This window comes from Macaca nemestrina, chromosome 15, assembly GCF_043159975.1.
Source record: "Macaca nemestrina isolate mMacNem1 chromosome 15, mMacNem.hap1, whole genome shotgun sequence".
Classification (NCBI taxonomy): Eukaryota; Metazoa; Chordata; class Mammalia; order Primates; family Cercopithecidae; genus Macaca; species Macaca nemestrina.
This window is the reverse complement of record NC_092139.1, coordinates 112,482,186-112,604,081: the sequence shown is the minus strand read 5'-3', so window position 1 is coordinate 112,604,081 and position 121,896 is coordinate 112,482,186. Positions and strand designations below refer to the sequence as shown.

The 121,896-nt window shown below is 51.0% G+C and overlaps 1 protein-coding gene across 4 annotated transcripts; it reads right to left on the bottom strand.

Moving 5' to 3' along the window:
- Positions 1-14,533: 14,533 nt before the first annotated feature.
- Positions 14,534-114,040, bottom strand: LOC105464298 (Rho GTPase activating protein 8). 4 transcript variants are annotated; one of them, XM_071080727.1, is made up of 13 exons: positions 113,819-114,037; positions 89,983-90,129; positions 76,648-76,735; positions 70,248-70,379; positions 69,325-69,417; positions 65,836-65,922; positions 57,687-57,785; positions 54,556-54,666; positions 34,398-34,471; positions 31,717-31,794; positions 30,720-30,848; positions 20,731-20,834; positions 14,534-18,529 (listed from the first exon to the last, which is right to left on the bottom strand). In XM_071080727.1, exons 1-13 carry the CDS (start codon positions 113,997-113,999, stop codon positions 18,275-18,277), a joined length of 1,578 nt encoding a protein of 525 aa, XP_070936828.1. In that variant the 5' UTR covers positions 114,000-114,037; the 3' UTR covers positions 14,534-18,274. The 4 variants fall into 4 exon arrangements, 3 of the variants coding, with proteins under 3 accessions (XP_070936828.1, XP_070936829.1, XP_070936830.1); XR_011614204.1 differs by lacking the exon at positions 14,534-18,529 and adding an exon at positions 20,960-21,032 and having other exon boundaries at positions 113,819-114,040; XM_071080729.1 differs by lacking the exon at positions 14,534-18,529 and adding an exon at positions 20,960-21,018 and having other exon boundaries at positions 113,819-114,040.
- Between the last annotated feature and the right edge of the window lie 7,856 nt (positions 114,041-121,896).

Below are 121,896 nucleotides of genomic sequence, written 5' to 3'. Positions count from 1 at the left end.
CCCACCCCCAGTAGGAAAGTCAGGTGGCCATCAGGTGATAGCAAGGCAGTTGTTACACGGTTTCTCTCAAATAGTAATTGGTTGCAGCCAGAGCCAGGGAAAGCAGTCGCCTGGTAGGTGAATCACCTGAAGCTGGTGATAAGATAATAAGCTTCCCCTATAAAGAGCTCAGGAGTTGGGCGAGGGGGCTCACACATGAGCACTGAGAGGCAAAATGGTGGCGTTTAACTTGTGTTTGACCTCATGGGAACGCTCGACTGGTAAGGGGAAGACGCCTCAGGTGAGTATGAACACAGCTCCCCTCCCAAGTGCTGGCAGGCCTCTGTGCATGCGGACACCCCACCCCGAGGGAGGAATCAGGGGAGAAGGCACACAGACCCCAGATGCGTGCCGACACATAAAACCCTTTTTTTTTTTCTTGAGACAGAGACTCACTTGTCGCCCGAGCTGGATGGAGTTCTGTGGTGCAATCTCGTCTCACTGCAACCTCCACCTCCCGGGTTCAAGTGATTCTCCTGCCTCAGCCTCCCAAGTAGCTGGGACTACAGGTGCCCACCACTCCCTCACCGCCCTCCAGCCCCGCCCCCCCGCCTGGCTAATTTTTGTACTTTTAGTAGACACAGGGTTTCACCATGTTGGCCAGGCTGGTCTCGAACTCTGGACCTCGAGTGATCCGCCCACCTCGGCCTCCCAAAGTGCTGGGATTATAGACCTGAGCCACTGCACCTGGCCTACCCTAAGTCGAAGGTCAAACCACACGCTTGATCTCTCAAGCTGCCCGCTTGGCCCTCTTCCAAGGGTGCTTTGCTTTCTTTCGTTCCTGCTTTAAAGCTTTTTAATAAGCTGCTGCTCTAAACCTTGCCTCCTCGGTCCTCAGTCTCCCACTTATCCTTATGCCCCTCAGTTGAACTCATTCTTTTCCTTTTTTTTTTTTTTTTTTTTTTTTGAGACAGAGTCTCGCTCTGTTGCCAGGCTGGAGTGCAGTGGCGCCATCTCGGCTCACTGCAACCTCTGCCTCCCGGGTTCACGCCATTCTCCTGCCTTGGCCTCCTGACTAGCTGGTGTCATGCGCGTCCGTGTGAAGAGACCACCAAACAGGCTGGGTGTGAGCAATAAAGCTTTTTCATCACCTGGGTGCAGGCAGGCTGAGTCGGAAAAGAGAGTTGGCGAAGGGAGACAAGGGTGGGGCTGTGTTATAGGATTTGGGTAGGTAAAGGAAAATTCTAGTCAAAGGGAGGTTGTTCTCTGGCGGGCAGGAGTGGGAGTCACAAGGTGCTCAGTGGGGGAGCTTTTTGAGCCAGGATGAGCCAGGCACAAGACAATGTCATCGCTTAAGGCAAGGACCAGCCATTTTCACTACTTTTGTGGTGGAATGTTAAGGCGGGGCAGGGCATTTTCACTTCTTTTGTGATTCTTCAGTTAGTCCATCTGGGCATATACGTGCAAGTCACAGGGGATGCGATGGCTTGGCTTGGGCTCAGAGGCCTGACATTCCTGCCTTCTTATATTAATAAGAAAAATAAAACAAAATAGTGAAGTGTTGGGGCGGTGAAAATTTTTGGGGGGTGGTATGGAGAGAGAGAATGGACGATGTTTCTCAGGGCTGCTTCAAGCGGGATTAGGGGTGACGTGGGAACCTAGAGTGAGGAAAAACTAAACGGAGGACACAAGGTCTGTATAAGAGAAGGAGAAAAAACAGGTATTAAAGGACTAAGAATTGGGAGGACCTAGGACATCTAATTAGAGAGAGCCCAAGGGAGTTCAGCATAATTACTTGCTTGGTTGGTGAGTTTCTAGGCTCTAAGTTTTTGGGGTGCAGTCCAAGTTGGTCTGGTGTCTGGAATGAGACTGGGACTTAATAAAAAGGAGTGTCCACACAGGAGCTCAAATGTGCTGTAACCTGTAGCATTCCGAGGACAGGCCTGAATTCTGAGAAGGGAAAGTGGTAAAAGTATTGTCTAGTCCTTTTTTAAGTTGGTGGCTGAGCTTGGTGAGGTGTGTTTTTAAAAGACCATTAGTCCATTCTACCTTTCCTGAAGATTGAGGACGGTAAAGAATATAAAGGTGTCACTGAATACCAAGAACCTGAGAAACTGCTTGGGTGATTTGACTAATAAAGGCTGGTCTGATATCAGACCGTATAGTGTTAGGAAGGCCAAACCGAGGAATTATGGCTGACGGAAGAAATGACCGCGGTGGCCTTCTCAGACCCTGTGGGAAAGGCCTCTGCTTATCCAGTGAAAGTGTCTACCTAGACCAAGAGGTATTTTAGTTTTCTGACATGTGAGTAAAGTTAATTTGCAAGTACTGGGCTGGGGCAAGTCCTTGAGCTTGATATGTAGGAAAGGGAGGGGCCTGCACAATCCCTGAGGGGTAGGAGAATAGCAGATGAACACTGAGAAGTGATCTTGAGGATAGATTTCCATGATGGAAAGGAAATGAGCGGTTCTAAGAGATAGGCTAGCGGTTTGTAACCTACATGGAAGAGGTTATGAAATGACGACAGAATAGAATGGGCCTGTGAGGCTGGAAGGAGATATTTGCCTTGGTCTAAGAACCATTTGCCTTGTGTGGGAAGAGATTGACAGGTGGAAGTTTCAGCGGGGGAGCAGGTGGGAGTGGCCAATGTGAAGGAGGAAAACTGCCGTGAGGGATAGAAGTTGGAAGCTAGCTGCTTTTTTAGCTAACTTATCAGCATAAGCATTGTCCTGAGCGATGGTTGGGGGAGGAAAATAGATTTTGGAAGTTAGGAAACTGTAGAGAGTTGAGCATAGTTTGTGATTTTTAGGGCCTCTAACAGTATTAAAGCGGTGGCAGCCACTGCGCGCAGACATGAGGGCTCGGCTAAAACAGTAAGGTCATTAGGACAGAAAGGCTACAGGACGTGGTCCTGGCCCTTGTATAAGAATTCTGTCTGCACTAACCATGCCTAGGAAGGAAAGGAGTTGTTGTAGAAGGGATTGGGGTTTGGGAGATTAGCCGGACACGATCAGCAGGGAGAGTAAGCGTGTTTTTATGAGAATTATGCCGAGATGGGTAACAGATGAGGAAGAAATTTGAGCTTGACTGAAGTAATGGGGGCTGTCCGTGAGGCCTTGCAGCAGTACAGCCTAGGTAATTTGCTGAGCCTGATGGGTGTCAGGGTCAGTCCAAGTGAAAGTGAAGAGAGGCTGGGATGAAGGATATAAAGGAACAGTAAAGAAAGTATGTTTGGGCCGGGCGCGGTGGCTCAAGCCTGTAATCCCAGCACTTTGGGAGGCCGAGGCGGGCGGATCACAAGGTCAGGAGATCGAGAACACGGTGAAACCCCGTCTCTACTAAAAATACAAAAAATTAGCCGGGCGCGGTTGTGGGCGCCTGTAGTCCCAGCTACTCGGGAGGCTGAGGCAGGAGAATGGCGTGAACCTGGGAGGCGGAGCTTGCAGTGAGCCGAGATCGCGCCACTGCACTCCAGCCTGGGCTGGGCGACAGAGCGAGACTCCGTCTCAAAAAAAAAAAAAAAAAAAAAAAAAGTATGTTTGAGATCCAGAACAGAATACTGGGTTGTGGAGGGAGGTAGAGGATAGGAGAGTACATGGGTTTGGCACTACGGGGTGGATAGGCAAGACAATTTGGTAGATAAGGTGCAGGTCTTGAACTAACCTATAAGCCTTGTCTCGTTTTAGGACAGGTGAAATGGGGGAATTGTAAGGGGAGTTTACAGGCTTTACAAGGCCATGCTGTAGCAGGTGAGTGATAACAGGCTTTAATCCTTTTAAAGCGTGCTGCGGGATGGGATATTGGTGTTGAGTGGGGTAAGGGTGATTAGGTTTTAATGAGATGGTAAGGGGTGCATGATCAGTCGCCAAGGAAGGGAGTAGAGGTGTCCTATACTTGTGGGTTAAGATGGGGGGATACGAGGGGAGGATGTGAAGGAGGCTTTGAACTGGGGAAAAGGCGGCAATGAGGTGTGGCTGTAGCCTAGGAATAGTCAGGGAAGCAGATAATTTAGTTAAAATATCTTGGCCTAATAAGGGAACTGGGCAGGTGGGGATAACTAAAAAGGAGTGCATAAAAGAATGTTGTCCAAATTGGCACCAGAGTTCGGGAGTTTTAAGAGGTTTAGAAGCCTGGCCATCAGGCTGGGCGCGGCGGCTCACGCCTGTAATCCCAGCACTTTGGGAGGCCGAGGTGGGTGGATCACCTGAGGTCAGGAGTTCGAGACCAGCCTGGCCAACATGGTAAAACCCTGTCTCTACCAAAAATACAAAAAAATAAGCCAAGCGTGGTACCACGTGCCTGTAATCCCAGCTACTCGGGAAGCTGAAGCAGGAGAATAGCTTGAACCTGGGAGGCGGAGGTTGCAGTGAGCTGAGATTGTGCCATTGCACTCCAGCCTGGGCAATAAGAGTGAAACTCCATCTCAAAAAAAAAAAAAAAAAACAAAAGGCCTGGCCATCAATACCCGCAACAGTTATGGAGGCAAGGGAAAGAGGCCCTTGGAAAAAAAGGTAATGTGGAGTGGGTAGCATCCATATTGATTAAGAAGGGGACAGACTTACCCTCCACTGTAAGAGTTACCCAAAGTGATGGTCCAGGAGGCTTCCGAGGCAATGGGGCAGCGTCAGTCTTCACCCGCTAAGCCGAGAAGATCTGGGAAGGAGTCAGTCAGGGAGCCCTGGGCCAGAGCTCCAGGGGCTCTGGGAGTGGCTGCTGGGCAAGTTGGACAGTCCGATTTCCAGTGGGGTCCCGCACAGGTGGGACATGGCTTAGGAGGAATCCCAGGCTGCGGGCATTCCTTGGCCCAGTGGCCAGATTTCCGGCACTTGTAGCAAGCTCCCTGGGGAGGAGGTTCTGGAGGAACCTCTGGCAGCTGCGGTTCAGGCGTTTGGAGTTGTGTGCTGGAGATGTGGCTGGGGTTTGTCTCACAGTGGAGGCAAGGAATTGCAACTCAGAAATAAGTTGCTACTTGGCTGCCTTTACTCTATTATTGTACACCTTGAAGGTGACGTTCATTAAGTCCTCTTGTGGGGTTTGAGGGCCGGAATTTAATTTTTGGAGGTTTATTTAATGTCGGGAGCAGATTGGGTAATAAAATAAAATGCATATTAAGAATAAGATGGCCTTCTGACCTTTCAGGGTCTAGGGCTGAAAAGTGTCTCAGGGTTGCTGCTAAACGGGCCATGAATTGGGCTGGGTTTTTCATATTTGATGAAAAAGAGCCTAAACACTAACTGATTTGGGAGAGGTCGGATAAAGAAAAAGGAGCATTAACCTTGACTATGCCTTTAGTTCTAGCTACTTTTTTAAGAGGAAATTGCTGGGCAGGTGGGGGAGGGCTAGTCGCTGAACGAAACGGTAAGCCAGACCCGGTGTGAGGAGGGGAGATGATAAAAGGATTAGAGGGTGGGGGAGCGGAGGCTGAGGAAAATTGGGACCTAGCTTGGCCTGGCCAGGAGGACAGAGGTCAGATGGGTCTGTAGAAAGGAAGATTAGAAAGACTCAACGACGCTTGGGGTTGGGACTGAGGGGACAGGCAGGAGGGAAAGAAGGAAGATTTGGGATGATTGGGAACAGAGGCTAGGGAGGGACCTATATGTAAAAGAATGCCTGGACATCAGGCACCTCAGACCGTTTGCCCATTTTACGACAATTTTTAGGTCTTGTAAGATGAAGAAAGCAAAAGTGCTGTTTTCTGGCCATTTAGAGCCACTTTCAAGTTTGTATTGAGGCCAAGCGGTGTTGCAGAAGAAAAGGCGTTTAGGCTTTAGGTCAGGTGTGAGTTGAAGAGGTTTTAAGTTCTTTTTTTTTTTTTTTTTTTTTTTTGAGACGGAGTCTCGCTCTGCCGCCCGTGCTGGAGTGCAGTGGCCGGATCTCAGCTCACTGCAAGCTCTGCCTCCCGGGTTCCCGCCATTCTCCTGCCTCAGCCTCCCGAGTAGCTGGGACTACAGGCGCCGCCACCTCGCCCGGCTAGTTTTTTTGTATTTTTTTAATAGAGACGGGGTTTCACCGTGTTAGCCAGGATGGTCTCGATCTCCTGACCTCGTGATCCGCCCGTCTCGGCCTCCCAAAGTGCTGGGATTACAGGCTTGAGCCACCGCACCCGGCCTTTTTTTTTTTTTTTTTTTTTGAGACGGAGTCTCGCTCTGCCGCCCAGGCTGGAGTGCAGTGGCCGGATCTCAGCTCACTGCAAGCTCCGCCTCCCGGGTTCACGCCATTCTCCTGCCTCAGCCTCCCGAGTAGCTGGGACTACAGGCGCCCACCACCTCACCCGGCTAGTTTTTTGTATTTTTTAGTAGAGGCGGGGTTTCACCGTATTAGCCAGGCTGGTCTCGATCTCCTGACCTCGTGATCCGCCCGTCTCGGCCTCCCAAAGTGCTGGGATTACAGGCTTGAGCCACCGTGCCCGGCCGAGGTTTTAAGTTCTTGAGAACACAGGCTAAGGGAGAAGGAGGAATGGAGGGTGGAAGGTTGCCTATGGGGAAGGAGGCAAGCCCAGAGAAAAGAGAGAGTAGAGACACAGAGAGAAGGAGTTCCGCGGTTCTTGCCCTCCAGAAAAGCGGGAAAGGGGTCGGGGTGTGGAAATACAGGATTGGGGCACAAAAATAAGAGGTTGGGGCGCAAAAATAAGAGGTTGGGATGCAAAAATAAGAGGTCAGGATTCTTGCCCCTCCCCCAGAAAAGCAGAAAAGGGGTAGAGACAAGGAGAGAAGGGGTCAGGGTGCTTGCCTCTCCCCCAGAAAAGCGGGACTTGCCGCTAAGGGTGAAGGACCAAGGCAGGCGTCCTTGCAGCGTGGTCAGTCACCTCTGAAACGTGGGTGAGTAACCAGAGAGGCGTCCCTGCAATGATTAAACACAGAGGGAAGGCTGCCTTCCCCAGTCTGTGACCGGCGCCAGCATTTTGGGTCCACGGATAAAATGTGTCTCCTTTGTCTCGACCAGAAAATGAAAGGAATTGAAATTAAGAGAAGGGGCCGGGTGCGGTGGCTTAAGCCTGTAATCCCAGCACTTTGGGAGGCCGAGACGGGCGGATCACGAGGTCAGGGGATTGAGACCATCCTGGCTAACACGGTGAAACCCCGTCTCTACTAAAAAATACAAAAAACTAGCCCGGCAAGGTGGCGGGCGCCTGTAGTCCCAGCTACTCGGGAGGCTGAGGCAGGAGAATGGCGTAAACCCGGGAGGCGGAGCTTGCAGTGAGCTGAGATCCGGCCACTGCACTCCAGCCTGGGCGGCAGAGCGAGACTCCGTCTCAAAAAAAAAAAAAAAAAAAAAATTAAGAGAAGGGAGAGATTGAAGGGTGGTGCGAAGATTGAAAGGAGAAAGACGTTGAGGGATAGTGAGAGAGGTTGGAGAAGAGAGTAAAAGGAGGCCGCTTATCCAATTTAATATTGGCGAGATGTTCCTTGGGCTGGTCGGTCTGAGGACCCGAGGTCGTAGGTAGATCTTTCTCACGGAGCAAAGAGCAGGAGGACAGGGGATTGATCTCCCAAAGGAGGTCCTCCAAGCCAAGTCACTGGGATTACAGGTGCGCTCCACCACGCTTGGCTAATTTTTTGTATTTTTAGTAGAGACGGGGTTTCACCATGTTGGCCAGGCTGGTCTCGAACTCCTGACCTCAGGTTGTAGCAGGACAAGCGGCAGACAAAACTCCTCAGACACCGAGTACAGAAGGAAGGGGTTTATTCGGCCGGGGGCATCGGCAAGACTTCTGTCTCAAGAGCCGAGCTCCCCGAGTGAGCAATTCCTGTCCCTTTTAAGGGCTCACAACTCTAAGGGGGTGCGTGTGGGAGGGTCGTGATTGATTGAGCAAGCAGGGGGTAAGTGACTGGGGGCTGCGTGTACCAGTAATTAGTTCGGAACAAAACAGGATAGGGATTTTCACAGTGCATTTCTATACAATGTCTGTAATCTATAGATAACAGAACCAGTTAGGTCAGGGGTCGATCTTTAACTACCAGGCCCAGGGTGTGGCTACGGGCTGTCTGCCTGTGGATTTCATTTCTGCCTTTTAGTTTTTACTTCTTTCTTTGGAGGTAGAAATAGGGCATTAGACAATATGAGGGGTGGTCTCCTCCCCTATTCCCCCCGTTTGAGATTCTCACTCATTTTATTAGTGGGAGTTCTCACTTTTATTTCACTACCCATGTCTTCTTGCAAGACAGGTTGATAGTGATTTATATAGTACATTTGTGCTGAGGCATTTTGGTGACCTAAGGTAGCGATGGAGCTTTCTTTGAGACGGAGTCTGGCTCTGTCGCCCAGGCTGGAGTGCAGTGGCCGGATCTCAGCTCACTGCAAGCTCCGCCTCCCGGGTTCACGCCATTCTCCTGGCTCAGCCTCCCGAGTAGCTGGGACTGCAGGCACCCGCCACCTCGCCCGGCTAGTTTTTTTTTTTTTTTGTATTTTAGTAGAGACGGGGTTTCACCGTGTTAGCCAGGATGGTCTCGATCTCCTGACCTCGTGATCCGCCCGTCTCGGCCTCCCAAAGTGCTGGGATTACAGGCTTGAGCCACCGCGCCCGGCCGCAATGGAGCTTTCTGTCATTCGAAGAAGTACAGGCAGCAAACAAGGGAGCAGTAGGCAGGTTCCTATTATTATTATAACTCCTATTATAAGAGTTTTAAATCCTCCTAGCACTAGGAACCATTTTCCAAACATGGCCCCAGGATCAAATCCATGCCACACTTGCATGGGCACATGTGCCAGTTTTGTCATATCTATGTCTTTAACTACTTGCCCTTGATCATCTATGTGTAAACAGCAATTAGTAAGGTTAAGTTTTCCATAGACCCCCCCTTCAGCTGCTAGCAAGTAGTCAAGAGCCAACCTATTTTGATAGATAGCATTTCTCATCTGAATTTCTTGCCGGGCCAGAATAGTCAAGGCTGTGCCAGTTTTATTAGTGATTATTTCTAAGACAGCTTGTAACCATATGATTCGGTTGATCATGTAAATGGGGGTCCGGTATCCCCATGAGCCGTCTTGTGCCCGAGTAGCAGACCCATAATACTGTATGATTCTCTCAGGGGGCCATTCATCATCTTTCCAATTTCCTATAGCTATGCTTCTCTTTTACGGGAAGCATAGACAGGGAAGCCCAGGAGTTCGCCTGTTTTTATGGGCAGTAGGAAGAAAGATGGTTTAATAGTGCCAATAACACAACTACCTGCCCACTGCTCAGGTAATTTGGCATAAGCTCTATGCCCACATATCCAATATAATCCAGTGGGGGCTGTCCAGTGCCGGTGGGACTCCAGGTGGGTCCACACGGTTTGCAACTTTAGGAATTTGCTAAATGGATTCCTCTGTGTGATTTGAACTCCACCAAGTGACTGTTTTTGTGGTACCATTATACAGTTTCTGTTCCAGACAACTAAGTCGCCCTATAGGGTGAGTGAATTCTTGTCTTTCTCTAGCAATGCAATATTGTCCAATAATTGAGGCTTTTAGGACCCAGAAATTATCCGGGTGATTCTTTTGAGCTGGGAATTCATCAGGAGCTGGGTCTGTAGGCACTAATTCTCGGGCTTCCTATGGCCATTGATCTCCTATTACAATTCCTCTACATACATAACATGAAGTGACATTGAGAGACTGGGCTACATGCTCGGCTAATTGCAAAACAAATTTCTTGTATTTCCTGGAATTTCTGGTACTGGTACATTTAGTTCATCATAGAAAGTTTGAAACACTGGCTCAGGAGAGCATTTGTAAACTTCTCCTCAAACCAAGATACTTACTCGAGGATCCACTCTGGCCCCGTCAATTCCTAAGGTCACACACTCCTCTTTTTTCCAGCAAGGATCGAGGGGATTGGTTATTACTAGCTCTAAGGGGTCACATTGTCCCTTAGTACAGGAAGCGCCATTTTTTCCTTTCTGAAGGTGGACTGGATCCTTTTCATCTTTTTTTTTTTTTTTTAAATCCAAGTGGCCTAAATGACACAAAACCAATATTTACATTTATTTCCACACAGTCCTAATTTATGACAGATGTACTTATTTTCTGCCATATAGCCTCTTTTCTAATTAAGAGAACCACACCTTATTCCTAACTTCTTACTATTAATGACAGCACAGGCATCAAATTTTAAGGTGACTTGTTTGGGCACCCTTTTTTTCTTCTGTTTTGGCTAACACTTTACTCATATCATTTATGAGCTCCCACCAGTCGTTCGTTCTTTATTTTAAGAACTGTGGTCATGGGAGGCTCAGATGGGTCACAATACACATCAGGTTGGTCATTTCCTGGGCTACATACCATGTATAGAATAGCATTATACAAACAAGTTCTTTTTAGAGTTCCAGTACACTTACAATAACCGTAAAATAATAGGACCTTAGCAACCTTTTGTCCTACCTCAGTGACTTGATGTATACACTGGGAACAGCCCTCAGTCTGAGGAAGGTCAGTTGAAGTCCTTACTGTAAGTCCAAATTTTAAGGAAAATGAGTCCCGCGTTGGGTTTCCTCATGCTTCAGCCGTGCGTGGACCAGTCAGCTTCCGGGCGTGACTGGAGCAGGGCTTGTCATCTTCTTCAGAGTCACTTTGCAGGGGTTGGCGAAGCGCTCCCATCCATGTACCACTTACAGTCTACTGATGTTTAAGGATGGTCTCGGAGGTAGGGCCTGCTAGAATAAACTGAGTCCAACACCTCTACACAGTTATGTTCAACTGGACTGTCTGATACTGGGAACAAGGTGGTGGGGTTTAGGGTTTTGCAAACTTCAGTGGTTATGTGGGGATTTTCACACAGCAAGCTTTGGTACTTGGTTAATCTAGCATTTGTTAACCAATGATGTCCTTTGGTATTTATTAAAGTTACCACAGTGTGGGGGGCCTTTATATTCAGGTTTTGCCTAAGGGTTAGTTTATCTGCTTCTTGTGCTAACAGGGCCTTTGCTGCTAGGGTCCTTAGACCTGGGGGCCAGCCTTTGGAAACTCTGTCTAGCTGTTTTGACAAATAGGCCACTGGCCTTGGCCAGGCCCCACAGTCTGGGTTAAAACTCCAACTGCAACTTTTTCTTTCTGACAAACAGAGTGTAAAGAGTTTTGTCAGGTCAGGTAGCCTGAGGGCTCGGGCCAACATGAGTTTTTCTTTTAACTCATGAAAAGCTCATTGCTGTTGGTTGTAATAGATGTAGTTTATCTAATCTACATTTTTATTAACTGTCACCTACTAAGACATTGACTTAAATCCTGCAGCTATTTGATTTCAAGCTTTAAATGGATCTAGTATTCCTCGTGGGACTCCAGTTGCATCTAAATAGACATGAGAGTTGAAAAACTCATAAGGGGCTTCTCTCACTTTATGATGTCTTATATTTTTTTTCCTTCTGGTAGATGAAATGCCAGGGTGAAAGGGATAGCCAATTGGACTAAAGTACAAGTGCCACTCCAGTTATTCAGCAGAGTGCCCAGTAAAGGTCCACCATAATACCACCACACATCTGCTCAGGGATGAACAAGGGCTGACTGATAAGCTCTTGAAAATTCTTAAGCTCACTGCATCCTTTCAGGTCTCCAAGGAATGCTAAGTTTCCTCCCTGTCATGAGAGACACGAAGTGAACTTAGTGTTGGGGGATGGAAGCTGGATGGCCTTCTGGGGCTGACCCGCAGGGACTTGGGGATATAGCAGACAGAGCTTGGCCTGACTTATTACTCCAGGCTGTAGAATCCTGGAAAAGAGCTACCATGCAGCCTACGCCTGGTCGACTGGAGGACCACCTTAGTGGAAGGGGGACAGTCTGGGCCTCTGGCCTGCCATGTGTAAAGCATAACAATTGCTTTTGTTTAATGTGCAGATGGAATATTTGATTCATTTTAACCAGGCATTTGCGTCTTGGTATCCTGTCTTAATTGCTAAAGTTTGTTTTAAGTCTTTAACTTCTATGATCCTCTAGTAAAATGAATGTATGGTTTTAGGGAAATTACAAAACCAGTTGGGGCAGTCCATTTTCTCTTTAGTGGTCCACAGAACGTTGGACCAACTATGGCATAAAAGCCCTACATCGGGGGGCAAAACTCCTGGTTGGCACTGGGGTCTTTATCGAAATCTCCCTGGATTAAATGGTCCTAGTTTACTAATGCCCAGTCTGAAGAGAGTCCGGAGGGACAGAAGTACTTTTCTGAAGGAGAAAGCTGTCTTTGACTTGGCAAGTCCTCACAGGGTATAACAAGGCAAGCATTAAATGCAATAGTTTGAGAGGAAATTGACTTGGTTATATTAATAACTAGATGGTCAGCAATAGAATGAGGAAAGAAGAAAGAGTAATATAATAGATTAAGAGTTAAATTTTTCTTAGCTTTAGTTTGGTAGGGTTTTCCCCTGGGACTATGGCCCACGACTCTGGAGGGGGTGGCACTTTCTTGACTCAGGTGTGATGAGTCCATCCTTTTTTTTTTTTTTTTTTTTGTTTTTTTTTTTTTTCCTTGCTATACGAACAGCAGTCTTAGTGGTTAGCAGCACAAGGTAGGGTCCTTCCCAGGTTGGCTCAAGTTTTTCTTCTTTCCACCTTTCGATGAGAACGTGATCTTCAGGCTGGTGCTGGTTTACTGGAAATTCTAGGGGTGGTACATGTGCTAAAAGACTGTTTTTGTTTTGTTTTGCGAGAAAGGAAAGTAGAAGATAAACCAAGTATATAATTTTTAAGAAATTGACCTTTTGTTTTAAATGTGGGGACCTTAACAGTGGACTTTATAGTCCTTAGTGCCTTTTTACTGAGAAATTTCCTTTTGCACCTATTTTATTAGTTTTTAAACCAAAGAAAGCCAAATACCATTTTACATTTAACAATGCTTCTCGTATGATTTTTATACCAGATAAGCTAAACTTTATATTAGTGTGTTACTAATGTTAAACCTAATTTTAATAAAACCTTGTAGACATATTTAATTTTTAATGTTTGACCATAAGGTAAGATTTTATAGACTCTTTAACCTTTTTTTTTTTTTTTTTTTTTTTGAGACGGAGTCTGGCTCTGTCGCCCGGGCTGGAGTGCAGTGGCCGGATCTCAGCTCAATGCAAGCTCCGCCTCCCAGGTTCCCGCCATTCTCCTGCCTCAGCCTCCCGAGTAGCTGGGACCACAGGCGCCCGCCACCTCGCCCGGCTAGTTTTTTGTATTTTTAGTAGAGACGGGGTTTCACTGTATTAGCCAGGATGGTCTCGATCCCCTGACCTCGTGATCCGCCCGTCTCGGCCTCCCAAAGTGCTGGGATTACAGGCTTGAGCCACCGCGCCAGGCCTTCTTTTTAACCTTTTATAATTTTTGCTGAAGAGCAGTTTGGTGCTTTAAGAAAAACCTGTTATGCTTTTACTTGAATGTCCATTTCACAGAAAAACTGGATGATAACTTCTTTAACTTTAGCTAATATGTTTATACACAGAATGTTCTTTACAATTAACATTTTAAACCCCACCCTGGTGTGAGTGAGTGCCTATAAACAGGGCTCCGACCTGCACGTGTGCCTCTGCGAACTGTAAAGGGCTGCAGGCGTGCCTGGCGGGGGCAGTGGGTGAGGGGTCCTGATTTTTCCCTGAGTTTCTTTCTTTTTTTTTTTTTTTTTTGAGACGGAGTCTCGCTGTGTCTCCCAGGCTGGAGTGCAGTGGCGTGATCTCGGCTCACTGCAAGCTCCGCCTCCCGGGTTCCCGCCATTTTCCTGCCTCAGCCTCCTGAGTAGCTGGGACTACAGGCGCCCGCCATCACGCCTGGCTAATTTTTTTTTTGTATGTTTAGTAGAGACAGGGTTTCACCGTGTTAGCCAGGATGGTCTCGATCTCCTGACCTTGTGATCCGCCCGCCTCGGCCTCCCAAAGTGCTGGGATTACAGGCGTGAGCCACCGCGCCCGGCCTCAATTTTTAACTTTTTAATGTAGGTAAGAATGTACATTCTTATGCTTCTTTGTAATCCTTTTACCAAAGGTATATTTTGCTTTTCTTATACACCTTGCACATAAACTGTTTTTGTTTTTGTTTTCAATAGTTTTACATTCAGGAGGCCTAGTTGCTTTTTTTTTTTTTTTGAGACGGAATCTTGTTCTGTTGCCCAGGCTAGAGTGCAGTGGCGCAATCTCTACTCACTGCAAGCTCTGCCTCCCGGGTTCACGCCATTCTCCTGCCTCAGCCTCCCAAGTAGCTGGGACTACAGGCACCCGCCACCGCACCAGGCTAATTTTTGTATTTTCAGTAGAGACAGGGTTTCACTGTGTTAGCCAGGATGGTCTCGATCTCCTGACCTCGTGATCTGCCTGTCTCGGCCTCCCAAAGTGCTGGGATTACAGGCATGAGCCACCATGCCAGGCCTAGGCCTAGTTACTTTTAAATTATACAACATTTTTTGCATAAATTCTTTTTTTTAACAAACTTTTTTTATAACCTTTTTTTCTTTCACGACTTTTACAGGCAATTTTTTTTGACATGCCTTAACTTTCTGACTTATTACAAACCTTTCTTTAAACAACCAGTTAATTTATTTCAGGACAAGAATTTACCATATAACACTCTTTTTATATAAATTCCGCCCCCCCCCTTTTTTTTTTTTTCCCAAAGATCATAACCGTTCTTTTCCAAAGCGAATCTTTTTTTTTAAATGCCTGTGGACTAGAATGTCTAAGGCCACAAGATTAGAAGTTACTATAATCCATGTTACACTGTTAACTTTTAGCAAACTTTACTTTTGTTGAAAACCTTGTAAGTTTGGGATTTTAGTTATCGTTTGCTATTAATAAGACCTTGTTTTGTCCAAATTAGGATTGGTATGATGGCTTTTAAAGGAACAGGGTACACTTTTTTTTTTTCTTAACTACTTGTATATCTCTTTATCTCTTTGACTTTGTCTCTCTCTCTCTCTCTCTCTCTGACTTTCCTTTTGCCTCTGTTTCTTCCTCTGTCTCTCTGCCTCTCTCTCTCCTTGACTCCCTCTTTGTCTCTTCTCTGTCTCTTCCTCTCTCTCTCTTTGCCTCTTTTCCTCTCTGTCTCTTTCCTTTCTCTCTCTGCTGGTCTTTCCTTGCATCTGCCAGCGGCTTATGCTGCTGTTCTCTAAACTACCATGTGTCGGGGGCGGGGGATCTAAAACAAGCTGGTCTGGGTTCCCTTGCTTACAGTTACCTTGTGCCATACCTTTGAAACAAGGGACCTGTCAAGGCTTCCTTCTAATGGCCAACCTACCTCTAATGCTGGCCAGTCTATCTTATACAAAGTTTTAAGTTTTCCTGCTGTCATAGTATTCCAGTCTCCCTTATATCCTTTTTTTTTTCTGAAAATTTTCAACAGTTCCTAGTGGAGTGGGCTTACTCTGTGCCTCACCCATGTTTCCTCGAGACAAAACACCACGCTCACACCACACGCACACCACAAAACAAAGAACAGGTAAAAAGGGCACACACACACTTTTGTAGTTTATACCAAACCAAAATCAAAACCAAAATCAGAGTACCCAGAAATCCAAGCCAGGTCAAAACCAAAACCAAAGTATCAAGCAATCCAAGTCAAGTCAAAAACAGAAACCAAAGTGCTGATACAGGCACACCGTGGGTGATCAGGCCACGCTTCCACTCAGATGGAGTGGGCAAGTTTCAAAGACTAGTCTTAACAAGTTTTAGATGTTCAGACTCCGAGTGCCCGTTCCTTCCCGGTGTTCAGCCACTGTGTTGCTCCTCCACGGGGGCCTGCCACACACTGCCACACACTGCTCTGGCGAGGCCTCCCACCGGGGCAAATGCCTACCCGGGAGCGCTCTCAGGATCCGCGTTGCTCGGGCTGGTCGGAGTCCCCGGCAGGGATGTTCCACAGGGCAGGCTTAAGCCGCCTAAGGAGCTGCCTTAACCATCACCAATCACCTCGCTTCCCGGTCAGAGAACCAAGGAATGTAGCAGGACGAGCAGCCGACAAAACTCCTCAGACACCAAGTTATAGAAGGAAAGGGTTTATAAGTGCCGAGCTCCCGAAATAAGCAATTACTGTCCTTTTAAGGGCTCACAACTCTAAGGGGGTGTGTGTGAGGGGTCGTGATTGATTGAGCAAGCAGGGGGTACGTGACTGGGGGCTGCATGTACTGGTAATTAGATCAGAACAAAAGAGGGTAGGGATTTGCACAGTGCATTTCTATACAGTGTCTGTAATCTATAGATAGCATAACCGATTAGGTCAGGGGCTGATCTTTAACTACCAGGCCCAGGGTGTGGCGCCGGGCTGTCTGCCTGTGGATTTCATTTCTGCCTTTTAGTTTTTACTTCTTTCTTTGGAGGCAGAAATTGGGCATTAGACAATATGAGGGGTAGTCTCCTCCCTTAAGGTGATGCACCTGCCTGGGCCTCCCAAAGTGCTGGGATTATAGGCATGAGTCATCGAGCCCAGCCCAGTGGAACGCTTTCTTCTGAGGAGGCAAAGATAGAGGCTGCTGCAGAACACAGGGATTCGCCATCAGTAACATACCGTGTGACTCAGGTAGGTTATGAGCTTGGGCAAAGAGGGGTGTCATTTGGGGACTCCATCCCTAGCTGGGATGGCATGAGGCTTATCGGGGGCGTGACAGCCACTCTGTAACCCTCCCTATCCCTGTCCCCATGCCCGTGACCCTGCACCATCCATGTTCTGAAGGCAGGGCCAGCTCAGCCCCCCCACCACGGAGCTGCCACTGAGCCTTCCTCTCCCAGAAGGAAAATGGATTCAGCCAGTGGCTCCCACCAGCCTGGCACCGTCGTGACTCAGCCCCATCTCCTCTGCCCAGAAGCAGCTTCAAGAAACTGTAATAGGATCCACGCCCTTGGTAAAGGAATAGCTGGGCCTCAGGGGCATGGTGGTGCCACCTGGACATCAGATGGAATCGGGGTCCCAGGCTGGTTGGAAGAAAGCTGAACCCTGTCTGGCTTGCAGGCCCAGCTTGCCCTGGAGTGCGAGATGCCCGCCGTGCACCGATAGGTGTGGGGGGTCGCTCGGCAGCCACACAGGCCCCTCCCTTAAGGACAGCAAGCACTAGCAGGGTAGAAAACACAGCGGCAGACAAGGGGCTGGAGAATAATAGGAAGATGCAAGTGAAAAGGGAGGAGGCCAGCGAGGAGACCTCACCCTCCAAGTTCAGAGCAGAGCCCTGGGCGTGGGTTTGGCCTGGGGCTGCCAGTGATTCCCCCAAGCATCCGAACGGGTACAGGGGTCCCGGCGCAACTAGGTCAACACCCCATGCAGGCACGGGGGGGCCGCCACGGGGGCTCTGCGGAGGGGACTTCTGTTGTTTGCTCCCCTGAACTTCCCCCGCTTCTCCCTGCAGCAAGAGCTGGGGAGACAGCAGCGTGGGGCTCGAGGGTAATCCCCTGCAGAGGCTGTCACTCCTACCCCACTGCTAGGTCTCGGTGGGGCTTCATCCCGGCCCTGGGGGCGGGGCACAGGACTCAGGCCTAAGCCAATCAGAGCCTTCCCTGGCTGCAGCGATGGGTCCAAGGTGAGCATGTGACCTAACCTTGTCCAATCACAGTGAAGCTGGGGCTTTTTTGCGGGGAAGGTGACACTAAGAGTTGTATCCTCTGCCATCTTTGATGGACGCACAGGACCCATCTAGCCAGAGGAGTCAGCCTGCCTGATTGCAGACTCCTGTCGCACCCCAGAGCCCTTGGGCAGCTTGGCTGCTTTATTCCCAATTCTTCACCCTCCCCATATCCACCTCTTTGCAGGGCCCTCCCACAGTGACTCTGGCCTTGGCCACCAGGCTTGCTTTGGCCAGTGGGATGTGAGCATACAGGACGCCAGTCAAAGCATGAAAACTGCAGTAGCGCTTGTGTGTGTGTGCCTGGGCCTATGTTATGAGAATGTGCCCTTGTTCAGCCATTGGAAGGACTTGGCACACCTGCAGGAGAACAGACCCACCCAGCTGACCTACTGACACATGGGCAATAATGAGGAGCAGCTGCTTTCAGTGACTGGGCTTGGGCGGTGTGTTACCCAGCAGCGTGGCGGCAGCAGCAGGGTGAGCCCCTAGCCACTCCATTCCCGTTTTCAGTTAAACCGCATTGAGTTACGATTCAAAACATCCATCCTAACAAATGCATTACTCTAGCCCGGTCCACAGCTCAGGAACCATGGCGGAGTCCAGAGACCAGAGGCATGGAGTTTTCATTAGAAGGTTGTGAGTTCATCTAAGGCCGGGTTATTTTTACAGATGGCAAGTTTACAAAACACACAGTGCACAGACAGGGGTGGGAGGTAGCTTGAAATACACAGAATGTTTGCAACACTAGAGCCGTCTTCTGGCCACCGTCAGGGGACTCAGAGGTATGGTAGGCGTGGTGAGGCCGGTGGCTCATGTCCGCGGCACAGCCTCCTGCAAAGGGGCTGCCCTGCTCCCCTGTTGCGGCGGTGCCAGGCTGTGCTCCCCAGATGCCTCCGGGGCGCTGAATATCTTTTCATAGTACTCGATCAGCAGCTCCGTGAACAGGTTCAGGGGCACAAGGGCACTCAGGGACGAGGACCCCTGGGATGGCCAGATCAAATTCAGCCCAAAGACACAGGCCAGGTTCGAGCTGTTCATTTTGTTGAAGATGCTCTCCTGGGACACCTGGAGGAAACCACAAATGAGAAAAGGGGAGTGAACGCCAAGGGCGGTGGGGACCTAGAACTCCCTCCTGAACTGTGGGAGGGGCAGATGTAGAGAGAGAAGCACTGGACTGGGAGCCAGCAGCCAGTACAGGGACCCTGTATGGCCACCTGCCCACTCAGAGTCTCAGTTACCCTATCTATGAAAGGAAGGCTTGGCCTCGACGTCCTGGAGGACCCTCTGGCTCTGACTTTCTGTGACAGCCTCAACACCCCACCATCTCCTCTTCCACTGCGCCGTCTGGGGAGATGCACTCTTGGGGACGGGCTGTAGCACAGACGGTGGGAACTAGGGCCCTCTCTGGCCCTCTGCTCTGTGGGTGGCGAACTGGGCATGATGGGGACCAGCCAGCATGTAGGGGCGGCAAGAGTACTAAAAGCTTGCCTCCCAGAAGGGCTCCCTATCCATCTCGGCCAACACTTAAAACACCCCCAGGAGCGGGAGTCCTTTCTCCAGCTTACAGATGAGGAACTTGGGGTCTGCAGGGTACAGGAGACTTGCCCAAGGTCTTGTGGCCAGCCGGGGGGGAGGGGACCATGTGGGCCAAGGTGAGGGCAGGGTCTGTTCTCTTCTCCTTACCTCCCTACAAGCTTAGAGCTGGGGGGAACCTCAGAGTCAGAAACAGGCGTCATGAGGCTGTGAGTGCCAGAGCAGAGAACGGGAGGGGGGCATGGCCAGGCATCACGCTCGCAGATCTGGCGAGAATGCTCAGACTTGCCCAAGCCCTGCTTCAGTGAGACAGCCGGAAGCCTATTAGGCTCTGCCTGCCTCCTGCCTGCCAGTCCCCACAGCCCCTCGCAGGTGTGCACCAGCCAGGTCCACTGCAGGCCGCCCCTCCTCAAGCCGAGACTGCAGAGTCCTCATGAGGTCCTTGGATGAGGTCTTTGGTGGCCAGGGCGTGGTATTCCACGGCCCAAGCAGGGCATGATCCCCCGAGTGCCAGTGGGGGGATAACATGCAACACCACGCCCCACCAGGTGCATTCACATTGGTGCCCGTGGAGGAGGCAGCTAAAGAGAAATCAGTCTCTCCCAATGAAAAAGAAGTAGGCCAGGTGCGGTGGCTCACGCCTATAATCCTAGCACTTTTAAGAGGCCGAGGCAGGTGGATCACTTGGGGTCAGGAGTTCAAGATCAGCCTGGCCAACGTAGAGAAATCCCATCTCTACTAAAAATACAAAAATCAGCCGGGCATGGTGGCACTCACCTGTAATCCCAGCTAGTCGGGAGGCTGAGGCAGGAGATCGCTTGAACCCAGGAGGTGGAGCTTGCAGTGAGCTGAGATCCGGCCACTGCACTCCAGCCTGGGCGACAGAGCAAGACTCCGTCTCAAAAAAAAAAAAAGTGAAAGAGGAGAGTAAATTTTAGTTTTGGGCTTCTGAGAAATTAAACAATAGGGAGAAAAAAATTGTTTGCTGTAAAACCAAGAGGTGGCATTCTCCGACAGACTCTGGGATGTGACGCCTGCTCTGCCCAGGCCCTCCTCTCCCCTACAGTGGGCAGTGCCCGCACCCTGCACGGTCTGAGGCAAAGGCCTGGGGAGATGGAGAGGGATAAACATTCAGGGCCGTGGGTCTGGGGGCTGGAGGTGGACCCAGGGGGCCACGTGGAGGCAGAGACGGGAGGGACCAGGAGCTGGGAGAGGACAGGAACGATTCTCCTCTACAGCCTGTAGGAGGGAGTGCAGCCCAGTACACCTTGAGTTTGAACTTCTGGCCTCTAGAAGAGTGACATGGTAAATTCTATTGTTTTAAGCCACCCACTGTGTGGTCACAGGAACCTAATGTACATGGTTCCGGGTGTGTCCCTTCCACAGGAATGGTCAGTTCAGTCCACAGTGAGGGCCTCAGGCTCTGTGCCAGTGGTAGATGCAGCTGCCACCTCCCAGAGACTCAGCCCAAGCAGGAGATCACATGGGGGCAGAGGACTCCAATACCGAAGGCAATGGCCAGGGGACAGCAGGTATGGGAGTGGGCAGGGGGTCCTCAGCAGGGTGGGTGCTTGACTGGGCCTTGGATGAAGTCCTTGGTGGCCAGGGGAGTGGTTAGGCCCAACCAGGGCATGACCCCAGACCTGGGACAAGGAGGGGACTGGTCCAGGCAGGCGTAGCATGGCAGGAGATGCCACTGGGCCTCACCCCAAGCACCCCCCTTGCCCACTCACCGCATGCAGGAAGCCCATGAGGTAACGGAGGACAACATAGTTGTGCTCTGGAAGGCTCCGTAGGATCTGGCGGCAGCAGGTGACGCGCAGGCTGCTCTCCACACCTGGAATGGCAGGGGGCTCCCTCCTGAGCTCCAGAGGGGCCAGGGGCAGCGCTGTGTCCCGGCCCAGGAGGAGGGCAGCTCTGAGGATGGACTGTCCCACAGTCGGGCCTGGGCCCCCCACTTACTTTCCGGCTGTGTGGCTCTGCTCAGCAAACCCTCTGTGTGTTTGGCTGTTCTTGCATTGCTACAACGAAATTCCTGAGATAGGGTCATTTATAAGAAAAGACGTTTAACTGGCTCATGGTTCTGCAGGCTGTACAAGCATGGTACCAGTCCCTGTTCAGCTTGTGAGGAAGCCACAGGAGCCTTCCAGTTATGGCAGAAAGGAAGGAGGCGCGTCACATGACAAAAACAGGAACAAGAGAGTGTGGGGCAGAGGTGCCATATGCTTTTAAACCAGATCTGGTGAGAACTCACTATCTCGAGGACAGCACCAACCCGTGAGGGATCCGCCCTCATGATCCAGTCACCTCCCACCCGTCCCCACCTCCAATGGCGAGCGTTGCAATTCAACATGAAACGCGCTGCCGCCTCAGATCCAAGCCCTATCACCTGAATTCTGCAAGCTCCATTCCGCTGCTTTATCACCCAGTAGCACCACCTTCCAGGAAGCTGCTACAGCCGAATCACTTTATAAATGGGAGTGATCTAGACCAGGGGTTGGCAAACTACTACGGGTGCAGACTCTGTGGCAGCTACTCGGCTCTGCCCTGATGAGGCAAAAGCAGCCATAGGTAATGTATAAAGTGGCCGTGGCTGTGTTCCAGGGAAACTTTATTGGCAAATACAGGCAATGGGCCAGATCTGAGCTGAGTAGTTGCAACAGACTGCAAGGCCCACGCAGCCTAACATACTTACTATCTGGCTTTTTACAGAAAGTTTGCAACCCCTGCTCTAGACTAACTGCCTGCTCAAGATCTCAGCACCACACCTCCCACACACTTTGTTGTTCTTGGGCAAGGCAGCGTCCCACCCTCCAGGGGCCTGATCCAACTGGCCCACACTTTGAGACCCCCCCCCCCGCCAGTTACCCTTATAACCACCGCCACCCTTTGAGCTCCATAACCTTCCAATCAAAACTTACCAACCAGCCAGGCGCAATGGCTCACACCTGTAATCCCAACACTATGGGAGGCTGAGGCAGGCGGATCACTTGAGGTCAGGAGTTCAAGACCAGCCTGACCTAACATGGTGAAACCCTGTCTCTACTAAAAAAAAAAAAAAAAAAAAAAAAAATTAGCCAAGTGTGGTGGCACACACCTGTAATCCCAGCTACCTGGGAGGCCAAAGCAGGAAAATTGCTTGAACTCAGAAGACAGGTTGCAGTGAGCCGAGATGGTGCCATTGCACTCCAGCCTGGGCAGCAACAGCAAAACTCCATCTCAACAAAAACAAGTATTCACCAAGTTCCCGCTGCAGGTGCATATGTGAACAGATGCACGTCTGCACTCAGCCACATGCATGCTCACGCTACTGTGTACCCACCTTCTCCAACACACCAACCACCCTCTCCCTGAGCCTTCACAGAGTTGCTGGTGGACACCGGGTGCTCTGCAAACACCCAGAGAGCTACAACACCCCACTATGATCATTCCTGTTGGCTTCTTAAAAGCCATCATTCCATGAAATCAAGCTGTTGTTGGACAAGGAGTTCCCTTGGATATTTCAACCAAGCCTGGTGGCTGCTGTCTCCTCCTCGGGGTGTTGCAGCCTGAACCTTATCTAAGACTGATGGTCCCAAGTGGGTACTGGTGCAGGTCCCCCTCAACCCCCACTGGGGTCCCTCTGAGACGAAACACTTGCTGGCAAGTAGGCAGGATGGGTGAACTGAGCATCACAACCGCCAATGTCACTGAGCACTCCCTACACGGAAGCAAGCAGGTCAAGCGTTTCAACCACCCCAGTGTGTAGAGAGAGAGAGAGGAGGAAAGCGAGCTCTGAGAGGTTAGGTGACTAGCCCAAGGTCACACAGCTTGCACGTGGGAGACTGGGTCTCGAGGACTCTCTGACCTCCCCTTTCTCCTCTGGAGCAGGCCATGAGACCATCCCATGAAAGGCAACTTCCCTATACCCAGAGGGAAGGGGCAGCCTCCCATCTGAAGATGGCATTTCCCCTAGTTTCCTGCCCCAGGCTCAGACCCCTCTGTCCATCGCATTTCCCACACCTCTCCACTCTTCAGCCAACCTGGCGTCTGCACACTGAGGGGACCAGGTCTCCGGGCCTTCATTTCCCTCTGCAGTCACCCACGTCATATACAACTTCTGGTAAATACACTGGTGTGTTTTTCTCTTGTGCATCTGTCTTTTGTCAGTCCAAGCAACAGGGCCCCCACCAGGGAACCTAAGATGGGTAGAAGGAAAACATTTTGACCCTCCCTGTGGTTTCTTTCTAGCCATGGGGATGAGGTACCCTTGGCTGGAACACCTCGCGGTCTGGGAGCTGCACGGAGAGCCAGGACCCCTGGTAGAGCCGGCCAAAGGTAAGAATTCTTACTCAAGGCTGGTCGTGGTGGCCCATACCTATAATTCCAGCACTTTGGGAGGCCGAGGTGGGTGGATCACCTGAGGTCAGGAGTTTCAGCCCAGCCTAACATGGAGAAACCCTGTCTCTACTACAAATACAAAATTAGCCGGGTGGGGTGGTGCATACCTGTAATCCCAGCTACTGGGGAGGCTGAGGCAAGAGAGTCATTTGAACCCCGGAGGCAGAGGTTGCAGTGAGCCGAGACTGCACCACTGCACTCCAGCCTGGGTAACAAGAGCAAAACTCCATCTCAAAAAAAAAATTCTTACTCAAGTCAGCCTCCCGGATTTCTGTCTGCAGTGCCCAGTTGTGTGAGGGTGGTCAAAGTCTCTTTGTCTTCTTCCTTTCTGAATTTGGACCAGCAGAACAACATTCAGAAGAATGGGTTCTTTGGCTTGTGACTTTCATGAATCTGATTTCGAGGACTCCTCGGTGATCTCAGCCTCCCAGGAAGAGTCACTGTTTGCCTTTGTCTCTGTCTCTTGGGTCATTTGTTGTGAGGAGGAGAATCATGGGGTAAGATTCTCCTTTTGTCTTGTGTCCTGAGAACTTACCCTTATGGCCAGTTTGGCTTCCAAATGCCTGGAGGAACAGTCAACAGCCAGGATGCAGCCCCAAGAGTTTACAGGCTGGGCCCGGTGGCTCACGCCTTTAATTCCAGCACTTTGGGAGGCCGAGACGGATGGATCACCTAAGATCAGGAGTTCGAGACCAGCCTAGCCAACATGGTGAAACCCCGTCTCTACTAAAAAAAAATACAAAAATTAGCCGGGTGTGGTGGCAGGTGCCTGTAATCCCAGCTACTTGGGAGCCTGAGGCAGGAGAATCACTTGAACCTGGGAGGCAGAGTTTATAGTGAGTAGAGAATCTCGGCCACTGCACTCTGGCCTGGGCAACAGAGTGAGACTCCGTCTCAAAAAAAAAAAAGGGAATTTTATATCTGGCCAGACAGAAATGTGAGTTGCATTCTGGTATGTTGGAAGGTGTTGCCTCTAAACCTCATGTTGAATTGTAATCACCAGTGTTAGAGGTGGGACTGGTGAGGGGTAATGAAATCAAGGGGGTAGATTTCCCATAAATGGTTATCACGACCTCTTGGTGCTGTTCTCATGATAGTCATTTCTCAAGAGATCACGTTAAGTGTGGGGCATGACCTCACCCCGTCTCCCTCCCCCTCACACTGTGTGGAGGCACCTGCTGCTGCTCTGCCAGGATTGAAAGCTTTCTGAGGCCTCCCCGAAGCCAAGCAGAGCCAACACCATGCTTCCTACAAAGCCTACAAAACCATGAGCCAACGAAACTTCTTTATAAATCACCCAGCCTCAGGTATTTCTTTACAGCAACGCAAACTCGGTGACAGCCGACATCCTACCAGCTGCCACCAGCTCTGGGGTGCTTGTCCGTCTTTTGGCTATCTGTGGGGTAACTTTGGGTCTTGGGGTACCAGCCATCACCAACTCTGGGGTGCCTGTCTTTTGGCTATCTGTGGGGTAACTTTGGATCTGGGGTACCAGCTGTCACCAGCTCTGGGGTGCTTGTCTTTTGGCTGTGGGGTAACTTGGGGTACCAGCTATCACCAGGTCTGGGGTGCTTGTCTAAGTCTTTCTTTTGGCCACCTGTGGGATAACTTTGGATCTTGGGGTACCAATCATCACCAGCTCTGGGACGCTTGTCTTTCTTTTGGCTATCTGTAGGGTAACTGGATCTTGGGGTACCAGCCATCACCAGCTCTGGGGTGCTTGTCAAGTCTCTCTTTTGGCTGTGGGATAACTTTGGGTCTTCGGGTACCAGCCATTACCAGCTCTGGGGTACTTGTCTGTCTTTTGGCTATCTGTGGGATAACTTTGGATCTTGGGGTACCAGCCATCACCAGCTCTGGGGCGCTTGTTTGTCTTTTAGGTAGCTATCTGTGGGGTAACTTGGGATCCTGGGGGACTCTGAGAACATCTCTTGTATCCATGGCCACAAAAAGGCTTATGGTTTACGAGTCACATTGAATTAGGTACACCTTTGGTTAAAAACAAAACAAAAAAAACAAGGTAAAAAGGACTATTTGGAAACAATCTGGGCAAAGAAAAAAATCTTTAGGGCCTTCTCCTGAAATATTGATAACAACTTTCACCCTCAACAGGTAATCTTAACTGGTATGAAACTATGTATGAAAGTTCTAAGATCTTGGTTTGTGGCCAGGCATAGTGGCTCACGCCTGTCATCCCAGCACTTTGGGAGGCTGAGGTGGAGGAGATCACTTGAGCCCAGGAGTTTGAAACCAGCCTGGGCAACATGGTGAGACCCTGTCTTTGCAAAAAAATATTTAAAAATTAGCTGGGTGTGGTAGTGCATGACTCAGCTACTTGAGAGGCTGAGGTGGGAGGATTGCTTGAGCCCAGAGGTCAAGGATGTAGTGAGCCAAGATCAAGCCACTGTACTCCAGCCTGAGTGACAGAAGGAGACCCTGTCTTAAAAAAAAATTGTTTGCAGATATGCATGTTATGTATACATGAAAATTTTCTCCCTCTGATGGTATTACCAAGTTAATTTATAAAATCCCTTAAAGGAGTTCTATTCAAATTGGCTTAGAACGACATGAGCTTTTATATAAAATATTTCTAAAACGCTCAGAAATATAGAAACTAAGCCAAATATTCAAGTTCATGTGACTTGAGTAACTCTGACAAGATTAGTCTGATATTGTTCGTTTATTAAAAACAGCTGTATAGGTTGGGCACGGTGGCTCACGCCTATAATCCCAGCACTTTGGGAGGCCAAGGAGGGCAGATCACCTGAGGTCAGGAGCTCAAGACAAGCCTGGCCAACATGGTGAAACCCCGTCTCTACAAAAATTAGCCAGGCAAGACGGCTGGTGCCTATAATCCCAGCTACTCGGGAGGCAGAGGTGGGAGAATCGCTTGAGGTGGGAGGATTGCTTGAACTCGGGAGGCGGAGGTTGCAGTGAGCTGAGATGGCACCATTGCACGCTAGCCTGGGCGACAGAGCGAGACTCCGTCTCAAAACAAAAACAAAAAAACCAGCTGCATCTTCTGAATTATTCATATTAAGTATAATCCAAGCATACATCTTTATGTAGCTGGGTTTACTAGTGAAGTAGGGTTAAAAATAGATAATAAGGGCCGGGCACGGTGGCTCAAGCCTGTAATCTCAGCACTTTGGGAGGCCGAGATGGGCGGATCACGAGGTCAGGAGATCGAGACCATCCTGGCTAACACGGTGAAACCCCGTCTCTACTAAGAAATACAAAAAATAGCCGGGCGAGGTGGCAGCGCCTGTAGTCCCAGCTACTCGGGAGGCTGAGGCCGGAGAATGGCGTGAACCCGGGAGGCGGAGCTTGCAGTGAGCTGAGATCCGGCCACTGCACTCCAGCCTGGGCTACAGAGCGAGACTCTGTCTCAAAAAAAAAAAAAAAAAATAATAATAATAATAAGGGCCGGGTACAGTGGCTCATGCCTATAATCCCAGCACTTTGGGAGGTTGAGGTCAGAGTTCGAGACCAGCCTGGATGACATGGTGAAATCCTGTCTCTACTAAAAATATAACAATTAGCTGGGTGTGGTGGCACACACCTGTAATCCCTGCTATTCGGGAGGCTAAGGTAGATGGATTGCTTGAGCATGGGAGGCAGAGGTTGTAATAAGCTGAGATCAGGCCACTGCACTCCAGCCTGGGCCACAAAGCAAGACTCCATCTTGAAAAAAAAAATGAGGGAAATTCCTTGAAATGATGACTAGCCTTATTCAGTGTTATGTATGGCATTACAGTGAGTAAGGAAGGCCACTTCCTGGCAGGCCCAGGGAACTTAAAATATATTGATTGAGAACCTGGAGAAGAGAGAAATTCACTCAAATCTAAGGATACTACAGGCAAAGTCTGATGGCAAATTTTTTTTTTCTTTTTTTTTTTTGAGACGGAGTCTTGCTGTTGCCCAGGCTGGAGTGCAATGGCGAGATCTCGGCTCACTGCAACCTCCGCCTCCTGGATTTCAAGCGATTCTCCTGCCTCAGCCTCCTGAATAGCTGGGATTATAGGTGTGAGCCACCACGCCTGGCTAATTTTGTATTTTTAGTAGAGATGGGAGTTCTCCATGTTGGTCAGGCTGGTCTTGAACTCCCGACCTCAGGTGATCCGCCCACCTTGGTCTCCCACAGTGCTAGGATTACAGGAGTGAGCCACCATACCTGGCCCTGATGGCAAATTTTTGACTTGGCTTTCTAGCCTCAAGAGGCTTTTAAAAAGTGAATCTGAGATGCTGTATTAAAAGTTCTAACAAGGTAGACTCATTCTTGCTGCCCTTATGTAAATAATCAGGCCAAATCTAGTGAGACCAGACTTATTTTGTAATTGAGAATCAAGAGAAGCACCGTATGGAGAAATGATGCTCCAGCGGAAAACTATGGTGCACGCTTGCAAGTTCTCAGTTCCTCTCATTTCCTCCAATATCTGGCTACAATGCTCCAACCTAACATTTCCAGTTTTGCTCCTGCCCCCTCAGTTGGCATGACAAAGACCTAAAACCTGCCACTTCCCCAAAGCCCGAAAGCTGACGCTGGAAGACTTGATACAAACTTCAAAGAAATCATCACAGCAGACGATGTACAAATAATCCTTGTGCCTCCTGCTGTACAGGCCGCTCAGAAAGTTCACCGGAACACCCAGTGCCATCACCAAAGACATCTAAATTGCACACTATGAAATTCACTGGCCGGCTGCCGCCACTCTCTCTCTACCATGAAAAGATACTTCAAGCCAACATCTAGGAATCTTCTCAACTAAATGTTCTCTTGACTGAAAAAATAGAGTTTAGGCCAGACACGGTGGCTCATGCCTGTAATCCCAGCAGTTTGGGAGGCCAAGGCGGGCGGATCACGAGGTCAGGAGCTTGAGACCATCCTGGCTAACACGGTGAAACACTCTCTCTCCTAAAAATACAAAAATTTAGCTGGGCGTGGTGCCACACACCTGTAGTCCCAGCTACTCGGGAGGCTGAGGCAGGAGAATTGCTTGAACCTGGGAGGTGGAGGTTGCAGTGAGCCGAGATTGTGCCACTGAACTGCAGCCTGGGTGACCGAGACTCCATCTCAAAAACAAAACAAACAAAAAACAACAAAAAACCCCAGAGTTTATGGTTTGTTCAAACCACTGAACTTCACGTTTGTTGACATAGAAAGGCCCCTTATTAACAGGCTGACTTAGGTAGTCACCCTACTCCCACCTCCACCACTACCTTCTGAAATGAGACACAACTGTTTACCTGGAGTGATCTAGTCACAGCACTGACAGAAGGATTCATGCAGCATGAGACAATCTACCAACTATGTTTCTGGACTGTAAAACTTCCTGGGGAAAGTTTCAGACGGGGGAATGCTGGGGTCCAGAACACCACCATTCCAAATATGGCTCAGCCTCTCAAAGTGCTGGGATTACAGGCACGAGCCACTGTGCCTGGCCCACAACTGCAAGCTTTCTAAAGGAACTGCTGCTCAAAGAGGGGTTCCAGGGCCTATCTCCCTGTCACCAGGTTGTGGCTGGAAGAAAAAGTTCTCCTGGTAGCATTGAGTTTTCTCAAGCAGGAACCTACAGAGGCTGCAGTCATCATCCCTCTGCAGGGGCTAATGAAATCAGGAAGCTTCTGGAAGTTTCTCTCTAGGACAGAGCCTGGCACATTCAGGTGATGGAGCATTGTCCATCTTGCCTGCCCTGGGCCCGGCTGGTGGGAGGATGCTGAACGGAGTGCCTCCTTCTCTGTCGCCACCAGATAGCTACCTCTACACACATGATCAAATTTGTCTCCATGAGGCTCAGCCTGGCTCTGAACTCTCCCAGGCTTCCCATCCACTAGCCAAAGTCAGTCAGCCCTCAACATCTTTCATAGTCTTCCAGGCTGTAGGAGAGACCTTCTCCATCTCAGACAGGGCCTGGCATCTGGCAAGCACTTAGCAGCACTGCTGAGTAAATGGGTGTACACTTGCCTTTGAGGGGAGTTTGGCGTCCAGTGACCTTGGAGGGATACCTTGTGATTGAAATCAATCTCCAGCCCCCTGCCCTCCCCAGAGGTCAGGCTGGTCTCCCGTGTCTCAAAGCCTGCACCCTCTAACTGTGTAATTGACCTTTCTGGAGTGGCCACCCCCTGAGTCACCATAAACTATCAGGGCCCCCAAAAAGTAACACAGATAATTCCTGTCCCTTGGGAAACTCCAAGGTTCAGAAGTCACCCCCCAGGGGCCGGGACAAAGGCCAGGCTGCCCTTTGGGTAAAGGTGATTCTTGAATACGTGAATACCCAGTGGGGTAGAAATATATATATATTTTTTGAGACGGAGTTTCGCTCTTGTTGCCCAGGCTAGAGTGTAATGGCGCAATCTTGGCTCACCACAACCTCTGCCTCCCAGGTTCAAGCAATTCTGCTGCCTCAGCCTCCCAAGTAGCTGGGATTACAGGCATGCACCACCACGCCCAGCTAATTTTATATTTTTATAGAGACGGGGTTTCTCCATGTTGAGGCTGGTCTCGAACTCCTGACCTCAGGTGATCCGCCTGCCTCAGCCTCCCAAAGTGCTGAGATAACAGGTGTGAGCCACTGCGCCCGGCCAGAAACACTGATTTTAAGATTCAAGATTTGTCTTTAAAATATCTTAACCCAGCTGCTTTAGAATTAACACCAAAACCAGGTTTCCCCCTTTGACTGATAGTGCTCCAAGAAGAAAGGTGGGGGCCGGAGGTAGTCCCATTTGAAAAGACGGTGTTTGATGACTGAGATGAAGGCCTGACTGGTTTTATGGTGCTTTGGAGGCATCACTTTCCTTAGCATTCGCCAGTATTTTGAGATACTATTATGGAGTTGTTCACGAGTCATCTGTGCTCAGCCACACTGAGCATGTGACCGATCACAAAGCATCTGTAGGATCAGATCCTATAGCTGCTCAGTTCCTATCACATATGCCTGGCATCCTACAATGACTGGGGGAGAAATGCCGAGAGCCCCTTTCTAGATGAGAGAGCTGAGGGTTTGGGGGCTGGGAGGTGGTATAGGCAGGACTTTGACCAGGATGATGAGCCCCAGATCTAGAAAGCCCCCCATCACCCTGCCTCCTGGCCAAGCTGCGCCTGAGAGACCGGCCTGGACAACCTTGACCGACCGCACCTGCTCTGCCTTTGGACAGTGTGGCCTGGCTGTCCACGGTGGGGCAGCCCCAACGACCCCCTCTTGCCCTGCAGTGCCAGGTGGCAACAGAATGAGGGTGGGTACACGCCACCTAGGCCACCCCAGAGCCTGACCCTGGGCCAGTAGCTGGGGGACAGCATCTGAGGACCAAGCCCCCCAACTCCCGCCCCGGGGCAGCTACGCACAAGTGATCCCGAGAATCTGCTCATAGGCCTGGAAGGTCAGAAGCGGCTGCGGCAGCTCTCGCAGGAAGGTCTTCAGGATCACCGCAGGGATGTGAATGTCCCCGTAGTCGTCAAAGTTCACGGGCTTCCCTGCACACAGAACATGGCACTGCTGAGGTCTGCACCCCGGCCTGGGCACTGCGGCTATAGAACGAGCTCTGAGACAGGGCGTGAGATGTCCGGATGGGAAGTGCTTGATGCTGGAGCCATGTGTCCTGGGGATGATGCTGTCCCCACCTACCAATGGGGTGCTCTGGCCCCATCAGCCCCTACACCACCCTCACTGCCTCCTCCTGGGCTCCCAGTGGAGGATGGGGTGGGCTGCTGGCTTCTCTGTGGTGTGCTGTTGCTCCCAGCTACAATGCCAGCTCTCTGAGGTCAGGGCCATGGCAGAGATGACACTGCAGGCCCCGGGCCTGAGACAGGCAGTCCTGAGCTCGGCCCAGTGCAGACCCAATGCTCCATTTTTGTGTGATGCACAACTGGTCGCGGGAGCGAGTGGGATCGAGGGCAAGTCTTGTCAGCGGCTTCGTTAGTATCAGTGTGATGCGTCCTCAGCTCAGAGGCTACTGCCCCTGCCCGCAGGTTACACATGGCAGTTAAGGAAGCCGTGCTGAGCCAGTTTGGGGGAGCTGCCAGATAAAAAACCAGCTGCCCTGCACTGCAGGGTGTCTCCTGAAAGCACGTGCCCACCTGGTGCGGATGGAGAGCCCCTAAAGGCAAAATGGCATCGTGCGGCCACCATGTCCCAGCAGGGTTGGGGGTCTGGACCAAGGGTCCTACTCTGGACTACCAGTGGGCCCCTCGATGGCTCCTGGGCAGCTGCCCCCACCCTGAGTGTTTTCTGGGAGTTGGATGGGTTGTGGGGGCGGTGCTTCCCTGCCTCTGCTCTGAGGCCCAGGAGCACTGTGCTCGCTGGCCAGGCAGCTCGGGGCTCAGGACTGCGGGACAGCCTCACCTTGGTTGTAGAGCCTCTGGATCTCGCGGACGGTCTGCACGCTGGCGGATCTCCGGAACAGGCCCTCGGTGCGCAGGCCTGCAGGAGAGGAGCTTCCAGGCGTCTCACAGGTCCCAGCCCACTGGGCTTCCAGGACGTTATATGACACCCCCTTGCCCACGGCATCACCCACCTGTGGCTGGCCTCCACAAATTCATTTGTTCCTCAGATCTTTCCCATATTCCCCAACCCGCCCGATTTCCCACCTCTGTGGTCCGTGGAAAGGGAAAGCAGAAACAGATTCTAAACTCAGACAGACCTAGGCTCTAGTCCAGCTCTGCCTACCAGCTGTGTGACCTCAGAGAAAACACTCAGCCTCTCTGAGCCTATCTGCCTTGTTTGTCTACAGAGTAAGGCCATGAGCTCCTGCCTCAAGGGCTGCAGAGAGGACTGGACACGCTGATGCCCAGCACGTGCCTGGCACCCGGGAGGCCTCCAGACACGTGGCTTCCCACAAGGGCTAGGCCTGAGCTGTCCAGCACAGCAGCCAGTAGCTGCACATGGGGATTGAACTAATTAAAATTAAATAAAATTAAAAATCTAGTCACTCAGTTGCATGAACCTCATATGACCTGCCCTATTGGGCTACTGCCACAGGGGCTGGTGGCTGCTGTTTAGACAGTGAAGATACAGATGACGTCCAAGTTCGATTAGGCGATTCTGCTAAAGAGGTGATTGTAATCAAAGAAGAAAACTTGTCTCCATGGCTGGTTTATAAAGAGTTTTCAGCACTTGTAACTGGCTTATGAAAGCAGCCCTGGGGCGGAGGGAAGGGTTTCCTCCGGCCAGGCCCCTGCTGGCTCCAGAGCCAGGAAGAGAAACAGGCCTGAGCCTACCCTTGGGCCTGCAGTGGATGACAGGGGTACCCCGGAACACCAGGACCTAGGACTGTGGCCCAGGCATCTGGAGGTGCAAGTCTTCTTGGGACTTGCAAGGCCTGACCTCCCCTTCTCCTCTCAGCTTCCTCCAAGCCCCACACGCTCCTGCACTCCCACAGCCATGGGCCTCTGCACCTGCTCTCCTCTCTGGGGCCTGTCCCCCGGCATGGCCAGCTTCTCCCCGTCCTCAGACCTCAGCTCTACTGCCCTCCCTCAGGGAAGCCCCCCAACAAGGTCAAACCCCCTAACAGGGACCCCGGTCTGGCAGGGCCTCCTCCCTGACGGAGTCAGCATCTGGGTAGCTCTTGGCGGAACAGCTGCTTCTTCCACGTCCCATGTGCTCACTTTCATATCCCCAGAGTCAGGCACGAGGGAGGCACCCAGCAAATGTCTCCTGAGTAAGGGACTGAATGATGGGGCGCGTGAAGAAGGCAGTTCTGTCCGGGAGAGGGGTAGAACTGGAGAGGGCTTACAGAAAGCAGGACCTAACCGGCAGAGGGCAAGGAGGGGCCGTCCAGGCCAGGGACAGGCGGGCCCCTTGGGGGTCCCAGTGTGGGGTGTCCCCCGTACCTGCTCACCTGCCAGCCGAGCATCGTGACTCAGGGAAATACTGGGGCCACAAGGTCTGGGGTGTGAGGGAGATGGCCCCCCATGTCCCCACCCAGCACACCTGCTCACTGATGCCATCCCCGTGTGCACAGACTCTTGTGCCAAAGCGCATTTCCTGGGCACCCTGTCCTACAGGTGAGGATGGGCTCTCCAGGCCCCGCCTGTCTGAAGCAGGTTTTTCAAAGACCACCCACCGGGCCGGCTCCAAAGAGGAAACCAGCCCACTCGCAACCAGAAGGTGCAGGGCCGAGGCGGTGCTTTCAGAGCCACTGCATGGGAACTCCCCGCCGGATGGAACATGAGACACGGACCACAGGGTGGTGGGGTCTCGGGGCCCACGGTGCTGCGTCCGTGGCAGAGCTGGGGTCTGCTTTAGGGGCTTTGGCCATGTTGGGGGAATTCCCTGAGGAAGCAACCATTGAGCTGAGCTCTGGAGGCTGGAGGGAGCCAGCCCTGCCTGGGTGGTGGCGATGCGGGAGGCGCTCACTTCCTGTCTGACACCCACACAGCTGCACTGCAGCACCCAGGCTGGAGACCACCTGGCCCACCGAGCACACCTGCACCCCTGGTGCCAGATAAGCCTCCCTGGTGCCTGCTCCTCCGTGGGAACCTCTTTACTCCCATTAAGGTAGGAAAGCAGCCTCCACACACCTTCTCCACGGACCTCAGTTCTAGCCTCAGGAGCTGTGGAGAGCCCACAAGGCTCACCCGACTCCAAGTTCCTGACTGCACCCATCCCATTGGCAATGGTGTCTGCAAATCAAAGTTGATCCCATCAGAGGAGCCCCCATTTCCATAGGGCTTCCTACAAACCAGCACTACCCGAAGTACTTTGCAGCACTGTCTCATTTAGGGGTCACAACAATCCTGCAAGTCAGGTACTGTTTGTTATTAACCTTACTGGACAGACAAGGGAATGGAGGCCCAGAGAGGGTGAGTAACTGGCCCCAGGTCACACAGCTAGTACACAGGGGAGACAGGATTCAAACCCAGACCATCCAAGACCAGAGCCCAGACCTGGAGCCACTGTGCTTGAGCCCCTCCCTTCCTGGTCACACCCCCTGGCTTATGGGTGCTCAGGATCCAAGACAAACCACCCAGAGAGGTGCACCCAGCAGCCCTCACGTCACCCAGCTGGAGCCGGCCCTGTCTCACCTTTCTCTCTCAGGTACGTCACTGTGAACCTCAGCACGGGGGGGATGAGTTCGCCTTGATTTTTGTCTTTGAGGCTGAGAAAAGAGGAAAGAAAGGGGCAGTTTTTACCTGAGTTTGATGGGTGATCATAATGCGAAGAGGCGCTGGTCCTCTCCACACCCCTGTGAAAACACAGGACCCAGGCACCATCCAGGAAGACAGAGGCAGGCTCTGCCCTCAGGAAGCAGAAAGTCTGGAGGCCAAATAATAAAATGATAGTGCAGCATTTGAGAACTCCACGAGAGGGATATTTATGATACAGGGAAGACCTGGGGGTTGGGGAGGGCTTCCCCAGGGGGCAACTTCAGAGCTGGGTTCTGAGGGATGAGTAGGAGCCTGCCAGAGGACAAAAGAGAGAAGGGCATTCTACACAGGTGAGCCATACTGAGAAGTCCCAGCAGTATGAGATGGCTTGGCTGTGAGGGTAGAACATGAAGCCCAGGACTGGATGCCGATTCAGTTAAAAAACATGGTTGACAAAAACCCAGTATGTTATCTGGGTTAACCTGTCTCTTACTGTGCTATTTTGAGACAGAGATTCACATAAAGAAATGTTGGGCCGGGCGCGGTGGCTCAAGCCTGTAATCCCAGCACTTTGGGAGGCCGAGGCGGGCAGATCACAAGGTCAGGAGATCGAGACCACAGTGAAACCCCGTCTCTACTAAAAATACAAAAAATTAGCCAGGCACGGTGGCGGGCGCCTGTAGTCCCAGCTACTCAGGAGGCTGAGGCAGGAGAATGGCGGGAACCCGGGAGGCGGAGCTTGCAGTGAGCCGAGATCGCGCCACTGCACTCCAGCCTGGGCAACAGCGTGAGACTCCGTCTCAAAAAAAAAAAAAAAAAAAGAGAAATGTTGGCCAGGCACAGTGGCACACACCTGTAATCCCAGCACTTTGGGAGGCCAAGGCAGATGGATCAGTTGAGCCCAGGAGTTCAAGACTAGCCTGGCCAACATGGTGAAATCCTGTCTCTACCAAAAATACAAAAATTAGCCGGGCCTGATGGTGTACACCTGTAATCTCAGCCACTCTCCAGGCTGAGGCAGGGGACTCACTTGAACCCATGAGGTGAAGGTTGCAGTGAGCTGAGATCGCGCCACTGCACTCCAGCCTGGGCAATAGAGCAAGACTCATCTCAAAAAAATAAAATAAAATAGGCCGGGTGCGGTGGCTCACACCTGTAATCCCAGCACTTTGGGAGGCCGAGGCGGGTGGATCACTTGAGGAGTCAGGAATTCGAGATCAGCCTGGCCAACATGATGAAACCCTGTCTCTACTAAAAATACAAAACTTAGGTGAGCATGGTGGTGGGCACCTGTAGTTCCAGCTACTTGGGAGGCTGAGGCAGGAGGATTGCTTGAACCCGGGAGGCGGAAACTGCAGTGAGCTGAGATCGTGCCACTGCACTCCAGCCTGGGCAACAGAGCAAGACGTTGTCTCAAAATAAAAAAAAAAGAAAAAACCAATTTACAGATGAGGAAACTGAGGCTCAGGACATGGACAGAACCTGCCCAGGGTCCCACAGTGTGAAGAATCATCACTGGTCACCGTGGTGGGCAGAATAATGGCCCCCAAAGAAATCCATGTCCTAATCCTGAGCACTTATGACAACCTATGGCAAAAGGGATTCTGTAGGTATAATTAAATTGAGGATCTTGTTTTTTATCTTTTTATTTACTTATTTTTTGAGGCAGGGTTTCCCTATGTTGCCCAGGCACCTCCCTGGGATTATATGTGTGTGTCACCATGCTCAGGTAAACTGAGGCTCCAGAGATGGGAGACTGACCAGGACTATATGGGGAGGCTCGATCCTATGGTTGGAATGTTTAGGCCCCGTCAAATTTCCTAAGCTGAAATTGTAACCCCCAAAGTGATGGCATTAGGAGGTGGGCCTGTGTGAGGGGACTGGGTCACTGAGAATGTGATTAGTGCTCCTTTATTTTTAATTTTTTTTTTTTTTTTGAGATGGAGTCTTGCTCTGTCACCCAGGCTGGAGTGCAGTGGCGCGATCTCTGCTCACTGCAACCTCTGCCTCCTGGGTTCACGCCATACTCCTGCCTCAGCCTCCTGAGTAGCTGGGACTACAGGCACCGCCACCATGCCTGGCTAATTTTTTGTATTTTTAGTAGAGACGGGGTTTCATCGTGTTAGTCAGGGTGGTCTCGATCTCTTAACCTCGTGATCCACCTGCCTCTGCCTCCCAAAGTGCCAGATTACAGGCGTGATCCACCGTGCCCGGCCTAGCGCGCTTTTAAAAGCAACCCCAGAGAGCTTCCCCTTTCTCCACATGAGGACGCGGCTAGGAGGCACCATCTATGAACCAACAAGCAGGTCCTCATCCTACACCGAATCCTCAGCATGAAAAGGGATGTGCCGGCTTCCTTGAGCGGCGAGCCAACAGCACTGACGAAAATCATTCCAACCAGGCCACACAGAGGCGGTCCACGTCACAGCTGAACAAATGGGCCCAGCGAGCTACAGTTACTTGCCCGAATCTGGTGGCACACAGACTTCCCAGCCTCCAGCTCATAAATCTCTGTTGTTTATAAGCCACTCCATTTATGGTACTTTGTCATAGCAACCGGAACAGATTAAGATACCTGACAGAATCACAAAGATCCTTGCAGAGGATCTTGTGAGCAGAAAGGAGAGGGGATGTAACAAGGGAAGCTGGGCCAGAGTGATGTGCTAAGAAAAAGATGGAAGGGAGGGCCGGGAGCCAAGGAGCATAGGCGCCTCTGGAAACTGGAAGACAAACAGATACCCTCCAGAGCCTCCAGAAAAAATGCAGCCCTGCCGAGATTCTGATTTCAGGACTTGCGACCTCTGGAATCACAAGAAAATAAATATGTGTTGCTTTAAGCCACTTTGACAGCAGTCACAGGTCCCCAGGACCCTGTCTGGATCAACAGAATTTGACAGAAGCAACGGTTTAGTTTCTGGGCCAGGTCCTTCTCTCCCATCCTAAAGAGCCTGACTCTTCCCACCTGTGATCTCGGGAACCTTTACGCTGGAAGCCCCGAGCTGCCCTGGACGAAACGCAGCTATCCTGGAAACGTCACGCCGGGGACACTGCGGGCAGGTGCTCCGGCCAACAGTCCCCACTGAGGTCAGAGGTGCAGGATCATGAGGCATGTCTTGGATGATCCTGGCCAGCCACCAACTGGACACCACCACGTGCCCTCTGCCAACGCCCCACGGGCAAACTCACCTGGCTGAGTTCTGCCCAAATTCCACAAACACCAGGAGCCATGTAACGTGGTTGCTGTTGGAAACTGCTAAGTCCTGGGAATCTGTGAAGCGGTAACAGGTAACGGAAGACTCGGTCATGATGGAAAGAGCCCGACTGAAACCCACCGGGCTGAGAGTGAAGGCTTTCCTCCACGTGTGTATCGTCTGCCTCATTTCCACCATCATTTCATGAGCCCAAGTTAGAGATCAGAGGACGACACTGGGAGAGGCCAGGTGACCAGCTCAAGGTCCCGTAACCGAGGGCTGGCCCGGGGAGGCCAGCCCGGCCTGGGCTTCCATCTCTGCTCCTCCTGCTGCGCTCCACGGCCCCCTGCGAACGTCTCTCTGTCGGAAGATTTTCAGGTGAACATGGTATCGAGTGTGCTTTAGCTTTATTCCAAGATTTACAGAAGAATCCGCTGATCCACTTAAATGGTGATTAAAACTCTGTCCACAGCCATAAGGCTTCTGCATATCCTAATCTCGATGGATGGTTTGGTTTCACGGCGATTTCACTTTTGCTGAAGCTTCACACTGGGGACACTGAGCAGCAATCCACAGCTCCCCGAGGTGCCGGGGGACCTGGTGTGGCCTTCAGGAGGTCCTGCTGCTGCAGGAATACAGACCTGGCGCCCCGCCTCTTTCCCATCTTGGTTTCCACTCTGAGAGGGCAAAGGTGTCCTGGAGCCCACAGAGACAGTGTCCCTGGGGAGGGAGGAATGTGGCGGCAGGTCCTTTTCTCCCAGGATGCGCCAAAGTTACAGGCTGTTTTCCTCCCCTCTGCCTCCTTAAGGAGCCAGACAGACCCTTCCAAGCCCTGGCCCTCCCTGCCCTTAGGAGCTAAATCACCACTGGCCAGTTTCCTTATCCTCTCCAGCCTCAGTTTCTCAAATGGAAAGCAGAGATGCTGGCGCGCTCTCTCTCCAGGGTCTGCAAATATTAAACGGCAAGGGAGGTACAGGCTTTGCTGAGCTACAAGTCAACGGCACTGACGAAAATCATCCCAACGCCAGGGGCTGAGCAGCCTCCCAGGCCACACACAGGCGGTCCGTGTCACAGCTGAACCAATGGGCCCAGTGAGCTACAGGGACTCCGGGTTCACGCAGCTGGAGAGCCTGCATCCACTGATTCCAAAGCCCTGGCTGGCTACTGTTCCCAGGGAGGGGGCCTCACTGAGTCCTGCTGAACAGGCGGGACAATGCAGAGTTATGAGGAGAACGAGTTCCTGAAAGATCCCTTTGCCTACTGCTCTGTCTCTGCACTGTCCTTTAAAAGCAGACTCTCAGGCGGAGAATGGTGGCTCACGTCTACAATCCCGCACTTTGGGAGGCTGGGGTGGGTGGATCACTTGAGGTCAGGAATTCCAGACCAGCCTGGGCACTATGGAGAAACCCTGTTTCTTTTTTTTTTTTTTTTTGAGACGGAGTCTTGCTCTGTAGCCCAGGCTGGAGTGCAGTGGCCGGATCTCAGCTCACTGCAAGCTCCGCCTCCCGGGTTCACGCCATTCTCCGGCCTCAGCCTCCCGAGTAGCTGGGACTACAGGCGCCCGCCACCTCGCCCGGCTAGTTTTTTGTATTTCTTAGTAGAGACGGGGTTTCACCGTGTTATCCAGGATGGTCTCGATCTCCTGACCTCGTGATCCACCCGTCTCGGCCTCCCAAAGTGCTGGGATTACAGGCTTGAGCCACCGTGCCCGGCCGAGAAACCCTGTTTCTACTACAAATACAAAAATTAAGGCCGGGCATGGTGGCTCACACCTGCAGTCCCAGTACTTTGGGAGGCCGACGCAGCAGATCACGAGGTCAGGAGTTTGAGACCAGCCTGACCAACATGGTGAAACCCCATCTCTGCTAAAAATGCAAAAATTAGCCAGGTATGGTGGCACGTGGCACATGCCTGTAATCCCAGCTACTCAGGAGGCTGAGGCAGGAGAATTGCTTGAACCCAGGAGGCGGAGGTTGCAGTGAGCCAAGATCGTGCCATCACACTCCAGCCTGGATGACAGAGCAAGACTCTGTCTCAAAAAAAAAAAAAAAATTAGCCAGGCATGGTGGCGCACTCCTGTAATCCCAGCTACTTGGGATGCTGAGGCAAGAGAATCATTTGAACCTGGGAGGTGGAGGTTGCAGTGAGCTGAGACTGCGTCACTGCACTCCAGCCTGGGAGACAGAGCAAGTCCCCATCTCAAAATAAATAAATAAATAATAAAAGACTCTCAGAGCAGGAAGAGACTCTGAGATTATCCAGCCCAACCTCTTCAGGCAGATGAGAAAACTGAGGTCTCCAAAGAGAGACTTGCCCAGAGCTGCCATGCTCCCAGCCAAGCGTGTTTTCCGCTGCATTTGAGGAACACCCATATCTACTCTGAGGCTCTCACAGTTAGCGGAACAACAGGGCCCCGGCATAAAATGACTACTCTCCATAGAGCAGCAACCCACAGTTTGGGTTTCTCCTCCCCTGCCCATCCCCTACTTGCTGGCTCAGAGAGAGGCTTGTTCAATGGACTGACAGAGTCAGTGCTGTGCATAACAATGACCCCAGGGGACTCTGGTTGGCAGATGTGCTGTTTCCTGGCTGGGCGGGGATGCCCAGGGCGGGGGTGAATCGTATCATACCACGTTCATCTCGTGCATCTCAATGTGTGCATGCCAGGGTCAGGTCTCAGCAAGGATGCACAAACTGCATTAAACCCACACCATGAACTAAAGTTCTAAGATGCATGCTGGGCAGGAGGACCCAGGAGCACAGTGCACAATTCACTGGTCAGCACAGTGTGCTCTGCGGCCAATCACTCCCACCTGGCTTTTCAACATTTGTCCACCCACTGGAGGGCATCGGGGATTCTCAGCACATAATTCTTGCTTGTACCCTTCCCCTCGGGAGATGTGCTTAGAGTAATTCAGAGCATGTTTTTTCTCTGGTTTTGCATGCAAGGAATGCACAAGTAAGGAGAAATTGTGACTTTTTAAAAACAGTAGGGGGGCCGGGCGCGGTGGCTCAAGCCTGTAATCCCAGCACTTTGGGAGGCCGAGACGGGCGGATCACGAGGTCAGGAGATCGAGACCATCCTGGCTAACACAATGAAACCCCGTCTCCACTAAAAATACAAAAAAATTAGCCGGGCGTGGTGGCGGCGCCTGTAGTCCCAGCTACTCGGGAGGCTGAGGCAGGAGAATGGCGGGAACCCGGGAGGCGGAGCTTGCAGTGAGCCGAGATCGCGCCACTGCACTCCAGCCTGGGCGACAGAGCGAGACTCCGCCTCAAAAAAAAAAAAAAAAAAAAAAAACAAACAGTAGGGGCTGGGTGCAGTGGATCATTCCTGTAATCTCAGCACTTTGGGGGAGGTCAATGTGGGTGGATCACCTGAGGTCAGGAATTCAACCAGCCTGGCCAATATGGTGAAACCCCATCTCTACCAAAAATACAAAAATTAGCCAGGTATGATGGCACGCACCTGTAGTCCCAGCTACTCAGGAGGCGGGGGCAGGAGAATTGCTTGAACCAGGGAGGTGGATGTTGCAGTGAGCTGAGATCGTGCCATTGCACTCCAACGTGGGTGACAGAGTGAGACTGTCTCAAAACAAACAAACGAAAGAAAGAAAAAGAAGGAAGGAAGGAAGGAAAGAAAGAAAGAAAAGAAAGAAAAGGGAAGGGGGAGGGAGGAATGGCAACCTGAAATTACAGTGATAGCGGGGAGTGCTGAGCAGGCCTGCCTCAGTTGGGCACCCAGGCTTTTCCCAACCCTCTTAGATGGTCATGCATCTTTTTTTTTTTTTCTTTTGAGACGGAGTCTCGCTGTGTCTCCCAGGCTGGAGTGCAGTGGCGCGATCTCGGCTCACTGCCAGCTCCGCCTCCCGGGTTCGCGCCATTCTCCCGCCTCAGCCTCCGAGTAGCTGGAACTACAGGCGCCCACCACCACGCCCGGCTAGTTTTTTGTATTTTTAGTAGAGACGGGGTTTCACCGTGTTAGCCAGGATGGTCTCGATCTCCTGACCTCGTGATCCACCCGCCTCGGCCTCCCAAAGTGCTGGGATTACAGGCGTGAGCCACCGTGCCCGGCCTGAGCATCTTCTAAATGTAACATCTCCCCTCCCAATATTTGAAATGGGATGAATGGCTGCAGCTTGCGTCACTGACCTGCAAAGTTCTCAGTCAGAGTCAGCCAGGGAGGTCCTGGATGGCCACGGAAACGGGCAGTGCATGTGAACGATCACAGTGACCGCTGTGTACTGAGGACCTACTGTGTACTGAGGACCTACTGTGTACTGAGGACCTACTGTGCACCACATGCAATACTAAAGCCCACTCACTGCATCACTGTGCCCCCCTTTTTATAGAGGACAAAACTGAGGCTCAGGAAAATTATCGTGTCTGGAGTCACACAGCCTAGGGTTGGCTACAGCCAGGGTTCAAATTAAAATCTGACTTCAAAGTCCTCATTATACCTGGGTTCAAAAGACAAGCAGTGTGGCACACACCCGTAATTCCAGGGACTCAGGAGGCTGAGGCAGGAACATTACTTGGCCCCAAGAGTTTGAAAGAGCCTCGGCAACATAGTGAGATCCTGTCTCAAAAAAAAAAAAAAAAAAAAAAAAAAAAAGGTACAGATCACAGTCTTGTATTTAGAGTTAGGATGTGGTACGAGGTGGAGGTGCTGTGAGGTGAAAGGTGGCAACAAGGCACTGGAATCCTGTAGTCTCACAGGTGCAGGGCTGCCTCTCTTTGTAGGTAGATGGGGAAGGAGAAACTGCTTGGTATCCTTAGCGAGGTCAGTCTCCAAAACTAACGGGGTAGAGGTTCTGGCAAGTCAGGTTGGCACACATGGCTCAGAACCAGAGCCTATGGGAGGCCAGTGTCCTACCCTGGAGGCTGATCGCAAAGAGAAAGACAGTGTACTCTCCAGACAGCCACGTGGTACAGGAGGCGGAAGAAGAGCATATCTCAAACACACAGGGAAAAAAAGACTAGAAAAACAGATACCTATCAGTTCTTTTCTAACAAAAGTGAGCCCTGGCTCAGTTAAAACCTTGGCTCTGGGAGATAAGCAAAAACTAAAAGGGCCACATGGTCCTCCTTGATAATAAGATCACCATCAGATCATGTTTCTTCCAGTGGCAAAGAAGGAGTGTTAGAGTGGGGTGGAAGACAACACCCAAAAGTTGTATTCTCTGAAGAGTCTGCAAGTCCCCAATCCTTCTTTTTTTTTTTTTGAGACTGAGTCTCACTCTGTTGCCACGCTGGAGTGCAGTGGTGCGATCTTGGCTCACTGCAACCTTCGCCTCCTGGGTTCAAGTGATTCTCCTGCCTCAGTCTCTTGAGTAGCTGGGACTACAGGCGCCTGCCATCAAGCACAACTAATTTTTTTGTATTTTTAGTAGAGATGGGGTTTCACCATGTTGGCCAGGATAGTCTCAATCTCCTGACCTTGTGATCTGCCCGCCTCGGCCTCCCAAGGTGCTGGGACTACAGGCATGAGCCACTATGCCCGGCTCCACAATCCTTCTTAATTAGAACTAGATTGTTATAAATTAAGATATAAATTCTAATCCCTAAGGCAACAATTGAGAAAATACTTTAAACATATACATAGCAAAAGAAACAAAAAATTGAAATGGCATGCTAGAAAGTATGTAGTTAACACAAAAGAAGGTATTAATGAAGACAAAGGAACAAAAAAGACATAAGACATATAGAAAACAAATAGCAAAATAGCAGATGTAACTCCTGCCTTATAAGTAATCACACTAAATATAAATGGATTAAATAATAAAGAAGGTGGAATGGGGAAAAACATGAACTAATTATATGCCGCCTGCAAGAGACACATTTTAGCTTCAAAGACACAAATAGGTTGAAAGTAAACCTATTTTCAACCTATATACAAAGATACACCATGCAAACAGTAACTAAAAAGAGCTGTAATGGCTATATTAATATCAGACAAAATAGACTTTAACACAAAAATTGTTACTAGTGGCAAGGAAGGACATTTTTATCATCATGCAAGGATTCATAAGAAAGTAAGAATTGGCCGGGCGCGGTGGCTCAAGCCTGTAATCCCAGCACTTTGGGAGGCCGAGATGGGCGGATCACCAGGTCAGGAGTTTGAGACCAGCCTGGCTAACACGGTGAAACCCCGTCTCTACTAAAAAATACAAAAAAAACTAGCCAGGCGCGGTGGCGGGCGCCTGTAGTCCCAGCTACTCGGGAGGCTGAGGCAGGAGAATGGTGTGAACCCGGGAGGCGGAGCTTGCAGTGAGCTGAGATCCAGCCACTGCACTCCAGCCTGGGCGACAGAGCGAGACTCCGTCTCAAAAAAAAAAAAAAAGTAAGAATCATAAAAATTTATGCACCTACCAATACAGCCCCTAAACATATGAAGCCAAAACAGAATTGAAGGGAGAAATAAATCATTTTAAAATAATACTGGAGACTTCAATCCCCTACTTTCAATAATAAATAGAACAACGAGGCAGAAATTGACAGAGAAATAGAAGACTGAAAAACACTAAAAACCAAGTAGACTTAACTGACATTTATAGAGCACTCTACCCAACAATAATAGAATGTACATTTTTCTCATGAGTCCATTGAATATTCTCCAGGCTAGACCATATGTTATACCATGTAACAAGCCTCCATAAATCTAAAGTTAAATCATACAAAGTAAGTTATCTAATTATAATAAAATAAAACTAAAAATCAATACAGATATGTGAAAATTTAACAGACTCCTAGAAGCCAATGAATCAAAGAAAAAAATTACAAGAGAAATTAGAAAATATTTTAAGATTAAAATGGTGGAAATAATACACTAACAGATATACCTATTGCAGGACTTAAAGAGAGAAATTTATAGCCATAAATGCTTACATTGCAAAAAGAAAGATTCCAAAATAATAAACATTGCACCTTAAAAAACTGGAAAAAGAAAATGAACTAAATCTGACACAGGCAGAAGGAAGAAAACAGTAAAGATTAGAGTAGAAATAAATAGAAAATAGGAAAATAATAGAGAACATCATCAAAACCAAAAGTTGCCTCCTTGAAAAGATCAACAAATTGACAAGTTTTTAGCTAGACTGACCAAGAAAAAAAAAGGGTGAAGATTCAAATTACTAAAATCAGGAATGAAAGAGGAAACATTACTAGTGACATTATACAAATAAAAGGATTATGAAGAAGTACTATAAACAATTACACGTCAACTAATTAGAAAACCTAGAGGAAATGAACAAATTCCTGGAAAGACACAAACTATCAAAATTGACTCAAGAAGAAATATAAAATATGAATAAATACAACAAGCAAAGAGGTTACATTAGTAATTTTAAAACTTCCCACAAAGTAAAGCCTAAGATCAGATAGCTTCAGTGGTGAATTCTGTCAAATGTTTAACAAATTAACTCTAATACAGTGCAAATTCTTCCAAAAAATAGAAGAGGAGGAAACACTTCCCAACTCATTCTAAGGCCAGTATCACCAAAACCAGACAAAGATATCGTAAGACAAGAAAATGACAAATGAATATTTCTTATAAATACAAAATCCTCAACAAAATACAAGCAAAGCAAATCCAGTAATACATGAAAAATATTATACACCATGAACACAAATTATTTATCCCAGGAATACAAGGTTTATTCAACATATAAAAATCAATCAATATAATATACCATATCAATAATATAAAGGACAAAAGCCATGTGATTATCTCAACGGTGATGAAAAGCATTTGACAAAACCTAACACCTTTACATGAACAAACAAACAAACCACTCAACAAACTAGAAACAGAAATGATGTTCCCAGCCTGGGCAACATAATGAGACCCTGTCTCTACAAAACAAATGTAAAAATTAACCAGGTGTGGTGGTATATACCTATAGTACCAGCTACTTGGGAAACTGAGACAGGAGGATCACTGCAGCCCAGGAGTTTGAGGTTGCACTGATCTATATAATTGCACCACTGCACTCCAGCCTAGGCCACAGAGGGAGACTCTATCTCAAAATAAACAAACAAATAAATAAAAACTAAAAAAAAAAAAAAAAAAAAAAAGAAAAGAAAAAAGTTCTCTTTTTTTTTTTTGAGGCAGAGTCTCGCTCTGTCTCCCAGGCTGGAGTGTAGTGGCGCTATCTCTGCTCACTGCAAGCTCCACCCCCTGGGTTCACACCATTCTCCTGCCTCAGCCTCCTGAGTAACTGGGACTACAGGTGCCCGCCACCATACCTGGCTAATTTTTTGTATTTTTTAGTAGAGACGGGGTTTCACCGTGCTAGCCAGGATGGTCTCGATCTCCTGACCTCGTGATCCGCCCACTTCAGCCTCCCAAAGTGCTGGGATTACAGGCGTGAGCCACCGCGCCCAGCCAAAAAGATGTTTCTTAACCTGATAAAGGGCATCTATGAAAAGCACACAGCTAACATTATACTTAGCAGTGAAGGACTAACTGTTGATTCTTTTTTTGTTGTTGTTGTTTTTGAATAGACACAGAGTCTTGCTATGTTGCCCATGCTAGTCTTGAGCTCATGGCCTCAAGCAATCCTTCCACCTCAGTCTCCCAAATAGCTGGGATTATAGGTACATGCTGCTCAGCCCAGCTTAACTGCTGATTCTTAAGATCAGGAATAAGACAAGGATGTCTGCTGTCATCATTTTTATTCAACAATGTATTGGAGGGCCGGGCGCGGTGGCTCAAGCCTGTAATCCCAGCACTTTGGGAGGCCGAGACGGGCGGATCACAAGGTCAGGAGATCGAGACCATCCTGGCTAACACGGCGAAACCCCGTCTCTACTAAAAACACAAAAAATTAGCCGGGCGAGGTGGCGGCGCCTGTGGTCCCAGCTACTCGGGAGGCTGAGGCAGGAGAATGGCGGGAACCCGGGAGGCAGAGCTTGCAGTGAGCTGAGATCTGGCCACTGCACTCCAGCCTGGGCGACAGAGCGAGACTCCGTCTCAAAAAAAAAACAAAAAAACAAAAAAACAAAACAAAACAAAAAAAACAATGTATTGGAGGTTACAGTCAGGCATAATTAGGCAATAAAAGGCATTAGGTTGAAAAGGAAGAAAGCCATCTGTATTTGCAGATGACATGATCCTGGATATAGAAAATTCTAAAAAATCCACACACAAAAAATATTAGAACTAATAAACAAGTTCAGTAGGGTTGCAGGACACAAGATCAATATATTTTAAAAATGTATTTCTAGAAACTAGCAATCAGTAACAAAAAGATAGATTAAAAATTACACTGATGGCCAGGTGCAGTGGCTCACGTCTGTAATCCCAGCATTTTGGGAGGCCGATGCAGGCAGATTACCAGAGGTCAGGAGTTTGAGACCAGCCTGGCCAAGATGGTGAAACCCCATCTCTAGGCCGGGCGCGGTGGCTCACGCTTGTAATCACAGCACTTTGGGAGGCCGAGACGGGCGGATCATGAGGTCAGGAGATCGAGACCATCCTGACTAACACGGTGAAACCCCGTCTCTACTAAAAAAATACAAAAATTAGCCGGGCGCGGTGGCGGGCGCCTGTAGTCCCAGCTACTCGGGAGGCTGAGGCAGGAGAATGGCGTGAACCCGGGAGGCGGAGCTTGCAGTGAGTGGAGATCGGGCCTCTGCACACCAGCCTGGGCGACAGAGCGAGACTCCGTCTCAAAAAAAAAAAAAGAAACCCCATCTCTACTAAAAATACAAAATTAGCTGGGTGTGGTGGCTACAGGTGACTACACCTGTAGTCCCAGCTACTGGGGAGGCTTAGGCAGGAGAATCACTTGAACCCAGGAGGCAGAGGTTGTAGTGAGCCAAGATCGCACCACTGCACTCCAGCCTAGGCAACAGGGCAAGACTCTGTCTCAAAAAAAAAAAAAAAAAAATTACATTGACAATAGCATCACAAATCAAAAAAAAAAAATTTAACAAAAAAGTTCAAAAAACTGGTACAGTGAAAACTATAAAATGCCATTGAAAAAAAGTTAAAATACCTAAATAAATAGAAAGACATCCCATGTTCATGGATTGGAAGACTACTATTAAGATGGCAACACCCTCAAAATTGGTCTACACTCACAGCACAAGCCCTATTGAAATCCCAGCTGCCTTTTACAGAAATGAACAAGCTGATACTAAAATGAATATGGAAATTAAAGAGATGCAGAATAGCCAAAACAATCTTGAAAAAAAAGTTGGAGGGCTCACAATTCCCAATTTAAAAACTTACTACAAAGCTACAGTAATCAAGATTGTGTGGCGCTGGCATAAAGATAAACATACAGACCAACAGACAAGAATTAGAGTGCCCAGAAATAAACTCTCATGTTTATTGGTTTTTGACAAGGTACCAAGACAAGTGAATGGGGAAAAGAAAAGTATTTTCTTTTCTTTTTTTGGAGATGGAGTTTTGCTCTTGTCACCCAGGCTGGAGTGCAATGGCACAATCTCGGCTCACTGCAACCTCCGCCTCCCAGATTCAAGTGATTCTCCTGTCTCAGCCCCCCGAGTAGCTGGGATTACAGGAGCCCGTCACCACGCCCAACAAATTTTTTTGTATTATTAGTAGAGACATTAGTTTCACCATGTTGGTCAGGCTGGTCTCGAACTCCTGACCTCAGGTGATCGACCCGCCTCAGCCTACCAAAGTGCTGGGATTACAGGCATGAGCCACCCTGCCTGGCCAGGAAAAGTCTTTTCAAAAAATGGTGCTGTAACAACATGCAAAGAAGCAAATCAGACCTCACGTCACAACATATAGAAAAATCTACTCAAAACGTTATCAAAGACCCAAATCTAACAGCTAAATGGTAAAACTCTTGGAAGAAAACATAGGCATGAATTGTCATGGCCTTGGATTTGGCAATGATTTCTTAGATAAAACACCAAAAGCACAAGTGACAAAAGAAAAAAATAGATAAACTGGACTTCATCAAAATGTAACTTTTATGCTTCAGAAGATACCATCAAAAGGTGTAGAGACAACACATAGGATGGAAGAAAACACTGGCAAACCATACATCTGATAAGGGCCTAGGATCTAGCATATATCAACAAATCTTTACAACAATGAAAATACAGTTCAAACAAAAAATAGGCAAAGGATCTAGTGAATATACATTTCTCCAAAGAAGGTAAACAAAGGGCTGATAAGCACATGAAAAGATGCTTAACAGCATTAGGCATCAGTGAAATGTGAAACAAAGCTATAATGAACTACACTTGACATCTACTAGGATGGCTATGATGAAAAATAAAAAACAGGCCAGGCTCAGTGGCTCATACCTGTAATCCCAGCATTTTGGGAGACCAAGATGGGTGGATTACCTGAAGTCAGGAGTTCGAGACCAGCCTGGCCAACATGGTGAAACCTCGTCTCTATTAAAAATAGAAAAAAATTCGCTGGGCGTGGTGGCACATGCCTGTAGTCCCATATCCTCGGGAGCGTGAGACAGGAGAATCACTTGAATGCAGGACGTGGAGGTTGCAGTGAGCCAAGATCATGTCATTGCACTCCAGCCTGGGTGACAGAGCAAGACTTTGTCTCAAAAAACAAAAAACAAACCAAAAAAATTAGCTGGGTATGGTGGCAGGTACCTGCAATCCCAGCTACTCAGGAGGCTGAGGCAGGAGAATCATCTGAACTGGAAGGCAGAGGTTGCAGTGAGCCAGATTGCGCCACTGCACTCCAGCCTGGGCAATGGAGCAAGACTCCACCTTAAAAAAAACAAAACAGGCCGGGCGCGGTGGCTCAAGCCTGTAATCCCAGCACTTTGGGAGGCCGACGAGGTCAGGAGATCGAGACCATCCTGGCTAACACAGTGAAACCCCGTCTCTACTAAAAATACAAAAACTTAGCCGGACAAGGTGGCAGGCGCCTGTAGTCCCAGCTACTCTGGAGGCTGAGGCAGGAGAATGGTGTGAACCCGGGAGGCGGAGCTTGCAGTGAGCTGAGATCAGGCCACTGCACTCCAGCCTGGGTGACAGAGCGAGACTCCGTCTCAAAAACAAAACAAAACAAAACAAAACAAAACACAGTAACGGCCAGGTGCAGTGGCTCATGCTTGTAATCCCAGCATTTTGGGAAGCTGAGGAGGGTGGATCACCTGAGGTCACGAGTTTGCCACCAGCCTCGCCAACATGGCAAAACCCTGTCTCTACTAAAAATACAAAACTTAGCCGGGTGTGGTAGCGTGCACCTGTAGTCCCAGTTACTCAGGAGGCTGAGACAGGAGAATCGCTTGAACCCGGGAGGCAGAGTTTGCAGTGAGCAGAGATCACGCCGCTGCACTCCAGCCTGGGCAAAAAAAAAAAGATTAAAAAGAAAAAAGAAAAAAAATGCCAGAGCTCAGCCATGACCTGCTCCACCCAGGCCTAAGGACACCTCAAGCTCTGCCCTGTACCCACCTCCCCCAGCTGCCCACACAGGCCTCAGGTTTCCATTTTTCCTCTTCAGGGATGGCAAGCAAAGACCTCTTGAATCTTTGACTTCCCTTTAATGTATTAACTTAATTAGCTCATTCTTTTATTTTTATTTTTATTTTTATTTTTTTTGAGACGGAGTCTCACTCTGTCCCCCTTGCTGGAGTGCAGTGGCCGGATCTCAGCTCACTGCAAGCTCCGCCTCCCGGGTTCAGGCCATTCTCCTGCCTCAGCCTCCCGAGTAGCTGGGACTACAGGCGCCCGCCACCTCGCCCGGCTAGTTTTTTTGTATTTTTTTAGTAGAGACGGGGTTTCACTGTGTTAGCCAGGATGGTCTCGATCTCCTGACCTCGTGATCCACCCGTCTCGGCCTCCCAAAGTGCTGGGATTACAGGCTTGAGCCACCCCGCCCGGCCTTAATTAGCTCATTCTAAGGTAATAGCTTTCTGCTGTATGCTTTTGAACTTAACTCGGCAAATTAACATTTGTGAATAGGATTCAGTTATGAATTTTAATGACTTTCATTCATTCACAATCCAAACAAATTACATATCTAGTGCTTCCTTTAAAATGTTTATTGCCATTTTATTATAATCATTGGCAATGAAACCACATATTAATTTAAAGAGGCAACTGCATGGATTCTCGCTCCAAGCAGCACGCGCAGTGTGGCCCATTGTCCGGAAAGCAGCTAAGGACCGGACTTTTACAGTTACAACTGGCCCTGGAGAGGGATGGACTATGGCAAGGTGACAGTTAAAGCCAACGGCCCTGCATTAGTACACTCTGAGAGGCACCTGCTCAGAATGCAGCGTATCTCTTGGTGGCCTTCTAGGAGTTGAGGCCTACAGCCATGGCTAACCATTTTCCCACACTTCACTCACGTAGATGGCTTTCGAAGTCTGTGAGCTGTGCTTGTTTTTTCTTTCTTTCTTTCTTTCTTTCTTTTTTTTTTAAGGGGGAGTCTCTCTCTGTCTCCCGGGCTGGAGTGCAATGGCAAAGTCTCAGCTCACTGCAACCTCTGCCTCCCGGCTTCAAGCAATTCTCCTGCCTTAGCCTCCCGAGTAGCTGGGATTATAGGCGTGCGGCACCAAGCCCGGCAAATTTTTTTTTTTTTTTTTTTTTTGTATTTTTAGTAGAGACGGGGTTTCACCATACTGGCCAAGCTGGTCTTGAACTCCTGACCTCAGGTGATCCACCTGCCTCGGCCTCCCAAAGTGTTGGGATTACAGGTGTGAGCCACCATACCTGGCCTTTGTTTTTCCTTTTTAAAGTTTTGTTAGATGATAAGAAGAGAGAAGTGACTCTGAACAATAAAATAAGAGATGAGAAAGGCGTGGCTGGAGTCTCCCAGCTAAGGACCCACCCCTAGGCCCCTGTGTGTCAGAGCACATGGAAGCAGTATCAGCCCAGCAGAGCCCCAGTAATGGGCTGGAGGCACAGGGCTTCAGGAACATGGGGAAAGCGGTCATCTGATGGCTGGAAAATCCTGGCTTGGGCCAGGTGTGGTGGCTCACACCTGTAATCCCAGTAGAAGGCCAAGGCAGGTGGATCACTTGAGGTCAGGAGTTCGAGACCAGCCTGGCCAACATGGTGAATCCCCGCTTGTACTAAAAATACAAAAAAATTAGCTGGGTGTGGTGGCATGTGCCTATAGTCCCAGCTAATCAGGAGGCTGAGGCAGGAGAATTGCTTAAATCCGGAAAGCAGAGGTTGCAGGGAGCCAAGATCCTGCCACTGCATTCCAGCCTAGGCAAGAGAGTGAGACTCCATCTCAAAAAAAAAAAAAAAAAAAAAAAAGTCTCAAAAAAAACCAAAATTCTGGTCTGCTGGCTCAGCCTGCTCAAGGGCTGAGTTCTCACCAGCGCCCCCAGGAGGAGCCTGAGGTCACTGCAGGTGCCTGCCCAGCCCAGCATTCCTGGGCGGCCCCTAAGGGGTGATGGGAGCTGAAGAGCTGTTCATACCCGCACAGTCTCACAATGTCTGAAAAAGGAAAAGGAAGTACTATTTGGTAGTAAACTATGTGTTCCAGATATATTTGGGGTGAACATTCTATTTCAACATATATTCTCCTGCTCATTTACTGGCACAGTGCTTACAAAATGTCTAAGTGGCAACCCCTTGTGTGTGTGCCTAGTTGGGGAAGGCGAGGGTGAAACAGAGCTGTGCTGTGCAGTACAACTGTCAAAAGTCACTTGCGACAGTTCTAATTGAAATCAGTTAAAATGAAATACAATTAGAAATTCAGCGTCTGCACCAGCCGCACCAAGCACTGGCTACCATACCGGGCCGCGCAGACCAGGTCCATCCTGACAGAGAGTTCCATCAGACAGTGCTGGTCTAGGGGTCCACGGTGGGGCACCAATGGTCCTCTTTAGTGTTGAGATGCCCACCCAGCTTCACATTTGCACTCTAGGCCCATCCCTCTCCTGGGCTCAAGCACCCTAGAAGCAACCTTTGCTGGTTCTGGAAATAAGATTTAGCACACTTCCCTCCCCCTAGACTCACAACTACCCACCAACTCACTACCACCTGCTTTATTTTCATGTGGCCCCAGTAACCAATTACCGTCAACTCGGTGGCTTAAAACAACACAAATGGGCCAGGCAAGGTGGCTCACACCTGTAATCCTGGCACTTTGGGAGGCCAAGGCAGGTGGATCACCTGAGGTCACGAGTTCAAGACCAGCCTGGCCAACATGGTGAAACCCCATCTCTATTAAAAATACAAAAATTAGCCAGGCGTGGCAGTGGACACCTATAATCCCAGCTACTTGGGAGGCTGAGGCAGGAGAATTGCTTGAACCCGGGGAGCAGAGGTTGCAGTGAGCTGAGGTCACACCACTGCACTCCAGCCTGGCGGACAGAGCGAGACTCCGTCTCAAAAAAAAAAAAAAAGCAAAACGAACAAACAAAACACCCAAATGTATTATCTCATATCCTGGAGGTGTCAGGAGTCAAAAAGGGGTTGACCAGACTGTGTTCCACCTGGAGGCTCCGGGGAGAATCCGTTCCTTGCCTTTTTCAGTTTCTAGAGGTGCCTGAGTACCTTGGCTTCTGGCCCCGCACCTCTCTGGCCTCTGCTTCTGCTGCCACATCTCCTCTGACTCTGACCCTCCTGCCTCTCTCTTGTAAAGATGCTGGCGATTGTTTTGGGCCCACCAGAGAACCCAGAATAACCCCCCATCCCAAGATCCTTCACTTAATCATTTCTGCAAAGCCCCTTTTGCCACGTAAGGTGACCTAATCACAGGTTCTGGGAATGAGGGTATGAACTTCATTGGGGTCCATGACTCTGCCTTCCTTCCTATCCTCCCTGAACTCCACCACTCTCGGCCAAGAAAGAAACAGGCAAGTCCCCAGGGCCGAATCCACTCCCCTCTAACCCCAGGAATGCCCTTGCCCACATGGCTCAGAAAGGGCGGGTGACCGATGCATCTCCTCCCCCGGCCCAGATGCCACCCAGAGCCTCCTCAGTTCTCAAAACCTTTCAAAATGTTTCAAAATCTACCCTGGGTGGCCAGGTGCAGTGGCTCACGCCTGTAATCCTGGCACTTTGGGAGGCTAAGGTGAGTGGATCGCTTGAGGTCACGAGTTCGAGACCAGCCAGGCAACATGACCACACTCTCTCTCTACTAAAAATACAAAAAAAATAGCCAGATGTGGTGGCAGGTGCCTGTAACTCCAGCTACTCAGGAGCCTGAGGCAGGAGAATAGCTTGAACTCAGGAGGCGGAGGTTGCGGTGAGCTGAAATGGAGCTACTGTACTCCAGCCTGAGAGGCGGAGCAAGACTCTGCTCCTGCCAGCCCAAAAAAGGATTGTATACCAGAAATAAGGAAACAAGCTGAGAGAAGAGGTGAGTTTGAGGTCATGCGGCTGATAAAGGGTATTAGGAAGGACAGGTTATGCTGCAGTAACAATGACCCCTAAATCTCAGTGGCTGAGTCCAGCACAAGCCTATCTTCTCTATGCCTGTGTCCAGCCTGGGTGTTAGCAGGGTGCACGGTGATGCGGGGATCAGGGATGCAGAGTGACCAGGCACCGTCTCTGCCTCACCCAGGCCTGTACGTGACCATGAGAGGCAGCTGCCCACTGGCTCCGGAAGCTTCTTCCGAGCACGACACGCCCCACATCCACACATAAGCACATTCTGTGACCACGCCCTCCTTGAAGGTGGTGGGAAGTATATGCCCAGAGGGCAGCAGTGACAGAAGCTGGGGTGGGAACCCCAGGGACCCCATCCGCTACCCACTGCCGGTCCCCCCACCAGGCACAGAGCAGCGAGCACACAATCCCCCACCAGGCACCAAGCATCGAGCCGCAGCCTCAGTGAGGAGCTCAGGCTTTATCTTTCCTGCAGGGTTAAGCTTGGCTGCTGGAGACAAAAGTCTGGGGAAAATGTCTCTGGACTCCGAAGCGCCCCACAGCTCCCAGGGTCCAGGGCATAGGAGCAGGCACATCCCTGGCTCACTTACTATTGCAGACTGACGCCAAACTGCTGGGTGGGCAGCGGGGGCCGCGGGGGCGGCGTCTTGGTGGGAGGCGGCATCCGGCCCTCGTGCAGGCTCTGGAGCTTCTCATCGTACCTGCAGACACAACAGAGGCCGGGCTCTCACCTGGCAGGGGCAGCTGGCATCCATGGAGGCGCTGGGTGGAGCTGGCTACCCCACAAACACCTGCAGGACACCTGGGCATCCCCTCCCTCGGGGCACACACACCATGCTGCCAGCTCACACACATTCACATTCACGCGGTCACAATCCCCCACTGCTGTCGCCTATTCTTGCAACAGGCAGTAGCCCAGTCCCCAGCAAGTGTCCATTCTCTCCTGCGACCCCTGGCCAGCGGGCCTACCCTGGCCGGCAGAGTGGCCTCACCCGCTTGCCATGCGGCCAGCCCCGAGGTGGGCGTGACCACCCTCAGCTCTCCTGAGTGTCTGAAATTAAGACAAACGCTGGCTTGTAATGCTAAAGGGGACTTGTCCCTTTTGTTAATTACTTTGTCCCCAGTGTCTGGAAAGGGCTTGCTGCCTAGTAGATGCTCAATTAAAATATTTGTTGAATGAATAAAGAAAGCCATGAACAGCTGGACTCTGAAGAGGATGGATAAATTCTGAAGGAAGCTTCATGTTAAAGCCTTCCAGTAAAAAGAACCTCTGTGCTGGGCGCGGCGGCTCATGCCTGTAATCCCGCACTTTGGGAGGCCAAGGCAGGCGTTTCACTTGAGGTTAGGAGTTCAAGACCAGACTGGATAACATGATGAAACCCCGGTCTCTACCAAAATTACAAAAATTAGCTGGGCATGGTTGTGCACGCCTGTTATCTTAGCTACTTGGGAGGCTGAGGCAGGAGAACCACTTGAACCCAGGAGGTGCAGGTTGCAGTGAGCCAAGATCGTGCCATTGCAGCCTGGGCGACAGAGCGAGACTCCACCTCAAAAAAGAAAAGAAAAGAGCCTCTGTGCAGCAGGTAACAGTCCTCCCTTAACACAGTCCTCCCTTAACACAGTCCTCCCTTAACACAGTCCTCCCTTAACACAGGCAAATACATATTGAGGCCCTACTATGTGCCGGGCACTGTGCATACAGCAGTAACCTGGCCACAGGATGGGGGGAGAACATGATCATTAGTCAGCAGTTCGGGAGCAAGGCAGTCAGTGACATAAGACGGTGCAGGCACACGTCGCAGAGGCACCCGGCATGCAGGAAAGGTCTGCAGAGAAGGCGGCACACTGGACTGAGCCTGGCCAGCCAAGCAGGTGTGAGCCGCTGCCACATGCGGTTGGGTTGTCCTTTGTGAGTTAATCACAGCGCTCTGTGTCCCGAGTGGCTCCCCAGAGGTCTTTGTCCCTCATGAGGGGCCTACCATGAAAGGGTTATTTTGTGTACTTTACGGATTGGGAAACTGAGGCTTGTCAAGGTCTGGGGACTTGCCCCAGGTCACAAGCTGGGACGCCAGCCAGGATTCAGGACCCCAAGGCCCTGCCCTGCTGCTTTGCCAGTGGGTCTCAGCCTCCGGTCCTCGCAGCACCCACCAGGAAGTATGTGGGGGTGGATAGAATCCAGACTTAGCCCCCAAGTCTAGTAGATGCTCAATTAAAAGCATCAGGATTGGACGTGTCCTCTGGGGTTCTGCTGCACGGCTATGGAACAGGGGTACCGGCTTCCTACAGAGTAAGTTCAGGAGCTCCCAATGCCCAAGCCCACGCCCCTCTCCCAAACCTTGCCCCTCTGACTCACAGGACCCTGCACCCTCAGTGTTGCCAGCCACCTGCACATTCCAGAGGCCCTAGATTGCACCCAGTAGCCATTGAGAAGCCGGAGCTGGGTGTTTCAGATGCCGTCCATTTCATCCCCAAATTGCTCTCCCACGCGGGAGGATGTGAAGCTACCCTTTGTCACCAGATCAAATCACTTCCACCACAGAGCTGCTAAAAATACATCTTCTGAGCCGTCTCCATGGACTCCCCCGGGTCACTCTAGTGAGGTCTGGGAGTGGAGTCTTGCCAGGGCCCACGGCAGACCAAGGATTCCCATCATCCTCCCATGGCCTCTGGGTCCAGTTCACTCTCCTCTGCTCGGCACCAAGGACTCCCAGCCCAAGGTGACCTCCAGCTTCACGTTCACCAACTTCTGCTTGATCACTTGGGACTTCTTGCTGCCTCCAGATCTCCCAATATTTCACCCACATGTTTGCAGGAGGGCTTCCTGGCCTCTTGATCTAGCCAACTGTCCCTGTGAAACTCACTTTAAGAGCCACCTCCTCCTGGAAGTCTTCCTGGATTACCCCCACATATCAGTCCCCTTCCCAGCTGGGTTCAGTGCCTCCTCTGGCCCCTGTCATCACTGATTTGTGGCCCTCACTAGCCTGAGCGTGTCATGAGAGCAGGGACCACACTCTCTAAACACCTCTATATCCCAGCACGTGCCACATGACTTGGCATCTGGAGAGAAGTTAATATCTCCATTGCCCTTGCAAAGCTACCAGTCTCACCTGCATGCACTTTGGCAAGAGCCTACTCCTTTAAAGGAGCCCCTCAGAGAGGGAGACAGGGGCAGAGGGAACCCAGGCTGGGGGTCCAGAGACCCAGGCTGGATCTGCACACCCTGTACTGGCTGCATGGCACGCACCTTCCTGGGCAGCCTCTATTCATCCGGGCCTACGTTTAAGCCTCGTAGCAGACACACCAATCAAGCTTTCAGCATCCAGCAGACAGGTCGTTTTCTAGAGCGCCCGCGACATCCCTGAGAACATTTCATTCTGTACACAGCGTTACCCACACGCCTGGGAAATTCCCCCAATTTTCTGCTCAAAAGCAAAAAACAGTAAACACCAAGGCAACAAACGGCCAGTGCCCGGCTAGGGCTTTTTTTTAAATCAGTTCTGCAGCGGTGGGCGAGGTAAGCAGCCCGTCCTGCACACAACCTTTGCAATCTCATTTCTCTGAGTCAGCAGCTGCAGATCTTTGTTGACGCCGCAGATTTCTGAGCCAAAGCTAGCCAAGCACACATTTGGAAACAAAGCCTTAAACATTCATGGATCGAACCAAGCCCTTTGGAAGCACGAAGAGGTACTGATGTGGCCTCTGGGGTCTAACCGGCACTCACCGCAGAACTTCGGGAGGGATTATCAGCTGGTCGTATTTAAGGTGTTCATGGAGCTCGCTCAGGTAGTTGAAATAGGTGACTTTTTTCCCAAACTTGTGACTAAGAAAGCAGAAGCAAGAGAATAAAGAAACCATTAGGCGCCAGCAGAGAGGCCAAGGGTTGCAGGGAGGGAGGGGGAGCTGGCGACAGACCAACGCAGGCATTTTTCATATTAAGAAAATGTAAACGCTGACACGACTTAAAACCCGAACAAGCAGCCCACGCCGGGAGATATTTTGCTTTCACGAGATCTCCAATGCACCAAACACTCTGGAGTGGCTCATCTGCATAAAAATAAATATCTGCCTCCAATTTACATCTGCCCTGAATTTGCATAGATATAGGAGATAGCGCGGAAGTGCCAAGAAGCGCTCTTGGGGGATGCAGGTTAGGCAGGGGACACTAAGGCACTGGCACAGACAACCTCTGAGGTTGACGCCTGCCCCAGGGCAGCCTCAGCTGCTGGTGGTTTTGGGGTCAGTGGTGGCTTCACATTTGGCCACCTCTTCTAAGGACGAGGATAAACGAGGTTCTCCAGCTTTGTCTCCAGGACAGTCTCTGGGACCCCAGGGAGTAGCGCAGCCAGAAGGCCAGACATGCCCTGGCCTGGTGCAGCAACTCCGTTTCCTCCCTCCCCTTGTGCCCCAGGGCAATTCACTCCCTCTCAGGGCCTGGATCTGAAAGTGGGGGGTTCCTTCTCCTAAGTGAGGGCGGAAGACAATGCAAGGCTATTTGCACGTCTAGTCCGCTGCCTGATGTCTGGTGGACATGCTTGCTGCGACGACTGCTATAACAAGGCTCAGCATGAATTGCAAAGTGGGGATCACTAACAGATAGATGTGAGCATGCCTTTATACAGAAGCCTGTAATCCTCCCCTTCTTTATGACAGTCTAGGTTTGGTTTTTGTCATACATATATGAGTTTTATTTTGTAGGACAGTATTATTTCCTTATTGTATATGTTTAAGATATACAACTTCCCCCCCCAACCCCGAGATGGAGTCTCGCTCTGTCACGCAAGCTGGAGTGCAGTGGTGTGATCTCGGCTCACTGCAGCCTCTGACTCCTGGGTTCAAGTGATTCTCCTGCCTCAGCCTCCCGAGTAGCTGGGATTACAGGTGCACACCACCACTCCTAATTTTTGTATTTTTAGTAGACACAGGGTTTCTCCATGTTGGCCAGGCTGATCTTGAACTCCTGACCTCATAATCTGGCCAGTTCGGCCTCCCAAAGTGCTGGGATTACAGGCATGAGCCACCGTGCCCAGCCAGGATATACAACTATTAATGTGGGTAAAGAATTATACTGTTACTGGAAAAGGAAAGTTATGTATTCGGCCAAACCGAAGATATTTTATGTTATTTTATGACAATTTGAAAGTCTTAAAATAAGTATTCATGTATTTTCAATGTTATTTTGTGAAATCAAGATAATTCAAGTTACCATGGCAAAAATAAAAAATACGGAGATCATCACAGGTAGGAGGATCCAAAGGGACAGCGCCAGCCCAACGCTCAGCCCAGTGCCAGCGCCAGGTTCCCAAAGGAGCCCCAGGGAGGCCGAGCTGTGTGTATTGGCTCCCCCTAGTGGACGAGAAAGAATCGGACCTGGGGGCCGGGGGAGTGGGGTGGGGACTGCCAGGTAGGAGGCCAGGGAACCCGGGCTGACGGCTGGGGCTCCAGAATAGTCACCAAAGTGCAGTGTGCCCCTCACACCAAAGACAAGGGGAGGGAGGAAAGCGGGGCCTGCCTTAGTCCTCGCACCCCAGCCCCCCGGGGGAAGGGGCTGGTGGGACCCCTGCGGGAGTGTCCTCACCACCTGCCCATTTAGACTCCACAGGACTCGGGGACAGTCTGGTCTCTGCCGGAAGGCTGCCAGAGGCTCTTCCTGGGGCTGTAAAGTGCTGTCAATGTCCTGTGTGATGGGCGGAAGGAACCCACCAAGGGCCAAGGGAGCCTTGCCCCTCTGCAGTAACCATTCTCAGGGACAGAGGTGCCCGCTTCAGAGCTGCAGGGAGGCCTCCCCTGCCCAGCCCCTCACCTTCCTCTCTGCAGCCTCCCTGACCCCTCCTGCAAGCCAGGCTCTGCCGAACATGGACTCGGGGGCAGGCGCAGCCAGAGGCCTACCACTTGCCTCTCCCTCTCGGGAAAGGGCCCACAGGCCAGCTCAGCCAGGGACTCCCAACACGGCGGGCGGCAGTCACTGCGGTTCTGGTTAGAGCCGCAGCCACAGGCACCACCTGCGGGGGTGTGAGTCGGGAGGTCTGGGCCAGACCCAGGGCTCTTTTGTGTGTGGGCGTTTGAGAGCCTCAGAGGTCTTCTACTTCCTTCATTTACGAATGAAGACCCGGGGAACAGAGAGATTATGTGGCTGCCCAAGACCTCACAGGCAATGGGCAGCGGAGCCCAGTCTGGGCTCCAGAGTCCCAGCCCAGTTCCTGTGGTCCTCTCCTGGCAGCTGCTTATGTCCAGGCACAAAGCAGGATGAGGGGCAGAGTCACACAGGCTCGGGTTGGATCCCAGCCCACGCCCCTCCTCGTGGTGCGACCTTGGGTGTAACCTCTCTGAGAATCAACCTCTTCTTTGAAACGGGGAAAATGTGGCTGACTTCACAGTACTATTTTGCGGTGCCTGGCACATAAGATGCATAAGATATTGGAATCAAATTAATACAAAAGGGTAGTGTAAAAAGATTTTTTTCCTTTTTGAGGAGGAGTTTCACTCTTGTTGTTGTACTCCAGCCCAAGCTGGAGTACAATGGCGCGATCTCAGCTCACTGCCACCTCCGTCTCCTGGGTTCAAGCAATTCTCCTGGCTCAGCCTCCTGAGTAGCTGGGATTACAGGTGCCCGCCACCACGCACCACTAATTTTTGTATTTTTTATAGAGACGGGGTTTCGCCATATTGGCCAGGTCGGTCTCGAACTCCTGACCTCAGGTAATCTGCCCACCTCAGCCTCCCAAAGTGCTGGGATTAAGGGGTGAGCCACTGCTCCCAGCCAGCTTAAAAACATTTTAAAACAGGGCCAGGTGAGGTGGCTCATGCCTATAATCCCAGCACTTTGGGAGGCCAAGACTGAAGGATTGCTTGAGCTAAGGAATTCAAAATGAGCCTGGGTAACATGGCAAAACCCTGTCTCTACTAAAAATACAAAATTTAGCTGGGCATAGTGGCATGCCTGTAGACCCAGCTACTTGGAAGGCTGAGGTGGGATGATCACCTGAGTCCAGCAGTTCAAGGCTACAGTGAGCCGTGATGGCACTACTGCACTCCAACCTGGGCAACAGACTGAGACCCTGTCTCAAAGCAATGAAACAAAACGACAACAAACAAAAAACACAGTACTAGCAACTAACACTGAGTATTTGCTAGTGCCTGGCAGGCCCTATTCTAAACAGTCAACATGGCTTACTCCTATAATCCCAGCACTTTGAGAGGCTGAGAAATGAGGCCAGGAGTTCCAGTCCAGACTGGGCAACATAGCAAGACCCTGTCTCAACAAAAAAATTGTTTTAGACCAGCTGGGCATAGTGGTGCGCACCTGTAATCCTGGCTATGTGAGAGGCTGAGGTAGGAGGACCACCTGAGCCCAGGAGGTTAAGGCTGCAGTGAGCCATGATTGCTCCACTGCACTCCAACCTGGGTGATGGAGCAACACCCTATGAAAAAAAGAAAGAGAGATAAAAGGAAGGAAGGAAGGAAGGAAAATAAAATAAACACTCTATATGTATTAAGTCAGTGAATTATTGTGACAATGGAATGACTTAAGTAGCCTTGTCAGCCACATGGGGAAACTGAGGCAGAGAGGGGTTGCCTCTCTTGTTGAGGGTAATGGACGACAAGGGTCAGAGCAGTCGAGCCCAGGTAGTCTGATGCCATCACCATCATGCCGTCCAGGCTGCCATGTGGAAAACAAGAGGAGAAGGTGAACTTTTTTTTTTTTTGAGACAGAGTCTCGCTCTTGTTGCCCAGGCTGGAGTGCAATGGTGCAGTCTCAGCTCACCACAACCTCTGCCTCCCGGATTCAAGTGATTCTCCTGCCTCAGCCTCCCAAGTAGGTGAGATTACAGGCATGCACCACCACATCCGGCTGAAGTTTGGATTTTTAGTAGAGATGGGGTTTCACCATGTTGGTCAGGCTTGCCATGAATTCCCGACCTCAAGTGATCCGCCCATCTCAGCCTCCCAAAGTGCTGGGATTACAGGTGCCCGGCCAAGCAGGTGAACTTTTTTTCCAAGAACCTTAGAGGTTTCCAGAGCTCCAAGTGCAACAAAGTTGGACTCTGTCACCCAGGCTGGAGTGCAGTGGCGCTATCTCAGTTCACTGCAATCTCTGCCTCTTGAACTCAAGCAATCCTCCCACCCACCTCAGCCTCCTGAGTAGCTGGGACTAAGGTGCGCGCCACCACGCCTGGCTGATTTTTGTCTGTTTTGTAGAGGCGAGGTTCCACCATGTTATCCAGGCCGGTCTTGAACTCCTGGGCTCAAGTGATCCACCTGCCTTGGCCTCCCAAAGTGTTGGGATTACAGGCGTGAGTCACCATGCCTTGCCCTCTAAGGATTTTTCTTTTTTCTTTTTTTTTTTTTTTTTTTTTTTGAGACGGAGTCTCGCTCTGTCGCCCAGGCTGGAGTGCAGTGGCGCGATCTCGGCTCACTGCAAGCTCCGCCTCCCAGGTTCACGCCATTCTCCTGCCTCAGCCTCCCGAGTAGCTGGGACTACAGGCGCCCACAACCGCGCCCGGCTAATTTTTTTTGTATTTTTAGTAGAGACGGGGTTTCACCGTGGTCTCGATCTCCTGACCTTGTGATCCGCCCGCCTCGGCCTCCCAAAGTGCTGGGATTACAGGCGTGAGCCACCGCGCCCGGCCATCTTTTTTCTTTTTCGAGACGGAATTTAGCTCGTTGCCCAGGCTGGAGTGCAATGGCGTGATCGTGGCTCACTGCAACCTCTGCCTCCAGAGTTCAAGTGATTCTCCTGCCTCAGCTTCCCGAGTAGCTGGGATTACAGGTGCCCAACACCATGCCCGGCTAATTTTTTGTATTTTTAGTAGAGATGGGGTTTTGCCATGTTGGCCAGGCTCGTCTTGAACTCCTTACCTCAGGTGATCCGCCTGCCTCAGCCTCCCAAAGTGTTGAGATTACAGGCGTGAGCCACCGCGCCCGGCCCCTCTAAGGACTTTTCTAAGGTAAATGACGGGACTAGCTTTTTTGCCATGTCAAATATGTCACATGTCACATAGGGCACAAGGGTGCTGGGCCTGGTTAAACACAAACAAAACCTCACCTTCCGATAGGGAAATGTGTGCGGCACAGGCCACTAGGTGAGAAAAACTGTCAGGAAATTCTAGTGACACGAAAGGAGCTCTTTGGCCACAAAAATCTCTCCGTAGATTAAGCAGGAGCTGACTCAAGCCTGCTGCTCTGCCAGTTCTCCCAGTGGGTCTCGGGGCCACACGATTCAGTCCCTGGAATGACAGCTTTGGTAGCTGATAAGAAAAGGCCAGGCGCGGTGGCTCACACCTGTAATCCCAGCACTTTGGGAGGCGGCGGGTAGATCACCTGAGGTCAGGAGCTTGAGACCAGCCTGGCCAACATGGTGAAACCCAGTCTCTGCTAAAAATACAAAAATTAGCCGGGCATGGTGGCAGGTGCCTGTAATCCCAGCTACTTGGGAGGCTGAGGCAGGAGAATCGCTTGAACCCGGGAGGAGAAGGTTGCAGTGAGCAAAGATCGCACCACTGCACTCCAGTCTGGGGGACAAGAGCAAGACTTTGTCTCAAAAAAAAAAAAAAAAAAAAAGCACTTTGGGAGGCCGAGACAGGTGGATCACGAGGTCAGGAGATCGAGACTATCCTGGCTAACACAGTGAAACCCCGTCTCTACTAAAAAATAAAAAAATAAAAAAAAACTAGCCAGGCGAGGTGGCGGGCGCCTGCAGTTCCAGCTACTCGGGAGGCTGAGGCAGGAGAATGGCGTAAACCCAGGAGGCGGAGCTTGCAGTGAGCTGAGATCTGGCCACTGCACCCCAGCCTGGGTGACAGAGCCAGACTGTCTCAAAAAAAAAAAAAAGAAAGAAAGAAAAGAAAGGCTCCAAGCTGCCTGAAAGGGCAGTTCTCTCTTTTTTTTTTTTTTTCCTGCAGCCTTGAAATCCTGGGCTCAAGCAATCCTCCTGCTTCAGCCTCCCATGTAGCTGGGACCACAGGCGCATGCTACCACATCTGGCTAATTTTTAAATTTTTTATAGAGGTGGGGCTCACCTTCTTGCCCAGGTCAAACTCCTGGGCTCAAGTGAGCCTCTTGCCTTGGCCCCCCAAAGTGCTTGATTACTGGCATGAGCCACTGTGTCTGGCTGCAGAGTAGCTCTCGATGTGCCCCAAGGACCAGTGCTTGCCAATATTCCTCTGAGTGCCAGTCACAGTAAGAGACAAAGGGACACAAGGACAAGGGTGGGACGGGGCAGCGTAGCCCTTGGGGCAGCAGCTGGCTGGTGGGGAGACAGGCAGGTGCCTGAGAGCCCGAGCTGTCCATGCTCCTGGGGGGCCAAGATGCTTCCCAGGGATGGATGGGAAATGGGAAGGAGACAGAGTGTGGACTCTGAGGTCCCAGCTGGCATTCCAGCTCTGTCCGAGTGCTCCCTGTACACGGAGTGTCACACCCACTTGCACGATGTCTGTGGGGCGTGAGGAAGAGACCTGTATCAGCAGCAGCCTCAGAGCCACGTGGGTGGGCTCCAATAGGTGGAAGGGGCTGAGTGGGGAGATGGCAAAGGTCTGTGAGATTCGAACCTCTGGGGAAGAATGACGACCCCTCCAGGGATGTGCCTCCTGTGCCCAAAGGCTTCTTCCCAGGGAGGCCCTCCAGGAGTCCTCCCGCCCCCTCACAGAGGCAATCACCTCACCCGAGTATCCTGACGCATCTGGTGCACACCGGGGCCCTCCTGCTCTGACCCCTCCCTCGCCTGCAGAACTCACCCAGGCAGGGCCAGAGCCACCGCGCAAGAGCGACATCTGTCAGTCTCCTCCCCATCCCACCCCCGTCATGTGGCTCCGTGCACAGTTTGTGCCTGATGCATACAGCCCAAACAGAAGAAAATACAGGACGCCCAAGCGACCCAGGCAGAGACCCCCAGGCCTCACCAGCCCCTTGAGCTCCTGCTTCCCAATACTGAGGCAGAAATCCTTCAACAGGAACAAGCCTAAATATGGAAGAAGCTGACTGAAGTCGCCACATTTCCGGGCTGTGGCTGCCTCTCTTTAGGCCGCTTATTTGGGTTGCTATGCAATAAAAGCTTAACTCAGCAGGCTTGGGGTGCCCAAGCCCTGCCCATTCCAAAGAGAAGCCTGGCCATGGGCGACCTGCTCCTGGGTGGAAACCTCTCGGCCCCTGGAGGAGTCAGCCTGGTCATGTCTTTGCACACTGGAGGCCTTGGGCCAACACCACAGAGTTTGTGCCAAAAATGTGATTGAGGGTGGGGACCCTGGGCTGTATTCATCTCATCTCAGGAGGGGCTGGAGACCGAGTGACTGAGGTCAGCCAGGTGGATACTCCGTACCTACATGACTGACCTGCAACAAAAACGCTGGGCACCAAGGCTCGGTGAGCTTCCCTGGCCAGCCATGCTCCCTCCTCCTCCACACGTTCTTGCTGGGAGAGTGGAGCACTGTCTGTATGAAACCGCCTGGAGAGAACAGCTGGGAGCTTGCACTTGGACCTCCTGGACTCAGCCCTGTGTGCCTTTTACCTTTGCTGACTTAAATCTGTGCCCTGTCTCTGTAACAGACTACACCAGTGAAGATAACGGCTTTCCCGAGATCTGTGAGTCCCTCTGGAAATGCACGGAACCCAAGGGTGGTCGCACAGTGTGGGGGCACAGGTCAAGGCAGGGGGCTAAACACCAAGTGCAAACCCCACAGGTGTCAAAGGCCAGCCACTCCTGTCCATGACCTGGGCCGGCCTTGTGACCCCCCGCAGACCCCCAAGCGGGTGGGGAGCCCCAGATCCACAGGCACCCTGGAGACGGGCCCTCCGTGGCACGTGGATAGGGAAGGCCGTCCCACGGACACTGAGGGACCTCCAACCCCAGCGGGGTCCTCTCCCACAGTCCCGCACACCTGATGAGCGGCTTGAAGATGTTCCACAGGACCTTGATGAAGCTGGTGGGGTGCACCACGTAGAGGGCCTTCAAGTTCTTCTTGTATCTGAGGAGGGAAACGGGAGATGACTTCAGGCTGCCAGGCTCCGAGAAACACCCCACGCCCAATAGCCCAAAAAAAGCTGCCTCCACTGTGAGTCTCAGAATGTTACTTCTCTCAACGGGATCAATTTAAGGACATCAAACAAAGAATGAAATAAACTCAGGGAGATCGAGACTATCCTGGCTAACATGGTGAAACCCCGTCTCTACTAAAAAAATATAAAAAACTAGCCGGGCGTGGTGGCGGGCGCCTGTAGTCTCAGCTACTTGGGAGGCTGAGGCGGGAGAATGGCGTGAACCCGGGAGGCGGAGCTTGCAGTGAGCCGAGATCACGCCACTGCACTCCAGCCTGGGAGACACAGCGAGACTCCGTCTCAAAAAAAAAAAAAAAGAAATAAACTCAGGGAAAAATCAGGACCCCTCACCCACTGCCCCCGCCAGGCACGCCTGCAGCCCTTTACAGTTCGCAGAGGCACACGTGCAGGTCGGAGCCCTGTTTATAGGCACTCACTCACACCAGGGTGGGGTGGGGGTCTGGAGCACAACCTGGGGGCAATCTGGCAACAGCTCTCAGAATTAAAACCGCACAGAGACTCTCGGCCAACACCTCCCCTGCCGGGAGCTGACCCGGACCAGAAGGAGCTCGCCATGTTGGTTATGATGGCAAAAAAACCCGGCAATAACCTAAACGTCAGCCGGCCAGAGGCTGGTTCAGTGCAACAGCCGCCCACAAAATGGAACACCAGGTGAGCTTCCCTCTCTCCCTCTTCCCAGTCCCAACACTTCCTTCTTGAATATTTCAGCCCAAAACCATCAGGTTGGGCAAGAAAGGTACCTCTAGCGACGGGGAACTCACCACCCCTGGAGACACTCCACTTTTGGGTAGTTTAATGTGTAGAGTGTCCCTCCTTTTTGCTTCTACTGAGCCAAGATCTGTAACGTTAACCCTAACCCCCACCCCTATCCACCCTCCTGGGGAGTGGGAGAGTCACACAGAACAAGTCCACCTCTTTCATCTGATGACTTGAAGGCCACGGCTGTCACGTTCCTGTCTTCCCTGCCTAGTCCCCTTTGGCCAAGGTTAAATGATCGCCGATTGGAAGTCACTGCTTCAAGTCTCCCCACCTGCGTGGATCCGCTTATCAACGCCCTTCAATGTGAGAGCCCTGACAGCCTCCCCAGGCTGCGGCAAGGCCGGCCTCCTTCCCCGGGCTGATGCTTTGTCACTGTTCACGTCACTGCTGCCAACACAGATTCCAACTCGCCAGCAAGATTTCATACATCGACCACTGGCACATCTTACCTGGATGTTAAGGAATTCTGCTGCTGTCTCTCAAGCAGGAATGACCCATTCCTGATGTGCGAACCGGCAGCCCCCTCAAGAAAGGGAAGGGAAACCACCTGGGCTGATTTCGGGTTTGTTTCTCTGAGCTGATTTCTGGCAACTGAGAAGTGGGGAAGGCACCTCAAGGAATCTGGGGTGCATCTTCGATTGTCACTTGGGGAAGTGCAGAGGGCAAAACCTTCAGCTGCTTTAGCTCAAGACAGGGCTACTGTGCACATCCTGCTGTGTCAGCCTGAGCCTCCTGAAAGGGCTGCTTTAAACACATCACTCACCTCTCCTCAAGCACCTGCCATGGCTCCCTGCTGCCTCTTAAACACAGTCCAGCATCCTCTGTGCCCCTCCCTCCTTTGCTGCCTTCCTCCAAGGCTCCCCACCCTACAGTCCAGCCCCCCACCAACTGCACCAAAGTCCACCCTGCTCTTTCTTGCACCTGGCCATACCTCGTACCAGAAACAAAATCCAGTGATTGCCACTTCGTGACACCCTGCCCACCACTCCACGGGCAGCTCAAAGGCTGTCTCCTCCATGCAGCCTTCCTGATTACGCTGGCTGGAACCTTGGTAACTTCCTGCCAGTACCACTTCACTCCTCCATCCTCCCATCTAATGCTTATTAAAAGCCTGCTAGCCGGACACACTGGCTCACGCCTGTAATCCCAGCACTTTGGGAGGCCCAGGCAGGTGGATCACGAGGTCAGGAATTCAAGACCAGCCTGGCCAACATAGTGAAACCCCGTCTCTACTAAAAATACAAAAATTAGCCGGGCATGGTGGCTCACTCTTGTAGTCCCAGCTACCCGGGAGGCTGAGGCAGGAGAATCACTTGAACCTGGGAGGCAGAGGTTGTGGTGAGCCGAGATCTCGCCACTGTACTCCAGCCTGGGCAACTGAATGAGACTCTGTCTCCAAAAAAAAAAAAAAAAAAAAAAAGCCTGCCATATGCAGACCCTTTCCCACCTGCAAGGGATGCAGAGACAGGTCAGGGGTCACAGCCTAGTGAAGGAGGCAGACCCATTCACAAACCCCTAAGTGTTAGGATTGGTGCCTGCTCAGGGACACTGAGGCTGCAGGGGAGGGGCTATTGATTCTCCCAGGACAACCCAGGAAGGCTTCCTGGAGGAGGACATGAGCTGGGGCTAGGCCATACTCCAGCTTATAAAGGTGCCCAGTAAATGACTACAAAATGCAGCAACAATTCTTTGCCTAAGACATGGGACAGGGAACCAAGAAGTCCCTCTAAAGGTCCTATTGATAATGACAGCAGGACCCAAAAGGCAATTGGAGGAAGGACTTCTGGGACAATCAGGTGCTGCCTCCCACTGTCCCATTGACTCAGGTATCTGTGAAGCAGATTTCTGTTACAGGTTTGAAAGGACTTCGAAGAAGGAAAACCCAGAGGAATCTAGGATATCCATATCAATGCCCACCGCCGCAGTCTACGAGCCAGATATATTGCAAAGTTGATTGCTAGGCAGGACGTCCCTCAGGAAAAGTCCACTGACTCCGGGCCATGGCCGAGTGGTGAGTAGCATGGGGTGGGAGAGGGAGGCGGGGGCCTGGGGTGGGGTCCTGCCCTACCACACCCAAGCTGAGTGACCACAGGTAAGTCACTTGCTCTCTGGGGCCTGTGTGCCCATCTGTAAAATGGAACTGCCCATCCTACCAATAGTAGGCATCGGAATGCCCCTTGCAGGCCGTAAAGGGCTGTGCAGGCAGGAAGGGGGGTTAGTGAAGAAACAGTTACGCAGTTGGTTTCTTTGCCCGTAATTCACTGGACCAGGGATGGGTGAAAGGGCACGCAGGACGAACCCGGCCTGCTTCCTGCTTCAGTACAGCCTGCAAGCTAAAAACGGCTTTTTGTGTTTTTAAGTGGTTGAAAAAGAAACAGAAGATTTCATGACACGTGAAAATGACATGAAATTCACATTTCAGTGTCCATAGCGTTTTACTGGAACACGGTCCGGCAGAGTCATTGCAATAGAGTGACTGGCCTGCAAAGCTAAAATACTGACTGATTGGCCCTTTAAGAGCAAGGGTGTCAGCTTGGTGTGGTGGCTCACACCTGTAATCCCAGTACTTCCGGAGGCTGAGGTGGGAGGATCGCTTGAGCCTGGAGTTCGAGACCAGCCTGGGCCACACAGTGAGATCCCCATCTCTACAAAAAAATACAAAAACTAGCTGGGTGTGGTGGTGCGTACCTGTAGTCCAGCTACTCAGGTGGCTGAAGCAAGAGGATTGCTACAGCCCACTGAACTCCAGCCTGGGTGACAGGGCGAAACTGTCTCTCTTTTTATTTATTTTTGTATTTTTAGTAGAGATGGGGTTTCACCATGTTGGCCAGCCTGGTCTGGAACTCCTGACCTCAGGTGACCTACCCACCTTGGTTTCCCAAAGTGTTGGGATTACAGGCATGAGCCATGGTGCCTGGCCAAGACGTCTCTTAAAAAAAATAAATAAATAGGGCCGGGCGCAGTGGCTCACACCTGTAATCCCAGCACTTTGGGAGGCCGAGGCGGGCGGATCACAAGGTCAGGAGATCGAGACCACGGTGAAACCCCGTCGCTACTAAAAATAGAAAAAATTAGCTGGGCGCGGTGGCGGGCGCCTGTAGTCCCAGCTACTCGGGAGGCTGAGGCAGGAGAATGGTGGGAACCCGGGAGGCGGAGCTTGCAGTGAGCCGAGATCGCGCCACTGCACTCCAGCCTGGGGGACAGAGCGAGACTCTGTCTCAAAAAAAATAAATAAATAAAAATAAAATAATAAATAAATAAAAATAAAGGAAAAGAAAGAATCCTCTGCCCGGGATTCCAAAGTCTTAGCCCAGAGGGGAGGTGAACCCCCACTGCCCCACGTTTGCTCACCCCCTACCCTCCGCCCTTCCAGGCCCCTCCCCCACTGCATACTGTGTGAGCACTTGTGGCCACAATGCCTCCTCCTGCCACACCTAGCCCACACCCAGGTCCCCGAAGGCTTGCGGGCACGCACTTCCTGTCGAACTCCTTGTATGCGCTCTGGAGCCAGCCCAGGGATGGCTTGTTCCGGCTGTTCAGTCCGTAGTGGAAATAGACGATGGTATAATCGTTCTCGACGTACTGGTCCAGCGTGTACTTCAAATACCTGGCATAACACAGAAGATTCAGTTATGAAAATCACCTGGCCGGGCGCGGTGGCTCAAGCCTGTAATCCCAGCACTTTGGGAGGCCGAGACGGGCGGATCACGAGGTCAGGAGATCGAGACCATCCTGGCTAACACGGTGAAACCCCATCTCTACTAAAAAATACAAAAAACTAGCCAGGTGAGGTGGCGGGCGCCTGTAGTCCCAGCTACTCGGGAGGCTAAGACAGGAGAATGGCGTGAACCCGGGAGGCAGAGCTTGCAGTGAGCCGAGATCCGGCCACTGTACTCCAGCCTGGGCAACAGAGCGAGACTCTGTCTCAAAAAGAAAAAAAAGAAAATCACCTGCTCATTATTGAAATCCAACGTTTCCTGCAACAGCAGCTGTGGTCACCCAGTGGGTGCCAGCACTGGGCCACACGGAGACTCCATGCACCGTGGGCCCCGGTCCTCATTTCCCAGATGACCTCTGGGGCATTAAGTGACTTACCTAAGGTCACACAACTAGTAAGTGGATGTGGTAGGCATAAATATGGGCCGTGGAAAGAAATCTTTATCAAATCCGTGGAACCTGAGAATATGACCTTATCCGGGAAAAAGGTCTTTGCAGGTGCAATTAAATGTAGGACCTTGAGAGCAGGGGCTCATCCTGGACTACCCAGGCGGACCTTCGGTGCAATCACATGCATCCCTCTAAGGCAGACGTGAAGATGAGAAGTCAGAGGGGAGAAGGTCGCGTGAAGACAGAGGCAAAGCAGAGCAGAGCGTGACGTGGCCACCAGCCCTGGAAGGCCCGGGACTGCCGACAGCCCTTATGGGCTGGACAGGCAAGGAAGGGATTCTCCCTCTGCAGGGAGCACGGCCCTGCCCACACCTTGATTGTGAACTTCCGGCCTCCAGAATGGTGAGAGAATACACTTCTGGTTTTACGCCACCACATTTGTAGTCATGGTTACGGCAGCCCCAGGAAACTCGTGAGGAGGATGAGCTGGGATTCGAACCCAGGAATGCTTGACTGCTCAGCCCTTGCCATTAACCCCAATACCACAGGCCCTTCCACCTCAGACGCCCTGCTGCTTGCTGCATTTCTAAGGCAAGCAATTCCCTCTTTCGAGGTGAGCTTCTAACATTTTGCTTTTCATTATAAAGTGAGAGTCCTGACACTGCTTTGCGTCTGTCACCTGCCACCCGCTATGGTGTAGGCTCTACCCACTTCCCATGGACCACGTTCCATCCTGCCCTGCTGCACCAAGGAAGCACTGCCTTCATGTCACCTGTGGGAAAGGGCTTGCCCTGCCATCTGCAGGAGGAAGGGCTGCAGAAGGACCTCCTTCCTAACCCTCCATCAGCACTCTGCAGGGCCTGACACTGAGCCAGTCAGGCCATGATCCCTCAGCTCAGATTGTCCAGGTTCTCACCTGGAGCACATCTTGTAATTAATCCACCCAGGTGGTCCCACTCTCTGAGGCTGTGGGCGAGGTGCTCTGCAGACAGATGCCCCCAGAACTGCCTCAGGAGAAAGCCCCAGCTGCCTGTGCCCATCTGCAGATGCTCGGCTGGTCTTGCACTGCCCGGAAGCCTGGAGACCAAGGATGCCAGCTTCTCCTTTGTGCATCTGATTTATAAGCAACGTCAGAGTGCCCTCTGTCAAAAGCCCAAACCACCCGAACTGCAGGCCTTCTACACATTCAGTTCTCTCCATGACCTTAGCAGGCAGGTACTATTATTTCCATTTTATAGACAAGTCAACTGAGGCTCACAGAGGTGAGGCAGTAAGGGGCAGAGCTGGGCTTCGAACCAAGCAGCTTGGCTCCAGCGTCCACACACTCAGCGTCTCTGAGAGCCTGGGCTGCCATCCACGCCTGCTCCCATCCCATTGTCTGCTTTGATGTGGAGAAATCACGCACATCTGACCTCACACCATGCGTGATTTCAGATCACCCGTGGTGGAAGTAACTTCAACACCCATCTTCCAGCGCATTGCCTGTCTTGAACGCCATGTGGGCTAAGCCACTGGGGCACACTTCGCCAAGGTCATCCTTTACTGAGTCACTGTCTCAGAAGACCAGGTCGAGACTTCCACCTGAACACAGAGGGGTGGAAGAGTCCCCGAGCCACTGAGAATGTCTCACTCCTCCTCACTTCTCAGGGTAGTCACTTTCGCATTTCGCAAATGACTTTTTGGAGAAAGGGAAACTGAGGCCAGTGTCTCTGCACAGCTCATCTTCCCACTCTGGACGCCTTCTCGTAAAAGCAGGAACTCTCCCTCTGGCCCCAGTGCTGGGCTCCTCCGGGTGCCTTCTGTTCAGTGTGCTAAAATCCTCTGGGTGTCAACGCATCTGCCCACGTGCTCAGCACAGGAAGTCATTAACTAAATTACCAGTTGAGTTTCAAAGACAGACTCTTTTCTTCATCCACTTCAAAAATAGGAGCATGCATCTGGCCACAAAAAAGCCATCCGGTTGAAATGGATACGGAGGATAACGGACGGAGTGTTTTTTTCATAAAGGCTGCAGAGAAGGCTAAGCCTGATGGCTCTTACCAAGGCCAAGAAGCCCACAGAGCACCTTTACATGAGTTAGAAAAAGATGCGTTTTCCTCTGGGAAGATGCTTGTCCCGCACTGAGTGAAAAGAATACCAGCTGATAGTAGCTTCTCATCTGGTTAGCCTTGTGCAGTGAACAACCTATACAACTGTTCAAGGAAGCCATGCTTACCACTTCCACCTAATAGTAAAGGAATCTTGAATAAGTACATAAAAGAGCACAAGGTACCAATTTGTTGTCAGGGGTGCTTTTTGTCCAATGGAGTTGAAACTCACATAATATAAATTAACCATTTTAAAATGAACAATCCAGTGGCATTTAGTGTATTCACAAAGTTGTGCAATTACCTCTCTATGGTTCTGAAATATTGTTATCAACCCAAAAGAAAACCGAGACCTATTAAACAGTCATTCTCCCCATCACTCCTCCAATTCACAGTCTTCGAAGGCACTTTTGTCTTTATAAGAACAGCAAATCCTGAGCTCCCTCCTGGCCCAGCAGCAGTCCCGTGGGGAGAGCTGACCCACAGGTCACGGGTCTTTCCGTGCCTAAATGACCTGACAAGGGAATGCGTCCTCTCAAGACGACCCCAGGATACGAACTTTTCCTGAATCTGGCATCCGTCTCTTCCTGTGTGCCTGGTGAACACCAAGAGTGGGCAGCAGGCTGGCATCACCTCCTCACTGGAGTGAGCACCCTCTGGGGAAAGCCAGTCTCACTGTCTGGGGTAACCAGCCCCAGGATCCCAGGTCGCCCCATGCATCCTGCAGGTCTCACCGTGCAGCAGCAGCACTGGTGGAAGGTGCTCCTGGCACCTGCTCCCCGAGAGGTCTCTGCCTTCGCCACTGCAGTTTCAGCTGTGGTCGGAAGATTCTTTACCAGACCAGACAGGATGCATCTATCGGGGGGACTCTCACAAAGCAACCAGCCCAAAGTCTTCTGGGTGCTTCTACAATCCGATCGTGCCTTTGTTCATCTCGAATTGGGGGTTCCAGGTCGCAGCCTACTCCCTGAGTTCCTTGGCTTTAGCAGTTAGATGCTGGCATCTGGAAGTGGCGGAAGGCACAGCCTCCCCGCCAGGGTCATGTCCTGAGCTGTCCCCAGCAGTGAGGGAGTCCGTGGCAGGCCAGGTGCCGTGCTCCCTGTCCTCACAAGGGCACAATAAATGTTTCCAGGGGCACCCAGAGATCGGCCAGGGCTCGGCCTTGGGAATGAAGCTCAACCAGTTCACTGTCCGGGAGCAAATTCCAAGGCTCTGAGAACCTAACTTCCCTCCACTGAGACTGAGCTTCTCCCCTGGGCCTGGGGAGCTCTCACTCACCTGGACGGGGATTCTGGCAGGGGCGCTGCTCTCGCTATTTTGCCAACTCTTCCCCCAGCAGCAGCTCTCCTGGGCCCGGGGGTTTCACCAGGAAGGAGGCTCGGTGGCCGCCTTATGAAAGCAGTGTGGCCAGCACAGCAGACACCAGCAGCCAGGGACAGATGAAAGAGGGTGACAGGGCGCCCAAGGCCATACACAGGGGAGGGGCAGGTGCTGCCTTCTGAGCAACGGGAAACGGCCAGTGCAGAGGGTGCAGGGCAGGAGGCCCACGTGGCTTTGAGAAGGGTGACGGAGGGAGGGAAGGAAACAGGCAGACTTAAGAGGCCCGGAGGCCCGGGCCAGAGCTCAAGAATGTGGACTCAAAGACGTCCTGGGCTGGAGAAGGCTCAGTCCTGGAGGGGGTCTGGTGGCCTGGGGGTCATGTGACAGCCATCTAAGGGCCCATGAGTCAATCTAGTTTAGGTTAGACTTTCACTCTGAACATCCAGTCTGTGCTGAGCACGAAACTTAGTGATGGAGAAGTGTGGGCATGGGAGGGGGTGTGTGCATGAGAGAGGGGTGTGGGCATGAGAGGAGTTGTGGGCATGGGAGGGGGTGTGTGTAGGGGAGGGCGTGTGTGTAGGGGAGGGCGTGTGTGCATGGGAGGGGTGTGGGCACGGGAGGGGTGTGGGCACAGGAGGGGGTGTGGGCACGGGAGGGGGTGTGAGCACGGGAGGGGTGTGGGCACGGGAGGGGGTGTGTACATGAGAGGGGTGGATGCATGAGAGGGGTGGGCCCATGGGAGGGGGTGTGTACATGGGAGGGGGTGTGTGCATGGGAGGGGGTGTGTACATGGGAGGGGGTGTGTACATGGGAGGGGGTGTGAGCATGGGAGGGGGTGTGTGCATGGGAGGAGGTGTGTGCATGAGAGGGGTGGGCCCATGGGAAGGGGTGTGTACATGGGGGGTGTGAGCATGAGAGGGGGTGTGTGCATGGTGGTCGGGGGTGGAGAGAGGACAGCCACAGTAGGGGAATGGCACAAGATGGAGGTGAGCACTCGAGGGGACATATGCAAGGGAGGATGTGTTTGGGGTTGCTGCACGCAAAGGCTGGGGGAACAGAAGGTACAGGCCCAGGAGGAGTAATGTACAGATAGATTGGGGTAATGTACACAGCCTTGGTGGCTATGAGGGCCCCTGGGCTTGTCCCTTCAGAGGATTCTGCTCAGTGCAGTAAAAGATTCCTTGACCAAGTCAGTTGGGAAACGGCCTGAGACCTCCCCTTCTCAATGCTCCTGGCGCTTGTTGGTATGGCAAACCAACAACCTGGATTTTCTATGGCCCCCACCCCGTACCAGCTGTGGCGCCCATGCGCACCTGGGTAGCGCTGGGTGTATACAAGGTACATGGGGTCCAAGCACCCCTCACTCAGCCCCTTCCATGTCCCACTGCCTTGTGTCTCAGAGTCATCTCCTGGCCTCAGTTTCCCAAACCACAATGTTGATTTCCTCAGTTCACAGGTGGGCCCTGATACAGTGACTATCCAATGCCTCACATACAGTAGGTGCTCAATAGATGCCTGCTGAGCCGATGACGACAGCAGCAGCAGCAGGCCCTTGTCTTCTGTCCTGGGTTTGAATGGCACCCCCCAAAATTCCACCCAGAACCTCAGAGTATGACCTAATTTGGAAATAGGGTCTTTGCTGGTACAATTAGTTCAGATGAGGTGCTATGGGATTAGGGTGGCCCTAGTCCAGTGGCTGGTGTCCTTATGAGATGGGAAGACACAGAGGCAAAAAGGCCATGTGAAGACTGAGGCAGAGAAGGGAATGACACGGTCACCAGTCACCCGGGGCCCCCTGGAGCTGGAAGAGGCCAGAAGCTCCCCCGCAGCCTCCAGGGGGAGGGCAGCCCTGCCGCTGCCTTGACCTTGGAGACTGGTGCCCTCCAGAACCAAGGAAGGTCCACTCAGCATTTTAAGCGGCCAAGCATGTGGTCTTTTGTTACGGCAGCCACAGGAAACTCATACAGCTCCGAAGGTGTTCCCGGAGAGAGGCCCAGGGAGGTTTCAAAGGGACAGTGTGTGTGGGAGGCCTGGCACTTGGCAGCCATGTCATCTGTAAGGTTGGTCTACACCTAGGACCAGGGGACTGTCCCTAACTCCAAAGGGAGGCACCCACAGCTCGGGTGGCTAAAAGGAAACCAAACCTGGCTCCCACTGTGCTAATGAATGGTGCACGGAAGCCCAGGGACCGGGTGTGTCCACAGATGGCCCTCCAGTAGGCTTATGAGTGCAAGAGCTCTGCACACCAACAAGTTCACAAAGGAGGCCTCAGAGCAGGTGACTCACAGGGAGGTGGGGTGAAGGGATGGGTACAAGCAACATGGAAAGACAGGGACAGAAAGAGAGGAGCAGGACACTCACTCCAGCAGCCGCTGGTGGTCCAGCTCATGGGAGGGTGGCATCCGGCAGCAGCTGAACGTGACAACGCGTCTTCCAAAGCGGTCGTCCCCTGGAAGAGCAGACACAGGTGAGCCTCTGTGCCACCTTCTCCTAGAAAACCTTCGGGCACTTAGCAAAAAGCAGCCTCCTTGGCCAGCCCAGCCTGAGCTGGGAGGCACAGGCAGCAGCATTCCTCGAAGGCGACACCTGCTGAGTGAGCGTCCACCAAGTGTGGCTTTACACACATGGCCCAAGTTCATCTTCACGACCAGCCATACCCTGGAAATAATCCCCCCACTTTATAGATAGAAAACTGAGGCCCAGCAGGGTTAAGTCATCAGTGCAAAGCCAGCCGGCAGGCTGCACCAAAGACTTAAAACGAGACACATCTGACTTCAAAGGCAGGATGTAGCTTTTTGCCACGGTGGAGGCCAGCGTGGCCTGGGGGACAGTGGCTCTTGGGCATGACCTCATGTCGGGGATTCAGGAGCCCTCTCAGGAGTACAGATGCTCAGTCCTGCCCTCCGTCATAGCCCGGGCTACCCTGTGTCTCTTGACACATCTGTGTCACCAACATGGACAGCTGCAGGGAGGGGTGCCCCCCACACATGGACAGCTTCGGGGAGGGGCACCCCCCACACATGGACAGCTGTGGGGTGGGGTACCCCTTGAGAGCTGGGACTGGGTCTACTTATCTCTGTCCCCAGAATCCAGGCTCTGGGCCAGGCGCTTAGTGAGATAAAAAGACAGAACAGGCCGGGTGCAGTGGCTCATGTTTGTAATTCCAGTATTTTGGGAAGCCGAAGCGGGCAGATCATTTGAGGTCAGGAGTTTGAGACCAGCCTGGCTAGCATGGTGAAACCCCATCTCTACTAAAAGTACAAAAAAATTAGCCAGGCATGGTGGCACATGTCTGCAGTCACAGCTACCTGGGAGGCTGAGACAGGAGAATGGCTTGAACACGGAAGGCAGAGGTTGCACTGAGCCGAGAACGCGTCATTACACTCTAGCCTGAATGACAGAGCAAGACTTTGTCTCAAAGAAAAGATAGAACAGACTCCTGAAGGAGAGGGCCCTGCGGACCATCCTCCATGCCTGCAGACACAGCTGCCCCGCCCCTCCCAGCCCCGACCCCGCCTTGCTCCACCCCACAAATGGCCAGAGATTAGAGACCTCATGGTTCAGACCTTCCTCCTCTCTGCCCAGGGCCCTGAAAGAGAGGACCCCCTGCGTGCAGGACACCCTCGGGAAAGCCCTGACAGTGACTCAAGTGCAGTCTGATGTCACCCCCCACCCCCTGGATTCCCCACACTTTCTCATTCCAGGGCCACAGCTCAGGGACACGGAGAATGGATGGGCTGCCCCGCTTCCCAGCACCCACAGCTTCTTCATTACAATTAAACACACAAGGACACAGGTAAGAACAGCCTGTGGCACAACACATGCCAAGGGTGAAAACGCGGCACAAAGGGGTGCAGGCAGTGGGGAGGGAGCCCAAACCCACACCGGGCTGTCGTCAGGAGTGGGGAACATGGAGATCCCTCCACTCTGGTCCACGAGGCCCCCACTGTCCTCCTCTCTGCCCCAAGGACCTGGCCCAGCAGCCTTCGTTCAATTCTTCAAGAGCATCCTCCTGCCCGAGCTTCCACCTGGAATGCTCCGCCGCCTCCTTCCCGACTCTACACCCCTTCCCACTAAACCCCACCTCTGCAGGAAAACTGTTGCCCCCCATCCACAATGCCCCCGGGCCGGTCTGTGGACGTGCCGTTGCATATGGGAGCAGCTCCTCTGGCCATGAGCACAGACAGGGGCTCCAACCCCAGTGGTGCGGGCCCAGGAGGGGTAATGTACAGGGAGAGGCCACACACAGCCTTGGTGGCTTTGAGGGCCCCTGGGGTTGTCCCTTCAACGGGCTCTGCTCAACGCAGTAAACAGTTCGTTGGCCAAGGTTCCGGGCCTGGCACAGGTGATGGGGGCTGTGCAAAGGAGCCCAGGCCCTGGCTTCTCTGAGGGTGCCCATCTCCCAGGAGACCTTGGGGCACCCAGGGTGGGGGCTGGGGATGGGAAGCCTGGAGCAGGCTGCAGCCCCTCCTCCCAGCACTTTCTGCTCCCTCTTCCTTTCCTCACACAGGAGTGGGAGGACCCACACCTGCACCTTCCAGCACAAGAGTATTTGCATTTTTAAAAGTCCAGTTCCTCAGTGGCACCCACCACATTTCAGGTGTCCAGCAGTCACGCGCAGTGGGGGCTGCCCTGGACAAGGCAGGGATGGAGTGTGTCCAGCATACAGAACATTCCACTGGGCAGCGCTGACCTCGAGGGTGCAGACTAGGGTGTAGACCTCAGGGAAGGGGCTATGGGACTGCTCAGTCCGCTTCTAACCCTGTGTACTCGGGGAAGAGTGCCCCAGCCCAGCCCAAAAGAAAACACAAGTCCCCCTGGACCCTCAGAATGTGACACTGGAAACAGGGTCACCACAGATTTAATTAGCTAAGCATCAAGATAAGATTATCCTGGATTTAGGGTAGGCTTCAAATCTAATAACTGGCAGGGCAGTGGTTCACACCTGCAATCCCAGCACCTTGGGGGCCAAGGTGGGAGGATCACTTGAGCCCAGGAGTTCGAGACCAGCCTGGGCAACATAATGAGACCTTCCTTGTCTCTAAAAAAATTTTTTTGGCCAGGTGCGGTGGCTCTCTCTTGTAATTCCAGCACTTTGGGAGGCCGAGGCGGGCGGATCACCCTAGGTCAGGAGTTCAAGACCTGCCTGGTTAACATGGTGAAACCCCCTCTCTACTAAATATAAAAAATTAGCTGGGCGTGGTGGTGCACACTGGTAGTCCCAGCTACTCAGGAAGCTGAGGCAGGAGAATCTCTTGAACTCGGGAGGCAGAGGTTGCAGTGAGCCAAGATTGCACCAATGCACTCTAGCCTGGGCAACACAGTGAGACTTTGTCTCAAAAAAAAAAAAAAAAACTTATTGGCCGGGTGTGGTCGCTCACACCTGTAATCCCAGCACTTTGGGAAGCCAAGGCGGGTGGATCACAAGATCAGGAGTTTGACACCAGCCTGGCAAATATGGTGAAACCCCGTCTCTACTAAAAATACAAAAAAATAGCCAGGTGTGGTGGGGGGTACGCCTATAGTCCCAGCTACTCGGGAGGCTGAGGCAGGAGAATCGCTTGAACCCCGGAGACAGAGGGTGCAGTGAGCCAAGATCTTGCCCCTGTACTCCAGCCTGGGCGACAGAGCGAGACTCTGTCTCAAAAAACAAACAAACTACGAATTGTTTAAATTAGCCAGTTGTGGTGACATGCGCCTCTAGTCCCAGCTACTCAGGAGGCTGAGGTGGGAGGATCACTTGAGCCTGGGAGGTCAAGGCTGCAGTGAGCTGTGATCGCGCCACTGCACTCCAGCCTGGGTGACACGGCAAGACCCTGTCTCAAGAAGAAAAAAAATTCACTACAACTGTTCTCAGAGTGTGTCCTTGGAACGAGAAGGGATGTCAGTGAGCTTTCTCACCCCTCAGCTATGAAAGGTCATGAATCAACATTCCACACTTCGCTGGGTGCGGTGGCTCACGCCTGTAATCCCAGCTCTTTGGGAGGCTGAGGTGGAGGGCTCACTTGAGCTCAGGAATTTGAGGCTGCAGTGAGCAAGGACCATGCCACTACACTGCAGCCTGGGCAACAGAGTGAGACCCTGTCTCTTGAAAAAAATTTTTTAAAAAAGTACACACCTGCGTGCATGCATGTACCCACACGCACACTGGCACGAGTGCACACACACGCACACGCACAGCATGCGAACTCTGATGTCCCCGCCCTGGCTGCCTGGCCAGGGGACTGTTTTTTATTTAGGCCACGCATCTGATTCTTCCCGGGAGCCTGGAAGCTACTCTGAGGTTTGGAATCCTAGAGCAATTTCACAGCTTCCAAATACAGCATCCTCTTCATTTCACAGTTCCTTACGAATTCTGGTCACGCTTCCCATTTGTTTAGCAAGCTTCTGTTTTAAAGGGTTGCACTGTAAGCCACGCTTTTATTTGCTTCCCTTGCCAAGTGGGAGTTTTCAGGCAGAAAATCTTCAATGGCCACCCCTGAAAGTAGTGTTTTCCAGACAAAGTGTCTGCCACCGTGGAGGCCAGGGGTTCCATGGCTGACCCGGAGCCTGTGCCCGCCTCCTGTGGGATAAAAGCGGAAAGAACAACTTTGCTCCTAAAGTGATGAATCATTTATATGGCTACTGAAGAAACAAGGAGTCAAATCAATGCCTTTAGGGTTGAAAGAGAAAGATAACATCAGGATAAAAAATTAAAAAAAACTGAGTAGCATTATCATCTTTGGAATCAGAGCAAGTGCAAAAGTCTTGGGGGATGTGCTAGATAATTGGACCAATGGAAGATCAGCTCAACCAGCATTTGTTGGGGGCCTGCTGTGCACTCAGCTCTGGAGAGAGACACAGCCCCTGCCAGGCCCCAGGGCCCAGGGGAAAGGGATCGGGGGAAGTGGCAGGTCCACGCCCAGCCCCACAAGCACCTCTCTGGGAACCGTGGGAGCCCTGGCAGCCACACCTATCACCTATGTCTGCAACGGCTTTTATCTGGGCTCAGACCACCCTTCACAGGTTGAGGGCACCCGCACGAGAATGCCACCCACACGTCTGGCCAGCTGGCTACAAATCTAGGGGTTCCCACAATCCCTTCCTGTTTGCTAATTTGCTAGAATGACTTGAGAGCTCAGGAAGGCACTACACTAACAATTACAGTTTTATCACAAACATCGCAATTCAGGACCAGCCACAGGAAGAGACGCGCAGGGTGAGATGTGGGAGCGTCCTGGCCACAGAGCGTCTGTGACCTCTCTCCCGTGGAGTCAGGAGGCCTCCCCTTTGCGCCCATCGTCATAGCATCACCAACCGGTGATGGCCGAGCGGCCAACGGAACCTCTAGAAATCCAGGGCCCCCACTGAAGCTTCATTTCGTCGGTGGGACTGATGGAATCACAGGCCACAGAGTGAACTCAGCCTCCAGCCCTTCCCTTCCTGGAGGTCTTGGAGCCCCACCCCATGAATAACAAAGATACTCCTTTCGCTTGAGAAATTCCAAAAACTTAGTTACATTGCGGGAACTGTGGACCAACGAGGGCCAGCCCCATTCCGAAAGATACAGCATCGGCCCACCCCGCACTGCCACCCACCGTTGGCTGCCCCAGAGGAGCACACCGTGGGGGCCTCCACCCACCAGGCAGAGACGCAGCAGATGCTGGTCTCCAGCAACAGCAGAGGCAGCAGAAGCCGGGGCGCCGGGCAGTGGCTTTGTGTCCAGCTCCAGGCCATTCTGGGGAGCACAGCAGCATCTGCTCTGGGACCCCTGTCACTGAGGAACCACAGGGGGTGTTCAGAGGTCACAGATGTGCCTCCCTGAGCTACTGCAACCCAAATGGGAGGGTCAAGGTCGCCGGGGCAAGGACTGAGGTTTGACTTTCTCTATGGAGCCTGGGAAGCCGGTGAGGAGGGGTGGGGACAGCCTGCAGCAAGGCCAGCGGAGGCTGCGGACGTGGAAAGGAGTGCAGATCCCAGGGACAGCGGCAAAGCCACTTACAGAGGAGGAGACACAGGAGGAGGAGCTGTCTGTGCTTGTGTGGGCAAGAGGGGCTGCGGTGCCACCTGGGGTTGGGGAGGGGCTGGGAGGCTTGGAGGAGCAGCCCGCCAGGCTGGTGGGTCCCGGGAGGTGTCCTAGGAGGCCTGGTGAGAGAACTCGGCTCAGACCTGGTGTCCAAGAAAGAGAACCCTGTGGGCCACAATGGGCCACCGCAGGTCTTAGGCAGCTACTCTGCAGGTCCCAGCACCCTCCTTCTCATACCTACAGGCCCATCCCAAACCAGGGGGCTCCCCTCCACCTCCCTCCATCCCTCGTCTGGTTTGCAGGTGGTGGGGAGGGGAGGGCTCGTGGCCTGCCAGTGCACCGGTACCTATCGCTGGTGAGGGCGTTTGTGCTGGCTGGGGTGGTGTGGGGAGGGGACCCGTGGCTCTGGTCAGCTGGCCCAGAGGGTAGAGGGGGATGTGGGGATGAAGCCAAGATAGGCAGATAAGGACGAATTCCCACCTGAGGAGCTTGAACTCAGTTCAGCCAGCCACAGGGCCCGAGGTACCCAACCACACCATGAGCCCCCGTCCACTCTGCCATCTGCAATGAGGGTCAGAGGGTCCCAGGACAGAGTATGGTACATGCAAAGGGACCCCAGCCCAGAGCCCACACTGGGTCATGTCCCTGCTCCTCATAAGCATCCTGCTTGCATACAGTGCTGACTCATTCATTCAGTAAACACCTATTAAACACCTACTGTTTGAAGAGCCCATGGCCTTGCATGATACTGAGCTCTGAAAGTGAGCTGCTATTGAAGGCTTTTTACTCCCTCCCAAACCAGAAGGGCAACTAATTTGGTACTTTGTTTTCATACCAACAGATTTCTTTTTTTTTTTTTTCCCAAGAGACAGAGTTTGGCTGTGTCACCCAGGCAGGAGTGCAGTAGCATGAGCATAACTCACTGCAGCCTTGATCTCCTGGGCTCAAACGATCCTCTCGTCTCAGCCTCCCAAGTAGCTGGGATTACAGGCACGAGCCACAGCATCTGGCTCATATCAATATTTTTTTTTTTTTTTTTTTTTTTTGAGACCGAGTCTCGCTCTGTCGCCCAGGCTGGAGTGCAGTGGCACAATCTCGGCTCACTGCAAGCTCCGCCTCCCAGGTTCACGCCATTCTCCTGCCTCAGCCTCCCCAGTAGTTGGGACTACAGGCGCCCGCCACCACGCCCGGCTAATTTTTTGTATTTTTAGTACAGACGGAGTTTCACCGTGTTAGCCAGGATGGTCTCGACCTCCTGACCTCGTGATCCGCCCGCCTCAGCCTCCCTAAGTGCTGGGATTACAGGCATGAGCCACCGCGCTCCGCCATCAATAGATTTCTAAATGTCCTTCCAAATGAACACACAGCATTATTCACACCTGATAAACTTACGAAGCTTAGAGCAAGTGCCATAGTGGAGAAGTTGGGTTCCTTATACTATTATTTCTACATCTGAAGCATGTGAAAATTTCCATAATGAAGTTTATTATTTTTTTTTTTTCTGAGACGGAGTCTTGCTCTGTTGCCCAGGCTGGAGTGCAGTGGCCCAATTTAGCTCACTGCAACCTCCGCCTCCTGGATTCAAGCAATTCTCCTGCCTCAGGCTCCCCAGTAGCTGGGACTACAGGTGCACACCATCAGGCCTGGCTAATTTTTTGTATTTTTAGTAGAGATGAGGTTTTGCCATGTTTGCCAGGCTGGTCTCAAACTCCTGACCTCGTGATCCGCCTGCCTCGGCCTCCCAAAGTGCTGGGATTACAGGCGTGAGCCACTGTGCCTGGCCAATGAAAAGGTTTAAAAAGAGAGAGAGAAAAAGCAAACGGCTGTACCCAGCCTGCCAGAGTAGAATCTCTTCCTCTGCCCAGTCCCTGGCTGGGCTGGTGCCTCTTTGGTCATCTGCAATATGGAAATACTAATGAAACTGACTTGGAGGGGTTACAGGAAGGATTAAACCAATAACCTGCAGGAAATCTTGGCCCAGCCCCAGAACACAGTAAGTACATTGTGAGCTGTTACTACGGACCAGGTAGGATGCTGGGTGCTTCCAGGAGTGCTATGTCTCATCTCTTCTTTTACAGGTGAGAAAACTGAGGCCCAGAGGCCAAGTAAGCATCAGGATGGGTTGACACGGGCAGCTGGCCGAGGCTGACTCCCAGCCAAGCCTCCGCAGCTTCCTCTGCCCTGTGCACGTCCCACACTGAGGCCGGCCTTCCTCGCTCCCTCGGTCTCCCCAGCAGCTGAGAGGCATCCCCAGAACTTTCAACCTTCCCACTTACTAAGCCGTCAATGCTGCATCTGTGTTGATGCCATCAGTCAATATGAGTAAATACCCTTCGCTGTTCTCTGGGAACACAGGCCAGCACATCAAAACCAGACTTCAATATGATATAATATGGAAGGAAATGAAAACTATCAATAAAATGCAGATTCTGCAAGGCATCAGATGAATTCACGACCCCTGTTTCTCCCCTCGCTGGTTACACCACCACATCACTCACTGTCTGTGCAACGGGAGAAGCCTGGTTTATGAATAAAGAAACGATTCCCAGAGCTGTTACCCACAGGATGCGCAGGGCGATTCATCATTCTCTCCCAGTGGAGGGCGATTAAAACGCATCATAAAGGCAGCAGCAATCTATCGGGAGGGAGTCGCACATTTGCTATGGTTTTTGTTTGAAGTTGCTAACCATTTTTGCAAAAAAGTGGAAGGAGAGCTGAACTCCCTTCAGGCCTGCGTGCTGCAGGAAAGCTCAGCTGGCCACGGAATGGGTTATGTGCCGGAAGATCCGAACCGAGGGCGGTGGATGTGTGTCGTCCTGCAGGGTCAGGTCCAGCGTGGACTTCTCTCTCTCTCCCCTGCCATTCACCACCCTCCACGTCTCTGAGCATCTACCTCTGCCTGTACTGGTCCTCAGACCTGGAACCTTCCATTCCCCACCCTGCTTCACACCACCTGATGGATCTCCACTCTGAGCTCCCAGCCTCAGTCCCAGACCAGAGCTTCAGACCCCAAAACACTTGCTCAGCCCCACGATGACCACTTCTTAAAATACTGAAGTCAACTTTATTTACAAAACACTATTCTGGCCAGGTGCGGTGGCGCATGCCTATAATTCCCAACACTTGGGGAGGCCGAGGTGGGAGGATCCCCTGAGGTCAGGAGTTCGAATCCAGCCTGGCCAACATGATTAAACCCCATCTCTACTAAAAATACAAAAATTAGCCGGGCGTGGTGGCAGGCACCTGTAATCCCAGCTACTCAGGAGGCTGAGGCAGGGCAATCACTTGAACCTGGGAGACGGAGGTAGCAGTGAGCCAAGATCATGCCACTGCACTCCGGCCTGGGCAACAAAGTAAGACTTCGTTTCAAAAAACATAAAACAAAACAAAACAAAAAAACCACTACTGTTGGTGTCAAAATTCTACAAAGCTTCCATTTGGCCAAGTATATAGTCACTCAAGCAGAGAGAGATCATTCAAAATTTTGTTTGACAGAAATTTGGTTTCTGGCTGGTTTCTAGATGTTGGTCATAGGGGAAGTGGCACCTGGGAGAGAAAAATTGAGAAACGCGTTGGTGGGGAGTGACATCTGGTGACACCTCAAGAATGCAGGAGAGCCCTCGGCCTAAGAAGTCCTGGAGGGGTCCATGCCACGCCCTGGAGGAGCAGGAGGGAAGGGGGTTCCTGGTCCTGAACTGTCCCCCTGGGCCCACAGGAAACTCAGGTGCATGAACTGCAGTTAGGGGACGATGGAACAAAGCTGATGCCAAGGTGAGGCCCAGGAAGGGGAGAGGCCTCTGTTCTGCCAAGAACAGTCCTCAGTGAGCGGCCATCTGAGGGAGTTCTCTGCTGGTTGTCCCAATTGAAAAAGCCACTGGAGGCCAGGTGCGGTGGCTCACACCTGTAACCCCAGCACTTTGGGAGGCCGAGGCAGGTGGATCGCGAGGTCAGGAGTTCAAGACCAGCCTGACCAACATGGTGAAACCCCACATCTACTAAAAATACAAAAATTAGCCGGGCATGGTGGCAGGTGCCTGTAATCCCAGCTACTCAGGAGGCTGAGGCAGAGAATTGCTTGAACCCGGGAAGTGGAGGTTGCAGTGAGCTGAGATCACACCACTGCACTCCAGCCGGGGCAACAGCGAGAGTCCATCTAAAAAAAAAAAAAAAAAACACAAACAAGAAAAGAAAAAGAAAAAAGAAAGAAAAAGCCACTGGCAATGGGAAGTTTTGCTCTAACTTTCTCTGTCTGTATCCATCAATGCATCTACAATGGAATGTTTAGATTTTTCTTGCTTTGGCGCCTGGACTATAAACTATTTCACCAGAGAGGAGAGTGACTTCCACTCAGCTCTTTTCCAGGCACCTCCACCCTTGTTGTTCCTGATGACTGCTGGTTAAGGCCGGCATCTTTTCAGGATGGCTGAGGCCCTCAAATGGTCTCTTGATATGGTTAAATTTCTCAAGAAGCTGGGGGTATTTTTGTTTGTTGAGATGGAGTTTTGCTCTTGTTACCCAGGCCGGAGTGCAATAATATAATGTTCGCTCACTGCAACCTCCGCATCCTGGGTTCAAGGCATTCTCCTGTCTCAGCCTCCCCAGCAGCTGGGATTACAGGTGCCCACCATCACGCCCAGCTATGTTGTGTATTTTTAGTACAGACAGGGTTTCACCATATTGGTCAGGCTGGTCTCGAACTCCTGACCTCAGGTGATCCACCCGACTCATCCTCCCAAAGTGCTGGGATTACAGGCATGAGCCACTGCGCCCAGAGAAGCTGGGTTGTAAATAAGTGAAAACTCTGCTCCAACACAAGAGAACTATCTAAAAGCTGTGCCATCATCTCCCAAGGAAGTCTGCAGACCCTGGCTCAAGTGTGGACTCTGAAAACTTCATACTCTTCCCAGGAGGAGCACACAACCCCAGCACAGCCCACAGCACCCTAATGACACGGAAGGACCCACAGTACACTACACTGAAATCCCACAACATCCCTCCAAGGCTGAACCCTGGCAGGTCCTCCTGTTCCAATTAGTTTTCTTTACGCTGGGAGAAGGATGAATAATCTGGAAGGTTCCCAGCTCCCGGGGTACCCACCAGGAGAGCAGGTGGAGGGAGGCACGTTGAAGAAGGCGGCCACGTTCTGGCTGCAGTGGCTCAAGCCTGTAATCCTAGCACTTTGGGAGGCCGATGCGGGTGGACTGCCTGAGCTCAGGAGTTCGAGACAAGGCAACACAGTGAAACCTCATCTCTACTAAAATACAACAAAATTAGCTGGGCATGGCGGCATGTGCCTGTAATCCCAGCTACTCAGGAGGCTGAGGCAGGAGAATGGCTTCAACCCAGGAGGCAGAGGTTGCAGTGAGCCAAGATCACGCCACTGCATTCCAGCCTGGGAGACAGAGTGAGACTCTGTCTCCAAAAAAAAAGAAGAAGAAGAAGACCAAGTTACTTCCCAGGGCTCCTCCTCCTTTTTTTTTTTTCAGACAGAGTTTTGCTCTTGTTATCCAGGCTGGAGTGCAATGGTGCAATCTCGGCTCACTGCAACCCCCATCTCGTGATTCTCCTGTTTCAGTCTCCCAAGTAGCTGGGATTACAGGTGTATGCCTCCATGCCCAGCTAATTTTTGTATTTTTAGTAAAGATGAGGCTTCACCATGTTGGCCAGGCTGGTCTTGAACTCCTGACCTCAGGGGATCCACCCACCTTGGGCTTCCAAAGTGCTGGAATTACAGGCATGAGCCATGGCCTGTAGGTGGCCTGGCCGTCTCTTCTCTTAAACTCTTCCTTTAAACCCCTGGAAACGTCATCCCATGTAGCAACCCCCACCACCCCCAGTTTTTGGTTTCAGCTAGGCCACCAGCTGGACATTTTTTAAAACATCTCTCAGATCCATGCCCTCCTCTGCATCCCACTGCCACGACATTAACTCAAACCTCTATGCTTGCTCTTACTGGCCTCCCTGACTCCAATAGCTGCCGTCATCATTCTCCACCCCCAAAGAGACTTCTAAATTATACATCTGATTACATCCGTCCTGTTTAATGTGCCCTAGAGCCACCATGACCAAGTGCAAACTCCTCTGCTGACCCTCCCAGGCTTTGACAATGTGATTTCTGCTATGTGGCCATCTTGCAATTAAAGCTTTTAAAAAATGCTTAGTGATAAGCTGTCTGTAACAGATGCACTTTCTGTGCAGACTGAGACAGATTGAACAGTAAAAGGATGGAAGAGGCACACGTTACCAACACCAGTGATGAGAAAGCTGGTATAGCTGTCGTGGCTATATTAGTATCAGAAAAATCAGACTTTAACACAAACAGTATCACCAGACATAAAGAAGGCCATTTAATAATGGTAAAAACCATACCTATTAATCCTAGCACTTTGGGAGGCCAAGACAGGCCAATTACTTCAGTCCAGGAGTTCAAAACCGGCCTGGGCAACATGACAAAATCCTGTCTCTACAAAAAACAAGAAAATTAGCCAGGCATGGTGGCTTGTGCCTGTAGTCCCAGCTACTCGGGAAGCTGAGGTGGGAGGACTGCCTGAGCCCAGGGAGATAGAGGCTGTATTGAGCCAAGATAGTGCCACTGCACAGCCTGGGCAACAAACGGAGACCTTGTCTCATAAAAAGGTCAATACATCAAGAAGACATAACAATCCTAAGTATATATGCTCCTAGTAACAAAGCATCGGCCGGGCGTGTGGCTCACATCTGTAATCCCAGCACTTTGGGAGGCCAAGGTAGGGGGAATCACCTGAGGTCAGGAGTTTGAAATCAGCCTGACCAACATGGCAAAAGCCCGTCTCTACTAAAAATACAAAAATTAGCTGAGCGTGGTGGTGGGTGCTTGTAATCCCAGCTACTCGGGAGGCTGAGGCAGGAGAATCTCTTGAACCAGAGTGGCAGAGGTTGCAGTGAGCTGGGATCGCACCACTGTACTCCAGCCTGGGCAACAGAGCAAAACCCTGTCTCAAAAAAAACAAAACAAAACAAAGCAATGCAAGATGTTTTCCTCCAACCAACTGCTGGACATGGAGCAGTTTGTTGTCTACATTTTTGCAGATGTTTGTTGCTTTGGATGAGACAAAACAGTGCCCTTGATTAATGAAACAATTCATTAAATTTCAGCCTCTGCTCTTTAAACACTAGCAGGACACTGCCCGTTGGCTTCTCAGAGCACCTGAGCAATGCTTTGACAAGTGTACAATTTATTTCTCAAAACACATTAGCAGGCCCTCCTTTTCCAATTAGTTTTACTTCTTTTTTTTTTTCGAGACAGGGTCTCACTCTGTCACCCAGGCTGGAGTGCAGTGGTGTGATCTTGGCTCACTGCAACCTCCACCTCCCGGGCTGAAGCAATCTTCCCACCTCAGCCCCACAAGTAGCTGGGAATACAGGCATGCAACACCATGCCCGGCTGATTTTTGTTTTGTTTTTTTTTAAGAGATAGGGTCTCACTACGTTGACCAGGCTGGTCTCAAATTCCTGGGCTGAAGCAATCTGCTCACCTTGGCCTCCCAAAGTGCTAGGATTAAAGGTATGAGCCACTGCACCTGGCTCCAATTAGTTTTCAATCTTGCCCAGCTGCAGTGAGGCAGCCCCTGCCAAGCCCACTTTGTCCCAAAGTTGCCGAGAGGAAGGCCGCCCTGCCCACGGCCCTGTGGACCGCCCAGCTGGGGCCCTACCTGCCACCTGCAGAATGCCATGTCTGGCCACGTCGTAGAACGGGTGACTCGTGCTCAGCGCGGGGTCCTGGCCAGCCATGGGCACCACCGAGGGCCTCCTCCTCACTGCACCCAGCACAGCAGCCGCCGCCTCGTCTCTCTGCAGCTCTGCAGCAGACAATGAAGATGAAAGGAAGTCAGTGCGTTATCCAGTAAGAAGGGGAGTGAGGGAGCCTCCTGATGCCTTTCATAAGACAGTTACCCACCTCTGCTGCACACACACTACGCACGCTACCTCAGCTGAGCACCCAGTATGCGCCCTACCTCAGCTGAGCACCCACCATGCACCCTACCTCAGCTGAGCACCCACCATGCGCCCTACCTCAGCTGAGCACCCACTATGTGCCCTACCTCAGCCATGTACTCACTAAGCATTCTCTCTCAGCTGTGCACCCACTGTATACCCTACCTCAGTTGTGTACCCACTATGTGCCCATCTAGTGTCCAGCACCATGGAGGGAGAAAAATAAGATTTAAGGGTCAGATACTGTCCACATTGACAGGGGTGCAACTAAGGCTCAGAGAGGGAGGTGCGAAGGCTGAGTATAATCGCAGGGGGTGCTTACAAGAATGAGGCATGAAGGGCTGAGTCAAGGAAGCAGTCATGACCGTAGGTGGAGGCAGAGAGAATGATGGGGAGAGGCTCTACGGGGCTGGGCTGGAGGCGGGAGAGCCCAGGAAAGTGGGCGGGCGGCAAAGGGCAGGAAACAAAGCCTCCCCGGAGCCTCCAGAAGCACGCCCGGCCGCCAACGCGTTGACCTCAGCCCAGGAGACACCTTTCAGACAGGCGGGGAAGCTAAGGTCTCTGCCATTTGTGCCGCTGATGGGGTGGGGACTTGCTGCGGCAGCCACTGGAAGCTTGCACAGCCCTGGCCCCAGGGATGCCCGTTCTAGTGGGGAAGGGTGGAGCAGAGGCATGAGCAGGGGAAGGAAAGAGACCTAGGGGAGGTGAGTGCAGGAGGCGGGCCTCCAGGGACCTTCACCCCAAGTGTGACAGAGCTGCTGGGCGTCCTGAGTCGGGGGTGGTCTGCCCTGCCTGACGGGGCTTCTGGGATCCCTCTGGCTGCAGGGAACGGGGAGCGGGAGGCTGGTGGGGGCCGAGCTCTTCAATGACAAGCCCTGGGTGGGGGTCCTGGCTGGTGCTGGTCCTGAGTGGCAGTGAAATGAACAGCCCGCCTGCCTGTGTGTGGACAGCTCAGGGATGGACCGGTGAAGGGGTTGGGAGGGGCACTCAGGGAGTGGCAAAGCCCTGCAGGCAGGGGAGGGCCTCCAAGGTCAGCGTGGCTGGGGTAGAGCCGGGCCAGACCATGGAACCTTGAACCTAGAGAGGACTTGTGCTTCATGCAAGGTCAGGAGTTCAATACCAGCCTGGCCAACGTGGTGAAACCTCCTGGGCCCTGAGAACATTAAGCAGAAAGATGGAGTGGGGCAGCCTGGCCCAGAGGGAGGGAGGGGAACATGTGTATCAGGCTGGAGCTGGGCTGGCCCAGGACCACTACAGGCACCTGTCTGGAAACTCCCGTGGCCCTACATATCAGCCACGTGGACACCCCCCATCACTACACGGTGGACACCTCCTGATGTTTCAGTGCTAAAGTGTGCAGTGGAAAACAGTGTGGCAGTTCCCCAGAAAGCCAAATCTAGGACCCAGCAGTTCCACTCCCAGGGAGAAGCCCAGGAAAGCTGAAGACAGGGACTGAGCAAATACAAGCACACACATGCTCAGAGCAGCACCGCTCACAACAGCCAAAGGGTGGCAACGGCCCAAATGTCCACCAGTGGATGGATGCATGAGCCACGTGCGGTCCAGCCATATGGTGGAATATCACTCAGCCGTAACAGGATGAAGTTCTGGCCTATGACCCAACACGGAGGAATCTGAAACCGCTCTGTTCAGTGAAAGAAGGCAGGCACTAAAAAGCACACACAGTAGGATTCCATTTACATGAAGTGTCCCGAATAGGCAAATGAATGGACAGACAGCAGATGGGTGGATGCCAGGAATCGTGGGAGGGAGGGCAGAGGAGTGTCTGCTTAATGGGAGTTTCCCACTGGGGTGCTGAAAATGTTCTGGAACTAACTAGCAGCGGTGGGTACACAGCACTGTGAGTGGACTCAACACCCCTGAATTATGTGCTTTAAAGTGATTCTTTTTTATTTTTAGTTACTTTTTCTCTTTTGAGATAGAGTCTCGCTCTGTCCCCCAGGCTGGGGTACAGTGGCATGATCTCGGCTCACTGCAACCTCTGCCTCTTGGGTTCAAGCCATTCTCCTGTCTCAGCCTCCCAAGTAGCTGGGACTACAAGCATACAGGTGCATGCCACCACACCCAGCTAATTTTTTTGTATTTTTAGTAGAGACGGGCTTCACTACTTTGGCCAGGCTGGTCTCGAACTCCTGACCTCAAGTGAACTGCCCGCCTCGGCCTCCCAAAGTGCTAGGATTACAGGTGTGAGTCACCACACCTGGCCCTAAAGTGGTTAATTTAATGTTACGTGAATTTCACTGCAATTAAAAAACAAAGGGCCACCCGTGGTGGTGCATGTCTGTAATCCCAGCTACTCAGGAGGCTGAGGTGGGAGGATCAACTGAGCCCAGGAGGTCAGGGCTGCAGTGAGCCAATTTCACGTTACTGCACTCCAGCCTGGGCAACACAGCAAGATCCTGTCTCTAAAAATAAAATTTAAATAAATAAAATAGGCCAGGTGTGGTGGCTCACGCCTGTAATCCCAGCACTTTGGAAGGCTGAGGCGGGCAGATCACCTGAGGTCAGGAGTTCAAGACCAGCCTGGCTAACATGGGGAATCCCTGTTTCTACTAAAAATACAAAAAATTAGCTGGGTGTGGTGGCGGGCCCCTGTAATCTCAGCTACTCAGGAGGCTGAGACAGGAGAATCGCTTGAACCTGGGAGGCAGAAGTTGCAGTGAGCTGAGATCGCGCCATTGCACTTCGGCTTGGGCAACAAGAGTGAAACTGCATCTCAAAAATAAATAGACTGGGCACGGTGGCTCATGCCTGTAATCCCAGCATTTTGGGAGGCTGAGGCAGGAAGATTGCTTGAGTCCAGGAGTTTTGAGACCAGCCTGGGCAACGTGGTGAAACACTGTATCTACAAAAAAAAATACAAAAATTAGCCGGGTGTGGTGGCATGCACCTGTAATCCCAGCTACTTGGGAGGCTGAGGTGGGAGGATTACCTGAGCCCGGGAAATGGAGGCTGCAGTGATCATGCCACTGCGCTCCAGCCTGGGTGATAGAGTGAAACTGTCTCAAAAAGAAAAAAACCAAAACCACAAAAGACATGTGCTCTGAGCAGTACTATTAAAAGCTCCATGGCCAGGTGCAGTGGCTCACGCCTGTAATCCCAGCACTTTGGGAGGCTGAGGCAGGTGAATCACCTGAGGTCAGGAGTTCGAGACTAGCCTGACCAACATGGAAACTTCATCTCTAATAAAAATACAAAACTAGCCAGGCGTGGATGGCAGGCACCTGTAATCCCAGCTACTAGGGAGGCTAAGGCAGGAGAATCGCTTGAACCCGAGAGGCGGAGGTTGCAGTGAGCCGAGATCACGCCACTGCACTCCAGCCTGGGCGACAGAGTGACTCTGTCATAAAAGAAAAAAAAAGGCCGGGCGCGGTGGCTCAAGCCTGTAATCCCAGCACTTTGGGAGGCCGAGACGGGCGGATCACAAGGTCAGGAGATCGAGACCATCCTGGCTAACACGGTGAAACCCCGTCTCTAATAAAAAATACAAAAAAAAAACTAGCCGGGCGAGGTGGCGGGTGCCTGTAGTCCCAGCTACTCGGGAGGCTGAGGCAGGAGAATGGCGTGAACCCGGGAGGCGGAGCTTGCAGTGAGCCGAGATCTGGCCATTGCACTCCAGCCTGGGTGACACAGCAAGACTCCGTCTCAAAAAAAAAAAAAAAAAAAGTCAGAGACCAAAAAGTCACTGTGCAATTCCACTTTCTGCCTTTCATTACGTATCTATTCCAATATTCCTGATCTATTTGTGGTGTGTTTTGCAGACCATCTTTTGAACTAATGGTAGCCGCTGCCTGGTTCACTCATTATGGGTGAATGCAAAGCATTAACATGTTGGTTTTATTATCTGTGTGAGAGTTCTGATTTTCCATTTCCTGGAAGTTACCTTTTAACATGGGGTTAGAGAGAGAGGAGGGCTGACCATTAGAATTGAGGGCAGAAATCAGTCAAGGTGAGGCCATTATTTCTGCTGCTTCGCTATCATCCCCAGGGCACAGAAAATTGATTTTAGCCTGACCATGTGAAGAAGTTACAGAAGGAAGAATGGCCATAATCAAAAAATCATAAAATAAGGTGTTGGCATGGCTGTGGTGAACAGGAAACACTTCTACACTGCTGGTGGGAGTGTAAACTAACACAACCACTATGGAAAACAGTGTGGAGATTCCCTAAAGAACTAAAAGTAGAACTACCATTTGATCCAGCAATCCCACTACTGGGTATCTACCCAGAGGAAAATATGTCATTATACAAAAAAGATCCTTGCACACGCATGTTTATAGCGGCACAATTCGCAAACGCAAAAATGAGGAACCAGCCCAAATGCCCATCAATCAACGAGAGGATAAAGAAATTGTGACATATACATACGATGGAATACTACTCAGCCATAAAAAGGAATGAATGAATGGCGTTCATAGCAACTTGGATGAGACTGGAGACTATTATTCTAAGTGAAGTAACTCAGCAATGGAAAACCAAACATCGTTATGTTCTCATAAGTGGGAGCTAAGTTATGAGGATGCAAAGGCATAAGAAAAACACAGTGGACTTTGGGGAGTTGGGGGAAAGGGTAGGAAGGGGGTGAGGGGTAAAAGACTACACACTGGGTGCAGTGTATACTGCTCAACTGATGGATGCACCCAAATCTCACAAATCAGTACCAAAGAACTTACTCATGTAGCCATACCACCTGTTCCCAATAACCTATGGAAATAAAAATAAATAAATAAATACATATATACATAAAATAGGCCAGGTGCAGCGGCTCACGCCTGTAATCCCAACACTTTGGGAGGCTGAGGCAGGTGGATCACCTGAGGTCAGGAGTTTGAGACCAGCCTGGCCAACATGGTGAAACCCTGTCTCCACTAAAAATACAAAAATTAGCTGGGCGTGGTGGCAGGCACCTGTAATCCCAGCTACTCGAGAGGGTCAGGCAGGAGAATTGCTTGAACCTGGGAGGCGGAGGTTGCAGTGAGCCAAGATTGCGCCATTACACTCCAGCCTGGGTGACAAGAGCAAAACTCCGTCTCAAAATTAGTAACTAAATAAAACAAAACAATCACCATTGGGTGTAGGCCGGGCGCGGTGTCTCAAGCCTGTAATCCCAGCACTTTGGGAGGCCGAGACGGGCGGATCACGAGGTCAGGAGATCGAGACCATCCTGGCTAACACGGTGAAACCCCGTCTCTACTAAAAATAAAAAAAAAAAACTAGCCGGGCGAGGTGGCGGGCGCCTGTAGTCCCAGCTACTCCGGAGGCTGAGGCAGGAGAATGGCGTAAACCCAGGAGGCGGAGCTTGCAGTGAGCTGAGATCCGGCCACTGCACTCCAGCCCGGGCTACAGAGCAAGACTCAGTCTCAAAAAAAAAAAAAAAAAAAAAAATTCAGAAGGGAAAAAAAGAAGCTGCAGAAGGAACGCACACGGGGTGTCTGATAGCAGCTGTTAAATGGGTAACGAGCGGTAGGGAGGAGACTTCGGGCCCAACAGTGGCCCTGCTCAGGTGTGAAAGTCTTTGAATTTCTGCCAAGAGAAAAGTGTTCAAAGCAGCCTTTTAAGGACATGAACCAAGGCCGGGCACGGTGGCTCAAGCCTGTAATCCCAGCACTTTGGGAGGCCGAGACGGGCGGATCACGAGGTCAGGAGATCGAGACCAGCCTGGCTAACACGGTGAAACCCTGTCTCTACTAAAAATACAAAAAACTAGCCAGGCGAGGTGGCGGGCGCCTGTAGTCCCAGCTATTTGGGAGGCTGAGGCAGGAGAATGGCGTAAACCTGGGAGGCAGAGCTTGTAGTGAGCTGAGATCTGGCCACTGCACTCCAGCCTGGGTGACAGAGCGAGACTCTGTCTCAAAAAAAAAAAAAGGACATGAACCTATCTGGCTGGTGGGAAAAGGGCTACTACATTCTGATCATGAGATTTTATGGTTGGGAATGATTTGCCAGGACCTTCTCCAAGCAGAAGAACTCAGGGATTTCATTAAAAAACTGTTGGGAGAAACGTTTAAAATTGAGATGAACGTTTAAGCATCACACGGGGAGTCAGCCGCCAGGGTCTGAGCCCAGCCCCGGTCCCTAGCGTGAGACAGGCATGTACCACGACAGAGGCTGCTCCAACTGTGCCCAGCGGGAGGCGGTAGAGGATGCCTGTTGAACAGCAGAGTGTCATGGGAGTGGAATAATTCAGACTTGAGGGACACGAGCTAGGGAGACACAGCAGGTTCTTGAGCAGAGGAGTGCCTGAGAACAGCAGAGGCTTCTAGAACCTACAATAGCTCAGGAGCCTGAGGGCAAAAAGCCCGTCCCAGAAATAGCAGGAGCAGCACTGCAGGAGGAGCAGGTGCACGGGACATGTCCTGAGCTGCATGGACGGCGAGGGTGATGGACAGACGGGGCAGGGCACAGCAGGCCTTGAGGCAGGGGGAATACAGGGGGAGGCTCCCAGCGGGAGGAGGGGTGAGTTACAAGCAACAGCAAACACCTCTTCCACGAACCCCTACCCCCACCACTGTAGGCGGCGGGGTACACCTACAGTGCGCAGCGACATTAATTCTGCTCTGACACCGCCCGCTGAAGCAAGTCCTTCAGTTAATCGCCAAGTCCTCCCGGAGTGCCCGGTGCTGAGAACCAGCAAGTGAAGCCTCAGTAACTCAGAATAAAGGGCGACATGGGGAGGACCCATTTACATTAATGAAAATTCTGAACTACAGGAGCCTATTAAGGAGACAAGGTTTTATGACTCTCAAACAAGGCAGGTGGCACTTCAGGAGATGCTGCTTACCACAGGCCTCACCACAGTGGAGAGACAGGAATAATTTTAACAAGTACAAGGATGCCTGCATTTTTGTTTGTTTTTTGTTTTTTTTGAGACAGAGTTTCACTCTTTTTGTCCAGGCTGGAGTACAATGGCGCGACCTTGGCTCACTGCAACCTCTGCCTCCCAGGTTCAAGGGATTCTCCTGCCTCTGCCTCCTGGGTAGTTGGGATTACAGGCACCTGCCACCATGCTTGGCTAATTTTTTGTATTTTCACTAGAGACTGGGTTTCACCATTTTGGTCAGGTTGGTCTCGAACTCCTGACCTCAGGTGATCCACCCGCCTTGGCCTCCGAAAGTGCTGAGATTACAGGTGTGAGCCACTGCGCCTGGCCGGATGCCTACATATTAATGAGGGTTACAGAAGCCTCTGGAAGCAGCTTGTACTTGTGATATCTTCCGGGGATGGGAAATGCCTTGAAATTTCAGACTACAACTTGGTAGCTGGCACCTGAAATCTGGACGTGACCCACTCGTTTCTAACTTACTCACCTGGGAGCGGAGGACTCACTCCATGAGCGGCCAGAACCAGGAAGGCTACTGGTTTCTGAATGAGGCAAAGCTCGAGTTGAAACATCAAGCAAATTTGGAAATGTGGGTCAATCTAGGTGACTGAAGGAGTCCAAGAAAGCTAATTTTTCCAAAATGCTAAGTAGCTACATAATATAGATAAACTGATTAAAAATGAGATGTGATTTGTGCTAACAAATAGAATTCAGGTACTAAAAATTTCTCTTAAAGAGTTATGGGCCGGGCACGGTGGCTCACGCTTGTAATCCCAGCACTTTGGGAGGCTGAGGCGGGCGGATCATGAGGTCAGGAGATCGAGACCATCCTGGTTAACACGGTGAAACCCCAGGAGATCGAGACCATCCTGGTTAACACGGTGAAACCCCATCTCTACTAAAAATATAAAAACTTAGCTAGGCTAAGTAGCTACATAATATAGATAAACTCATTAAAAATGAGATGTGATTTGTGCTAAAAAATAGAATTCAGGTACTAAAAATTTTCCTTAAAGAGTTATGGTCCAGGCACGGTGGCTCACACCTGTAATCCCAGCACTTTGGGAGGCCGATGTGGGTGGATCACCTGAGGTCAGGAGTTTGAGACCATCCTGACCAACATGATGAAACCCCATCTCTACTAATAATACAAAAAAATTAGCCAGGCATGGTGGCACATGCCTGTAACCTCAGCTACTTGGGAGGATGAGGCAGGAGAATCACTTGAACCCGGGAGGCGGAGGTTGTGGTCACACCATCGCACTCCAGCCTACGCGACAAGAGCGAAACTCTGTCTCAAAAAAAAAAAAGAAAGAGTTACATCCCCTCAGGGTTGTGATAGCCCTACTGGAGGTGTACACAGGTTAGGGAAAGGCTGCCTGCAGATGGCCAAGCTGTGGGCAGTGGCCCAGCTACCACCCAGAAGGCCATGAGGGGAAAAGCAGCCAAGTCCACTAGAGGCAATCCAGGCAGCCGGACTCTCACCACCTCTGCTGACCCATGGGCCCAGGCCAATCATATGGGACATAAAACGCTGGTGCTGAGTAAGAAAAATTCACAGCACTCCTTCTCCCTTCAGTTCATGTGTTGTGCCACCCAGGAAACCTCTGCCTCTTGGAATTTCTATTAAAAAATATCCCCCTGGCCGGGCGCGGTGGCTCAAGCCTGTAATCCCAGCACTTTGGGAGGCCGAGATGGGCGGATCACGAGGTCAGGAGATCGAGACCAGCCTGGCTAATACGGTGAAACCCCGTCTCTACTAAAAAAATACCACAAAAAACTAGCCGGACGAGGTGGCGGGCGCCTGTAGTCCCAGCTACTCCGGAGGCTGAGGCAGGAGAATGGCGTAGACCCGGGAGGTGGAGCTTGCAGTGAGCTGAGATCTGGCCACTGCACTCCAGCCTGGGCGACAGAGCAAGACTCAGTCTCAAAAAAAAAAAAAAAAAAAAAATATTCCCCAAGGCTGCACACCGTGGCTCGGGCCTATAATCCCAGCACTTTGGGAAGCCGAGGCAGGTGAATCAACTGAAGTCAGGAGTTCGAGACCAGCCTGGCCAAAATGGCAAAATCCTGTCTCTACTAAAAATACAAAAAATTAGCCAGGTGTGGTGGCGAGTGCCTGTAGTCCCAGCTACTCGGGAGGCTGAGGTAGGAGAATTGCTTGAACCCAGGAAGCAGAGGTTGCAGTGAGCCACGATTGCTCCACTGCCTCCAGCCCGGGCAACAGAGCGAGACTCCATCTGCCCCTCAACTCCCCAAAAAGAGGCTGGGCACGGTGGCTCACACCTGTAATTCCAACACTTTGGGAGGCCGAGGTGGATGGAGCACCTGAGGTCAGGAGTTCAAGACCAGCCTGGCCAACATGGTAAAACCCTGTCTCTACTAAAAACACAAAAATTAGCCAGGAGTGGTGGCACATGCCTGTAATCCCAGATACTTGGGAGGCTGAGGCAGGAGAATCACTTGAATCCGGGAGGCAGAGGTTGCAGTGAGCCGAGACCATGCCATTGCACTCCAGCCTGGGCAACAAGAGCGAAACTCCATCTCAAAAATAAATAAATAAATAAATAATAAAGGCTGGGCATGTTGGCTCACGCCTGTAATCCCAGCACTTTGGGAGGCCGAGACGGGCAGATCACGAGGTCAGGAGATCGAGACCATCCCGGCTAACATGGTGAAATCCCGTCTCTACTAAAACATAGAAAAAAACTAGCCAGGCGAGGTGGCGGGTGCCTGTAGTCCCAGCTACTCAGGAGGCTGAGGCAGGAGAATCGTTTGAACCTGGGAGGTAGAGCTTGCAGTGAGCCGAGATCACACCACTGCACTCCAGCCTAGGCGACAGAGCAAGACTCCGTCTCAAAAAAAATAAAAAAATAAATAAAAAATAAATAAAAATAAAAATAAAATAAAAAATAAAATAAAATCCCTCAAAGAAATACCAATAAAGAAGAAAACAGTCAAATGTCATACAGTCCCTGCGACCGTAAAGACACTACATTATAAAGCCATTTTTTGGTTGATGTTGTTGGTTGGATAAATTCTATTCAAACTACAACGTCTATCACTGCAGCTGTGTCAGCCTCGGCCCAGACATCAGCAGTGACAGGACATTCACCACCTTCTCAGGAAGTTCACTTCGTCTTGGCTCGGGAATGACTGCTAAAACGTTCCTCCTCTCGCCAAGACTAAAATCCATCTCTATTAACACTGTCCATCCTTAACTCTAACCCCGTGGCTGTTGAAAACCAGCCTGGTGTGGAAGGAAAGGCGTAAGACTTGGAGTTAGAAAGGCATGAATTTAAGTCCCTAGAGCAGAATGAGTGAGCATCCTGTAGCCAGACTACCTGAAGAGCCTCTGGCACCTGTCTCAACCCTGTATCTCCATTTCTTACCTTGTAAAATATAGACAACAACAGCACCTTCCTCACAGAGAGCACAGAAGGACTTAGTGAGATAATGCAGTCAATTGCCCAGCATGCTACCTGGCATGTGATTGGTATGCAGTAGATGTTCACAGCCATCATCATTACATTGTAAAGGGTGTGTTCATAATTCTACATTTTGCTGGGCGTGGTGGGTCATGCCTGCAATCCCAGCACTTTGGGAGGCTGACGAGGGTGGATCATTTGAGGCCAGGAGTTCAAGACCAGGCTGGGCAACATGACAAAACCCCATCTCTACTAAAAATACAAAAATTAGCTGGGTGTGGTGATATGCACCTTTAGTCCCAGCTATTTGGGAGATTGAGGCAGGAGAATCACTTGAGTCTGGGAGACGGAAGCTGTAGTGAGCCAAGATCGTGCCATTGCACCCCAGCCTGGGCAACAGGAATGAAACCCTGTCTCAAGTAAAAAGAAAGAAAAAAGAAAAATTCTACATTTCACATAGTTTTACAAATGCCATACTATCCTGGTGTCATAAAACACCTGTCCTGTGAAGTATGTTAATATTCTGCTGACACATAGTATAATTAGTAAAACCCAAGCTGGCCGGGCGCGGTGGCTCACGCCTGTAATCCCAGCACTTTGGGAGGCCGAGACGGGCGGATCACGAGGTCAGGAGATCGAGACCACAGTGAAACCCCGTCTCTACTAAAAATACAAAAAATTAGCCGGGCGCGGTGGCGGGCGCCTGTAGTCCCAGCTACTCGGGAGGCTGAGGCAGGAGAATGGTGTGAACCCGGGAGGCGGAGCTTGCAGTGAGCTGAGATCCGGCCACTGCACTCCAGCCTGGGTGACAGAGCGAGACTCCGTCTCAAAAAAAAAAAAAAAAACCACCAAGCTATTTGGGGTCTTTGGGGAAACATGTTATTACTATAAAAATGCATACATGTTTCTATTCACCAATCAGAACATGGTAAAGTTTACAAAGTAAATGTCTTAAAGTGCAAAAGTGAAGCTAAATCTACATCTTGAGACAGGAGACATCACTACAGATACTACAGACATTAAAAGGATAATGAGGGAATATTACAAATGCCCTTATGCTAATACATTCAACAATCTAGATAAACTTGACACAATTCCTGAAAGACACAAGCTACCAAAGCTCACTCAAGAAGAAACTGATAACCTGAATAACCCACTATCTAGTATATAACTCAAATTTGTTAAGAAAAGCTTCCTGGCCAGGCTTGGTAGAAAACAAATGCAAGGAAAACTCTGGTGCTACATGTGAATTCTACCACATGTACATTAGAAATAATACCAGTTCTCCACTAACTCTGCCAGAAAACAGAAGATAAGCAAATACTTCCTAACTTATTTTATGAGGCCAGCATTACCCTCATGCCCAAACCAAAGACAATACAAGAAAAGAAAGCTTCATTTCCCTTAGGAACATAGATAGAAACAATCTTAACAAAATATTAACAAATCAAACCCAGCAATATATAAAAAGTACAACCTATCATGAACAAGAAGGGTTTGTTTCAGCTTTGCAAAGTTGTTTTAATATTCAAAAATCAGCCAGCACTTTGGGAAGCCGAGGTGGGTGGATCATTTGAGGTCAGGAGTTCGAGACCAGCCTGGCCAACACGGCAAAACCCTGTCTCTACTAAAAAAAAAAAAAAAAAAAAAAAAAAACAAAGGTCAATCAGTGTAGTTGTTGCCTGGGCAACAGAGACTCTGTCTCGGAAAAAAAAAAAAGTAAAACAGTAGTAAAACAGAAACATAAAAACATAGTAAAACAGAAAAGGAAAAAAATGAGGATCTCAGTAGATGAGATCACAACATTCGAGACTCACTCATAATAAAACTTAGCAAAATAAGAACAGAAGAAAACTTCCTAAACCAGGTAGAGAGCAACTACAAAAAATCTACAGCTAACATCACATAGAACAGTGAAAGACTGAAAGACTGAAAGCGCTCAGAACAATGAACAGTGACAGCCCTTCTCAGCACCTCTATTCAATAGTATATACTGGAGGTCCCACCCACTGTAATAAGACAAGGAAGAAAAAGGCATAAAGATTGGAAAGGAAAAGCAGTAAAAATTTACTTGCAGGCCAGGCGCGGTGGCTCACGCCTGTAATCCCAGCACTTTGGGAGGCCGTGGTGGGCAGATCATCTGAGGTCAGGAGTTCAAGACCAGCCTGACCAAAATGGTGAAACCCCATCTCTACTAAAAATATAAAAATTAGCCAGGTGTGGTGGCAGGTGCCTGTAATCCCACCTCCTCAGGAGTCTGAGGCAGGAGAATCGCTTGAACCCGGAAGGTGGAGGCTGCAGTGAGCCAAGATCACGCCACTGCACTGCAGCCTGGGGGACAAGAGCAAGACTTTGTCTCAAAGAGAAGAGAAAAAAAAAAAAAAAGGCCAGGCGGAGTGTCTCATGCCTGTAATCCCAGCACTTTGGGAGGCCGAGGCAGACGGATCACCTGAGGTCAGGAGTTCAAGACCAGCCTGATCAACATGGTGAAACCCCATCTCTACTAAAAATACAAAAATTAGCCAGGCATGGTGGCGTGCGCCTGTAGTCCCAGCTATTTGGGGGGCTGAGGCAGGAGAATCGCTTGAACCAGGAGGTGGAGGTTGCAGTGAGTCAAGATCATGACATTGCACTCCAGCCTGGCTGATAGAGCAAGAATCTGTCTCAAAAAAAAAAAAAAAAAATTCCTTGCAAACTACATGATCATCTAAATAAAAACCCTAAGGAATCTACAAAGGAACTACTAGAACCAATAAACAAAATTAGCAAAGTTTTGAAAAAACTTAATATACAAAAATCAGGCCGGGCGCGGTGGCTCAAGCCTGTAATCCCAGCACTTTGGGAGGCCGAGACGGGCGGATCACGAGGTCAGGAGATCGAGACCATCCTGGCGAACACGGTGAAACCCCGTCTCTACTAAAAAATACAAAAAACTAGCCGGGCGAGGCGGCGGGCGCCTGTAGTCCCAGCTACTCGGGAGGCTGAGGCAGGAGAATGGCATAAACCCGGGGGGCGGAGCTTGCAGTGAGCTGAGATCCGGCCACTGCACTCCAGCCCGGGAGACAGAGCCAGACTCCGTCTCAAAAAAAAAAAAAAAAAACAAAAATCAATTCTATTTCCATATGCCAGCAACGAACGAACTGAAAATTAAAACTTAAAAAACCATCAACAACAGTGAAACTGCCTTTGCCGAAATTATAACAGTGAAAAAATTATGACAGTGAAAGAGATTTGATCTGACCAACTCCATCTTGCCTTTAACCTCCAAACTGCCTTTGGTCGTTCCTGGGCATGGGCCAAGCTAACTTTGGAAGAAGTTTAGTTTATAGTTTAAATGATACTATCCCTTCCCAAAACTAAATCATCTTTATAAAACTAATAAAAGGCTACAAGGTGAGGATTAATGAGACGGGTCTGAATTCTGCAAAGACCTAGGCGTAGTGACCAGCCATTGTTCCGGAGGTCACAAGATTTGTATCTTCCCCAGTTACTCCCACAGATAACATCACTACTGTAGAAGCCAAGATTAGGCTGGGCATAGTGGCTCAGGCCTGCAATCCCAGCACTTTGGGAGGCCAAAGCGGGTGGATCACCTGAGGTCAGGAGTTTAAGACCAGCCTGGACATCATGGTAAAACCCGGTTTCTACTAAAAATACAAAAATTAGCCAGGCATGGTGGCAGGCATCTGTAATCCTAGCTACTCAGGATGCTGAAGCAGGAGGATTGCTTGAACCCAGGAGGCAGAAGGTGCAATGAGCCGAGATGGCATCGCTGCACTCCAGCCTGGGCGATAGAGTGAGGCACTGTCTCAAAAAGAAAAAAAAAGAATCAAAGATTGGCCTTTGGCAATTCCTGGCAGATGACTCCACCTGCACCCAAGACTCATGACTCGAGTCCTGTAGTCCCCATCCAGAAGTAGACTCAGTAGACAAAGAGAATTTTATTTTTTATCTTTTGAGATGGAGTCTCGCTCTGTTGCCAAGGCAGGAATGGGTGGCACGATCTCGGCTCACTGTATCCTCCACCTCCCGGGTTCAAGAAATTCTCCTGCCTCAGCCTCCCGAGTAACTGGGACAACAGGTACATGCCACTATGCCTGGCTAATTTTTGTGTTTTTAGTAGAGACGGGGTTTCACCATGTTGGCCAGGATGGTCTTGAACTTTTGACCTCGTGATCTACACGCCTCGGCCTCCCAAAGTTCTGGGATTACAGGCATGAGCCACGGCGCCAGGCCAAGGATCATTTTCTACAGCCCTGCGATTGCATCCTCAACCAATCAACAGCACCCATTCCCTAGCCCTCTGCCTGCCAAAATATCCTTGAAAAAGCCTAGCCTCTGAATTTTCAAGGAGACTGATTTGAGTAATAACTCCCGTTCTCCTGTGTGGGTTGGCCTTGAATCAATGAAACTGTTTCTTTACTGCAATCCTGCGGTCTCAGTGAATTGGTTTTTCTGTGTAGCGGGCAGGAAGAACCCAGACAATTACAATAACACCAATAATTACAAAATACTCAGAGAGAGAACAAAAGAGGTGCCTAACCTTTACACAGAAAACTACAAAACATTGTTGAAAAAAAGTAAAGGGACCTAAGGATACAGGGAAATACATCACACTCCTGGATTAAAAGACACAATATTGTTATGACATTAATTCTTCTCAAATCCATCTAGAGATTCAAACACAATCCCAACCAAAATCCCAGCAGGCTTTTCCACAGAAATTAATGAACTGTTTCCAAAATGTATTTGAAACTAAAAAGGGCCCAGAATGGCAAAAGCAATTTCAAAAAAGAAGAAAGTTGGAAGAAGTTCTGATCTTGAGACCTATTAGAAAGCTACACTAATCAGGACAGTGTGGGGTTGGCAGAAAGAGACACACAGGTCAGGGGAACAGGACAGAAAGTCTCGAATAGACCACATATATGTTCAGCTGATTTTCAGGAAGTGTTTCAGGCCAAGATGGCGGGTGGATGATGCAGCCGCAGGTGAAAGATGATGGAGAACAGGACGACGCTCACCAAAACCCAGGGCTGCTCAAAGGGAAAAACATGGCCCGGTGCAGTGGCTTAGGCCAGGCGCGGTGGCTCATGCCTGTAATCCCAGCACTTTGGGAGGCCGAGGCAGACGGATCACCTGAGGTCAGGATTTCACGACCAGCCTGGCCAACATGGTGAAACCACATCTCTACTAAAAATACAAAAATTAGCCAGGCATGGTGGTGCACTAATCCCAGCTACTCGGGAGGCTGAGGCAGGAGAATCACTTGCACCCAGGAGAAGCAGGTTGCGGTGAGCCGAGATCATGCCATTGCACACCAACCTGGGCAACAGAGACTCTGTCTCAAAAAAAAAAAAAAGAGAAAAACACTCCTCCATGACAGGGACTCTGGCAGCCACCACCTCGTGTCTCAGCCTCCTGGGTAGCTGTGATTACGGGCATGCACCACTACGCCTGGTTGATTTTTGTATTTTTAGTAGAGATGGGGTTTCACCACGTTGGCCAGGTTGGTCTTGAACTCCTGGCCTCAAGCAATCCACCCGCCTCAGCCTCCCAAAATGCTGGAATTACAGGCGTGAGCCACCGCACCTGGCCTGAAGATTATCTGTGGCTGTAAGTTTGCTCTGAGCACCTAGCTCATTGAATGAGCTGGCACTGAATAAAGGAAAGTCATTTTTCTCCCCACCTTCCCAACCAGCATGAAAACAGGCCCTTAGCCTTGTTGTTCACAATTTTGACCCAAGTTTTGTTATGTAGGCGTGACTGGATACATCACTGGCCATTGGTGATCCACTCACACTCCAGTCTCTCTCCCTCCCCACAGGTTGTGAGGGACTGATAGCTCCAACCTTCAAACACATGACTGGTTCCTCTGGGACAGCCCCCATCCTGCAGCTATCTACAGTACAAACCCAAGTATGGTCAAGAGAGCTTGTAATCGCTGGGCACAGTGGCTCATTCCTGTAATCCCAGCACTTTGGGAGGCTGAGGCAGGTGGATCACCTGAGGTCAGGAGTTTGAGACCAACCTGGCCAACATGGTGAGACCCCCATCTCTAACAAAAATACAAAAATTAGCCAGGCGGGGTGGTGGGCACCTGTAATCCCAGCTACTCAGGAGGCTGAGGCAGACGAATTGCTTGAACCCGGGAGGTGGAGGCTGCAGTGAGCCGAGATCGTGCCACTGCACTGCAGCTTGGGTGACAGTGAGACTCCATCTCAAAAAAAAAAAAAAAAGAACTCATAGTGAAAAACAAAAGATGCTCTTCCAAGGGTTTTAGGAGCTCTGCCAGGAACCAGGGACAAAGACCTAATGAAGATTTTTTTGTTTTAGAGATGGGGTCTCATGCTGTTGCCCAGGTTGGAGTGCAGTGGTATGATCATAGTTCATTATAGCCTTGAACTCCCAGGCTCAAGCGATCCTCCCGCCTCAGCCTCCGAGTAGCTGAGACTACAGGTGCACAGCACTGTACCTGGCTTTGTCCCCTATTTTGTGGAGACTGGGTCTCACCATATTGCCCAAACTGGTCTCAAACTCCTGGCCTCAAGTGATCCTCCCACCTCAGCCTTCCAGGTCACTGGGATCACAGGCATGAACCACTGTGCTCAGCTAAGATTCATCACACCACAGCCCCCACCTGCAGGTCTGCTCCTATCTGTCCTTCTGACCTCTGTTAATTCTCTGATATGGTTTGGCTGTGTCCCCACCCAAATCTCATCTTGAATTGCAGCTCCCATAATTCCCACGTGTTATGGGAGGGACCTGGTGGGAGGTAACTGAATTATGAGGGCGGGTTCCCCCACACTGTTCTCATAGTAGTGAATAAGTATCACGAGACCTGATGATTTTATAAGGGGAACCCCCTTTTGCTTGGTTCTCATTCTCTCTTTGCCAGCTGCCATGTAAGGCGTCCCTTTGTTCTTCCTTCACTTCCACCAGGATTGTGAAGCCTCCCCAGCCACACTGAACTGTAAGTGAATTAAACCTCTTTCCTTTATCAATTACCCAGCCTCGGGTATGTCTATCAGCAGCGTAAAAATTAACTAATACATTCTCTCTTTTCAAACAGGAGCATGGCAGGCCCCTCTCCATATACTCTTAGCTCCCTGTATCCATTACTCATAGCTCTCAACCAGGTGCAAGTTTACAGATGTCCCTTGGGGAATTCATTCCAGGACTCCTGGCAAATACCAAAATCCGCAGATGCTCAAGCCCCTGCTGTAATACGGTGTAGTATTTGCATATAATGTATGCACATCCTCCTGTATGCTGTGAATCACCTCTAGATTACCTGTAATACTTAACACAATGTAAATGCCCGTAAATAGTTCTTACATTGTGTTGATTAGGGAATGAGAAAAGTCTGTATAAATTCAGTACAGACACAACCATTTATTTTCTTTTCCCAATACATTAAATCCGTGGTTGGTTGAATCCACAGATGAGGAAACCATAATACGGAGTCCATGGATACAGAGTCCACGGTTACAGAGGCCACCGATATGGAAGGCTGACCGCACTTATTTCCGTAATCCGTTTGCTAATGTTAACACGGGCCTCTCTTTGCAGATCAAAGTTTCATGAGGACCAAGCCCATGCCTGGACTTGCTCAAACAGTAAACATGGTACCTAGTACAGGGCCTGGCACATGCAGGTCCTTCGTAATCATCAAAATGAAGTGAAAATAAACCAGACGTTACAAGTGGGCCCTTTCTCCTGCCCAGTGGGCTTCAGAGCAGCAGCTCCATCCCCTAAAGCCTGCCTCACCCTGCATGTGAGTCTGCACACACCTCAACTCCCTCCCGACCCTCCCTGCCAAGCCCTTTCTCTTGGAGCCTCCCCCAGGGTGGGGGACAAGGGCACATAGGAACCATCAGCATCTGTGGGGCTGGGCTGGCTGCAGCCCTTCATTAGAGACGTGGACCCGAACAGGCGTGCTGGCAGAGTGGATGTTATGCAAAGGAGATGTCAAATCACCCAACTGTTCTATTTATAATTCACAGCAAAATGGTTTGTTGCTGTAAAAATATATTTGCACATGACACAAATAGACCCTCACAGCAATTATCTTAATGCTGTAGCTACAAATTAACACCTACTTACCTCAGGCAAATTAGCACCAAATTTAATTTGAGCGGCACGTCCAATGTGCAGGGCATACAGAGGAAGAGCTCGCTGTGGTATGTGCACAATGCAGGCTCTCGTTTTGGAACTGGGGGTTCTGATCAAGGGCCCTTGGGAGGAGGCGGCGATGGGTCTGACGCCACCCAGGCCTAAGCTTCCAAGACCCAGAGACAAAGAAGCTTACACAGAGTCATACCTGAGGCAGACACTGGCCAGTGACTCCTGGGAAAGTCCGGGGATGATGGGGACAGGAGCTCTTGCTCATGGCTGAATGGGGGTCACTACTGAGCTGGGATTCCAGGGTCCCCCAGTGGGATCCCATAAAAAGTAACTTCCACTCTTTTGTCTCAGGTATGCACGAATTTGTTAATACAGACCCTCACTACCCAGTCTTCATCACAACCACCACTGCGTCCCCAACATTGGCAAGACGGCATGCGCAAGGCCATCTGTTCAGGCAGATATATGAGACCCCCAAAGGTGGCAGCAGCAAAGTCCAAACAAGCTGTGACCTGCATCAAGACCTTGTCAGAAGCCTGCCCACAAACCCAGGGAACTTCAGCACCCTGAAAGAGCAAGGGGGTCTCTAAAGGGCTGCTGGGGCCACCCCCTCTCCTGTGGGTCAATACTCAGAGCTCCTCACGCAGCCTTTAGGGAACGCCAAGCATCTCTTGCCCTGCGCAAGGGCACCCAGGTGATCATTCAGGTGCACAACTCTCACCTGCACACCCTCCAGCTGCAAGAGGTGGGGCTGTCCCACCTCCCAGGGCCTGCCCAATTAGGCTAAGAGTAATCGTATCTCCCTTTTCAAAGGTTAATTCAGGAACCCAAGTCAGAGCTAATCAGTACAAGGCAATCTCCCTGACCACAGGAATCTGTTCCTTCAGGCCCCTGAGTATCCCAGGTGCTTCTGAGACAGAAGATCCTGTTTCTCAATAGAGAACCACTGTGGGAGTCTCTCCATGCAGCTGGGTATGCAGATGAGACCTGGGGGACTGCAGCCAACTTGCCGCCCCTCTGCAGACCCAGCAGCCCACAGAGAATGAAGGGAATAGCCAATTCCTGATCAAGCCATACCTGATCTCCACACTATCCCCAGACTTTTGCAGCTACAGGGGCCAATGCATCCCCCCCTCGACTTTGGGCTGGTTCAGAGTTGTGTTTTCTGTTAATTACAGCCAAAAGCGTCCTGATGCTCCAGATGCCCTGCCTACCCCAGATTGGGACAGGGGCTTCCTGTGGGCTCTGGCAGCCCTCAGGTCCATCACAGCCCTCATCAGTCTGCATCATGTACCTGAATGCTCTTCTTGACCCATCACTGCATGTGCCCTGACAGCAGGGCCACGTCTGACTCACGTCTGAGTCTCCGCACTCAGCCAGCCCGGAGTTGGGGACATGAGCAGGGACTTGGGAGGTCTGTTGAATAAAAGAACAAGCAGAGGGCTTGGGACAGAGCCCAGGATCCAAGGCCCGGCCTGGTTCCACTCACACTCCAGGGTCACCCCCACCATCCACCTTGTTCACCTCTTTCTCTGTCATTCCAGGTTGTCCCTGAAGTGGATGCAGCTGGGGCCTCTGCCATGATCCCTACCATCCACACTTGGGCCTATTGGGGGGACCCTGGGCTCTCTCTTCTCCTCCCTAAAAAACGGTAAATCCGTGTCCTCCACTTCCAAACCAGGATCTCAGGACCGACCTCTCTTCCAACTCAGACTTGAATAACCAAACTGCCTACTCAGCACCTCCCATGACAACCGTCTGTCAGGGGCTTTCTGTCATTCTTGGAGTAACATCCAAACCCCTGCACAAGCCTGAAAGAGCCTGTGGTTTGAACCTGCTGCCCTCCAGAGCTCATGTCATTCACTCCCACCCCATTCCCTTTGCCCTGGCACACCGGCCTCCTGGCTGCCCCTCAAATACACCCCCACTGCCACCTCACGGCCTTTGCACACGCCATGTTCCCCCACCTCTCCACTACCTGGAGCGCACGAAGTGATCCACAGATGGTTTCTATCATCATCATTGGCTAAAGTCCAATTCAATGACTCAGTCTCAATTCAAATCTACCTCCTCACCGGCCTCCTGGGAAATTAAAGTGGGATTCACGGAGCCCCCAAACACCCAACCTTGGCTTTCAGATGCTTTTTTCTTTTTTTTTTGAGACAGAATCTCGCTCTGTCACCCAGGCTGGAGTGCAGTGGCACGATCTTGGTTCACTGCAACCTCCGCCACCTGGGTTCAAGTGATTCTGCCTCGGCCTCCCAAGTAGCCGGGATTACAGGTGCACACAGGTGCACACTACAACTGACTAATTGTTGTTGGCCAGGATGGTCTCAATCTCCTGACCTCGTGATCTGAGCGCCTCGGCCTCCCAGAAGTGTTGGGATTACAGGTGTAAGCCATTGCGCCCGGCCTCAGATGACTCTTCACAGAAAGATCTGGTTACGCTTTAGCCAGCCCAAAGAGACCTGCCCTCCCTGCAGCCAGAGAGGAAACTGCCACGGGTCCCTGGAGAACTTCAGGCAGCCCTGTGCCTTCCACCTGTTCCAACTCCCTCTGTGACCCCATGCAGGAATCTCCCTCTGTACCTCCGAGGTGGAGGCCACTGGTTCCTATGAAAAAGCAGCACAGGCTGGGGGCAGTGGGTCACGCCTGTAATCCCCGCACTTTGGGAGGCCAAGATCACTTGAGGTCAGGAGTTCGAAACTAGCCTGGCCAACATGATGAAACCCTCTCTCTACTAAAAATGCAAAAAAAAAAAAAAAAAAAAAAAATAGCCAGGTGTGGTGACAGGCACCTGTAACTCCAGCTACTCTGGAGGCTGAGGCACAAGAATCCTTTGAGCCCAGGAGGCGGAGGCTGCAGTGAGCTGAGATCAGGCCACTGCACTGCAGCCTGGGTGACACAGTGAGACTCCATCTCAAAAACAAAACAACAAAAACATTCTGAAGGAGTGGGGGTTAAAGTTTGGAAGGAATTTAAAAGATCAAAGGGCCAGGCATGGTGGCTCACGCCTGTAATCCCAGCACTTTGGGACGCCAAGATGGGCAGATCACCTGAAGTCAGGAGTTTGAGACCAGCATGGTCAATATGGCGAAACCTTGTCTCTACTAAAAATGCAAAATTAGCCAGGCATGGTGGTGCATGCCTATAATCCCAGTTACTTGGGAGGCTGAGACAGGAGAATCGCTTGAACCTGGGAGGCAGAGGTTGTGGTGAGCCGAGGTCGAGCCATTGCACTCCAGCCTGGGCAACAAGAGCGAAACTCTGTCTAAAAAAAAAAAAAAAAAAAAAAAAAAAAAAAAAAAAAACCAAAAAAAAAACCCAACAATTAAATATTTAAGGCAATTGAGAAATTCAATACTGACTGAGCATTGGCTGATATTAAGAATTTGTTGCTGCCGGGCGCAGTGGCTCACACCTGTAATCCCAACACTTTGGGAGGCCAAGATGGGGGGATTGCTTGAGCCCAGGAGCTCAAGACCAGCCTGGGCAACAAAGCAAGACCTTGTCTCTACAAAAATTTAAAAACAAACCAGGCAGGGTAGTGTGAACCTGTCTGAGTTACTTGGGATACTCAGGTGGGAGGATCCCTTAAGCCCAGGAGTTTAAGGCTGCAGTGAGCTATAATCACACTCTAGTCTGACCAACAGAGCAAGACCCTGTCTCGAAAAAAGGAAAAAATAAAAAATTGTTGCTAATCGTTTTAAATACGAATAGTACGGCAGTAATGCGGGAAAAAAAGTGGCGGGGGCAGGATTCAGGCTTGATCTAACATATCACAATGCATTCATATATCAAAACATCACATTGATCACTGTAAGTGTGCACTATTTTTGTTTGCCAATTATGCCTAAATAAAGCTGGAGGAAAAAAATTTTTAGAAAAAGGATTCACCTTGCAGTATTTATGGAGTGTGAGGTCTGGGAGCTGCTGTAAAATGATATGGGGAATAGGGAGGGGAGGGAAGGGGTGAGAGGGTGGAAGGGTGAGTTGGAGGAAGGGCGGGGGTAGGTGTATGGGGTGGGTGGGGTGAGTTGGAGGAAGGGTGGGGGTAGGTGTACAGGGCGGGAGGGGGCTGGGGGGGGGTTAGCACAGGCCAGGGTGGCTGCAGGGTGGCTATGGTTGATGCTGGGAGATGGCGGCTCATTGTACATCCTTTGAATGTCTAAAATTCTCCACAAATAAAAAGAACTGAAATGAAAAAATAAACCCAAGGAATTACAACAGCGTGGGGTCTGCTTTGGAGAGTCAGGTGGGAGTCCCAGCTGCAGGGGCCTCAGAGCCTCCCACCCCAGCCGAGAGCCACTAATCTGCAGCCCAGACAAACCCACTGCCCCGTCCGAGTTTCCTTTGCTTGTTTTCATTTTATGGCCAGGTAGGGGAAGGCAGTGGGGAGCTACCCAGGAGTTTCAGGAATTCAGACCTACCCAACCAGTTCCTTCTGGACAGTCACCGGCTCCACTCTCCTCCCCTGGAAAGTCACTGCTCTTGTCCAGGCCACTGAAGAAAGAACGGCTTGGCCTTGGCCTTCAGCATGGAAAGAGCACGCTCTAAACAAAGAGCATTCTTCTCTCGTCTCCCCAGGCAAGACCTTCCCCCAAAAGGTCAGGAGACAGAACCAAGACCACTAAACAGGAACGCCTGCGCTTCGCATGCATTAACTCATTTAGTTATCCCAATGGCCCTATGAGTCAGTCGGTAATGACGTGGCCCCTATTTTGCAGATGAGGAAACCAAGCAGAGTGGCCAGCAACTGACTCCAGGTCAAGGGAGTGAAAGGCAGGCCCCATCATGGTTGTTGAGCAGTGCAGTGCCTGCCTCTCCTGAGCCCGGACATTATCCCCACCCCCGACTTCCCCAGCCTCAAGACAAACTGAAGGTTTATGACACTCATCTGAGAGGTGAGAAAACGGGAGCCCAAAGACCTAACTTGGAGAGTCACTCAGCCAGGTCCTCTGCCTTCCAGGGACACAGAAATCTGGACACAACAAGATGCCAGAAGCTCCAGGGAGCTCCAGGGAGACTCTCCGTGAAGGCGGGTGGGGCAGGACTCCGGAGCAGTGCACTCCCCCGCAGCTAAGCCTCCTTGCAGGAGCATTCCTGCAAGGACACCCTCACCCACAGCGCAGGGCCCAGAGGGTCTCCCCTCAAACGCACCCCAGGGAGGCCAACCAAAGGACATCGACTTCTGAAACGGCTGAGTCTTAAGTGCTGAGTTCCCAGCCGGACAAATGTCAACACTGTTCACAGGGAAGCGAGGGAGGGCACAGAGCCCTCTGGAATCCACACAGCCTCTGACACAAAAGCCTGAAGCCGGTGGCCAAGGCCCTGTCCCCATCCCGCCAAACAATCCCGCCCTCCTTCCCGGTGGACTCTGCGGTTCCTTCTCCGAGGCCTTCACACTCCTCCCAAAGCACCTGGGAAATTTCCAAGCCAGGGTGTGACAGAGCCCCAGGGATTCTCAGGAGCCCCCGCCCCCCCACCCACCTCCACCCAGGACTGAGGGACAGTGAAAGGCAGGGCCTCTCCGCCTTCCTGACGATCTCCGAGGCTGCTAGCGGATTAGTTTCAACTTTGGGCTTTTAGGCGGGGGCCGGTGGCTCTCGTCAGTAATCCCAGCACTTTGGGAGGCCCAGGCGGGCGGATCGCCTGAGGTCAGGAGTTCAGCATGGCCAACATGGCGAAACCCTGTCTCTGCTAAAAATGCAAAAATTAGCTGGGCGTGATGTCAGCGCCTGTAATCCCAGCTACTCTGGAGGCTGAGGCACGAGAATCGCGTGAACCCAGGAGGAGAGATCGCGCCACTGCAATCCAGCCTGGCGACAGAGCGAGACTCAGTGTCAAAACAACAACAAAAAAAGTTTCTGCTTTTAACTCCTGGGGGTTCCACCCGCTGTGTGTTGAACCGACCAGACACCCAACCGCTGAGATTGAATCAGCGCAGCACCTGCTCCGGCCTCCGTTTTCTCATCTGTGAAACCAGAATGACCTCACCCACCTTGTAGGTTTGGGAGGGGGAGGGGGTGCCTCCCCCAGGCGCTGACCCGGCCTAACCCGAGACCCCATGACAGAAGCAAAAAGGGAACGTTTGAGCTGACACCTTCCTGCCAGACCAGACCAAAACCCAGGCAGAGAGAGGCGAGGGCGGGGGAGGCCGTGCGGGGTGAGAGGGAACAGGACAGGGGAAAAAGCAGAGAAGGGGACGGTGGCGGGCGGGGAAGAAAGGAGGTGAAGGGAGAAGGAGTCTGGAGCCCACAGGGGAACTGGAGGCGGCGCGCCGGCCGGAGGGGCTCCCCACTGCCGCACGTGACGTCGCGCCCGCCTGGGCGTCCCTACCTGGCCAGCGGCCCCTTGTCCCCGCGCACGCCCTGAGAGCCCCCGCGGCACCCCCCCCCCCCCCCCCAGGAGCACGGCCCCTCCCTGCACGTTCCCTCCCGCCGCCGCCCGCCTTAAATAGCCACGGACCCCGCCGGCCCCCACCTGCGTTCCGGGTCCACAGCTCACCTGGCCCCTCCCCGGACGTGGCTCCCGGGCAGGCTCCGCCCCCCCCGCCCCCCCGCCCCTGCTACAGTGCGGGAGCGATTTCCCAGGTGCACGAGCTGACACTGGGTCCACCTGTGTGTAGGGGGAGGGGGACAGGGTGGGGTCGGGCGGAGCACGCGCACTCAGGGACCCCTCGCACATCGCACCCTGGGCGCCCCGATTCCCGCCTGGGCCGCGTCCCCGTCCCGCACAGCACCCATGCCTGGGGTGGGCACTTTCTTGCTGATCCATTTCCCCACTTCTTATTTTATTTATTCATTATTTAACTTTATTATTTTTTTTTTGAGACAGAATCTCGCGCTGTCGCCCAGGCTGGAGTGCAGTGGCGATCTTGGCTCACTGCAACCTTCACCTCCTGGGTTCAAGCAATTCTCCTGCCTCGGCCTCCCAAGTAGCTGGGATTACAGGGACCCGCCACCATGCTCAGCTAATTTTTTGTATTTTTAGTACAGACGGGGTTTCACCATGTTTGCCAGGCTAATGTTGAACTCCTGACCTCAAGTGATCCACCCACCTCGGCCTCCCAAAGTGCTGGGATTACAGGTGTGAGCTACCGCACCCGGCCGTGGGCCATGGTTTAAAGGCGTTTTGTTCCTGACTCACTGCCTCAGCCATTATCTGCATATTCGTGCAACTTGTGCTACAGAGAACAATGTGTAGCCAATCAACAACTTATTTTTATTTTAGATTCAGGGGGTACATGTGCAGGTTAGGGAATATATTGGGTGACACTGAGGTTTGGTTTTCTGTTGATCTCCTTACCCAGGTAGTGAGCACAGTACCCAATAGGAAGTTTTTCAGCCCTTGCCCTACTCCCCTCGCCCTTTTGGAGTCCCCAGTGTCTCTTGTTCCCATCTTTATATCTGTGGGTACCCAAGGTTTAGCTTCCCCTTAGAAGTAAGACATGTCATCTTTGGTTTTCTGTTTCTGCATGAATTCACTTAGGATAATGGTTTCCAGCTGCATCCATGTTGCTGCAAAGGACATGATTTCATTCTTTTTCATGACTGCATAGTATTCCATGTTGGATACGTACCACATTTTCTTTTTTCTTTTTTTTTTTTAATTAATTAATTTATTTATTTATTTTTTATTTATTTATTTTTTTTTTTTTGAGACGGAGTCTCACTCTGTAGCCCAGGCTGGAGTGCAGTGGCCGGATCTCAGCTCACTGCAAGCTCCGCCTCCCGGGTTCACGCCATTCTCCGGCCTCAGCCTCCCGAGTAGCTGGGACTACAGGCGCCTGCCACCTCGCCCGGCTAGTTTTTTGTATTTCTTAGTAGAGACGGGGTTTCACCGTGTTAGCCAGGATGGTCTCGATCTCCTGACCTCGTGATCCGCCCGTCTCGGCCTCCCAAAGTGCTGGGATTACAGGCTTGAGCCACCGCGCCCGGCCTTTTTTTTTAATTAATTAATTTATTTTTTTGGGAGACGGAGTCTCGCTCTGTCGCCCAGGCTGGAGTGCAGTGGCCGGATCTCAGCTCACTGCAAGCTCCGCCTCCCGGGTCTACGCCATTCTCCTGCCTCAGCCTCCCGAGTAGCTGGGACTACAGGCGCCCGCCACCTCACCCGGCTAGTTTTTTGTATTTTTTAGTAGAGACGGGGTTTCACTGTGTTAGCCAGGATGGTCTCGATCTCCTGACCTCGTGATCCGCCCGTCTCGGCCTCCCAAAGTGCTGGGATTACAGGCTTGAGCCACCGCCCCCCGCCCGTACCACATTTTCTTTATCCAATCCACTGTTGATGGGCACCTCAGCTGACTCCGTATCTAACCTATTGTGAATGGTGCTGCTATGCACATATGAGTGCAGGTGACTTTTTGGTAGAATGAGTTATTTTCTTTTGGGTGTATACCCACTAATGGGATTGCTGGGTTGAATGGTAATTCTATTTCAAGTTCTTTCAGAAATCTCCAAGCTGCTTTCCACAGTGGCTGAACTAATTTACATTCCCACCAACAGTGTATAAGTATTCCCCATTCTTTGCAGCCTCACCAATATCTATTATTTTTTGACTTTTTAATAACAGCCATTCTGTCCAAAATCAAGATGCTGGCAGAAAATAATAATAATAGCCATTCTGACTGATGTGAAATGGTTTCTCCTTGTGGTTTTGATTTGCACTTCTCTGATGATTAGTGAGGCTGAGCATTTTTTCATGTTTGTTGGCTGCTTGTATGCATGTATGTCTTCTTTTGAGAAGTGTGTCTGTTCATGTCTTTTGTCTTTTTGGTTTTTTTTTTGAGACAGAGTCTTGCTCTGTCACCTAGGCTGGAGTGCAGTGGTGCCACCTCGGCTCACTGCAACCTCCTCCCCTGGGTTCAAGCAATTCTCCCGCCTCAGGCTTCCAAGTGGCTGTGATTACAAACACATGGTACCATTAATTTTTGTACTTTTAGTAGAAATAGGGTTTACCATGTTGGCCAGGCTGGTCTCAAACTTCTGACCTCAAGGGATCCGCCTGTCTCGGCCTCCCAAAGTGCTAGGATTACGGCACAAGCCACCGTGCCTGGCCCCTTGACCACTTTTTAATAGGATTATTTTATTCTTGTTGATTCGTTTAAGTTCCTTATTGTTTCTGGATATTAGTCCTTTGTCAGATGCATAGTTTGCAAAGATTTTCTCTCATTGTCTGTTTATTCTGTTGATAATTTCTTTTTGCTATGCAGAAGCTCTTTAGAACAATTTACTTTTTTTTTTTTTTGAGACAGAGTTTCGCTCTTGTCGCCCAGGCTGGAGTGCAATGGCGCAATCTCCGCTCACTGAAACCTCTGCCTCCCAGGTTCAAGCAATTCTCCTGCCTCAGGCTCTCAAGTAGCTGGGATTACAGGCACCTGCTACCATGCTCGGCTAATTTTGTAGTTTTAGTAGAGACAGGGTTTCACCATGTTGTCCAGACTGGTCTTGAACTCCTGACCTCAGGTGATCCACCCACCCTGGCCTCCCAAAGTGCTGGGATTACAGGCGTGAGTCACTGCACCCTGCCAATTTATGTTATTTTAATGTAAATTCTTGGTAAACAATTTACCTTCTTTTCCTTTAAAAACCTACTTGTAACTGTTGCTAATCAAAGTGAATATTCAGGGCAACTTGAATGTATACTCCCAGGTTGCAGTCCTCAAACCTGACCCAAATATACTTTTTTTTTTTGAGACAGAGTTTTGCTCTTGTTGCCCAGGCTGGAGTGCAATGGTGTGATCTCTGCTCACTGCAGCCTCTGCCTCCCAGGTTCAAGCAATTCTCCTGCCTCAGTCTCCCAAGTAGCTGGGATTACAGGCATGCGCCACCACGCCCAGCTAATTTTGTACTTTTGGTAGAGATGGGGTTTCTCCATGTTGGTTAGGCTGGTCTCCAACTCCCGACCTCAGGTTATGTGCCCGCCTGGGCCTCCCAAAGTGCTGGGATTACAGGCGTGAGCCACCGTGCCCAGCCCCCAAATATACTCTTACTTATATTAATTTTGCCTCCGTTTTTTCCTTTAGGTCAACGACTCCCTGCCACAATGATTATTTCAGGTTCTGGAAGGAACGGGGCCTGCGCCAATCAACACAGGCCTTCCTCCAGCCACAGTGAGCAGTTCAGGCCAGAGTAACTGTACTTTGCCTGGATGGTTGGGGCTTATCGTGCCCCCTCTTTCTCTCTCCCCAAGCCCTGATGACAGAGCCTGGCACACAGGGAGTGCTTGTGTTGGGGATAAAAAGAGATCTTTTCCTCAACCATGGCTCGGTTCATGGCTGAGGCCCCTGTAACAAAAGACAGATTTACAAGAGAAAAACCTACACATGTGTTTAATGTAAGGTTTATTTTGACACAGGAACTTTCATAAGGAAATGAAGATCCAAAGCAACAGAACAGTGTGTATTTCTACGCTTCGGTTTGATGAAAACTGGACAGTTGTGGAGGAGTCTGATTAGAGGACGTGTTAGTCCATTCTCACGCTGCTGATAAAGACATACCCTCCATGAAGTTGGGATCCGCCCCCCCAGCACCCCTGCCGCCCACCAAGCCTTTCCAGAGGCTCTCAGCAGTGGTTTCTCCCTCATTTCAGAAGAGATTAGAATGATCCAAGCTGGCCGGGCGCGATGGCTCTCACCTGTAATCCTAGCACTTTGGGAGGCTGAGGTGGGTGGATCACCTGAGGTTAGGAGTTTGGGAGCAGCCTGGCCAACAAGGTGAAACCCCATCTCTACTAAAAATGCAAAAATTAGCTAAGCATGGTGGTGGGTGCCTGTAATCCCAGCTACTTGGGAGGCTGAGGCAGGAGGATCCCAGCTACTTGGGACTCTGAGGGAGGCAAAAGGGGTGGATTATCTATGGGTTTTCCAGGAAAGGGACGGGCAATTCCTGGAACTGAGAGTCCACCCTTTTTTAGATCATATTGGGCAACTTCCTGCTGTTGCTATGGCATTTGTAAACATGGCACTGGTGGGAGTGTCTTTTAGCATGCTAATGAATTATACTTGGCGTATAATGAGCAGTAAGGACGACCAGAGGTCACTTTCATCGCCATCTTGGTTTTGGTGGGATTTGGCCAGCTTCTTTATCACATGCTTTTTTTTTTTTTTTTTTTTTTTTTGAGATAGAGTCTTGCTCTGTCACCCAGGCTGCAGTGCAGTGTCACCATCTCGGCTCACTGCCACCTCCGCCTCCCAGGTTCAAGTGATTCTCCTGCCTCAGCCTCCTGTGTAGCTGGGATTACAGGTGCACTGCCACCACACCCAGCTAATTTTTGTATTTTTAGTAGAGCCGGGGTTTCACCATGTTGGCCAGGCTGGTCTCGAACTCCTGACTTCAGGTGATCCGCTCATGTCGGCTTGTTAAAGTGCTGGGATCACAGGTGTGAGCCACCGTGCCCGGCCCAGCATGCTATCTTATCAGCAAGATCTTTGTGATCTACAGCTTGTGCTGACCTCCTATCTCATCCTGTGACTAAGAATGCCTAACCTCCTGGGAATGCAGCCCAGTAGGTCTCAGCCTAATTCTCCCCAGCCCCTATTCAAGATGGAGTCCCTCTGGTTCAAACCCCTCTGACAATATGAACGGACAACCTCCATTTCATTCTCTCAACACCTAAGCAGCTGCCTTCTTCTTGTGCAAAGAATTCGTAACCATCCTAGCCTGCGGCCTGTTCAACGAACACAACACAATTTGTGTGTTATTATTTTATACTTTCCTGGCTCTCGAAGGACTCGACGTGGTAAGAAAGTGTGGTGCTGTCTACCTTCTAATGAACATAGAGAGCTGAGCCTCTGGGCAGATCAGAAGTGCAGCCTATTTCTAGGTCAAACACAGGAAGTGTGTTTGAGAGCAATGAATGCTCGCAAAACATGACAAGGGAGTGACAATGTCTTATTCCAGCAACGTACACACACTTGATCGTTTTCATCTGGCACTGGGTGCAGGGTTCTCTTTTCCTGTTGTGGAATGTAAACATTTTTTATATTACCATGTAAGATCCGGCCCTCATGAAAGAAGGGCAATTTGTAGGGTTTCTGTTTTAAAAAGCGACTTTGGACAGGCGTAAGGGAAACCACCCCCCTAGTCGGCCTACGGCTGGCAGAATAATTTTACAGCATTAAGAGATGTCAGGGGGTGGCCGGGCGCGGTGGCTTAAGCCTGTAATCCCAGCACTTTGGGAGGCCGAGACGGGCGGATCACGAGGTCAGGAGATCGAGACCATCCTGGCTGACATGGTGAAACCCCGTCTCTACTAAAAAATACAAAAAAAACTTAGCCGGGCGCGGTGGCGGGCGCCTGTAGTCCCAGCTACTCGGGAGGCTGAGGCAGGAGAATGGCGTAAACCCGGGAGGCGGAGCTTGCAGTGAGCTGAGATCCGGCCACTGCACTCCAGCCTGGGCGACAGAGCGAGACTCCGTCTCAAAAAAAAAAAAAAAAAGAGATGTCAGGGGGAAAACCACCCTCCTTGCATTTGTGTTTTGTGAAAATCTCATACAAATTTCGCCACCATAGCTTAGCGATATTAACATACATACAATAAAGCAACAATGCCGAATGATTGTGTGGCGAAGAATGCAGGTGTGCTCTGCCATTCATAATCAAAGGAAAAAGAAATATAAAAGAACTGTACAACCCAGGCCGGTTCCCTTTTCAAGTTCTTTCTTCTGTTTTTCCCCCAAGCACTGTTTAATCAGTAATCAACCAGTTAGCCATTTCCTTTTGTTGCTATCACAATAACTCCTTGCATTTCAAATGCCTTGCAATAGCAAAGAAGGAATAATCATGCAAAGTAAAGGAATTACATCTGAATGGTATTATTCTCGGCTTTATTAAATTTGCTCTTACAAATGTTTCTGAAGTCGCAGAGTTGGTTCTCCTCCAAGCAGCAAGTTCCACATAAATAAATGCCTGGGGATGGAGAATTTCAAGGAAGAGGGAATAAAAGATCTATGTCCAAGGTCTTGGGCTTCCCATTTGTTTTCTCCCAAATTAACTCAGCCTGCCAGCTGCTTGATCTAAGACTTGGCCTGCTTTTAACCTTATTAAAACCACGAAGCCAACACTGCCCCCCGATTTGGGTGTATGACTGCCAGGTTAGGGCAAAAGGGATAAAGGGATGTGGAAGATCATCTTCCAACCCTCTCCCTTTATGGGCCAGGATCCTGGGATTCAGTCGCTTAAGGGGCCTGCTTTATCCCTGTGTAGCCTGGCCCAGAAACCCAGGCAGGTTCCCTG

Coding starts and splice junctions, on each gene's coding strand:
- LOC105464298 (XM_071080727.1), bottom strand. CDS start 113,999: ATGGGGACAGGGCCTTGGCCACCGGCTTCAGGCTTTTGTGTCAGAGGC. Junction 65,923..69,324: donor CGGAAGTACTGGGATTACAG/GTGTGAGCCACC, acceptor TTCCCTCCTCAG/ATACAAGAAGAACTTGAAGG. Junction 34,472..54,555: donor TTTGGCGTCAGTCTGCAATA/GTAAGTGAGCCA, acceptor CTCTTTTCTCAG/CCTCAAAGACAAAAATCAAG.